A 144,179-nucleotide genomic window follows, 5' to 3' on the forward strand; every position below is an offset into this window, starting at 1 on the left:
TTCCATCATGATTTTAAATTAATCCCTTCAGAGAAATTTTGTTGCCTCTTTAGGATTAAAATCCTCTGTGGCATATGGACTTTGGTCCAGTCATGTGCATTAGCTGAAATGTTCAAAGTCAAAAATAAGCATGAATTGATGGCTTTGTCCACAGAGAAACATTCATCAGAAGTGCGAATACAAACTGTCTCTGGAGGCTGTTAGTCTGCATATACACTGTGTCAGATTTTGGACTTCAGAGGTATGTAACTGACACTAGACCATCACCACATGCATATAAATGGCTTTGTTTTATATGCATTATCATCAGTTAACTCAGCTCAGCTGACTTAAATATTTAAGGTGTACGTGGAGCTAAAGTGGTTAATAATGCGGATCACTTCATTGTTACATACACAAAAAGCCTCTTGGCTTAGTTGTTTCAACTGTGCCCATTGGTACTGGCAATGTCATGGTATTGGTGTCTCCTAGACACTGCAGTGATATTCGCTGTGAATACACAAACCTGATAAGAAGGCATAAAAAAATCACACTTAGAGGAACTTCCATTTCACCCTGATCACACTACAGTTTTGAGAAAAAACTGGCAGAAAACAGTTTTGAGGAACAGCTTTTCCCTGCTTGGCACCTGCGTTATCTGTGCCAAGTGCCAGCACAGCTCCAAAGGTGATCTCACCATCACCTTCTCTTTAGCCTCTTTTCCTGAGGAACTTGAGCTTCTCTAGTCATGATGTCTTTCTTTTTGTATTCCAGTTTGCCTGTCATTTGCCTCCTACCCTAGCAGCTTTTAAATCTGACAACAGCTCAGTCACATCAGGCAAAAAGGGTGAATTTCCAATGGCAAATGAATTCCTACAAGTCCTGTGATAGCCAACAGGTGGGCAGAGGAAAGCAACTTATGCAAATTAGAGAAAAGAGAACAAAAGAAAAGTTTTAATATGAGCACCACAAGACCTTCTGGCTGGACAATCACTTCATATGTGTCTGCTTTCTGATTAGCATGCAGATTGGCCATAGCATCTGCAGCACTGTGTTACTACAGCCTGTAGTTAAGGGACATTGGGATGAAATGAGGTAAAGAAAAAAATAGGGAAATGGAGGAACTGGGAGTAAGTTAAGATTAATGTGAGGATGTGTAGCAGACATGACTGGGGAAGTCTTATGGACTTTTGAGAGAAATTGTGATTATCATGGGAAGGTCAGATGAAAATCCATAGGAAGTTGGACTTCTTTGTTCTTCTTCTCATAGAACAGGATATAGTGTATATTTAGAACTGAAAGAGCTCAAAATGGCAAAAATGCAGACCTTCAGAGTATAGCCAAACTATAATTTCTTTAGTATTTTTATTCCATATTAGGCCAAATTTGACAACAGATGTAGCTGCACCTGTGCAATAACCATATTCAAAGTGAAAGGGACATGCAGCTAAGCTTCCAATAAAGGCCCTTGCTGAGTGGCTCACTGCTGTAAATTGAGTATTGAGTTTAAACTAAGGAGACATTGGCATCAAGTACTGAATGTGGGTTATTTTAAAGCATAAAGTGATACCCTTGCCACAATTGAAGCAGGTTCCTGTCAAAGATCAACTGATGTCTCCACAGTCACATGCTTCAGCTCTCTGTTTACTGCTGGCGTCTGATCCTCTCATCATTCATGCTGTATATATGCTCACTCACTCCCAGGCTCCTTTCTGAAGCAAAATTACTAGTTTCCTCGGAGAGGAAGCCTGGACTCAGTTAACAGAATAGTTTGCTCCAGGCTCTGCTCCAAACAGACAAAATGGACTTGGACTGCAGCAAGTTTAACTCCCTCAGCCCATGGCAGTTCTCTGATGTTACTCCAATAGGCCTCGTGTCCTCAAATGCCCTACACACTGTTGTGGTATAGCACAAGGGGCAATACATGTTTTCAATTAGTAACTCACAAATGCTTAATAATTAGCTCTCAGGGCAATATGGGACCAGAGGAGACCTGGGCCAAATACTACACCAAATCTGGTCATGTTGCCCTACAGAGAGTAGGTACTCCTGATCAAGATAGACAGAGGCCATCTTGGACCACTTGGTCTGGGTCAGAGATCACCCTTGGGGCATCTGCTCTGGTAGCAGTCACCACCCTTGAGAAGCCAGGGCAGAGGCCAAAGCTCCCAACAAAAGGATTTTACTTCAGGCTTACAGCTGGAATTTGAACTATTCACACTGATAGGTGCCACCCATCACCATCAGCTCTCATCCAGAAGACTGGGGTGGTCCCTCCAGCCCTTCTCCTCAGAGGCCAGTTAAAGTATTCTCCCAAAATAGATAATGAGGTAATAATTTTATTTTCCTAGCTACTTAAGGAGAGTGTTAGAAGACTTAATCCAGGGATCAAAAGTCTTTGTTAGCAGAGAGTCTTTTGAATCCAGTGTGTGCTGGTCACAAAAATAACACAGAAAGTGTACAGACCTGAAAATGACAACCAGGATGGAAACCAAATCAGCCACTACCTTCTAATGGCATTTAGTGTCTTTTAAATGTTTGGGTCAAGTTTGATCTTGCTAGTTCATGTAGTCTGTTGTAGTATTTCACCAGCTGCTCAATCTTTTTGTGCAAGTAAAACTTTCCAAAAGGGCCTTAAACTCCAGTGACAGAATACAGTTATTTGTATGTCAACTGCAGCTTCTATTTATAGGATGATGTGATGAAAATATCCCCCAATCAGTAACTCTCCAAGAGACAGGCATTTCATAAAAATAGATTATAGAAAAACAAAGAAAGATGAAGGCATGTTTTAAGTTAATCAAAACATTGATATTCCAAACTCTTCCTCATAACCCATATATTTAAGACATTTGTGAATTCAGATAGTAAATGCTTTCAGACACAGACAAACTAACTTTACATATGATAAGGAATTCAGGTATTCAGGGGAAAGGAATATTAATATATCCTATAGTGAATGAACACAAAAATAAGTGGAGGTTTTTCATGACTCAAAATTAAATTAACTGCTTTCTGTGATAGCCAGTAGAGCTTGCATGAAGGCACGTACCAGAGGTGAATGTGCTTTTAAAGGGTGTTGATTTAAGACCTGATTTGTTTGAAGATTGACTTGAAAGAATTTCAAAGGATGTAGTTTAATTAAAAATATTCCAAACTTTGCATTCTTCCCAAAACCTTTTGACCTCTCACGACATTTAATGCTTGAAGGTGAGGAGTTGACTGACTGCTTCTCACTTCACTAAAGGCACCTAAATCCTTCCCTCTATGCAACAACCATCATTAATTGTTGATAGGTGTTCATTACACCAACCTAAAAGGAGTACCTGGAGAAGAGGTAGGTCAGTAAGCTGAAGGTACGTACCACACCAGAGATACTTTTCCACCAAACACAGCTCATCCTTTAAAAAAATACAAGAATAGAATATATACAGGGAAGGTCTGCGCATTGCAGCCATTGAAAAGCCTGGCACTCCCACTGACAGAAGAATCAAATGCAGCTATCCATTAACAGGCCAGCGACCTCCATTGCCTCCCATGAGGAATGACTTGCTGTCACCCACTCTGAGGGGGCTCTCACCACAAAGGCTGTTTGCATTCAGTCAACACTTTGCTTTTATAGGCCTGTGGAGCCAAAGATTGCTAGACTTTTGAACCCCAGGCTAACTTCTGTCTGGCTACAGCCTCATTTTCTGGAGCCAAAATCTTTTTTAACAACTACCCAATAACAAGTAATTAGGGTAAAGTCTGCTAATCTCCTCCTTTGGGCCTGGAGGTTGTATATTCAGAACCCGATGGGGTGAAGGTAGAATTACTGCCATCAAAGCCCGAGGTTACTTTGTAAAAGGGGTTGAACTCTAGGTCACGGAAATGTTAACTGGACAAAGAGAGATCAGGGCAGATAGTGTTAATATTAAAACTGTCCTACTGAGATAATGCAGAATTGACTGCTTTTGCTCTGGAAACTAGCTGAATGAAAGACATGAAGGGAAGGTTAGAGCAGTTCTTTCAAAAGGTGAAAACATAGCAATAAAGGATTTATTGTCTTTCATTTTTAGCCCCTTTATTCAGTAAGACAAAGTAAAAAAACTTAATTTTTATGTCACATTGTATTTGGGCCACCCTGTTTCCTAAAGCTATTTGATTTACTAAATTGAATAAGTTATGTCTTAAATATCTTCTCTCTCTCCTCCAAAAGCCTGAGCTCAAAAATTAATTAGAAATTGAGGGGTTTCTGCTCTAGACTTAAGAGGGACAAATGAGACTTGCTGGGTTGCAGGAAGGATGAAAAAACTTGGACTCACACATACATGGAGGAAACATGCTCAGAAGACAGTGGTGTCCATGCAATGCCCTGGGTACATCACAATACTGAATTTTGTGCCTCTGCTACCTGCACATAGCAGAGATCAGGGAGAAATTCCAGTGTTTCAAGGGATTGGAGCCCAAATCTTCAAACATTGAAAATAAAATCACAGATTTTGCCTGGAAATTCGTCACAGAGCAGGGCAGCCATCATTCCACCAAGTGGAGTCACTCCAAAATTAATTCCACTCGCTGCCATCAAGGACAATGAGTATGTCGCTAATCCTTCTCTAGTATCAAAGCTGGCAGCTCCAACAGGATTGACAGCACTTCGTTCTCCCCCATTGCTGTGAGCAGGTCTTTGCCTGCTGCTGCCAGTGGATTGTAAGTCCCTATATGGGAGTGGAAGAGCAGAAATGTTGAGGCCAGCTATTTCCCATGCCAGGTCCTGCTGGGCTCTGCTACGGCACCCTGGCACCTCCATCACTTTTGGGAAATGGATGGAAACACTTTGGCTGACATAGGCAAGGGGCATGTTTGGAACATGATGGCAATTAGCACAGCAGTGGAATTACCTCATAGTTCAGTTCTCAGGACAAGATGCATTTAATGGTGCTACAACTGCTAGATGGATTAAGTCAAGTAAAGTGGAAACAGCTTTCTACATCCAAGCTGAGCTATAAGAAGAACCCTCTCGTGGAACTTCTTCAAAGCTGAAGGCTTCCAGAGTAGCTGGTACAGGTACCATCACGGGAAGAAAAAGTGTTCTGTACAAGACCAATGGTAGCAAAAACCACCCTCAGCTCTGTGGTGGGACACTTGAGTGCACAGGGAAAGACATCTCCAGCCGTGGAGATTCCTCCCAAGGAGGTAGCATCCTAGAGCTCTCCTGAGCTATGGGCAGAAGGAGAGTTTTTAGTCTCTCCAGAAAAAAAGGCAATAGTCATTGTTCTTTAGTTCCCTGTCATTTTATTGGCATTTCCCAGGGGTTTTAGGGGGCCCCAGGTTGCCATTACCTTCATGAAAATATAAAATTTCTCCATGCATGAGCTATATGAAGTGGGGTCATCAGTATTAGCTCTCTTTCATGATGGGTAAGTTTTGCATATATTTTCTTTTAATTATATCAGAGTAAAATAAGTTAGTGGTAATGACTAATGATGGCATAAAGCATTTGTTTCTTTCTTATGAAGCGTTCTTCTGACATGGAGGTAGTACATGACAATGCATTTCTATGTTAATTATGTCTATGTGAATTATCCCAAATAAGTGGCACAACAACAATGCTAAAATTCTCCATAGTGAAGCCTGACTTTTTTTTTTTCCTGAAATTTAGCACAGGAGTAGTGTCCATGGTACAACAGACACTGGAATATATTTCTTCAAGGTTCAGATTAGGAGTAACTTTGCTGCACTAGCAACAACACCAGAACTAGTTAACTCTTGCCTGGTTTAAATGTTTCACATATTAAACTAAACAGTGTAACTGTACCATTAAGCAATCCTGTATCCGTGTGAATGTAACAAATTGGTCTTTAGTCAGATACTTCTCAAACTAAAATGCAAGCCTGTCTCCTAATTCAAATACCTCCATCCATACTCTTTTCTGGTTTAACTCTACAAAATGGAATTTTGTGTTTACTAGTGAAAACTGTCCCTCAAAATACCACACAATACTGCTTAAATTAGGTCAGCTTTTGGTTTTAGGATATGATTTATAAGAACATTGTGGCTGTTACACAAAGGTCTGTTCAAAATGAGAAGAAAAAGTAGACAGAAGATGATGGTGCAGAATAAAAAACTGGCCATTTTCTGTAAGGAACTTGTAGTTTCACATCGGGATGTTACCCTGTTGGACAGCTGACAAGCTACTTTGGGGATCTTGGAGGCTTGTTTCCTTAAGGAAAAAAATCAAGTGTGTGAGTCTGACATACCCTCTTGTACCATCCCATTTTAATTCTTAAAGATTTTTTCCATGAACCTAAAGGAAGCAGAGATCAGGAAACACTTTCCTTGCCCAGATTCCCCCCAGCCTGTCTTTCCAAACAATTCTCTGCCCAGACATTGGGGACATAGTTGGATTTTATAGCAAAGCCAATCTCAGCTCAAGTTAATGCCAAAAGATTTAGTTCTGTCTGTCCTTCCACTGCCATTAATTTCATCCTCCTATTCCCAGCACTGCACTGTGTCTCACATTTTTCTGACCTCATGGTGTGCTACATCAGGGCTAGATCACCAAAAAAAGCATTGATAAGTTTTGCAGAGCTTTGCAGACATGCAAGTGCTTATGACAGTAAAGGAAGAAACAAGAGCACACAAATGAAAAGAGAGAAGAAAGAGAAAGGCAATAGACTGCCTTTTCAGAGGCAGTTGGTCATCTGACTGCCTGGCTTAGCATCAGACTGTGCACTGCACCCTCACTGACTGCTCCATCTCAGTGTGATCACCATGACTGGTGACTTTTTTCTTTTCTGTACTAACACCTTGCACGTCATATTCTTGTTTTTGCATGCACAGATCAAGTATTCCAATACTGCTCAAGCTATGTCATGCACTCCTTGCCTTGGACCATAACCCATGTCTACTTCTTACCATCATTGTGTAAAAAACTATTTATTAAACTCTCCAGTACTGAGTTCCAAAAGAGGCAAACCCACTGTCTTTATCCAGGTCTGTGATTATCAACAGATTAAAAGACTTGCCTGACAAAAGTTGTAAATTCTAGGCAGACACCCGAAATCAGCTAGAAACTTCTGTAGAGAATGAATCAATCCTCATCATCACTGTAGGTAGAAAACACAAGGAACAGAATCATCTGACATTCACTTTGGAATAATACACATTCATTTCTATGTTTTTTGTGTAAGAGTAACTCACATTTACAGGAATACATTAGAAAATCTATTTTCCTTTGTTCTCCCAAAGTAATGGCACTCACATGCACAGCTCCTGGGCCTGATTCATCACTGCATTACTTCACCTTTATTTCAGGAACTCCATTTATAGTGCAGCAACAACATGAACTATGATTCCTGTCTATGATGCTCTCAAAAGTAAAAGGATAGGATGGCCTTTTAGGGGCCTCATGACTTAGGACTCAGTTGCCCAATTCCCTGTTTGATGTTCCTCTGTGAGACCAACTTCCCAGGATGGCAGGGCTCTGCAATTCCCAAAAAATTGCTTCTTCCTCCCTTATGCTGAGCAGCCAAAACAAAAGGGCATTTAGCTCCTTAGTTAATTCAGAAATTTCTAGTAATGTGAGAAAATGCCCTGCCAAAGAATTCCTAGCTTCTTCAATCATCAGTGTATATTATCAATTATTTTGCAGCCAGCTGAATGTAGTGTGTTTTCACAGCCAAAGTAATGCCCCTGAAAGCGTCTGAATTTGTCAATAGTTAAGCATTGGAATAACTTTACTGACAAGGATTAGCTCTCTAAGATTCAACAATGTAAGATAAGAACTGTAATTCTGGAATGTAACAACATGCACATCATTTAAGTCAAGCTAGACACTGCACCTGGCTGTGAAGGACTCAGGGAAAAAGGAAGTTTTCTTTTGACCTCAGATAATCATTATATTTATTATTGACATTACGATAATGTCCCATAGCTGTAACTAGCTCTCATTAGCCAAGGTACTGTACAAATATATCAGACTATTAAATCCTTGTAAAGGAAGTGTACATACATTTTGAAACATATAAAAATGAGGAACCTGTTAATTTTATTTCACCATAATTGACAGTCTTTTAAAACCTTAATACTGTAATAACAAATGGGGCTTGAGTGTGATCATTGTTACTCTTGTGTAAAGCCATAAGAATGTCATTCATTTAGACCTCAACAAAGAGGCTGAAATGCATACTGCTGGTGTGAAGTATAAACACTATCAGAGGAATATTATTAAGGTTGCAGTGTCAAGGATTTTGAATCTTACAGAAGAACTTGTATACCTAGCTGCCACCTGAGACACTTCAACACAAACAGAACTGCTGATGAACCCCAGAAACAACTACATTTTCTCTTCTCTGCCCTTTCCCGCAACATCACCAAGGTGCCCTGACTTCTATCAGTTGACATGTATTTTTTCCTCTGCCTAAAACTAAAATTGTTCTTAGGTGACTGGCTCCAGTAATATTTTGTTCAGAGGAAACATGGAAAAGAGTATTTGTACTGCACAGTACAGGGACACTTGAGGCAGCTGTGATTGGTACTGCTCAGATACAGAAATGGTACAGCTCTCCAATCAAACTTACCAATTTTGGGGCAGATTTACTGCATAATCCTCTGCCTCACTGACACAGCATCACAAATCCCCTCCCTCCTCCAAGGGCTGCCATCACTGCTCGTGGGGCTGGCATCTCAATACCAAGAGGCTGCTCAGCTAAATTTTATTGCCACTAACTTATAAAGAAAGTTGCTCATAAAGATGCAACTGCTTGGCATGTTCAAATCACCATCTCCCAACAGCTCAAATCTTGGGCAAAAGGAGCTATTCAAGGAAGAAGCACCAGTTGCGTTCCTGACACACCCTGCCAGATTTCAAGTTCCTTCCTCCAGGCACAGAATGGTGAGGATGTTCGAGGAAACAGTAACAGATTTTGTTACACAGACAAAAAAAAAAAAAAAAAAAAAAAAAGGATTTTCTTCAGAAAAAAAGATGCAAGTCTTTTAGGATGACATTTTCAGAGGGATATTAATTTCTTTTCATCTTTAGAGACCAGCCTGAGGCATTTATATTCAAGTCCAAACAAAGTCTAGCAAAGCTGTAAACATCTGAAGTCTTTTTCAAGAGGAAGAATTGGCCCACATTAATAAAAGGCATTGTCTACTGTCTGCTCTGACAGTAATTCACAAATATAAAAAATATTTCCTTCACATACAGTAGCATGTAAAATTTCACTTAAAACACAAAACATGAGTGAAGGATTGTAAAGTTTGTGTGTGAAACTCTAATTTGTTCTTCCTGGTTTTTATTCAAGAAATCAGACATATTTTGTATTTGTTTATAACAAAACCATCTTGTACAGAATTTGAGTATTACTCAGTTCCTGATGCTTAAATGGAATATCAGCTCAGTGCTGGGCTGAATTTCAGCCTAGATGAGAGATGCTGTGTTATGTTTCTTCATAAAGAGCAAGGTTGGCCTAGAAACCGACCAAACAAATTAATTTGGTAGAAATATTGACACAAAAAATGCAGTTTATATCACTGATAACACAGTAAATCCCAATCAGTCAAGCAATAGCTGAAGCCTCATTGATCCTGATTGGGGTTTTTTTATGTTAGTAGGTCTCCAGGAGACTTAAATTGAGACACTTTGACTTTCTAGCGCTATGTTTAGTTCAGAATTCTATAACATTATTGTATGCAGGAAAAAAGGAACTAAAAACCCACATATGTCCTTAATAGTCTCTATGTAGAGGCAGATAATGTCTTCAAGGTTTTCAAGAGCATTACGATCACCAGTCTGCAGCAGAGACTCCACCTGGCAGTCTCTACTTCTATACTGATTTATATCTTTTGAGTGTCCAATCTACCAACTGAACAACTAACACATTTTCACAAATACTAAATACTAGCGCTTCCAGTCTGGTTTTGGTAGGACACCATTTCATAACAAAAGCAAAAATTGCCACCTTCAAACTATAAAGAAATTTTGCCCTGAGTAAACTGAGTGTCAGCCAGCAGTGTTTTTCAGATGGCTTTACTTGCAAATGGGAATTTATTTCCTACAGAGTTGAGGTCAGTAGGTAAAAAAAGTTTAAAAAACAGACTTCTGTAATGCCCCAGAACATGGTTTTAACAGAAAACCAGAGAAGTTCACTGAAATGGAATTCTGGGAGTTAAGCAAGGACATTGACCATTTGAGAAGGTGGAAGATCTTGGTAGCAGGACTTTGCAAAACACTTGTGTCTCTGGCAAAATGAGGAAAGTGCTTCACAATGGTCTCTACATTATGGTAAACAGACCTCCCACGTAGTATCATTTTATGTGCTAGTATCTACACTTCTGGAACAGCTTAAGGATGGGGGAGTGCCAGCATTTTTGCGTGCTTCCTGCATCCTGGGGATGGCAGCTGTGAAATACAGCAGGGCGCACTTTCTGTTGCATCTCTCATATATAGTCGTGAATGCAGCTTCTGTCACTGGGAAATATTTCCTAAGCAGACTCCATACCCCCATTTTCCATCTGATAATCATCTCCTTGTGTTTGTGGTAAGTCAACATCCTTCATCTTTGCCTTATGAGGAAAAGTTATGGCTGTAAGCACTTCAAAATTCCCTTAGTGGTTGCAGATCCCTATGATAACAAACAACAGAAAGCATCTAACATGCTTTTTTCCTTTCCTTACAGAGACAAGCAGTTCACTCAGAAGAGGGCAGCTCCCATGCCAGCTTTCTGTCTGTACTATCTACGAAGTTACAGCACATGCTTATCTCTCAAATTTGGCAGTGAAGAAAGGAGACGCATGATGCAGCACTATCCCTTTCTGGCTGTTCCAGGTGGAAGAAAGGGCAGCGTTTGTATAACCCAAAGTCATCACACACTGTAAGAGTACACTGGTGGGTACCCCTTATTTCCTTTTGGCTATGAGGTGTTAGGAGCAAATTCAGACACTTTGCTTGAATGCAGCATCTCACTGGAGTCCCAGGAGTCACTCATATGCACTACTACATAATGGAGAGGTCTGGCCCCCTACTTGTGTTTGTGGGGTAACTGAGCAACGCTGAGCACGCACACCCGAGGTCTAGGGGGGCACTGAACTGAGTTTAGCAATTTGTTCCACCATCTTCACTTAGGCAAAGCTTTCAGTGATTTATAGCAGTGTGGAGAGAGGGTTTCAGCTGTAGTTTTCTTTAAATGTTCACATGCAATTGTTTTTCCTGGAGTTCTGAATAAAGTGTCATCACGCTTCTCAGCTGGGAAAAATTTTTGGATAAACTATTCAGAGAAGCTGAAAAAATGTCCTCCAGACATATGACTGTTAAACCCTGCTTCAGTTTTGGTAAAAGATCTGCCTTGGTCCAACACATTTTCCATCTCACCCCTTTCCTCACCACTCCCCTTTCTTCAAAGAGGGAGTCAGTGCCCTGTGATACTGGATGGGCCCAAAGGAAAGGCTGCTTCCTCACACCTGCCTTCCCTATTTGCAGCAGCAGAGTCCTGGGTGCTACAGAGAGAACTCAGGGAAGCCACATGGAGCCAGATCTACACCGAGACAGGGAAGAGAGATGGGGAATAAGGTCATCTGCTAGGAACTGGAAAGAGGACAGCAGTAGTATTTTCTTACTTCTTCCTCTCATATAACTTTCTTATAGCTCACTATAACTGACTGAGTCTTCACTGTTCTTCACTGTGAAAACAAAGAGGACCAGAAAGGCTTAAGGCTGGAAGAAAGAGGAGTTGATTTAGGAAACATGAGGAAAGTAGCAAGAGAGTAACAGAGAAAGGAGGGTAAGAAAAAGAACGGGAAGTCAGAACTGTGGAGCTTAGGAAAAAGGTCAGTGGAAGAATACAAGGCATAAGGGGAAGAGCAGCATTAAAAAGCACAAGAATAATTATGGGGAAAGAGAAAATTATGGCTACAACAACAAAACCTGGAAAGACTTAGAAGACACTTTGAAGGTGGCCATTGAGTGATTTGAAACGGTGCGAGTGGGAAAGAGGAATGCAAGAAGGGGAACCACCACAATGAGTTACATGTCATTAATGCACAGAAACTGAAAAGCAAAGTGCTAGCATCTAGTGTGCACCCAAACATTTTCTTTAGGAAACCTTCGCCTTAGCAGAGCAAAGGGGACATGGATGCCACAGGACACAATTTCATCCTTTGTAATTAAGGTAGAGATGGGTCATGTGAGAAAGCCCTGTTCACTCCTAAGGGAGTTTTCTTTCCTAGTATTTCCATAGCTTCTGAAAGATTTCCATACCACACATTACCACATTATAATATGAAGCAAGTTGGAATTTTGTTAGCTGCAAAGGGGGAATATTTTCTTCCCCCCTATACTCATCAGGCCCGTCCCTACAGGCATGAAGGATTTATTCTTTCCTTTACAAATTACTTCACCAGCTGAGGAACTGCAATAGTTGCCAAACCCTCCAGAAGACTGAGACCTCTGCCCCATCCCAGCAAGGCTGAAATGAGACAGGGGAGAGAGGAAGCGAATTATTTTAAAACAAGTGCTGCAGAGGCAGAGGTGGTATGGCCAGGACAGAGGAACAGGACACACACTGCAGGAGCAAGCAGAGCCCAGCCTCAGAAAAGCTGATAAGTTCTTATGTAGGATGAACTATTCCCTGCACTATGTTGGGACAGAGGTACTTAGGAGCCTGTGTGGGGACAGTGAACTTTGCTGGTGAGAGCCCTCACCACTTTTCCCTCCAAACCACTTGTAACTCAGAGCCAGCACGTGACTGTGAACACCTCCAGCAAAACCAGAGGTTAAACCACGTTGTGAGTTGGCTCCAATTCTGTTTCGGGGTTGCCTATGACCAAAGTTGTCCTCGCCTAGTCCTGGTTCAAGCTCAGCCAACGGGCTGAAACAGCCCTGGTTCAGGCCTTGCTAAAGGAAAAATCTGGAAACAGTTTTCAGCCTGACTGCTCTATGTGTGCGCATCTGAGCAAAGCTGGTTTTCTGTGCTTGCTTGTCGTGAAAAATGATGAATTGCAGAAGTACCCATTTGGTGTTAGTCATTTGGTGCAGCAGGAAGGAAGCAGGAAGCCCTTCTGAGCATTAACTTTTCAAAGCAGTTTGCAAAGAGAGCCAAGGCTCTCCTCCCTTGGGCTCCATAGCCGCTCACTGCTCTTTACGCTCTCACCTTAACGGGCACCTAGTCACAATTAATATTCACAACCCCTGCAGCCGGAAATATTTGCCCGGTGCAAACAGCTGAGGCATTTGGTGTCAGCCCTTTCTCTGTTCAAGGCGTGCTAAAAAGAGGGAGGGAAGAGGAGCCCTTCACTTGCCAAACGGGAGAGGCCTGATTGCACTCAACAGGTTCAGTTCACGCTGTGACCCTGCCCGGCTTCCTGCTATTCAGATGTGTTACTTCCCCTTTGTGGTAATGGCCTGTGGCAGCCGGCCAGAAAACACTATTAATTTCAGAAGTGGCCTGACAACAAACCCACAGCGAAACGAGAGGAAGTGGCGGGGAGGCCATCTGTTAACTTCAGCAGAACAGTAGGGACACAGCTATGTAGGTTCTACAGGGAAAGCAGATTAATAATCCACAAAGAGGAAACTGGCTAAAATTATCCACAGACCATATTAAAAAAAAAAAAAAAAAAAAAAAAAAAAAAAAAAAAAAAAAAAAAAAAAAAAAAAAAAAAAAAAAAAAAAAAAAAAAAAAAAAAAAAAAAAAAAAAAAAAAAAAAAAAAAAAAAAAAAAAAAAAAAAAAAAAAAAAAAAAAAAAAAAAAAAAAAAAAAGGGAGTCACTTGAGCTGCAGCTGGACAGGAAATTGCTAGAGCTGCTTGCAAATCTCCACTTTGAACAGAGCAGCATAGGGAATGCCAAGAGCGGAAACCGTTCAAAACTGGATTAGCACAAGCCAAGTTCAACTGCAACCCACTTCTACTTTCACAGTTTATGCACTCAATCTAGGCCACTACTGCATGAGACACTGACTCACTTTTTTCCCATGTCTTGTTTGCATTTCATTTCACACACTTGCAGTTTCTAAAATTACTTGAAATGTGCTCTGGCTGCCAGGAATTCTGCAGAACCTCAGCCGACAGCCCCAGCTGTAGCATCAGCCCCTCACCATGGTACTGCACAGATTTTGGCACCACCTTACTTTGGATCACTTTTTATCAGGAAGGATATTAATGACTATAAGTTGCAGCAGGAAGCTTTGCAATTGCTATAATCCCTCTTTTTCCTTCTGCAGACAGAACTACTTGAAGGGTCCAAAAAGGAAATAAGGCTATACAGAGACTTTTCCTCCATGCCTTCATTAAGTTGCAAGATAGCTGAATGGTAACAGAAAAATAATTTACAGGCTGCAGACTTGTTGATGAATCTCTGTGAAATGAGTTCTACCAGACAGCTAAGGAAAGCACAATCCCATCTCCTGGCATTTGTAGTAGAGTGACCAAAAGTCATAAACAAACCCAGAAAACAGCAGCTCCTTATTCTTAGAAATAAAAATAATAATAATAATAATAATAATAATAATAATAATAATAATAATAATGAGAAAAAACCCTCATGGTCCAGAGTCAGGTGCATCCTCAGGATTGCAAAGAGATGCTGGGCTATTTTGCAATTTATGTTAAGGCCTTCAAAAGTATTCCCTTCATAAAAGCAAGAGAAGAATCCAGCACATGCACTCTTTATTCCTTCAGGCACCAGTGGACCAAAGGGGTAATCGAGGCTTTATTGTCTTAGAGGTTGTACAAAAGCTATTGAAAGCAATCATTACCTTTAAACATAACCATACGTGTATATGCAATTAATCACATCCACACAGAGGCGAAAGGGGGAATAAACCAGCCAGGTTCTCCATAGCCAAAAATAGTTATTTATTTATTAATAATTTAAGGTTTTACATTCTTATAATAAATTCCATCTTAAAACTTTTACACTGTGAATTAGACTCTCCCTTATTGGCAACCATGTGCAGGTTCACTGTGCGTACACGCAGGTACAAATGTTCGCACATACTTCCAGTTTTATTTAAAAAAAAAAGATAAAGACGCAAAATATTGCATTTGAGGTGAAGCTCCCTGAAGAATTTGTACAGAGGTAATGCACTGTTTAGCACATCTGAAAGTCTTAAAAAGTGATCAAAAATCTTTTGCATTCAAAGACAAACCTCCTCCCAGATGATCTATTTACAAAAGGTAAGGCAAAAAATTAATTTAATTTAAAAATATATATATATGTATCATGTGGAACCTACATCAAAAGCATGAGAAAAAAAAATCACCACAAGGAAAAGATATATGAAAGAAGAGACTCTACTTGCTCACAAAACATGATTTGCAAACTTCTCACCATTGCCATTTCTCCCTCATGGAAAGCTTGCTTCAATTGAAGAATAAAATCCAGCATGCTGCAAATATATTCTTTGCCATTAAAAAAACCCCAACAACAACAACAAATAAAGCAGGATTTATGGAAAGAACAAAAACACAGGTGTCCCTTGAATTGATTTTTTGAATACATGTGAATTTAAAAAAAAAAAAAAAAAAAAAAAAAAAAAAAAAAAAAAAAAAAAAAAAAAAAAAAAAAAAAAAAAAAAAAAAAAAAAAAAAAAAAAAAAAAAAAAAAAAAAAAAAAAAAAAAAAAAAAAAAAAACGCAAATTGATTTAAGGTTAAATATTTACACTGATCAAGTAGAATACTACCAAACTCCCAGCAAACAAGTACTCCAAATACACTAAGCTGAAATCTCTTTCTTTGGCTCCTCTAAATTAAAACAAACAAACAAAAATAACCAGTCTTCACTGAAGACATAGATGTATGTCACAGATCTGAGAGCAGAGAGGGTAGAAGGACAGTTCCAGTCTCCAGAGAACCCGTGCCCAGCCTGTCCAGCCTCACCCTATCCCCCTGGAAGTTCTCAGACCCAAGCCACTGCACAAGCAGGGATGAGCACACTGCCCACCTGCTGCCTGCTCTCTGTGGTCCTGCCCAGAGAGCTTGCCACATTCCCTCCCTTTGCAATAGCCGATTCCATACTGTGTAACCTTTCCTTGCCTTGCAGCTGCTTTTGATAGCAGAGGCCAGAAAAAGAGAAAGCTGCATTCCTTTATCACTGCCAAAGAGAAATCATTGAGGAGTGATCCCATGAAATGGACAGGAGAAGGGAGGTGGTAGGAGCTCACGTGGATTGCAGGGAATCCACTTGGAAGACGTTCTGGTTGGAAGGGGTGGTGAAGTACAGCTGCTGGTTCGGCACTCTATTGTCACAGGGGCTGCTCAGTCCCAGAGTCCTCTCAAAGTCCAGCAGCTGGCCCATGAAGTTGAAGTTGGGTGAAATGTTGGACTTCTTCATCTTGACAATATCATAGGCATCATTCATGGACAAGTTCAACTTCTGCATGAGGTAGGCCACCGTCACTGTGACCGAGCGGCTGATCCCTGCTAAGCAATGCACCAGGACTCCACAGTTCTTCCCCCGTGCTTCATCTGTACAGAGACAGAGGCAGAGAAGGACATGTAACACAGGGGCTTGGTAACTGATCTCTCAGCACAAATGAGATTAGTATCAAGTAGAAAGTAAGGACGACGCTGATCTCAGTAGTCAGCAGTGCAACTCAAGAGTTAACTTTAGTGGCTTAAAACCAGGACAAGAGGAGAATCCACTCCCCTTAGTACCCGAATCCAAGAGCTGAGAAAGCTAAGAATGAGACAAAGGGAGCAGGACACGCTGCATGACACTGTTTTAATGTCAGTTTTAAAAGACACGCTTTTGCCCGCAGATTTGCCTTTACATTCTTACAGTCCCCTTGCCTCAGCATGGAAATCCTGCAATATGTCACTGAATGGCTTTTATACAGACCAGCAGACTGCAAAGGTCTATTAAATTATTCTCCAACTGTTGTGCAGCTAACAATGGAGGTATTCAGGCATTTTAAAAGAATGAGGGAAGTCACAGGGGACAACCCATTAGGAGGAACAGGATGTCAACATTGGTTGAAAATGGGTTCCTTTGTAATAGGAAATGCATTACAATGCCTGGAGATTAGTTTCTTTGTGGCTTCCAGCCCACATTTCTTCCTGCTGGGCTCAGATTACCTACATTCTCCACTATTACCGGTATCATTCAACCGGATTACAGCACAGCTTCCCAACAGATGCGATGCCCACTCCACCGCACCCCGATGGGTTGATTTTACTCCTCCCCGAAACTAAGGAGAGTGCACATTTCAACCAGAACTCTTTAGGCCCAAGGGGACGGGTTTCCAGAGCTGATGGGTGATGTCTGAGGGCTGGCTGATCGAGGCACAGGGCCCAAAGGGTATATTATTATTACCACGAGATTTAATTAAAGCTCTGACTATACACTTGCCAGGGATATCGTTTATGAATAATTTGCATTTAAAAGCTAAAGTTAGCTTTCCAGATAGTTTCTTTTTGTTATATTGCTCTTCAGTAACCTCAAGAAGAAACAAAAAAACAAACAAACAAAAAACCCAATAAAAATAAAACCAACAAAAAAGGACAAATAAGCCTTCAACCCTAGGCTCATTTGCCCCCCACCCAGCCAGCAAATGATTTAAGATCCCTCATCCTTCAAATGCTCAGTCTCCAGGTCTACCACAAACGGCTCAGGGAGGAAATCCACAGGCAGAAAAACCAGGTATGCTTTGGCAACCTGCAAAAGTCGCTTACAATTCACCGGGGCTCCTCAAAAACCCCACAAACAATCCCCAACCGCCCCTCAACTTAAGCCAGCTTTAAAAACAGAAAAGGGGGCATCCTCCAGAGACTGCCATAAACACTGCTACTGCTTCTCGCCCGAAATCTCCCCAAATTCTGCCTCCTGACGTACAGCTGTTAGCAAATAACCAGGTCTCACCTATAAAGGAGATGGCCTCAGGAAAGAACTGAGACAGATTTTGGCTCCAGTGGTCAGAGATCGGAATCTGTTTGTACTTGAATTCGCCGGCATTTTCGAAGAGATTGGGCAGGTTAGGGGTAACATTCAAGATGTACTTAATGCCGAACTCTTCTAAAACGTCCAGATTAGTGGAGTCCTTGGCACAGCCTAAATAGAGGTAGGGTAAAATTTCCACCGGGAAGGAAGGCTGGTTGTTGGAGAGAGGGCTGCCATCGGAGTCGGTGGCACTATTGGGGTCTCTGTCAATGTCAGATTCAACGTCTGATGATGAATCGGAGCTGATTCGGAGGCCTCCCAAGCCCAGGACTGGCAAAGGAGGAGAGCTGCTGCTACACGAACTGTCTAGGTTAGTTTCGCAGTGCAAGGCGAACTCGGCCTGGAACTTGCTAAAACCACCTGGAATAAAAAGCAAAGAGGAAAAAAAATGCAGTAAATATATAAGACGGTAAGTCGACTTACTTCCCTGGTACAGCCCTGTCTGCAAAGGGACGTCTGTTTCGCACCCTCTCGAGCTCCGGGAAAAAGAAGAAAAAAAAATGTCACGCTCACGCAAACAGACTAACTTAAAGGAAAGGCTAAGAAAATCCTCCGCTGCGGCCGAGGGCTCAGCACATTCGAGATTAAAGCTCTGTACCGCTTTGCCCTGCGGGGACCTCTGAAGAAATGTCTCGGCAATTCCTTCTGCCAGACTCATGCTGGGATCCCCGTTAGCCCTGTCTTCCCCACGCTGCCATAGCGATTCCAGATCTCGAGGTCTCCCTAAGCCGAAGCGAGTACAGGGATGGCGGGGGGAGGGAGGGGGGAAATGAAGCAGACGGAAAAGCCCCCTATACAGATCGGTGCCCTCCTGGCACGTCAGTGCACTGCCCAGAGGACGCTGCAGACTCATCCCCCGCTCTCTTCCCCGGGCAGAGAGCCTTGGGGCTCGGTCCCCGTCCCCTACAGCCCCGGGCCCTAGGCAGAGATCTCTCCCCCAACCCTGGGCGGCCTCTCTCACCTTCCAGATAAAATGCCTTGCAGCCTTCATCTTTGAGGCGCTTGAGGAGCAGCCCCAGCACGGACTCGCCGCCCGTGTTCTCGTTCCAGTCGCGGCTGTGCTCGTCGTACAGTACTACCGTGTCGGTGCCACACCGGCGGGCGAAGCGCTCCCGATCCTCCTCGCTGCTGGCGACGAGGGACCGCAGGGGCAGGTTGCCCTTCTGCAGCCGCCGCAGCATGATGCCAGGAATGGCCACGTTGATGGCCGACTCGATATGGGACGACTCGTACAACTCCTGCGGCCGACAGTCCATCAGCAGTAGCCGGTCGTTGCCCATCTCCAGCTGCTCGTTCAGCCACGCCACCGATTTACTAATCGCCATTTCCGATGCGAAAGGGACGGGTCTGAACGTATCTAGCATGAGGAAGGACGGGGGGAGCGGAGCGTGCTCTGGAAGCGCCCCTCTCTCTCACAGAGGCATGCGGCTGGCTCGGCGGGCGGGCTGCACCCCACCAACTCTGCACAACTTATCTCCCTCCGCCCCAGGAAAATGAATCACGCAGCCCCCCCCTCGTCGCCTCCCCCGCGCCGGGCGGCGGTGGAGCCACGGGGAGGGAGAAGCACCGCTGGCCCCGGCGTGTGTGTGAGTGTGTGTATGTGTGTGTGTGTGTATGTGTGTGTGTGTGTGTGCGCGCTTGCGTGCGCGCAGCCAGCCTGCCCTGTCTCCTCTTTTTTCAATCAATGAATCCCTGAATGAACCTGCCTAATCGCCCCTGCAGCCCGAGCCCTTGGGCTTTTCCTCCGCCACGAGTGAATGAAATCCAATTAACGTGCCGCCGAGAGAGGCTCCCCGGTCCAGCACGGAAACACCACGGCGGTGCCAGTGCCCCTTCCCTTGCTCAGCTCAGCTCCCCTCCCTCCCCTCCCCTCGCCTGCCTCGCCGGCTGCCGCCCGCAAGCCCCTCGGCCGCGGCCCCGCGCAGCGCTCGGCTCTCAATGGGCACAACCGCGGCCCCGCTCAATGGATACATTCTCCGGCGCAGCCAATGGGGGCGCGCGGAAGGGGCTGTTGCCGCGGCGACGGGCCGGCTGGAACAGGTTGTGTTGATGAATCGTTAATGAGTTTGTCATTCACAAAAACGGAAAGGAATTTCCGCTCCGGATAAGCCGAGTGCAAACAAGCGGCAGCCGCGGCGCGGCGGGCGGGGGCGGCGGGGGCAGGTGAGGGGGCGCGGCCCGCTGCTCCCCTTTCCCTCCGCCAGCACCAGCCGCAGGGTGGCCGCCGCAGCCGACGGAACAAATGGCACTTTTTCTTTTCTCTCCCTCCATGTTTTCGCTCCCTAAGTCAGACCCCGCGGGGGCCGGCCGTGTCCCCCCTAATTTCCCCGCGATGATCGTGGCCCGGCTTTTCATTAGGGCGTTCCGGGAATCCCATTTTTAGGGAGGCGGTTGGGCTCTGTCCTCGGCTGATCCCCACGCGGGTGAAGGGTAAACCCCGAGCTAATCTCTTCCTACGCGGGCCGGCTTTATTCGCTGCCCGCAGCGCAGCCGGGGAGCCGGCGCCGCCGCAGGAGCTGCCTCTGGGCACTGCTGCTGCAGCTCGGGCGGGCCACCCCAAAAACGTGACCGGGGAAAGTGTCCCGCCTCGGCCTGGCCGCCTCCTCCAGGTAGCCTGTAATCGAGTCGCGCTCGCCCGGCTTCGGCGTGAGCCCTTCGCCAGCGCCGAGCCCGCAGCCACCCCCGGGGCGTGGGAAGCGCCGGCACCGCCGCCGGCACAGCGGGGTCCGGCCCGGCCCGGCCCGTGGGGCCCCTTCGCACCTGGCGGCGCCCGCCCTGGCGGCCCCGGCCGCCCCACCGGCTCCTCCGGGCGCGGCCCCTCCGTCGCCGCCGCCGTCCTGTGCTTCGCCCCGGGCGGGCGGAAGAGCACTGCGGGCCCCGCCGTACCGGGCGGCGGAGGGGAGGTGGCTGCGCTCGGGGCCCGTCGGAGCGGCGCCGGGGTAGCAGGGACCGAGCGGGGCCGGGGGCGGTTATTCCAACGTGCGTGTTACCAAGTGGGTAAGGGAAAAGCGAAGAGCGACAATAAATCGGGAGAAGCCTGGCCTAAATGCTAATCCCGCCGCCAACATCTGCTTGGAAGTAAAATTGTTCAGGAGAGGCTAATCTCTCTTCCACTGCTGCTACGCTTCAGGGCTCGCTATTTTTAACCGCAGCTGAAGGAGGTTCTTTAGGTAGCGAGTGGCTGGAGACTGTGACCCTGGGAACAGATAGTGGCACGGACAATCCTGTATATTCCGCACAGGAAACATCCGTGATGATAATTAAACTTGGCACGTCAGTCGGTGCAGTTTGAAGCAAGGCTGTCACCCAGATGGCATTAACAACATCCTCCCCAGCAGGGATTTTGAGAGGATCCCTGCTTGCTACCTTTTCAGAGGCTTGAATGTGGGACTGAAGTATTACACAAACCTTGCTCTGCCCCTAAGCCAGGAGATTTCCTGGGGCTGATATTCAATTCACTGGATGCACACCACACACCTTGTCCGCGCCTCAGTGGGGACAAATGGTCCAGTCCATCTTGCCCACTATGGACCTGCCCTCTCTTGTCAGAGTTTCCAGGCTGTTCTTACCAGGTGCTTCACTTGCTGTTCAGCTCGCTATATTCAGGGTAGGGTGTTTAAATGTCCAGAGCAGCAGAACAGGGACAGATCAAAGCAGAAACCAGGAGCCTTTGATTTTATTTATTTAAGTTTGAGTGTGGATTTTTTTGTTTGTTTGTTCGGGTTTTGGGTTTTTTGTTTGTTTGTTTTGTTGTTGTTGTTGTTGTTGTTTGTTTTTTTTGGGGGGGGGGAATACCTGCCTAGTAGTAATGCAACAATAAGTAATGATATAATTTAAAGACATTTTTATCATTAGTACTCTCAGATCTGATTGAAATACTATGAGAATTAAAGGTTAGGTATATGAAGGCAATAAGATGTTAGATAAAATATACTCCAGAGAGTTGTATTGCCAAAGTGGAGCTGGAGACTTGTAATGGTGGTGGCTGTAGCCAGCTCATTGCATGGCAGCAGTTTAAGGGTGGCATTTGGTGAGCTGGGATCCAGGCAGGAGATTTTGCAGCAGAGTTCAAGTCAAATACAAATAGCTCCCTTTATTTTTAGTAATATCTCTCACTCAGCACACATCAGCTGAAGAACTCTAAAGGAGAATGAAAACTATATACCACCTTGTTGTCTTTGTGTTTGCATGCATGTATGCAATCGGTTTTCCTCTTTCTGTCTGAAACAGTCTGTCCTGTCAGTCACTGAGGGATACTGGAGCAGATTCACTTAACCATGCTACCATTTGATGCTTTGTCAGAGACCACATACACAACACAAGCTTCCCCAGGAGATCACCTGTCCTTCAACTTCCTGCAGCTTTTATAGTACCTGGGCAGTAAGAAGAGCCTATTCCTGTCAGCCATGATCCCTTCATTCATTCAGTTGTTAGCAGTCAGCTTTTGAACCCTGAAATAGTCATTTCTGGAAGGGGAGGGGGTGTTTATTTATTTTTATTTTGTTGAGTTTTTTTACTTCCTTGCCAGCAAATAAGACTTCTTCAGTCCAGCTCAAAGCTGATTAATCACAAATATCCAATTTTACTGGCTTTTGGACCATACACCTTTTGTCCATTCTTAGCATGTGTAGAGGCTCCAATAGATCTCTGCCTATGACCTGAGCTTGTCTTGGCCAGAGATGCAGACACAGAGGACAAGAGCATTGCATTAATGGTGGCAATTAGAGTTTAGTGTTGCTTTGCCCAATTCCGTCATGTCTTCCTGTAATAGAACCTCTGGCCCTGAATTAGACAGACTGGCTATCTACATAGTGTAATGGGAGAGAGAAGTACCCAAAAGGCAGGTATCTATGACATTTTGAAACCAGGCCAACTGGGCCTCTCTGAGATGCTTCACAGTCTCATATACTAAGGCAGGAATGCAGAGGCATCCTCAGAAGGCTAAGTACTGATGAAGTTTCTCCTTGCCTTAGACATGAGGGATGAGAATTTTTTTTCTCATGTAAATGCTTTCTTCTTCTAAAGGTACAAGTTCATGCCTCTCTTCTACTTGATTTGGGGAAGAATTTGATAGGAGTCTGTCTCTCTATGAAAAGATGGGGCATAAAGTAAATAGGAAAGGTTTTTCTGCTTTTTTGGTCAGACCTTTCCCATGTTGCATCAATCAGTATTTATGAGAGCAGGGACTCCAACCTTGGTTTTCCACATCCCACTGATGACCTGAATCAAAAAGGCAGAAACATCATCTGTATCTGAACTGCTTAAACTTGGGCAAACGCAGTACTTTCTGGGATTGCCTAGTGAAGAAGGCCAAGGAGTGTGAAACGTGCTGGCATCAGGATTTTGGCTGAGATGCCAACTCAGCTCAACTCTGGAAATGCAAGAGCTTGGAAATGTAGTGAAGACAGGTTTGTCCACTGACAGGTCATACTTAGGCATGAATTTTGAGGATCATGACTGTCAGCTTTGACTGGAACAGCAAATGCCTGTGATTCAGCTAAATGGTCATTCAGCTTTAGGTGTTGGAAGTTGGAGGTTCACATTTTACCTATATTTATTTCTCTTATTTATCATTTTTAGGAAGTCATCAGAGAGGACAAACTGCACTTGAGTCACTCAGTTCCCTTCACTGTCTCTAAATGATGCCTAGTGGAACCAGCCCTTACTTTTACATGCTTACCTTACAGTGTGTGAGATTCTCACCTTCAGGTTTATCTGGAAGTCCTTTATACAGTTCCTTTTAATTTCACTAAAGGTAAGAATCAGTGTATGTCTGTGTTGGTTTGTGTGAATGGTCAGTTTGAAAATAGAAATACACAAGTCCTCCTAGAGCAAACTACCAATAAAGTACAGTGCCATTGGTGCAAAACTGGTTAGTGCAAGATGTCTCAAAGAGAGAACAAAAGCACCATATAAAACATTTTATTTGTTTTATGTAAAGCACAAACAATTTATGGAAATTACTTCTAACTGGTTATTCAATGTCCAATTATTCACATCTAAAATAATTATTGAAGTTGGAGAAATAAAACACTTGAATGACTCCATTTAGGAAATCCTTTTGATTCAAGTGCTTTCCTTGAAACGGCAAATAGCTGGATGACTTTGAGCACATATTTAATTGTGCCTGGTAATAAAGTAATGTAATTAGCAATTACTTAGGAATGATGCTTTAAAATACTTAATAGCTATTACAGGCATGCATTTATTTAAGAAGTTTTATTTTCTTTTGACTTCTCATGGCATAAACAAAGTTCCATTCTAAATGCAGCTCATACGCGAGTTCTTCAAATTGTTCCTTAGGGTGGGCAAAGGTGAGCAGTTTTGTTTGACAGCAGCTCGCTACTGAGTGTTGGATTCTCTACTTAGAGGATAAAACTAAGCTTGTAGGAGGGCAGCATGAAGCACACATATAGCAAGCCTCATATTGGGCAAGCGCAGAGGCAAGCACTCTAATATTTTTTTCTTCTTTTTTTCTTCCCACCACATGCTGCCATTTGTAGTGACAGTTTTGGTGGCACTGACCTGTGTATCACTTCACAGTGGTTTACATTCTGCTGGCAAAAGAAATGTAGCACAGGTGGGCAGCTCTCTCTTAAAAATAATAAATATGATGAGAACAGAAGGCTGCATGTCTGCACACTTTCCTTATAATTAATTACATGTTAATTTGATAGCTTTCAAATAAAAAATGGACTGTATAATAGAGGGAAAAAAAGCATGCTAAATTATAAAAGTGGTATGGTGACTGTGATTGCATAAAAATACAGACACACCAATAAATTAGTGGCAGTGATTAAATTAATAAATTTGCTTACTGGTTAGGATGCAGATTTGTATGGTTCTGTTACCTTAGCTAAGGAATAGAGTAATTCCTATTCAAAAGTCATGATCCATGGTGCAGGAATATTGTGCTATTTGTATGGGGACAACAAAGTGCTTATGTTGTTTCTTTGCCAATACCAAAGAGTTCAGCAGTGTCCAGAGTGTTTTCATGCTGTGCAGGCTGATGTGTTTCTCCCTGCTGTTGCCTGCTATTCAGTGACAGTGTGTATCACAGTATACTGGGCACATACATCACACCAGATGAGGCTGCTGAGAAAATACTATAATCTCTTTAGTGCTGCCCATTTTGGCTTACTAGGCGCTAACGTGGGCTTACCTGGGGAGGCATTAGTGCTGCCACTAAAGTATGTTCCTTCAATAGCACTGTCCCATTTTCGTCCCATTCACTCATCCTACGAGGAAGCAAACCTGACAGCATCAGGGAAGCCTAGAAAGCAGCTCTCTCTTCCCAATGCTAAAGATTTTCCTCTGTGTTTACAAAATCCCCTGCTACCAAATCTCCCTCTTGTTCTGACCATGGGAATAAACCCTGCCCCTGGGATGACTAAAGGCTTGTTCTAGACCATGAACAGAGTAAACAAGGGCTGCATTTGCACAGTGTGGGGTAAATCAGCTGTGCAGAGAGCAGAGCAGGGACATCAAATTATATAAGAAAAAGATCTTCATCCTGGGACAGGCATATTCAGGAAAAGAAATGCCATACAGCTATCTTATATTCTGGTTCTAAAGAGAGGCAATTAGTAGTCCAACCTAGGCATGAACAATTCAATTTCCGCTGTCTGTTTTTCACATGGCCACTGGAATGTGTCCTGGGGACCCCATGGAGCCAAGCATACAGTTTGGTTGCAGGACATCACAGGGGGAGACACATGGACAAATATATTTCCTGGCCTCTGCAAATCCCATTTAGCACACCTGCTTTACTTTTCACAAATGAAAGTCCCTTATAGACACTTCTCCAAGGCCAGGCAGGACCTACACCAAATGGGGTAAATGCACTTACAGAAGTAAGAGTTTCCCTATTACTGAGTCTGGGGCTTTCCCTGGTGACCTAGCTGCTAAAATGTCCTACTTTGTTTGAAAAAAAAAAAAAGTCTCAAATCATATGCTGAATTTGAAGCACCGGTGGTGCTGGCTTACAGGGAATGGAATGTGACATAAGTCACTAAATCTTTGTGGTTTATTTTGCTACATTTTGCACCACCACCACCCAAAACCAAGCAAACAAATAAACAAACAAACCAAACATAAAAATAAAGCTGCCAAACTACAATGGTCTTAAGGAGTCGGTCACCACAACTCCTAAGTCACAGAGATCAACCTTGTAATTTCTCTTCATCTGGACACTTGAGAGACTGGTTGGTAGGAGAGGGAAACCAGCAGAAAGAATTTGATGTAAATAGAACAAGTGGGAAAGGATAATGTCCTAAACATGGAGCAGTATTAAAAATGTCTGGAGCGGTATTGGGCTGTGCACATTACTAGGAAGGTATATATTTAGGGTGCAGAGTCCTTTTGAAAGGCATACATCTCAAGGTATAACCATAAATGGGTATGGTAGTTCTTTCATCATATTTGATTCAGTATTTAAGAGCTTTGCAGTGTAAAATATGCCTTGAAGACTGGGAGTGTTCGAGTGTAGTCTCTGCAAATGTTGACAAGACAGTTACTGTTAAGTTTATCCTGGTTTTAGTACGCTTACATATTTATGAGAACTTAATAGTAGAACTGTCACATCCAAATACCAGGTCATCACTTGGTATGTCAGAGCACAATGACATGATGATTACAGTACTGTTCATGGTCACAGATTTTGTTACTCATTGGGCACATTTGGCACATTGGTGTAACCAACATACCACAAAGGTAAATTATATTAAAATATTACTTTCTCTGAGCAGTTTTGTAGTAGAATTGTAAAGTATAAACCATTTTCACAAATTATTCTGGCTAAATTATGGTCATAAATCTCTGTTTAAGGGTTCACAAGAGGTTGTTGTAGAGATGCATACACCCTATGCTTTCCAGGGATGTACTGAAGCCTCCTTGCTTTTGCTTGGAGGTTTTTGTTTAGTAATCTTTAAAATATTGGTTGGTTATTTCGGTTTTGCTTCTAGTCCCAGTTTGCAGCAATCTGCTTTATTTTCCATGGCAGTCCCATCAGATCAGAAAGGTTAAGCATTTCTGGATCCCAACAGGATTTGAATGGGAATAAGAAATGTGCAGGAAGCAAGGACCAGGATTTAACAATTTCCTGCTCCCTTTCCAGTCTGCAACAGATTAGTGTCTTAGCACAGGGTTAGGATGAGCTGCATGGAGGGGAGCACTTTCCTGTGGATAAGAAAGTTCATGACCAGCTATAATAATTGGATTGAGAAAGGTGAACATTACACAGCACAGAGGTCAAAATGAGTGGGTTGTAGGTACAATTGCTCCTGTATCATGTTGCAATCCAGAAGACCATGGCCAGCCCCATATGATGCCAGCCTCGCCCTTGTACGGCGCTCAGGCAGATCTTTGGAGAGCAGATATCACCTGCAGTGCTGCCATTTTTTTGCTGCTTCTTCCATGACGGGTGGACAGGATTTGAAAGATATAATTTTTTTTCCCGAGTGAAGTGTAACTTTTTTGAATCAGGGAAATCACATTAGAATTATGCTATGGATGATGCATCCTAGATGGTTAGATCTTCAGATACGTAGAGGAACACTCAGTGAGTCAGCCCTGCAATTTTTGGTGGAGCAGGTCTATTCCGGCATGTGGGTGTTCTCAGAACAATTACGTAAGTGTCAGGGTAACGAGGAACTTTTGACATTTCTGGCAGCTTAACTGAGTTCTTTTCAGTCAAAAATACACTAATTGTTGTTCTCTTGCATTAAACACACATCATTGCCTTAACTGGATTAGGGAGGCATTTTTTTAAGCGTCAGTTGTCAGGGCAAGATATTGGAGCAGTTTTATTCTTGAGAAAAGAGGAGATTTTTCACAGTTACAGTGAGACGAACATTTGTGAGAACCATTTTAAATCATATAAGAGGGTGCGAAAGTTGATATGCCATATGCCTGGAATTTACTACGGTAAAGCTAATTACTGCCACTGAATGCAAGGGCCCATCAGCATTTTCATCATCCCACCCACCCTCAACACCTTTTCTTTTTTTTTTTCTTTTTTTTTTTTTTAAGTTTTAGTTTACCAGACTTTTTTGCCTCTATAGTTTTTGGTCTGGAGAATGATAATGCAACCTCCAAATTAATGCTTGAAATATGTTATCTCCTATATTCAGGTTCAGTACCCCATTGACAAATGATGGATTACATTGCAAAGGCAACTGTTTTGCCATATGTATTACTGAAAAAGGAGAACTGGTTTGTCTCCCAGCAAGATATCAAAATTAGTCAGACCAGATCAGTGTCCAAATGACACTTTCAGAAATTATTTCTCTCTAGAGATTAAATATGAAATAAACAAAACCTGGTAACTGTTTCCTTTCTTATTTAATCCAAGTTGAGCCTTTGGTACCAAAATCCTATAGTCAAATTAGTCAGTGAATTTTGATTTTTTATAATCTGGATAAATACGAAATATTTCAAATGTTCATGAGCTTGGCTGCCTCTTCTAAATGGAACAATTAATGAGCAGATAACAACTCTAAATGGTGCTGAGCATCCTGCTGACATAGAATCGTAGAATTGTAGAATTAACTGCCCATGCCCTCTTGTCCTCGACATGCCTGAACACCTAGCAAAACGGCATTTGTCAGTGCATTTTAGAGAGTCAACTAATGGCTGTAGAATGCTTTTCATCTAATAAAGTATATTTTCTGAGGTCAGTCAGAGAGAAGGGCTCTCTGGTCTGTGGGTCTGAGGGAGAACAGCCTACCAGCTGTGTCAGTGCTTGACCACACACAGCATCCTGGCTGTGTTAGCAAGCCCTTGCTGAGACTGGAAGTATGAAAGATGAGGACTCTACCAGTGAGAGTATATGCTGAGGAATCACTGGGATAACCTGTGTTCTTTGGGCTCAAACCAATATCATTTTGGCCAGAAATTTTTCTAATTTGTGAGGACAACTTCAGATTGGATGTTCTATCTTAATGATGTGTTCATTATGAGAGCTGTAATAACTGATATGAGCTCAGCTGGTTAGAGCCTGGTGCTAATAACACCAAGCTTGTGGGTTCAATCTCTGTATGGGCCATTCACTTAAGAGTTGGACTTGATGATCCTTATGGGTCCCTTCCAGCTCAGAATATTATGTGATATATATTCTGTGATAACTGGATATGGAGGGGGGGAGGCTGCATGTATGTGAGTGTATGTGTTGTTTATTACTTCTCTCTGAAAACAGCAGAATCACAGTTTGAACCTGAAGTTGCTGCAATCATCCAATTGCTTCCCCAAAACTTGGAAAATTCTGGAGTTCTGCAGCATGAACCCATGGCCTTATATTACTTGTAGTCTGGTAGACTGAAGGGATTCATTGTTCTGATGTGTGCAGGAGGAATTGCTTAAATCCAATGAGCAAAAACAAAGGGACTCTCAGTGCCTCATATTTCTTCCCCAGGATTTACGCAAAGTAAATAAAGGAACCAAGTCTTCTGCATTGAGACCTTGAGATGAGAGCGCTCTTCACCCCAGTACTTTCAAGTGCTACCGATGTTGATTAATGTAGTTACTCAGAGAAATTTGGAGGAAAATAAGCATAAGTTCTTGCATTCCAAGAGCTCTCTATGCTCAGTGATAAAATTAATATCTCTCTTAGATTCAGAAACAGACTAATTATTTAAGAACAATTGCTCCTGCTCCTTTAAATTCATTAACAACACATGTGATGCCTCTGCTATGTCAGATGGAATAGAACAGTTACATACAGGTAAGGAGAGAGGTCACCTACCCACATCCGTCAGCTTCAGGCCAACTCAGAAATGTACCACAGGGTATTTCCTTTGAAGGGTTTTGTTATTTGTTCTTTTTTTATTTACTGAAAAACCCACAAAAGTAAATGTATGAATACTGCATTATTAGTTAGTAAAGCTAAGAGACATATTGTTATGGGAAAATACTGTTTACTATCTGTTAATTGTCCCTCTCTATTGAGGAGATATCCCTTGATTCAATCACTTTGATACTGTTTATCTCATCTAAGGAAGATGATCAGCTACAGACTGGATTGGAAACAAATAGAGCAGAGGGTATAATGGTTTTAGTAATGAGACAACTGCAGATAAACTGATCCAATTCTCTTCATCAATATATTTTACAACAAATAGTAATTGTAACATTAAAATAGTAGCAAGATACAGTAGAAAAATACACAGCCATTAGAAAAACAGAAGTTTGTGCTGTGAAAACCATTTTAGGTGTAGTGGCTCATCTCCCTGTGAGTGATGTTGCTGCAGTTTTTCAAACTAGGTTTAGGTGACATAGTGAGGAAAAAGCAGTGCCTGGAATAGGACCTATGGTACATGTTGATTGTCTCTTTGCTCTTAAAGGCAAAGCCTATATTGATTTTGCAACTGAGTCCCTGAAAAAAATATATTGCATATTACTTTAGAAGGCAAATAGGACCAAAATTGCAGAAAAATTAACCAAAGGCTTTTTATTCTCAGAGTTTAAAACTGATCAGTCGCTCTGATCACTCATTATGATGTATTCATAATATTGCCTTTAGAAAGAACTTCTGACCACAGAGGCAGAACAGATGATATGGGAAAAACAAGCCAGAGGGATCAGGTCCAGCTGTGGCAAGGTGGGGTCCAACCAGGGATTACAAGTAAGGTGAAGGTGACCCCAAAATCTCCCCTATGCCAATGGCTGCCCTGTGTCCCTTGTCTCCTTTCTTCCCAGATTCCCACCTGACCTTCATACTCAGGCCTCCAAAAATGTGTGAGCCTGCCTCCATTCACTATGGGTTGAGGAGTTTGTCTGCAAGCAATTCCTGGGCATCTGATGTGCGTCCTACGTGCCCTACTGTGAGGCACATATGGGAGGGTTACAGGGGCTGGCGAGGAATGAGCTAAGAATTTGCTGAGGTTGCTTTTGCCTAAGGCCACCCCTTAGAGCAAGAACTTGATTGGGAGCAGTCAGGAGACCTTCTGCTCACTTGGGTGGTGGTATGAACTGTGGCTGAGGTCAAGGAGGAAGGAGCAACATCTAGACAAAATGGAGCTGCTAAACCTGAGATAACAACCCCCCCATGAAAAAACCTCCAAGGGTTTTCTTAGCACAAGGTCCCTGCTCTTCTGAAATTTGACATGTTTTCGGGACTTCCATAAGAACATGTGGGCTATATTTGCTATGGAGTGGCCCTTGGATCAGGGAGAATTTTACTCTCCAAAAATCAGCTTCAGCTGAAGCAACCCAAAGATCATGCAAAAAAATTTTTTTTGCCCCGCTGTCAGTGACATTTGTGAATGATGGAAAACCATCCATATGGCTAAACAGACTATCTGCACTCCCCCAGAAGTAGTGACTTAGAAGATGAAAGTAATATTCATCCTGATCATCTGTTTTGTAACAGGATATTTATCTCGAGCTTTCAAGAATGTCATTATTATTGGGGGAGGAGGGGAATGGGCAGTAAGACAGGATCTGTTATAGATTATTGATGCTGGGAAGCAGATAAGTCGGAACCCCACTAGCCCTGCTATTGCCCAGAAGGGGCTGCGGGCCCATGATAATACAAGGAGAAGGAGGAGGAGGAAACATTCTCACCATGGTCAGTTAGGAGTTCAAGGAGACTAAGTGGTGTTCGAAAAATGGCAGGACTCTGAAAGGAAGGGGGATGGCAACATTTGTGATGTGTATAAAGAAAGGACTGGTTAGGACAGGGACTAGGGACAAGGTGGTAAAACTGTTTCTGTGTGCACATCCTTGAAAGCTAATCCAGCTGCCCAGCAGGGAGCTCGACAGTACAGGAGGCTGAATCTCAGCTCTGGGACTCTGATCCTGTTAAGCAAATGGCACAGTTCTGACTGATACTGGCACAGAGTATGGCTGAGTGGTTGTGGCCGCCTAAAACCCATCCAATTTAAACTCCATTTCTGAACTAAGGAGCATGAAAATTTCAAAGCTCTTTGCTTCCAGTAGAGACTTCCAGGGGTGGTATTAATAACTTTGTTCAACTGTGCTGCATTGATTTAAAGCACCTGTGCTTCTGAAAGTCAGGATTTTATCAATTTTTTATCACTTACACAGGAAGCAGTGCTGGGCTTAATGCTATTTGTCCAGCTGGGCATATTGACTTTGACTTAGGAGATCAAAGCATTTTGGTTAGGAATTGTGTAACATCTTCCTATAAGAACTGTCAGGGGTAAATTTACCAAAGCCTGAAACTTTGATTGATGAGCATTTTGCAGGAGTGTTCAGCATCAGGAAACACACAATAAACCCTTTCTTTTAATGGAGCTACAGGCTATGGCCTCTTTAAACATACATATTTTGAAACACGTTTCATCACCTCCTTGAGCATAACTGTACACAAAACCATGGAGGTGCACTTGAAAGTGAGCTTTCCCTCAGCTCTAAGGGGGTGACCCAAGATCCTTTAAGATTCAGCTTGATGTAGTGCAGATTTGGAGCCAGTAGGGAGACAAAGTTATTTGTGTTTTGGTTTTCATTTTTTTCTTTCCTTTATTTTTTTTAATTTAATTTTATTTTATTTTTTATTTTCTTACCCTTTGCCATTGTAATAACAGCATTTTGCAATAGGTAAGAGCCTGGAAAGTGCTTGCTCAGGAGCTCAGAGATTCACTCCTGTGCTCCTGTGACTCCTCCTTGCAATACTGCAGGCAACAGCACAACCTGGCAGATCGATTCAGTCCTGGCTCTGAGGCTAGATAAAAGGGACTTGACTTCTTGTCCTGGCTCAAGGTGTGACATATCATCTTCTGTGAACCAACTTCTCCCATCTATTTATATGTGAATAGTACTAAATACACTTGTTAAACACTTTAACATCTTATATCACCAATTACTGAGGGCTTGTTCACATACTCTAACTTTTAAAAGGCAAGACACTGTCCTTGTTCACTACGATAATAAGGAGAAACTGCATAGAGAAGAGCTCAGCAGGGCATTCTAACTTAGAGGTGCTATCTGCCTGCTAACAGAGAATACCTTCTTACTGTTGGCTACAAAGGGATCCATGGAGAGTAATCTCCTGCCTCTGTCTCAAATGAAGCCATGCAAAATATCAGTCCCAGCCTAAATGTAAATAAAACAATAGTGATCCCCTCACCAAAAGAGGTGTTGTCAGCATGGATGTACTCTTTGAATAGTTCTCCTTAGTGCAGTAGTAGGGGGCATGTACAGAATTAAAATGGATGAAATATGACAGACAGTTGTCTGAATTTTTCTCTCAACATAAAATTCAACCCCAATAAATAATATAGCATTATACTGGCCCTATTACTGTCTACCAGTGAGTTTCAAAGGCACACAGAGCTTTGATCTGGTCTGAAAACTGCTGCTGTTGTGTAAGACAGTGTTACTCCTTTATTTTCTCTAGGTGCTCAGGGTGCAGACTGGGCCTAAAAGATAGGCCAGCCCTACTTTGGTCCAACACATTTTCTAGCTGTGCCGTGAGGTCTCTCCAGGGCTGAGTGTGGCTGTCAGAGCTGTGCTATCTGACACTTCTCTGTGACTCAGGTGCCTGTAGGCAACTTGCTTCCAGTGCAGTGAGGGCATTTTGAGTGATGGTAAAGGGGCTTGCTGCTGCTGCCACTGTTTTGTCTGATAGTCACAGCCTTTGTCCTGTGTGCCACAGCCTGTGCACAGATGACCTGTGTTACTGCACTGCTCAGAGGTCTCCTGTCCTGCAGAAGGGCGGCAGTTTGAAAATGTTCTTTGGGCTTTTCTGTCATTTTCTTTTTTTTTTTTTTCTTTTTTTTTTTAGCTACAGATAAACAAACAAACACTAAATATTTGGAGTGCAGATTGCATGGCTCAAGGACTCAGGATGATTAAAAGCAGGAGCCCTACAGAGACATCCAGAAATTATTGTTTTTAACAAGACAGGAACTTTGTCTGAAAACAGGATGACCTGCTGCAAAAGACGCCGACAAATCCCCGCAGAGCTTTCGAAAAAACAAGCAGGCGCCTGAGTGTGCTTTAAAAAAAAAAAAAAAATCCTGCCTGGTAATAAAAAGGGATGTGAGGGTAAACAGGAAAAGAGCACTCCACACTGCGAGCAGCCGAGAGGAGGAGAGGCTGGGAAGAGCGCTGATCTGAAAACCTGATATGGAAACTAAAGGGAAATATTTCTTTCCCCAGGACAAACTCCCTGTAAAAACGCAGCCTCAATGCAGCTTTGAGTGGCAGCTGCCCACTAGTTCTTATGTGCCTTTGTCCTGATGCTATGAAGGGTTTGGGAGGGTAGCACGAGTTCTGCAGGCTTTGTTGGCTGGATTTCCTGGCTGTAAAGAAGCGTCAGGTCTGACTTGCTTGAAATACAAGCTTAAGAGACAGTTCTACTGCATAACTGTATTTCCTGACAATGAAGTTACCACAGTTTTGCACACCTGTGCAGTTATACTGCAGTTATACTTTTCCAATTTTAGTGGTAATCTCATGACATATGTTATTTTCCACTAAGCCCTAGCTCCTCAAATTTTGCAGTTTCCTGATGGTCTCAGTTTTCATTAATCTGAATCCAGTCTTTCTAGCCTTCCTGACTAAGAAAGAAAAACCTTGAAATCATAAAGGCAGTGGAGCATAATGTGTAGAACAAAATCCCTATTACTGCTATGTTTTGGATGGTGATTTTTAAAATCAAATACTATTTTTAAGAATTAGAATAGTGCTACTTTGGGGTTTGGTCATGATATGACTTCTGTTTGTTGACAGAATTTTCAAACTCAAATACTAAGCAGGTTTCCCATTGAAACCTGCATCCTGTCAGTGAGATAGCTGTAGCAAGAAAGGTAATGGGATAGGTATGCAGCATCAGGCCAAGGTATAATAGAATCATGGAATGGTTTGGGTTTGAATTGACCTTAAAGATGACCTAGCTCCAGTAGCCCTGCCAAGGGCAGGGATGCCACCCACTAGATCAGGTTGCTCAGGGCCCCATTCAACTTGGCCTTGAACATTTCTAGGGATGGGATATCCACAGTTTCTTTGGGCAACCTGTTCCAGTGCATCACCACCCACTGAGTAAAGAATTTATTTCTAATATCTAATCTGAATCTCTCCTTCTTTAGTTTAAAACTGTTTCCCCCCGTCCTATCACTATCTGCCCATATAAAACGTCACTCTCCCTCTTTTTTATAAGCCTCCTACAAAAACTGGATGGTCACAATGAATGCCAAAATCTTTTGCAACAGGTTTCTCCTTGGTGCTGCTCCAAAGTCAAACACTTCCTCAGAACAAAAATAACACCTTGTTGGGCAGAAGTGGATTCAGAGGGACATAAAATCAGCTGACAGTAAAAGATTTTTCCTCTCAAATGTAGGACCCAGTCCCTACCAAAATGAAGGTGAGTGGTTTGGGCTGGTGTCCATAGTTTGGCCTCATATTGGGAGGGAAGTTGCTCCTCTTTGAGCACCAGTGTGCATGACAGAGTCAGCTCAGCTACAACAGACATGCTCCTGCCCTTGCTAAAAGAGTACAGCTTTTCTGTTTTGATGGGTCCCATGGAAAGCATTGCAGTTCAGACAAATCACAGAATTTTCTCAATTGAGAGAGTAAGGACACACAAGGATCATCAAGTCCAGCCGTGAAGTGGACGGCCCATACAGGAGATTGAACCCATGATCTTGGTGTTATGAGCATCACATTTAACCAACTGAGCTAATTTCAGGACTGTGGCCCTACATGCACTAATGGGAGTGACAGAAAGGCTTTTGGATCACCTCCCCTGGATGCGGCCCTAAATCCCTGGTGATGCATGTCGGGTGCCCCAGCGCTTTTTTGTCTCCCAACAGGTGTTTACCAGCCTGGCCTGGGAGTGCCTCTGTGCCCCTCTGAATGAGGCTGCCTTCCAGACAGCCTCTGGCCTTTTTCAGTGGTGGGGAGCAAATAAGGAAGACTTGTTTGTGTGCTCTTCTGATAATGGAAAATAAATTAGTCTCCACCCTTTTCTGGGTATTGCTTTAAGGCAGACATAGAACAGCTTCTCCTTGCCCAGAAGGAGAATGAGCGCTGGAAATGCTTGGTGCAGGGGCTGCCCTGAGGCTGGGCATTTCGGACTGGGGCTGCTCTGCAGCCAGTCACAGGGGTGACAGCCACCCCTGCATACTTCTTCATCCTCTGCATCTGATGCCAAACACTTCCTGCTCTGGAGCTGTTTGGTTTCAATTTGCAGTCAGTTCAACTGCAGCTTTTAATTTTGCACCAGCTTTCTCAGACGGCCCAGTACCTTGGGCAGAGGTTTTTGTCCATTCACCTTTTTATCATACAGTGGACTCGGGTTTTTTTTCTTTGATTTAGTATAAATGAAAGGTGATTTGCTACTGTTAATGTATGTAGCTGCCCACAGATCAAACACTTATCAGTGAACTGCACCCTTCAGCACTGCACTGCTCGATAGTCTCAATAGTTACACAGTAGAAACTATTTTTCAGAAATGAAATAAAAGCTAAATAAATTTTTTATCTCATCAAGATGGATAGAAATATCATCTTCTTAGTCCACTGGTTATCTAATTATTTGATACTCACACACATGCTCACAGGGACACAGCTATAGCAGCACATTTTGTTTTGCCACTATAACTTCCAAACTCACAATGAACACAGAACACAAAAGCCTACTTGCAGGGTGTAGATAAGAATGTCTGTGGAAGGATTTTCAGAATTTTATTCTTACAAGATGTTTTTGTCCTCCTTGGACAAGCAAAGACATGATATCATTGTACTGGTCTAAGAAAAAATAATTCTAAGTAGACATGGCAAGGTGGTGACAGCTTGATTTACAAAAGATTGTAAAATAAATGTGCAACATACTTAAGTACATCATTAGGAAAAAAATTAATTCTTTCTTCATAAGCAAGTGATACATTGAACTCTGCCTTAAAATGAATCCAAATTGGTTGAGGTGTCCCAAATCCCAAATTCAAATCACAAACTGCCAAAGGAGAACAGCAGAAGCAGCATCACTGGAGATCTAACATGGCAAAGATGTTTCACTTCTGTTAAAAATGATGAGTTCAGGGGAACTGCTTAGATGTCTGCATATTTTTTTTTCCATAGCTCTGTCCTAAGTAAGAGGTAGTATGTTCTGTTTGTCACTTTTTATTTGAACAGTGGATCTTATGAGCCTTTTTTTTAATTTGCATCTGAGGACGTTCAAAGTCTTGCAAATGAATGGTTCTTCTCACCCTCTTGGAAGGGAATCATGGAGGACTAATGCCATTAGTGCAGGATAACTTTTAGGCTATTCACTGTTTAATGGGCTATGAAGTAATTGGCTATTTTGGTGCTGCCCAGTGGGATGTCTGGCACAGCCCAGTGTTGCTCCCTCAGTGGCTGCCATACCTGCACCCCAGAAATGTTTGGAAGCACAGGCCTTCTTCACTGGAAAATAAAAAAAAAAGCCATTCAAACCAGCCATTTTGCCACAAAAAACCTCAGTGTTTTGGGTGGTGAAAATATAGCCTTGTCACAATACCATACTCTCCCTTGGGGGGCAATGCCATTGGCAAGAGCCTGCCAGGCAGCACAAGGATCATGCTGGCCATGGAGAGGTGCAGCACAATGCTGGCATCTGTAGCAGAGGACAGTGGTACTGCTACAGTCACCTAAGCTGGCTGTGGGGAGGTGGCTTCTGAAGAGAAGACAGCAGGGGAGAGAGTAAATGGGAGGCAGCCTGTGACTAAGGTTTGGAGAAAAAGGGGCTATTTGAGCAATAGGACAAGGCTGTCAGGAATAGATCTCTGAATACCATCCAGTCCAGGGTCCCTGGTCAGAGTGGGATCAGCCAGAGCAGGATGCCCAGGGCCTGATTTTGTACCTTTAGCTGTGAGTATGAAGTTGGAAGCCTTGAAGCCAAAAGTTTGGCATAGCACAGCTTATGCCAGACTTGTGCTGAGAAGTTCTGAGCTATGTGGGATAATGCCAGTCGAGGCAGGTGATTGTACCACTCTGCTCTGCACTGGTACAGCCTCACCTTGAATATTGTGTGCAGTTTTGGGTACCACAATATAGGAAAGATATTAAGGTATTAGAGAGAGTCCAAAGGAGGGCAATGAAGATGATGAAGGGCCTTGAGGGGAAGTCGTATGACGAGCAGCTGAGGTCACTTGGCTTGTTCATCCTGGAGAAGAAGAGATTGAGGGGAGACCTCATTGCAGTCTGCAACCTCCTTGTGAGGGGAAGAGGAAGGGCAGACACCAGTCTCTTCTCTGTGGTCACCAGTGACAGGACCCCCAGGGAATGGCCTGAAGTTGTGTCATGGGAGGTTTAAGGTGGATATTAGAGGGAGGTTCTTTACCCAGAGTGTGATTGGCTACTGAACAGGCTCCTCAGGGAAGTGGTCACAGCACCAAGTCTGACAGAGTTCAAGAAGCGTTTGGATGATACTCTCAGGCACATGGTGTGACTCTTGGGGATGGTTCTGTGCAGGGCGAGGAGCCAAACTTGATGATCCTTGTGGGTCCCTTCCAATTCAGCATATTCTGTAATTCTGTGATGCTCTAAAAAAATCACTTTGATAAAGTTCTTTTCCTTTGTATTTCAACCAGTAATGTATTATTATCTTCTTGCTTCAGATGTTGTTTTGCATTATCCTTGCCATATGGAAGAAAGGAATGGTGCCGTTCTGGTCTGTTGCCATAAAAAAAAGAAATGCTGTTTTTGTAATCTTCAGAGTAGACTAAAACTGGGAATTTCCACTTTAGGGCAATTTTCAACACGTTGAAATTAATTTTCTTTTCAATCTAGCAAGCTGCAGTAATGTCAAGGTTTCTTACAAATCAGAAATCTCATTAGAAATGGATTTACCAAATATGTAAATGCTTTATTAATCTTTATAAAAAGTTCTTCAAAGTAAGATGTTAATTGATAACTTCCTTTTATAATTTTAGATACTTTGATTTATAAAAGTCAAATTTTAGTTTTTTGGCCATTTAGATGCTTAAAATATTCAGTGAGAAAGGACTCTCAGAGTCAGCATAGGTGCTCCCTCTGAAGTCCTCACTGACTTATGGAAACAAACCATGATAAAAACATGAATGCTTTTGGCAAATCCACCACTGAAGGATGCTATTCAGCACAAGGAGTTAAAAAAGAAATACTGTAAAGATGGGAGCTGCAGGTAAGGATCTCTCCACTGATATGTATCATCTGTTATATGGCTTAGTGGTGAACACAGTACTGGTGGGTTAATGGCTGGATGATCTTCAAGGTCTTTTCCAACCCTAATGATTCTATGATTCTATGATCAGTTATACCTGAATTGTGAGCTGTGATGATGGAGGAGCCAGTGCAAGGGTTACTACGATGTGTCTGTTTTCCTAACATTATAAAATGACACACGGATTTCCTCTGCTGAAGGTTGGCTACTCCTGGTAATAGAAATAATACAGGTACAACTGCTCCTAATTCTCACAGAGGGCTTAGGTATCCCTGTGCTACCTTCCCAGCACTCTGGTTTCTGAAGAGATGGGGTGGCTGTGGTTGCAGTGAGCCAGTGCTGCCCAGGCAGGTTCTCTGCTCCACCTAGTAAATCCTTTGAGAGCTGAGCTGGTAGCACAATGCAGTGAGCTGGCATTTCAGTGGCTCGAAGAGGAGCTGGCCTGGGCATAGGATTCATACTCCAATGGAGCCACACTGGAGACAGCCTGGGTCTCTCTCTCCTCTCTCACAAGGTGGTGTGTTAGTGTCCCAGCCAGCTCTGCATAGGGCTCATGGGTTTGGGCTTAGCCCTGTGGAGAAGCACAGTCATTCTACTTTTTGCCTCGTCTGACTCTGGAAGCAGTACAGGTATGGCACGGTGCTTCTCACAAGCCAGGAATCCTGGCTGGTTTGAGCCATTGTCCCAATGGCACTGTTTGTCCCTCAGACAGCTCAGCATCTGGGATAGAAACACATTTGAGACCAGCTGTCATCACTACAACTCTGAGAATTAGACAAATTTGTTATTCTTACAGGGGCACCTACAGTACTGGGGAGATGGGACTTTGCATCACTGTGTTTACATGCTGTGGCCTGTACTTTACCAGCACAGTCCCATGTGGGGATGTCTTCTTGCCCCTTCCCATCTTCATTTCTTAATCAGACACAAGCAGTGCAATGCTGAAAGGTGCAATGAAAAATGTAAAATGAGTTATTAGAGTATATTATACCAGTGCTTAAAAACTATGCAGCTACCTCCCTATAAACAGCATAGAACTGTAGTCCCACATATTTTGGATAGTTTTCCTGAGACATTTGACATACAAAGGTCTTTCCTGGTACGAAATTCAGAACATTTTCAAAGTTTCTTGGCAGTGCAGATGACAAGTTACTATTGACTAGATGAAGTGATGCCACAAGTGGGAAGTGATAGATGAGGAGACAGTGACAGCTCTTGGGGTGTGGATGGATGCATCTCCACTGCAGTGCAGGGACAGATATATTTTTCCCGTCCAAAATTGCTTGTAAGTCGTCATTGTCCAGAGTCACAACTGAGTGAAATAAAGTGAACTGATTACTAACACTGAATCTCCAGTCTTTTTCTCATAGTCTGGATCTGTATATCATAGCTCCAGGTTAAATCATATGTGTTAGGAATCAACATAAATTAGGTACAGAGCTCAGAAGTGCAGATGATTGGAGAGTTATATGTTCCTGAGATACAAATTGTATTTTTCCTCCCAAATACAAGGGGACTTTTTAAAGAGGAGGATTTTCCTTGGAGGAAAGACCATTTCTGAGGGTTTTTTTCCATTGTTTTTCAGCCAGTCAAGTAAGCCAAGCTACCAGGAACAGGGTAATATCACCTGAGTGTTGCAAAAGTAGTTGGGGAAGGAGAGGAAGATAATCAGGGATCAGTTGCTGGGGCTTTTTGGCAGGGCTATTGAGCTAACTCCTGAAGAAAACCAAGCGATATCCAATGTTGAGAGCTGCTACAGGAGGGACATTAGGAGACAGGAGTGGATTCTCTTTCCTAAAAATGATCATGTGGTAAAAGAGGACCAATAACTATGAGGAGAAAAGATATATAAGGGACAAGTGGAGAAAATGCTTAGTAAGGGGCACAAAAGGCCAGCTCTTCTTATGGTCCACTGATTCCCTCGCCAAGGAGCTGTGTCCTGCTGCTGGCAGATAATCCTGGACAAGGAACAGCCAGCCATGGAAGGCATTTCACGAGCAGGTTGTATACGATGCCAGTACTTCATCTCCAAGACTAGCTGGAGGAAAAGAAGAAAAGATAGTGTCCTGATGGGTAATAGTAGGCATCGAAGTGATGTTCTTTCATCAAGTTTTTTTTATGGTGTGGTAGCTGGGCTGAACATCTTCATTTGTATTGCACTGCACTGCACGGTGTGTCAGTGCTCAGTGAACATAGGCAGGTATCCGAAAAGAAGCTGTTAATAAAGGCTGCAGATCAGGAGCAGAGTGACCTAAATGTGATCACTAGTAGGCTTTAATATTGCATGCAGGACAGTAACTCCTGCACTAATGCAAATAAAGGGTCATTTTGAACATGCAGGTTGCTGGCTTCATGCGTTCCGGCAAGGACCTTCACACTGATGTTTATAAACCATCCTGAAGGGAGTCTGTGAATAGCACAGGTGTTCAGTAAGGACTGCCTAGTTCTCCAACACACTGCAGTTGAATTTAGGGGCTGAGGTACCCAAACTGGGCTTGGGCCACCCAGCAGCAGTCAAAACCCAGTCAGTCATGCCAGGCTACACACCTGTGCAGACCTATGTAGTCCTGCACTGGGGCTACCACAGCCGGCTCAGCCTTTACTGGTGGGACTTTCTGAAGAGAGCATAAAAATAGCAAGTTGGACAAGCAGGGCAAGCAAGGAGGAGAGACTGAAGACTAAAGAACCCAAATTACAGCAAAGTGCCTGGAACTGTACTTCATGAGAGCAAACTGTTGAACATGAAATGCTGTGCAATGATAGGCAGTTGATGAAAAAATTATTGGTGACTTTGCAGATGAATGACCAAAGCACCAACATGAGCAAATGAGCTCTTGATTTACCATAAAGGCATTTGTTAAGCTTTCAAGTGTTGAGCAACAGAAATGCAAAATCTCTTTCAGTTTGGTGGTGAGAGGCATCTGAGAAGTAGGGGTACTCATCTGAATTAAAAATAAACTTTTGCTAGACTGGTTGTTCCTGGCAGGTTACACCTGCTTCCCACCTCGTGCCTTGCTGCCACTCTGTCTGGAGCAACATGCTCTTAACAATAGCTGGTGGCTGGAAGGTACAGCATGTGCTGCACTGCTCATTTCCCCTTCCTTCCAGGCTGATTGTTATTGCAGCAGTCAGGAGCAAGAAGGACTCTTTAACACCATTAAACTGTGAGAAACCATGACAGTGAGGGTCTGACTTCACGCAATATGAAGATGAAGAAAGATATTTAAAGAGAGAAGATGCCTTCCTGTAAGTGTACTGTATAGTGTATGTATATACACACTCACATGCACGTACATCCAGGAGGAGGTGTGTGTCTGTGGGGGGAAATCCTTCCTGCACCGAAGTCAGTGAACAAACTCCCTTTGGCAGAGCAGAGCTTCAGCAGCTCCCTGTGCCTGGTGGGACCTTGTGCAAGCACTCAGGCACACTGTGAGCGCATTTACTCATTGTAGTACTGGGGAGGGCAGCCTGGGCCATGCTGGCAGTGCACTGAAATACAGCTGGGGTGTGAGGGCTTGTCCCTAAGCCAAGCCTCACGCTGCATCACTGTGCTGTCACAGCTTTCTGCTTCACATTTGGGCTGGAGCAGCTTTGCCTGCCTGCAATTCTCGAGAGCATTGCCAGGGTGTGACCTTGCCCACCTCAAGGGACTGGCAGGGGTCTTTGGTTGTTTGTTTGGGTTTGGCTTGGGGACTTTTTCTTTGGACCGTTTTTTTTTTTTCCTCTCTTGTCTTTTTAACATTTGTTTGGATTAATCTGAAAGTTGGTAAACTGTCCTCATCTAGTCTGCTCCCAAAATAGGTAGAGCAGTGTCTGAGGGTCAATTAGAAGAGCCAACTGCCTCTTGAATAACCCTGAGACTACCTTCACTGATTTCATCTAGCTTACTTTACCCTTGGCTCTGCCTTTGGTGAGGCAGAAATTCATGAAACCTACTTCTACAATTGACTTTAGTGGTTACTGTCTTGAAAATCACTATTTTAAGGTTGATTAAAATTTTATTCCAGGTAATTTTTTTCAACTGTTTTGAATTTTTGGAGGTCTAAGTCATAATATAAGCTCTAAGTGATAATGTAAATGGAAATTTAAGATCCCAGCATAATGAACATAAATCTTGGTTTCCTTAGGTACCATTTGGAGATGCATTAAAAGTAACTTAGGAGCCTAAGGTTTAAAGACCTGCTCTAGTATGTTTACCTGTAAGGTGCCAAAACTTAAGTGGCTGTTTTCATCTCAATCCCTGCAGGCAGGGGGCCAGCCACCTGATTTTATTAACAGAAAATGAGCATAGTATTTCTGGATTCCTCCCGTTCATAATAATAATTTTGTAATACATGGATTCTCATTTGTTTTCTGTCCTTCTCTGGCACCAACAAGTATCACAAACCAGCATCACCACATGTGACAGTCACTCACTTGCCACCTTCATCCTGACCGCACACTGCCCAGCTCTGTGGAGCACAGAATTAGGTGACTCCCAAAATCAGAGCTGTGATTCCTGCAGGAAAGCACTATGTACACGTCTGGGATCAGATCTGGGGCATTGTGCCAAGTTCTTTTGAGAATTTTGCCTAAACTGTAATTACCATGACTGATGGCTGCCCACTTCTGAAAATCTGCAATGTTTCGGGTACCGAACATTTGGAAAATCTGGAGATAAAGGCCAGCCAGTCAGTGGAATGCTGCCTCACTTTAAGGGTGACATGAAGGACAGCAGAACAAGGGCCATAGCTGCTTGTAATGGAAAGCAGAAATGTGTTCAGAGTAGCAGACAGTGTTTGTTCAAGATTCCAAATGCCTGTCAAAACCAAACCAAAGCAGGAATATTACTAAAAAATGTCAAGCACACCTAATTCTGTGTAACAAATATTAAGTACTAAATCACTTCCAGAACAAACAGTCTGAATTACCATTAGGACTAGTGTGTCCTCAGTTCCTGTGGAAGAACTCTGAACCAAGAACCTTCTAGTTGCTCTGGGCGAATGCACCCTCACTTCCATGGAGAGCTGTAGTGCCTTGGCCATGACCTGCATTTCACTGAAAAAGCTGGTAATATTGCAAGCTGATGAAGAAAAAAATTGCTGAACTGCTTTTGAGCTCTGAATGGGTGAAATTCATTGCAATTTAATTAATTTTTTTCCATTCAGAGATGTGTAGGAACTACTTTCAGAACTTGAATTGATCATTAATTATTTGATATGATTACCACTTGTATTTTTTTTTTAATACCATAGAACCATACAATCAACCAGGTTGGAAAAGACCTCTGAGACCATCAAGTCCAACCCTTGACTCAACAGCTCCATGGTTACTAGACCATGGCACTCAGTGCCACATCCAGTCGCATCTTAAAAACCTCCAGCCCATTCCAATGCCTGATTACTCTCTCTGTAAAAAATTTTTTCCTAATATTCAACCTAAACCTCTCCTGGCACAGCTTAAGCCCGTGCCCTCTTGTCCTACTGCTGATTGCCCGGGAGAAGAGACCAATCCCCACCAGGCTACAACCTCCTCTCAGGTAGATGTAGAGAGTGGCGAGGTCACCCCTGAGCCTCCTCTTCTCCAGACTGAACAACTCCAGCTCCCTCAGCCTCTCCTCATAGGACTTGTGCTCAAGTCCCTTCACCAGCCTCGTTGCTCTTCTCTGGACCCGCTCCAGCACCTCAATATCCTTCCTGAACTGAGGGGTCCAGAAATGGACACAGCACTCCAGGTGTGGCCTCACAGGGCTGAGTACAGGGACAGAATCATTTCCCTGGCCCTGCTGGCCACACTGTTCCTGATACACCAGGATGCCATTGGCCTTGTTGGCCACCTGGGCACACTGCTGGCTCATGTTCAGCCTCCTGTCGATCAGCACCCTCCTGTCGATCTGTGCCCAGCCTGTAGCGCTGCAGGGGGTTGTTGTGGCCAAAGTGCAGGACCCGGCACTTGGCCTTGTTGAACCTCATCCCATTGGAATCAGCCCAACTCTCCAGCCTATCCAGGTCCCTCTGCAGAGCCCTCCTGCCTTCCAGCAGATCAGCATGGCCCCCAACTTGGTGTCATCTGCAAATTTGCTAATGATGGACTCAATCCCCTCATCTAAATCATCAATAAAGATGTTAAACAAGACTGGGCCCAGCACTGATCCCTGGGGGACACCACTGGTGACCGGCCGCCAGCTGGATGCAGCCCCGTTCACCAGCACTCTCTGGGCCCGGCCCTCAAGCCAGTTCTTAACCCAGCACAGAGTGCCCCTGTCCAAGCCATGGGCTGCCAGCTTTTCCAGGAGTATATTATGGGAGACAGTGTCAAAGGCTTTGCTGAAGTCCAGACAGACACATCCACAGCCTTCCCCTCATCCACCAGGTGGGTCACCTGATCATAAAAGAAGACCGGGTTGGTCAGACAGGACCCCAAAATCTGTTAGCAATACACTGAAAGGATATACATGTGTACCCACATGGCCCATCCCTACACTGTTGGTGCAGGTTTCTTTGTTCAGAATCACATTATGCATGTGTTTGCTATTCATGTTTCTGCTTCCCCAGCTTTCCTTTGATATAAATTTAATAGAACTTTTTTTCATCATTATTTGAAACAGAAACTATGGGACAATAGGAGCATCAAATACAGGATGTATGGAAAAACATTAGGTAATATTTTATACTTTCTATGCAAATCTAAGCCATAATAAAAAATACATATTTCTCAGAAGAAAAATAATAGTCTTGACTTTCTTTTCAGGATCTACAGACTTAGAATTTGGATCAGGTTGCAATGCCATGGCACCGAGCTGGCCAAAGTCTGCTGCAGAGGGTTTGTGTCAGGGGTGCCAGGACGAGATGCCGACTGCCTACAACTCTGCCAGAGACATTTTATTTTAAGTGGGCTTTAGCTTTAAAGTCCCCTGCATGTCCTATACTGTGTCATACACAGTTTTGAAAAATGAATGGAAAGACATTTATGTGAAGATTGGGAAAGATGCTTAATCTTAAGCTTTACATTCCTCTTTAAATGTTACTGAGCAACACCTTCACCTGTTACTACCCTGCACGGTGTATGAAGATCAAGCTACTCTGTGCCTAACCTTTAAACAAAATTTCTATGATTACTGGCCCTGGTTCCCAAAGCAACTCTGAGAAATGAACAGGGCAGATGGAAGCAGCCTTTCCCAGTGGATGCTACAGAACATTTCTGTAATGATTTAAAGCTATGTTAAACAATAGCTTGTTCACATTCAAATGCAGAGCATCCCAAGATGCTGCAGGAGGCAGGGGAGAGAACTGAAATTGCTTTTGTGGTGATGCTACGCATAATTAAAGGCTTATGTCTGAATCTTAGAGCTAACAAACTGCTGCACAACAAGGGAAACAGCTCCCCAAGTAGCTTTTTACAAAACACAAAATATACCATCATAACAATAAAACCTAACTATCCAGCTGCTGGTGCACATGTGGTCTTGTGGACATCCCGACTCCTCTCCCCCATTGAATCCATCACTTTCTTCTGCTGAAAAATAGCAAATGTCCTCCAAGGAGCAGCTGAAAAGTTTAATAAAAGTAAGTTGGAGCTGCTTAATCTGTTTTTGCAATGTGGCTGCACTTTTTCTGAATATCATGATTGTTCCTTTGGCAAAGTTCAGGGTAAAGTGAGAGCTTTTAGTGTGGCCCCAAAGAGAGGGGAGAAAAAAGCCGCTTGCTGTCTTCTCTTTTGACGTGGCAAATAAAGGCAAACGTGTGAAGGTATTAGAGCCCCACTGCAGAGCAGGAAGAGGAAAACAAATGGCACCACACCATATGCTCGTAATCCCAATTAAAATGCATTCAAATTCATTTCTCTTTTCCACAGCTTCCCTTTTCCACACCAGTGAACAAGCATGTTTGACAACAGAGTGTGGGAATTTCTAGTTCACTGAGCGGGTTTCCTTTCTCTTTCCCCCTGCATCTACCTGAGGCTGCTGCTCCAAACCCTTGCCACACACTTTATAGCGAGCCCTGTCTCCCCTCACCATACAGCCAGGCATTGCACATCGTGCCAGGGACTCCAAGGGAGCTTCCTAACTGGGAAACAGCAGACATAGTTTGAAGTAAAGCATTCTCAATGACAGTGGTGGGCTTTGCAGCAAATCAAACCTTCTAGGTTCCCTGAGGATGCTGTGCTTAGCTCAGCACCTTTCCCAGGCATGGAGCTTCCTGTGCTTGAGGGGAAGCATCATAGCAGATGAGTGGGACTTTCTGCACAGAGAAGCAGGCACAGCAGCCAAGGTAATACCTTCTCAGTGCCACTGGCAAGAAGGGGGCAGGGAGGAAAATGCTGCAGGGTGATGAGGAGACTGGAAAATACCTTGGAGTCAATGGGGTCATGAACACATGGGGCTGTTTACTAGAGGCTGAATGAATAGAGGGAGAGGATGTTAGTGTGGCAAATCAATCTGCAAGCACCACATTGATTTTAAAAAATTCAGAAGCATGAGCTCACCATAATAAAATCAAATAGGAAGAGCAACAAATAAACATAGTCTAAGGTTTATAAAACTCTGGTTAGATAGATAGCAGAACCCTTTTCTCAGGTAGAACAGGCAACTTCCTCTGCAGCTTTTCATATTTCTACTTCTCACAGTTTTAATGCAGAAGTCATTACTTCCTTCTAAAGGTCTTTCCCTGTCCTTCTCATCTTCCTATTGACATAAAAGCAATTGACTGGGCCTATAATCACAGCATCGCTTTTCATTGTCTCTTGATTTAAACTCTGTTGCTTTCTGTCTTGCAGGGTATCTCAGATCTCAATCAAGAATTCAAACCACTTGCTTACAACTTTGCAGTCTCCAGGTTTTGGGTTCTACATCCCCCTCCTTGCCAGCCTTTTCAGATCTCCATCCCACTGCTTCCTACACAGAGTACAGCTGCCAGGCTGATGATATAGATGCAAAGATAAAATTCAATTCTCAAGAGTTGCCTTAGTAAAAGGGTTTTAAGATGCAGTTCCAGATAATTTCTTCTTTATGCATTTTCTTTATGATTTTAGGTTCACCACATCAACCTTTGCCTCTTGAACAGGTGAAGCAACCAACAGCAGAAGCAGGGTGTTAACCTCCATGCTCGCTCATACCACAGGGAAAATGAACAGCTGGGGAAAATACCAAGCTCAATAGATGTTTAGTCAAGCTAGAGGCTGCTCTGCAAACTGGTAGGTAACAGGATCTAATAGACCAGGGTCATTTCTTCCTTTTGCTCCAAGCTTGACTTCTCCCAAAACTACAAAACTCCTCAGTCCTTCTCCAAACTCCTCAGCATCTTGTACAGACTGCAGGTACTCTGTGTTTTTCAGATCTACTCTTCTATATCCTTACCCCAGGATCAATCTCCATGCTGAGCTAGTCTCAGTCACACTGTATTCCCATTTGATCTGGCCTGGGTCATTCACTGTGATAGCCTTCAGTGAGCTACCTGCCTGTGCCCTCAGAAGAAATGTCTCCTGCACCAGTTAGTTCCCATCAGCTGTTTGTATGCATTCTGATGCCAGAAGGTCTCCAGCAAAGGTCTAAAGGGGGAGGTTACATACTATCTCATTCTTCAAAAAGGCAGAAGATTTCCAGAAAATTTCATCCTGAAAAGGATACTTAGCATGGAAAATTCCATTCAAATGTTGGGAAATTTTGCAAACAGCCTCTTACAAAAAGAAATGCAGGAAAAGGAGGGCTATTTGTGGCACCCCAAGTTTGTGACTGAAATAACTATAGGACCTCTTGCCCACTCCTAACCAGGAGTAAGAGCTCCCAAATGAGCTAAGTAGTTCTCTATGTCAAGCCATATTTGTGCTGTATGAACTGTAATATTTACTTAAAATCTTCTTACAGACATTGTCTGATTTAAACTGGATCCCATAGCTGTTGCAAAAACATCACTATTATATAGTTTGTTATCCCATGACAGCTGGCAGAAACGAGCTTTTTAATTCACATGCAACTTTGAAAATGCATCTACACTTCTAACACTGTCACCTACCATGACTTTTTATGGACACTTGGGACAGGCTTCTACCGAACAGGATTGGTACTGATGCTTCAGGCAAATTGAAAGAAACATGTGAACATGAGACAGGTTTCTCCTGGCATATGCTAACACTAGGCCTGTGGTAATTTTTTGCTGTGTGACTGTGGAGACCATGGTGTCTCTGTCATGTGAAGCAACCATGAGAGAAATCTATGAGGAGGCACATTTTGAGGTTGCCTCACTATTCAGGGTTTGGCAGGCCCATTGTTTGCACAGCATTAACACCAAATTGATGCTTTTGGGAAACTCCACCTATGAGTGATGCAGAAAACTTCCTGATATGCCCAACAAGACTTCAGCCAAGTGCACGAATTGTAGGTTGCAAAATAATTTTTTACAGGAAAATGACGGGAGAGCAGGTGAAAACAGAGCAGAAGAGATAAGCAAAGAACTGACGGGCTCCAGTGGGACAGACAAAATAGGCAGGACAAAGTATTAATGCAGAGGTAGGCAGAGATTGTGGGTACATTTGTGAAGACTGAGCAACCTAATTATTAGAGGCTGTACTTCAGCTGAATGGGGTTAATGTTTGTCCTCTCCCTGTCTCTCTCTCTGCCTGCATTCAGCTTCTGCTGACATTGTCTCTTCCTCTCACACCTCTAAGACTTAAAGCCACTTCTCCTCAGTGGTTTCAGGGTATGGCAGGAGTTAGAACATTGCCAAGAAAATTACACTGGGGCACATCACTTTCCCAATTCTTTCTACAGCTCCTGGTTATGCTGTGACAGGCAATACAGGCTGATCTTGTTGGCTGTGCTAGCCTCTTGAGCAATCATTTTCAGATGTAATGGGTCCCTGATTGAGAAAATACTAAGACTTAGAGGCCTGGAAAAAATGACATACTCTAATGCTTAAAGAGACTATAAAAATCATGCTTACAGCTGGATTCTGTTGTTTGGTAACACCAAGATCAAATCAAGTCCAGAGTTTAAATCATCAGATCTTCTTGATGTTGGCCAAATGCTTTTTCTCAGTCAGATGCTTTTCAAAGCCAGGTTAACCCAAGTGTGCAGACACAATTAACATACTGATGCTCATGGGCTGATTTAAAAAAAAAAAAAAAAAAAAACACGTATAGAAGGTTGTTAGAGGTTAAGAGTTTGGAGTACAAAGGCAGATAAAGATGACTGCTTACAGCGTGAGCCCTGAGGTGAAGGAGAAACTCTCTGCCTTCCCCAGCTCGCTTCACCTGCTGAGCCCCCAGGATCCCGGCACACACTTGCACAAGGCCCAGACCTCAGACAACTCCATATTAAAGAGAAGAAATGAAACAACCAGCACCCTACAGGTGATTCAGACTGAAGTGCAGAGAAACATCTCTGGTTCCAAGGGAAAATGGAATAGATAAACCGGGGAGCAGCAGCCAAAGCACCAGCAGCCAGCCACCAAGGTGGCTTTCTGGAGCATATCTCTGTGTCTAAGGTCCCAAGAAACCACCTCACTTCCACAGTTTTAGCAGCCATGAGTGACCAGACGACAGTAGAGAGGTTGATGCAGGCTCTGTCCCAGAAACTGGCCTGGGAGAATTGAGTGAAGGAGACAGTGCTGAAGGGCATTGCTAGTACTGAGAAACTGCAATGCAACCAGGCATTTTAGAAAACAGAGGAGACAAAATACTGGCCCCAGGAGGCCTCCTGAAAGTCCTCAGAAATGACGCTCAATGTGGTATGAAAAATATTTCACTTCCAGGGCAGTTTAACCAGAGCACCTTCCTCTGGAAGGGAGGAAAGCTGCTCTGGGTCTTCTACATAAGAAAATATGGGGCTGAGCTACGTAAAGTCCTTACTATCAAAATATCTAATTCAGAACAATCGTAAAAGGCCAGACAGAGCCAGTGTGTATTTATGTCAAGACCTTTCCCCTCTAATTTAAAAAAAAAATAAAAAAATAAAAAAAGAAGTCAGGAAGAACCACAGGTTCAGTCCAAAGCCATCCTGGAGCCATGGAGCCTGGAGAACTGCCAGACAAGTTGGCAGGAAGTCAGGCGGGCTTGTGATGGAAACTTGCCCTGTGTTTCATCGGAAGTTCATTCAAACAGAGATGCTTCTGCAAAACATTTTGCTTACGACAAATTCTCTGACAAAAACCTGTGCTGTTAGAACCCTCCAAGCCAGTGTTCCTTATGGCATAATCATTCCTTACGTAATATTAATTAAAAAAAAAACAAACACAGCAAACAAACGAAAAACTCCCCAAAAAGGCAAAAAAACCCTCAAACAAACAAACAGAGAAAAAACCCCTGGCTGTGTCATTGCTAACCTTAATGGGCTACATTATATATAGTTTTGTCAGTTACTCCTTATATGGAACAAATCTTAAAAATGAGACCTCAGGCATTTCAGCCTGATGTTTTGCAAGTGCTGAAGGCTCAGATTTGTTACCCTATAACGTATACAAACATAAAAGTGATGGTGAGATTTTGGGTGAAGACAGAGCAATTTAATTTGATCCATCATCTCTTCATTCTGGACAGCATTTTTCAGATATTATAGGCTGTTAGTTTTGAATTCCTCTTTGTTCCTACCGAATCCATTAGATAGAAAAATACGAATAATTTCTCTGCAGTACTCAGCTTACATAACAAGGGCATAACTCTCTCCCTATGAAATTACTAACTTAAGCATTTAGAGAAATGTAAAAAACATATACACAACTAGGAATACTTGAATAGCTGAGAGCATTTTACTTTATAAAATGAAAAAAAGACAAGGGATATTTCCTCTTTTATGATTTTGAATGATACTGGAAACCTCTTTTGTTCTAGCATTTCTTCCAAAGGAGTAACCAGAAGGCTGTAGGATAAGGTCCACATACAGACCTAGTCCCACATACTCTTCATTTACCTGAGCACCAGATCCAGACATGGGAGGCTCTAATTCAGATAGCTGTGAAATATATTGCAAAGTACCCTTTTAAATGAACCAGAAGCTTATTATGGCTGTATTTGTTTTTCATGTACCTTTGAAAGAAAACAGACATCAGCTGCTACTCAAATTTTCTTTCTTTGCCCCCGAGTTATGTGAACACAGAGCATAAGATTAAGACATTTCCAGCATGTAAATTCAATCATATGAGAAGTCCCACTGATTTCAGCCAGTGGCTTCCTATTGAGTCAGCAAAGTACTTATGCCTGCGTGTGTGATTTTAAGATGACTAATCTCCCTGGCTGTGCCTGCACTGGCGGGTAGGTACATCAGGCAGGATGTCCTGCAGCCCTGGCCCCCAGCACACGCCCTGGCTACATCCTGGCTCTGGTACGGGACAAGATCGGTGTGACCACGAGTTCCCACATGCTGTGCTTTCATTGCTGTGCCCAGAGCCAGCAAGAATTGCAGTGTACTTTATGACAGTCTGCAGCTGGGCTGATTGAGGGGGTGACTGGGGGGGTGTCAATGGTGCTGCATGGCCAAAAGCCCAGTTTCATGCCTGGTGTTACCCACATGCTGAAACTCTTTGGTAACTTGGAGCGGTACTGTATCAGCCCCAGCTCGAATGAGACTTTCACAACTTCTCTAATGAACCTCTCACAATCTTTCAATAATGCAGCTATTTATAGGCTAGGTCTATACCGAATAGATTGCAGAAGCTGCACAAAAGCTCACAGTGTTTCAGTAATGAAGCTGTAGAGAGACATCACAGTAGACCAAAACTACTCAGTATGGTTACACACAATCAATTATAATCTGCTATGTTTTGCATGATTAGACTCCCTGCTTCACTGAAAAGTTAATGACATCTTATTACATTTATAAAATTTTCTTAGAAGTAAAAGCTATTTTTGTGAAGTACATGAATTTTCAAGTCTTATTAAGGGCTAAGGCCTGCTCTTGCTTGCAACCTCAAATTCTAGGTGTAGCATCACTGAAGCTTAACAGAATACCTCCAGTAATCAGTACAGAAGTTGGACATAGTAACTATCACTAATAAGCTAATCCTTCTTTTTCAAATTACTCTTTTTAGGCTTTAGCAAACATTTTGTGTCTTGTGGTCCCAGCATGTATCATAGGGCAAAAATATTAATTAAAGGATAATTTAAAAAATGTTCAACCAGTGAACTCATGTTCTTTTTAGCATCCAAGACCATTGCATCCTAAATTTTCCTATTTGAGATGTGCAAGATGCAGGTAGCATGAAGCAGCAGGCTTGTGGCTCACCTGAGTCTTTCTTAGAAGAAATTAGAGAAACGATTTTACTGCTTTGACCTTCCCAGACTTCTGTCTCTACGACACTTGTTCATGACGTCTCAATAAACAGCAGACTTACACAAATATGCTTTGCTTATGAATGTTATGAATCTTTTTCTGAATCTTCTGAGAGAACAGATATTTGATACAGGTGTTGGAATAAACACTGTAAGCCTTTGGCTTCCACCACTGTGGCCAGAAGAGGGTTCAGTGACACCCCTTAGCACAGAGACTCCCAGCTCTTGCTACTGGTCCTAAGGCTTAATCTCTCTGAAAGAAGCAGGCATTTCCTCTGAGGATTAGGAAGAAGAAAAAACTCGAGACAGAGATACTATTTTGTTACAATAAAAAGCACAAATGGATGAAAAAGATAACCAAGGGTTGTCTTCTCTTCTGGCAACTGCTTCCTCTTTAGCAACCCTGAAGAAAAGCTCAGCCCCTCCATTTTAGCCAGGTCTGTAAGGGCACAGGCCATAAAGGGACTTACAAACCTACTACTTGGTGCTGCAGAATTCTATATTTAGACTCTCAGTATTTCTTCTCCATCCACTCCTGCTTCTGCAAGTGCACTGAGCACTCTGATGTCCAAGCCCTTGCTACAGGCATGGGACAATCATATGACTCCAGTCACCAGCAGTCTTGGTACCCTCACTAAGGCCAGTGCTCCCAGAAGATTCTTGAACTAGATATTTCTGCACTGGGGTAGACCATTGCTGCATCCTAAAGAGAGGCATTTTACATTCAGCCCTCCTCAGGTCAGTGACTTTTGAAGAACAAGGTTAGGCTAGGCACGTGGATCCACACAGAAGTTCCTGTTGCAGTGGACTTGTATGAGTAGCCCAGAAATTCCCAGGGATTCTTGAATAAAACTATTAAACTGTCAAACAGCAGCTCTTCTCACCCTGACATCCTACATGGATTTTTCCACCTGCCTCATTAATTTTTGTTTCTGAATAGAGAGAAACTGAAGCGAGGCAAAGCAAAGACTTAGCCCAGTCGTGTACCTCTATGGCAGAAAATGTGTTAGTGAAAAAGACAGTTTTTCTGCTTAAAGTTGCATTTACAAATACACTGGTGGTACCTTGTCTAGCACTGCTGACTGTCTTAAAAGGAAATAATTTGGAAGGTATAACACATTTTGTCTCATATAAGGTTCCTCCAGTGCTCACCAGTAAAATTTGACAACACCAATAAACAAACAAAGTTATTATTAAGATGTTTAACTGTAGGTACAATATTAATTTATAAACATGTTCTATAACAGACAATAAATGCAGCCTATCACTCACTGATTAGTTTAGAAACTCTTTTTTTGTGCAAGATTTAAAATTTCTGGTGAAACTGGTGAGGAGTGTACTCAGCATATCCTGTTAGCTGAGTCAATTGAAATTGCACCTGTTCTTGGATGCAAGTCATAACAAATGCAACCCATATACATTGTAAAGAAAAGGACTTGTATGCACTTTTCCCAATTAACATCTGCCTTTTGGCAAATCATTAACCTATTTTCTCACAAAGAAACAGCTTCAATTGTATTATGCACCCGAAGCGTGCAAAAGTCCCTGAGGGGGTACTCTGACAAAAACATACTGTTCCTGGATCCAATGCAAACATACATATTCATTAATTGTTTGGGGCAATCAGTACAGAATTTCTGATTTTTACAAGTCTTACAAGGTAAACAGGTTACATAAAGCTACGTTCCAGGAAACAGTCCCATCCCAGCCCCGTATTCAATAGAAAAATCAAGAGTGATTTTATGCTAAAAAATGGCAAGGAAAATAATTCAGCAACACTGTAATAACACTTCTAGAGAGACAAAAGAACATTGTTTACCCTAAAAATATGACCACATATTTATTTATTTAAATAAATATAAATAGGGAAGTGGTATGTTTCAAATCCCTCATGCTACACAGATCTGTTCAGGACATCCAAAAATGGCAGTGAGAACCTATTCTACCACAATTTTTCCTGCCTGAAGATTATTTTAATCAAAATTCAAAACTACAGGTTAAGTTTCTTGCCATAAAGGTAATAATGAAACAATGAATTATTATATCTGTAAAAGCAAGAAACAACAATCCCCCAAAGACAAGGCAGTTGTTCAGATACATTCACGTCCAGGAATAGGTTTTCCAAAACCCTAAGTCTATAAAAAAGATGTCAACAATAGTAAAAAGTGAATACTGAATAGTGAAGATTTGTGGAGAATGTAGTGGTGTGTTAAAAAAAAAAAAAAAAAAGAAATATAAAACCAATCAAGAAATGAAACACCTTCAAAAAATAATAATAAAGAAAACCCAGTACACAGTTTGAGTTGTCAGGTTGGTCCGTAAAACACAATGGATTATTGGCATAACTGATGTCTCTGTCTGATTTTGCCCTGGTATCTGAGAAACTATATTAAGATCAAAAGAAAAAGTGAAGTGCCTTAAGGTACAGCATTGCAACATTTTGCCATTTGGTGTTACTTAAGACTCTCTAAATGTGTTCACAAAGAAAATACCTATTGCCATCCAAAATGAAAAACTGAGAAAAATAACTTTATTGCCTCAACATCATAATTTATGTAATATCCAAGATAAAAATTCCATTAAATTCCACTAAACTTTTAATTTGGAAGAGCATTTTTGGTTCAATATGTCTGCAGAAGTACACTGCAAAGAGTTGCTGAGTTACTGCACAGTGCTTTGACACTAAAGGAATTTGAAGTTGGGTTCCTCCAGAGACAGTCTCCCAGCAACGACGGCAGGAGAGGTTATTCCTGCTGCCACCTTCTCTCTCTCACCACACAAACCTTGGGGATCTACTCTGTGTCATTCACACATGGGAGGTTATTCTTTTTAATAAGTAATTGAGCCATTTCTGCAGTAGCTGGCCTGAATGCTGGAACCAGCCCTTCTCCAACAGGGTGGCCTATTTACATTTACTATCAGAGGGATAATTTAAGTTTCAGGAAAGCTGTACCACATCAGGTACATGGTTCAGCTTGTTTAGAATACACATGGGTTCTCAGTACTTCACTGCAGATATATATATACCTGTATACAATATATCTATAATATATATAATTATATATCTATAATATATATAATTATATATTTATATATATATATATATACACATAAATTTTGCACTCCATAATGCAAAAGAACAACTGAGGCTAAATAGCAGTCATTTTCCTCTAGTTTTATAATTCAAATTAGTCACGTCATCAGTTATTTGACAGAGTACAAACCCCAGAGTGAATGCTTCTGAGAGTTCAACCAAGCCTCTTCAGGTGCTTTTAGAGGGAGTTTTCCTATTCTGTAACTTTATTTGAAATTATATGGATCATGAGAACAAGATAATTAGCCCACATCAGTGTTTCTTTAATAGAAATGTCATGTTTGCTGTTTGTGGCTGTGTTTTAGGAGAGCCATCACAACTTGAGGAAAATATATCTGTCCTGTTCTCAACCAACCACGACTAGTTATACAGATATCACAAGTGTCACGCATGTTGAGTTCCAATATCAACAGACAGTCTGACAGAATGACAAGAATATGTCTTAATTTCAAACTGTTATGTTACTTCACTAGATTTACAAACAACAGGGGAATAAACTAGATTAAGTAGTAAATGCTCCAGATAATATGCATTAAAAAGGAAAAAGGAACAGTGATAGGAGCTAAGGCAGAAAGGAAAATTTCAGCAGAGATTTTATTAAAAAATATAGAAGCAAAACAAATATCCAAATCTTGCTGATAAATAATTCTGAAAAAGCTTAAAAAAAACCCCTACAGATTTAAAACATATACATAGTTCACTAAGAGAGAAAAAGAAACAAGCAAAAAATTTTAATAGCTACATGGTTTTATGTCTTCTAATGGAAACAAGAACAGGAAAAGACCACCAGAGTATTTGCAAATGCAAAATGCAAAGAAAATTTGATGTAAAAGACAGCATTTACATAACTGAGTGTGTTATAAACAACTGCATAGTCAAAGGTCAGGCTGAAACATATAAGATCGTTCTTTCACAAAAAATCTGTGGCCTGGATGCTGCATAAAAATAATTACATCCAAAATTTTTATAAGAGACTATTTGTTTGCCATAAATAAAGAGTAGTACTTATGACTGAGCTGAAAACATGTAGTACCTGTTGGTAAAATTCAGAGTTTACCAAGGAAGTGAGGTGACGTCTGGCTACCTGAAGGTGGTTACTAAGAACAAAAATGAAAAGTTACAGAAAAAAAATTGACTGCACATTTCTGTGGCTTGAACTGCAATAGTATTTGCACAGCGAGCTTCTGCATCTAAGCTAAACTCCAATGATGTTATTGAGGTTCAGCCTGGAAAATGAGCTTTATCTATCTACAGTCAGTTGCAGAATTGGATTAAAATACTCCCCCCATTTAAACTGTCCCATTTTTCAACATACATGTGAAGTTGCCAAAATTGGATGACTACCTAATTTTGAATGCGGATTTACAACAGGTGTTCTGCAACTGCCATTTAAAAAAATAATACACAGACATTAGGAAAATAGATGTTTTCTGATTAAAAAATAAACGTAAAATCATCTAAGAACTGCATTTTTATTAAAAGTAAACCCCAAATCAACAAACACTGCGAAGTCTTTCCCGACTTATGTCTGCACTCATAATGCATTACCTGATGGGGGACACTCACAGCATGCAAAGCTTGAGCATATGTGGACTTTCTTGTTGGGCAAGAATCTTTTGTATTTATGACCTTGATTTTTTTGTGTTTTACTCAAATATATTCTTCAGAAGAATGAAGTTGATTTTTCTAAATACGAAAAATTAATTTTGATGGGAATGAGATAGACAAAAGGGCTCAAATGCATCAGTCTTGCAGCTGAATTCACACAGATGCTTCAAAGTGTGACTTAATTTTCATATTTGTGACTAAGTTTTCATACTACCTCTTCTTGCATTCACTACTAAAATGTTTAGAAGATGTAGATAACTCGCTACTTTCTGCTAAAATACTTGAGAGTATGTAAGGGACAAAGAAAACCTTTGGCATTTTTGGAATTAGGTCGTATTTAATTTACATGTTGGAGTAATGTTGCCTTAGCACAAAGAACATTATTTTCACAACCCTTGATCGACTTTAAAAACCTGCATAGCGGACTTCCATAATAACTGCTATTCATGTAAAAATATGTATTTAGTGGCTTAGTTATATTCAAAGATCTTGTTAGGTTGAAATAAGAGTCCTCTAACAGTCAATGGAAATTGTTTTAGAAAATATTACATTTTGATTGTGCTACAATTCATTAAATATATAACCAGAATATCTGCTTGCCACCACTGTTTAAATTTTTTTTTAATTTCTTCAGTTTTTATTACATTGATTCGATGCTTTTGCTTATAGCAAAATCCAGTGCAGAAACATATTCACCAATATAGTTAATTTTCAGCTTTTATTTGTCCTGTCTTCCCTGAAGTAATGTTTGCTGATCTTCTAAGCATTCTTTCAATTTATCTTCAGCTGAAGTCAGACGGTGTTCCAAGACTGAAACTGTCTGCATGAAGAGGACAGTAATTTCAGCTGGTCTTATATTACTCATACAGTATTATAAAAGTGTGCAACATAGTAACATAAGAAAATTAATTTTACTTCAGTAGGCAAAAAAAAAAAAATAAATAAATCCTAAGATGGTTTCTTCTTAGCTATTCCACTATTTATAACTGTATTTAAAAATTAAGGCTTGGTATCCATGGAGATTGTCTAAAGGTTTCTAATTGTTTTCACAAAATATTTTCTCTGGGAGAGAGAAATACATACATACATACATAATATAAATTACTATTAAATACTCTGAAAGTTGCTTCTATATTTCAGTAGTAAAACAGTCATCACTGGTGACCTCAAATGATATTTTCAAAAAACCTAAAAGAAACTTTTAAGGCATCCCCCCAAAAAAGGAAGTGAGAAAAAAATATATACTATTAAAAGGCATTCTCTAAGAGACTATCTTCATCAGAAAAGGTAATTTTTTGGACCCAGGCTAGCAGTTTCTTTTTAATCCAACTTACCACACAAATAATTTTCAACTGATGACTTGACTCCATACTTCCAAAAACCTATTTCTTCAATTAACATACATATTGCAAAAGAGCACAGAACAAAAAAAAAACCCTTAGCTGCTTCCTTTTGATTTGGCTTAATGTTAATATATTACAGACTACAGAGTAGTATCATAAAACATGGGCTGACTAAGTCTGTTATTACTAAAAAGTATTGAACATTTGCAAACAAGTGACTCAGAGTCACTGAAACTAGTATCTGTGCAGTTTCACTGACACTAGGAATTATTCCACTTCTTAGATTCCTACCTAAGCCAACACCTTGAGCACTAAGTTTGAAAAGGGATTTAATGGTACAATGGTAATTTACTTTGTTCATTCCCTGCTAGTACATGATTGTTCAAGTTGGAATCTGACAATGTCTGCTAAACAACTGGCTTCTGACAAATCTATGCTAGATTTCACTACTGAAAAATAGGGATTCTCTTCCTCCAGAGTTAAAAGTGCAACAATCTTTTTGATTATGTATCAGGAAGCTTTCTTTTCACTTTAGCAAACACAATACATGCAATCAATATTTGCTGAAAGGAAAACACTAAAACAGTCACTTGATTATACAACTATTCAAAATAACCCCATAGTCTTTTATGTTCTGATTTATTAACATGGTTCCTGGGTTTTTTTGCCCACTGACAGCATTGTCATTTTCCACTGCAAGTGTTATCTGTTATTGCATACTTACTAGAGTTAACACATCCAGCTGCCCCACAATGTGCTCCAAAGCACTGTCCAGGGAGGGGGAGATGCCTGTTTGCTTGTCCTCATTACGCACAGCTGATCTGCTCTCATTCTCTGATTTCCTTTTTGAACTTCTTGCTGAGACTGAAGCAGGGGGCCGGTGTAGCTCTCCAGTTTTGCCATCAGCCTTTAATATAGAAACAGCATTTGAAGATTCAGTTGGCTTTGTCCTCATTTAAGTAGAACCATTCAGTAAGATAGGTAAAAAAGTCTGGCTTCTAACTTAATAAAAAAAAAAAAATCTATTTACATATATATGCACACACATGAGGGCCTTCAGATTTGCTTTTTGTACCAGGTCCAATTCTTAACACCTCAATTTGTTCTGACCTAAGAGAGAATTCCAGCTGTGATGGATGAGGCAATAAGGGAAATTTCAGCAGCCTTTAAGTACACGTTTCAGGTACATATGATTGAGGAACTACATGCTGTAGCACTAGAGCTTGAATTAAAGCTCAAATTAATACAATTGCTGAAGGGTGTCTTGTCTTCAAAAAGATAGCTCAAGTTGACTAAAGGAATTCACTCAGAGCAGTCATATGGATGAAAAATCTGTATGTGACTAGAAGATCACAAGGGTTCCTCCCAACTTCGTAGTATGAAACCTTTGTTTAGTATGAATTAATCTCTTATTTCAGCATAAAAGATAGTTTTTAGTTGTTTATTCAGTGACATTACCTTTTGAGAAACTGATATCTTCAGAAAATGGGAGAAGGAAATAAAAGAAAAGACCCACACAACCTAAAGTTGAGAGAAATAACTTTGATGTATAAACATTGCTCCAGGGTGACAGAGCCTGATCTTTCCAATCACTTTGGTTTTGTCTGTGCCTTAAAGTTCTTAATGACATTTTTGAGTCATGAAAGGTTAAATCATCACTAATTCATTAGAAGCTCCCTCATAACTTTATCTGATTTATTAATGACTTTTTGAGATTTCTTTGAAAACTTCTTCTACCTTCAGATAATTTTACTTTATTTTTACACTGAAGTAAATTGAGGTAGCTAATATTTATTTCTAATTATATTAGAAATATCCACATTTACAAAATATATCTTTTAAATGCTTCTTCCCTCAACACTCTGGGCTTCCCTCAACAGATCCAGACTGCAACCATTACTTTGACAAGACTGGGAATCTCACCACTGGGAGACCACAAGAAGAAGATCAATGGGACCATCAGAATCCATGGAGTGACGATATTTTTTCTACCTAATCTGTGTCTCTGTCAATCTCTTTCTCTCCCCTCACTCTCCATTTTCATCTATTTCCATGTCTCTTTACCTCATATTTACTGTACTAAATAAAATCTGTACTATTGACTCTGGTCTTGTTTGCACCTTAATTTGGGCAGAGACATCTCTCTAATAAGAACCTGATCACAACAACATCAATGAGAGAAAGTAAAGCAAGTCTACCTGGAATGGCTTTTTGTTTTACTTGCAGAGCACAGGAGCAAACCAAAAATGCCACAAACAAGAGTCAGTAGAAGACCATGAGCCCAGGGTGTGGAATGGCTGAAAGCAGAGACTGCGAGATAAGAGGGCAAAGAAGAAAGTCTTACCGCCCTCTCTGGGTTAAAAGTTCCACTGCACAGTTAAGTTCTGAACGGACACGTCTCAAGCCCCCAGGCAAGAACCCACGGAGTGCAGAGCATAGGGTTGATAGGGACAGGGAAGATACCCCTGCATATACTTCAGACCTTCTCAATGTTTGATACTACCACAGTATTTTCTGGTATCACTTTCATTGATTTCCATATGAAGAAAGATAAATTAACAAGACGATACCTCCAGTTTCCTTTCAGCTCTCCTTTCTCTGCTTGGTAACTGATTTAGGCAAATGAACTAGGCATGTCAAATAATAAATGGCTGATGCAACTAATACTGAAATACATCAGTGATGTGTATTGACATCAGGTTATGTCAAAAAATAAAAAAGTGCGCTAGACATCAAACTACAGATTTCAAACATTAAACATCCAAGGCTGTTTTACACAATGCCCTAACGGTTATCACAATTGCATTGGACTACAGAGAACTGGCCTTCTTAGTCCAAGTCAAGCTGCCTTGTCAGCCAGGCTGTCTTTTAAAGGCATGAAACTGTGGAAGAAAGGGTACTGGTCAACAGAAAGTTTTAGTTCAATGGTTAGGATGCTCAGTCAGGAGCAAGTAAGTCCTGCTCTTATGAGAGGTTTTGTATTTTACATATATATATATGTGGATAAAATAAATAAAAACTCCATATGAGAAAGGATATGAAACCAGAACTTTCCCACTCCTAACTAGATGGTTTAATTACACCTTTCTCTCCAGTACCACGAATTTAATTTTTTTCTCAATATGAAAAATTTTGTTATGTAACTTCAGATTACTCCAAAGAGTTGTATACTGTGAAGGAGTCACTTGTTAGAACAAAATGAAATAGAATACAAATGGCTTGATTTTTGGCCAAGGTATGCAGAGAATAAATTTCCCATTTAATTTTGTTTTGCTTTAGCTCCTGTGTTGTGTGGGTAAGATCAAGGCTGGAATCCAGGTCTTCCTAGACACAAATGCCAATAAGTTCATTGTAAATAAACCCAGTATCACTTGTCTAATGTTAACAAATCTACTTATAGTCATGTTTTGGGAAGTACATTTATTTTCTTGCCTTTGCATGATACAAGTAATTAATTAACACAGTCAGATATAACTGTAAACTTCAACTGATACTCTCTGACTTTGCTTAAAGGCATTGTGCTTTGCAAATTCAGTGTACAAAGGATAATCTATTAATCTTTAAGTACTCAAAATTAATAAAAACAGATTTAACATTCAATGGCACTTTAAAAATTGTTGATATTTGAAGTATTGTGATTTAAAATTAATTTAAATGAATGGAGCAGGATACAAAGACAATCTGAGGTTATTAGACATTGCCAAGTTCTAAAAACAGTTCTACTGTGAGGTTGGTCTCAGTTTCTTTTCAAACAACATTGCTGCACTTCATACTGGAAATACAGATTTCAGCTTAAGCTCCCACAAAGTGATTACAAATTTTGCTCTTACAAACCCAACCTAAATAGATCCTTCCAGCTCAAGCAGGAAAGCAGTCAACTCAGTAAACAGAGTAAATGCTAAGCTAGTGAAAATCTCACCAAACACTTTTTTCTTACAGTAAAACTGATCTAAAGTTCAATGCATTGGACAAGTAGGCTGTGAAAAAATGCTCTGTAAACTGCCACCAATATTGCAAGTCAGAGTAGTAGAAAAGTCTTCTTGTAAAAGTCTTTTTGAGAATGCAACAGAAGAATCTCAAGGACTTATGAGCAGTATGCAACACAAAAATACTTACAAAAGTAAGGCAAAGACCTTGATGTTTGTCAAAACTCAAAGTATCAAACACAGACAAGCAAATAATTAACTGAACTGAATTCTGAACTTTCAAAATTTGTAATAGGGAAATGAAATGAGACCATTTCAAATTTTCAACTTATCTAACTTGAGTCCAAACAAATCAGATTTCCTTTACCTTTGGATACCAACCAGTTCATGTCCAACACTTTTATCCAGGATAATATTTTATTTTTAAAAAGTTCTTATTATAGAAAGTTTTTATATCCACAGCCTACTTCACATGAAGTGTTTCAAGAACTAGATGTTGCCTTTCCTTCATATTACCCTCTTTCTAAAGTACTTTAAATACTTTGAATACAATTCATAAACAACAATTCTATATGTTGCCAGTCAGCAATGTAGTAAAAATGTCTCATAATTCAAAAAACCAAACTGTTCTGAGAGACATCAGAGCTATAGCTTATTTTGAGAGAATAAATTTTTATAAGGCAATCAATTTTAAATTGTTACTTCTGAGCAAAGCTAAGAAGAAAATTAAAATGTGCACAGTGTTTCCATTCACAGCCCGTTAGTAATAACATGAACTCACATTTGGGCAACTCCATGCACGTTACAAATAAGAAGGAGAAGGAACAGATTTAATAAATCAATAGGAAGTCATTACCATGACATTACCAGCGGATGTTGAGCAGAAAATTAAATTTAGCTTATAAATGATGTCACAAACAGCAAGCCATAATTGCTCATCTTTGTTTTCTGTCAAGCAAAATAGCCAAAACTCTGTGGGTGGTGCTCGATCAATTTGTGAAAAATCCTTACACATAACCTTATCACCTCTGCCTGTTCCCAAACGTTTTCCCATGAAACATTCACAGAGCAGACAGAAACAAACACTGCATCCCAGTCTCCCTTTGCTTCATGATGGTTAAGAATAGAATCAGAGTAAATTGCATCTATATATATAAAGATGCCTGAGTAGTTTTATTTATAAAGATAAAAAATTCCCTCAAGGGAAAAAAAAAGGAAAAAAAAAATACAAATCTCTGTAACTCAATTGGATATTAACAGTCTTCAATCTTCTAAAAGCTACAAATTTGGAAAATATGGACAACAGCTTCCAAATGCATATCTAAATTATCTCATAATTAAGATGGGTTTATACGAAAAAGTGATACTGGTAAGCTTCCAAATGAATCACAAAAATTGGCATGGTCTGCTTTTTAAAAATAATCGTTTAAATTGTGAACACATGGTACATTTGTCTACTAACACTAAAACATTTCTGATACTATGATTAAAACAACTACAAACAATTAGTCATAAGTAGGGCATGAACCTCAGACTGAAGAGCAAAGGCATAGCAGAGGAGTCTACCACCTTATCAGACCTTGATTTCCTGTGTCTTTTGGTTATTTGACATTATGGGAAGTTTCTCAGAACTAATAGTACTATGATTATTACTGCTTTTTTCCTCCTCTTGTGAACCTACCCTCAAACAAAAATGGTTCACTGTAGATATGCTAAATTTAACTGTTTGGGATTTGGTTTTTTCTGTTTTTGTTTGATTGGTTGTTTTGTTGTTGTTTTTGTAGGCCATAATTATTGACACATCACTTCTATTGCTTTGAAATTATTTTTTTCCATCAGTGAGTAGCTCCCATTAAACAGAGCTCTCTAGTCTATTAGGCTAGAACTAAGTTGGCTTTAACACTAAGTATGTTAAACCGCTATTTGTTTTATCAGTTCCTACTGAGGAGAATTTCCCTGTAGTTTCAGCTGATGACAGCACTCTTCATTTCCTCTCCTCTTGCATGCACATGAATCAGCACAGCAAAACCTGCCATGTGCCAACTGTGGCTTTCTGCCCCTGCTAACTGATGAGGTTGTTCTGGTATCATTGATTTGCAAACTTCAATTGAGGTTTTGCATTCAAGCAGTAAAATACAGATAAACTACCTGGTGCATCTATAACAAAGTTCTACAAAGCATTTCTAGTTTGAGCAGTCCTCTTTCAGAACTTGTAACATGGAATTTTGCACTTAATTAAAAGACTTTCGTGTCATCTTATGCACTTGAGTCTTGTCTAGCTCTCAAAAGAATGCCTAAGCTAAACCTAAAAATTTAAAGCACTTAGTGGTATCAGGATACAAACTCACAGCCGACAAACCAAGCCAGACTATCAGACTGTAATCTTTAGCAAATCAGGCATTTTCACCTAAAATGGATCAGCACTTTAAGTCTTGAAAACAACAAATTCAGCCTGACAGTAAATGATTTTACAGAGGCCACAAGGCCAGTACAGTACAATGAAAACTAGTTGCTAACTTTGGTGGGGTTTTTTATATTATTATCTGTACAAAATTGACTGAAATCCTGATACACATACAGTTATGGTCTGATTAATCTGATTTATTTATTCATTTATTTCTATCAGGATTTCTATATTAAATCTAGCATTGCTGTTATGGCATGAAATAAACTCTTCTCTTCTGAGGCCCATCTCAAGATATCCTGAATAGATAGTTTTATGCAAAGAAATTATATCACACTTTACAACAGTTCTTTCACATGCATAATGAGAAACTAGCTACATGGTTTTCTTATGTCAGCTTTTTCCCAGAGTGCTGCTCATGGTCTGAGAAAACACTGTAAAACAGAGTGCATTCAATAGACTTAGTATTTTGCACCTCCACATATACAGAATCTAGTACAGAACAAAACTATTTTCTCCATATTCCATTCATTTCAAGAAAGAACAGAAAAAGAACCAAAAATAAGCCTTGTTTGCTCCAAGAAATATAGAAAACATTTCTATTTCCCTAATGAAAACTCACAGAAGCACACATATATTTGAGTTCATCCAGTTAGAAATAAATAATATTTCTGAATTTTTTTTCTAAATGCTCAGATCATCAGTAATAAGTTTTACTTAAAACCAGGTAATTTTCTCTTTTTAGTTTGCTCATTGATGTTAATTTCTAATAACAATACACCCTTGCATCAGTTTAAGCTTTTAGAAAATCCAAAGATTTCCCCCACAAAACAAGTAATACTGCCAAAAAATAAATAATTAATAATTAAAACCAAAACAAAACCCAAACAAACCAAGACCCATCCCAAAGCATGTCATGAACATACAACACAAACTAGACAGAAATCGCTGGAGGTTCAATTGCCAAAGGTAACAATACCCTGCCAGGAAGTCAATTCTAAAATAACAGTTCAGGAAGACCATATTCAAACACTTATGTAAATTCTAAAATTTCTTGCACCACAGGCACTAAAAACCAGCAATATAGCCTAAGGAAAAAAAGCAAAGGAAGGTAATAAATTACTTTCAGCATATCTTCAGCTTCAGCAAGAAGCTTTGCAAAGCAAAGGACAGATAACACGAAACTATAGAAGCATTTCCACTACTTACAATTACAAAACAAAGTAGGCAGTTTTAATTTAGTCAAATCACTTTGGACTGCATGTGTATATACCCAAGGGAATATCTTACAGCTGAAATCAATGCAAAAGTTTCAAGTGATGGCTTCTTTTTACCCATATAGAGTCCTAATAAAAAATTATATTACACACTCTGCTTGAATTTCTTACCCATTCTAGGACAGGGAAAAGCTTAAGGAGGGCAGGACGAATACTAGTAACAGGAAGTGGAAACATAAAGAAACACTTACTAGAAATGAAGTAATGATAGAAAATTAATAACCCTATTTGGACAAGGCCTCCTTTCTATTACTATAAGTAGAATATTTTGCTATATTTGATATTACAAATGTTAAAGAATAAAAACAGAAAAAAAAAAAAACCTCTAGGATTTTTCCAGCATGTTGGCAAACTCCCTGTATTTTGAGTAGCAGAGGACATCAACTACATCAACTACACGGCGGGAAGGAGGCAGAGTTAACTTGAGAGTGCGAAGGAGAGTACAGCATCCTCACCAGGAACATATCTACTCAGAGAAACACGGCCATTCTTCTGGATTGCTTGCTCATGAGTCCTTTCTGTCCTCTTCACTCCAGTTAAGAAGCTGACTTAAAGTCTTTAGATCAATAGCTAGCTAAATAAATCTAACTGATCTTTAAAAAGAAAAAATACCTGGTAACATCACAATTTATTGTACAGAGTCTTAAATTATATATAAGGGACAGCTCTTCATCTATCTTATTCAAATGCCTGGCAAAGTCACCTAGTATATCCATACTCCAAATGAATTTACAATGAAGTTCAACAAACCCAGATGAATTTCTCATTCTTGAAGGTATGTTTACTCCTGAGAAAAAATAAAACAAAATCACATACTTTACAATATGCAATTTATTTCTCCTAGATAAATTCTCCCATAGTTAATCTGTTGAGGTAAAACTAATCTTGAAAAATTTATGCTGTATATAAATTCTAAGAGTTAAAGGAACATACTTCTGTCTTAAGCCTCACCTCTCAGTAAGGATGAACAAAAAATCACTGAGGACAAAATCCTGAAGAGACAAGACTCTTGCCAGGATAAGAGGAACTGAACAATGGGAGTAATGTTCTCTCAAGCCATGCAGAAAGCTGAGAAGGGGTGCAGTCCCTGCACTCCAGTCTGCACAGACCAGGGGTCTGGTGCTTCACAAAGGTGGGAGGCTGATGCAGGGTAAACTCAGCCCAGAGCTGCCTGTGCTGCAGAGCCTCCCTCCATGCACTGACAGGTCCTACATTAGCAGAGCCCCCTGCTGTAGAGGGAGCACACAGGAGCTGTTTGCCAGCCCATCCATAACTATATATTCATATACACACCCACCACACACAAGTTACTTCCAAAGTTATAACCAAAGCTAACAGAAACTCCCTTCTGTCAGCACAGCTGCCCCTGTACCAATGGCTTCTGTCGGGATAACAATGTCAGTGCTATAGCATGAATTTTCTTTTTTTGCTACTTCATACCAACATAACAAAACTTTATGGCATAGACAAACCAAGACCACCTCCTGTTAGGGGATGCTGTGAGCTGTGATCTGGCAGCTTTGACTTCCCTTCAGAGCAGGGCTAACAACAGTGGGTATACCACTTGACCAGGTGGCTATCCTGGTAACAATACCACTGGCTTTTTACTCCTTTTGCTTCTATGGAACAAACAATCTCCTCCAATTCAAATTATTTACAAGAAAATACCAAAGAATAAAATGTATTAGAAATTAAGTTAGCGATCCAGCGTATTGGAGTCCAAAGTTAAATCCAACACCAGCACAATTGTTTGAAGACTTTGCCAAAGAGACAGATGCTACTAGTAGGGAAAGAAAAAAAGAAAGCGTAATATTTCACGGCTTGGAACTGAAATCCTGAGACCACAGCCATGAACAAAATATTTTACTACCTAATAGTACTTTAATAGAGTACTCCATGTAATACAGGAAACACTCAGCGTTTGATCAAGGCTTTTGCTAAAAAAGCATTACACCCATAACAGATGATGAAGGTTTTAAGAGGACATCAAATACTTTAATAATAGTGTCACAAAAACCTCCCACAAGGATAAAATGAAGCTTAAAAATTTTCACTGAAAACTCAAACTTATATGCTTTTGTTAGGCTTCACGTAATACCTGGAGAAAGTAGCAGAAGTTTACACTAAACTAATTTCAGTGCTCAGCATTAGTAATATGCTGAAGGTTTGGACAAGCTGTTCAATTTGTCCAGGTGAAAACAATACTCAGTGCTGCTGATCTTAGTTCAGAGCTGGGATTTTTAAAAATTGCTTTAATAGCACCAGCATAACTTTGTACTTAAGTCAGTTGAGTTTTACAATTTACTGTGAAAGGAATCAAATAAGGGAACTGCAGAAACTGACAAATTTGAGAATCACATACAAATATCCAAGAAATGCTAACTTCAGAGGGGTCTGACACACCTGTTACACTCTTGGAAAATAATTTAATTCGTGTTCTATTACAAAATTCAGTCAAAATACACACATTGTTCAGCACCAATTAAAATGCTTAATGTGTTGGCATATAAGACTGGTAGATAGGTTCTGCTTGGCTGTATTAAAAAAGGAATTCAACAATGGTAAAAATTACAGTTAAAGCATTAAGGTTGCCAAAAATAGCTTTATTTTGAAACGGTTCATAATTTTCTCCCCCTGTTGGGCTGTGACAGTTGGTACTTTGAGGAAACCAAAATAAACATCTTACTGATTTAGGAATATGATCTGTAGTTTTACCAGTCCATTAAAATCAGAATTATAAAAAAACACCAAACACCTAAAAATCTTTGTGATTAGCTGAGAGAGTGGGTTTCATTGCTCAAGCTACCAGGATCTAAAGATTTATATTCTCCCTGTTTGACATTTGATATTTGTATTTTAGCCCATTTCTTCTTACCTCAAGTGACAAATATTAACAAGCCACTAGAGGTAACTAACTGTCAACACGGGATAAATGGTAACACTGCTCTGACTGAATTTGGGTGGTCAGGGCAGGAGGAAAGATAGGGATGGTGGCTGACTCAGAGTAACAATTTCAAGAACATTTGGTATTCTTAAATTTCACAGAACACAGTACTAGAAGAGGTCTTGATCACTGAATCTGATCCTCAGGGAAAAGGAGGAATTTGCATCTACACCATTCTCACTGAACTAACTCTTATTTTGGAACTGACAACATCTCCCACGGTGAATTTATTATTATTTAAATTTTAATTACTAATGTTCACAAATACAGACAAAACCTAGTTTATATAGATTATGTTCTACCCAAGTGAAAGGATAAACCCTTCCAATTTCTGCATCAACAGATGTTCTTAATATCACAGTGATCACATCTACAATCCTGTTGCCTTTTGTTAAAATAAATATGGGTAATAAATAACAGAAGTAGTCAGCTAAAATGTTGGGCTTTGTTCTTCATTTCTGCAAAATATGCTGGGAGAAAGTCCCTTTTTTCCTTAGTTTTTTATGTGAGAACATCTTCATATTGTTAGTGACGTGATACAACTGGCTATTTTGCAGTCAGCTTTCCTTCCTGCCAAACCGAAAGGAGGTGGTGAGGGGGAAATCTAGTATAAAATCCTGCCTCTCTCAGCAGCAAAGTGTTACAAGGCCAACAACGTGAGGAAGACCTACCTCATGGTTTTTACAGAATTCCTTTGCCACTGAGCTGCAGAGCGGCAGTTGGCCAACACAGCTGAAGGAAAACAATCTGGTCTAGTGTCCACAATTCACAACTCCATGTTCCAGATCCAAGTGCTTTCACACCTTTTCACTCTTTCTTGAAATAAGAGAAAACTCTACTTACATGTTCCATTCTGTTTAGTGATACTTATGAGACCAGAAAAGCTGAGGTACTACAAGCAGATATACAACTCAAAATAAACAAGAGCAATGCTTGCTCCTTCATTCAGCAAGGTGCAGCAGCTTTTGCACAGAAGAGATTCTGCAGAAAGGGCTCCTCCCTGTGGACTGGCACATCTCTCCATTTAATGTAGAAAAGTAGAAAATAATAATGTAATTTATGACTTTTAAAAAATAGAGCATAACATCTCATAGGGCAGTACAAAAAGGATATACACACAAAGAAATATCTCCTTAGAATACAAGGCTATACATAAAAGGTTATATATTATTTTTAGCTGTATTTTATATATATATCTAAATTTTTTCTATGTGTGCAATAAATTAAAGCTCTGTTCCCTATAGTATAAAAAGCTCAAAAACTCTGTGTGTGTATATATATATATATATTAGGAAAATAAATGGAAAACACTAAATAAAGGGTTTACCACTAGAAGATAAATACTAAGTTCCACTGGTCACAGTGCATTATTTTAGTAATACATCCATCCAGATGTAACAGCCATGTAACTCTTCTGCATACATTCCATATTTAATTATGTTTGCTGTTACATTATTAGCATTTATGGTGTGTTTGGCATTTTTTGTTTGTTTTTAATAGCCACACAAAACATTAACATTAGTATTCTCCATGTATTCAAAATGGGAAACATATGACAACACAATTATACATATATATATATATATACATATATATATATATATATATATACACACACACACACTGAGTCATTGTTTAACTTATCTTCCTATTGGTCTAGCATACAAAACATGTCTTGGAATTCTATTTGTATTAGTGACATCCAGATCAAAACCATCACAATTTAAAACAAAATTCAGTATCAACTGTCTTTATATAGGTCTATTAATTCAGTATATTCATGTATGAATGCTGTATGAAAGTCCTAACCAAAAAACCAACAAATCTACATTGCCAACTACTTCTTTTTGGTGTCAAGGAACATCTCTTGACGTGACTAATCACACTGACAGACCAAACCAGGAGCATCAGCCAGAGGTACATATACAACTTGGAAGTGAACACAGCGGTAGAATTTGCTCATGTCACTGTATCTCAATAAACTACCACATGTCCATCTTGGGGAAAGTCCTCTGGTTAGACTGGGACAAAGAGAAACAAGAAACTTTTATTCTATTCCTGCTTGCCATTTCTTTGGCATTGAGGTCTGTTGCTTTACTGAGCAACAGAATAAAAATTTTAAGATTCTTAAAATTCACCATGAATTTCAAACTAAAGTCCTCTTGATGATGATCCTCTTAATGATGATTAAAGTTGCAGTCTCTCTACATCTTTTATGTTTTTAGAAAAAACTCCTTTATTCCTGATAATATTATAATCTTTCAAAACTTCTGAAAGATTACTTTGGTATTTTATTGCAGCAGCCTGATGATAGCAAGAATCTGTGGAACCGTGTGTCCATGCAAGGTACAAGAGGATGTATCATTTCCCATATGCTAGTGAAAATACAACATCACTGACACTCCCAGTCTTCTATGTCCCTGCATCTTAAGGAAAATGATTGATAATAATAATGGACAACACTAACTTAAGCATTTTCTAGAGATCTATCAACCTAAGTGCTTAACGCTTACAGATAAGGTACTCTCGCTAAGAACGGAAGCTCAGATTTTAAAATGTGCTTGTGCTCCCCTGTGCTCATGTCCATACGGCACTTTGAAAGAAAAGCACGTTTCCCTAAAGAGCTTGGTTGCATAGGTTAGGGTTGGACAAGGGATATAACTGAATTGAAAGAAAGATATATACGGATATAAATAATAAATACTTCACTAAAGTTTAATGAAGTCATTAATGAAACACTGAATTAAGTGCTATCTGCCAGGGTACAGCTAAGAAATATAAACCCAACTGTGCTAAAAGACATGTAAAACAGAGTATCATACTGTTACGTGCCCTTTGTCAATGTCATTTGATTAAGGTTGACTCTGTGCTTGCAACAGCATTGAAGAGCTAAACGACAAATGATCAACTGTACAGCATCAGCTGTGAGAGGCAGTGGTCTAGTCAAGATGTGGAGATGCCACACTCAGTGGGATATGGAAGAATGTACAACCTGACTGTGTGCTGCACTCCATACTTGATGTGAAAATGACAGTAAAATGAAAGCAGTTGGCACTATAATCCCAGATGAACAGCTGGCATTCCAGTCCTAAATGTCAAATTCCTGTTGGGGATTTAGAGACTTCACAGATAAAATATTCTGTTGCTTTTTACTATTGTAAAAAGCAGAATAATACTAATGACCATAAATTAGAAGTGATGAAGCACAGCTCATTTGGATAACTGAAGGTCTTAGCAAAAACTCCATAGACATTAGAATTAGGAGCAATAAAAAGGACATTTTAGCTCACTTTCCTTAGGAAACAATGCTGAGGCAATCATTTCTGTCTGCTTGTCCCAAGACCTTACTTATAGGTTTTGAACTTGTTGCAGATGTAAGAGGGTCTAGTGGATGAAGAGAAATCCTAGAGGGAGCTGATTTCACACAAGGTCCCTGAGAACTGACTGCTGGCTAAAGGAGAGAAATCAGTAAGTAATGACATGGGGAGAAAAGCTCTGGCATAAGTTTACACACTACTGGAGACCAGAGATTGCATGAGAAACAGAACTTATAATTACTTCAAAACAAGAGAAAATAAATAAAACCTTACAGTGAGTTATGACACAGATTTATAGGAAGCAAGGCAAACACAATTTCTATAACTCAAGGATTAGTTGTACTTTACAAATATCAGAAACAAAAGAAGTCCCAAAAATGGCATACTTATTAACTAGAGACATTAAAGAATTTTGCTTTTTTTTTTTTTTTTACAGTGGTTAATGAAGTATTTTTATCTTCCATTTCAGAAGATAGGAAATACTGTAACTGTATTTCTGGCAAAATATTTTCTATTCCAACTGTAGCAAAAATACTATTAAACAATTTACACCATATATAAATACTTCTATATCCTGGATTACGCAGTGTGAACTCAATGGCTTTGAAATAATAAGTCAGGTAATGATACTCATTTTTAATATATCCTGTTCGTACTTTTTCCACCGCATCTTAAGAAAGATGATGTTCAACTGTGTCATGCCTGTAACGCACCTGTAAGTGTTACAGCACAATCACATTGGATACGTAGCTCCATGGACATCATCCAATTCAGTCAGGTTGCAGCCAGAGCTAATCTTCTCCTTAATCTCTAAATAATTTTTTCTCATTATTTCCTTTGTGTGCATATTCGTGCTCAGATAGCTGAGCAGATCAGGGAATTGACTTGGATGGAATTAACCAAATAAAAACAGTTGTTAAGTTAAAATGACTGTGAAATCATCCTTTAGCATTGTCCTACTTAATTTTTGACCCCAAAAGTTTTGGTGGAAGATACAAGCCAAGATACTTCTAAAGTTTTTCTGTATCAAACACCTATCTGATGAAGGAAGATTTTTGCCCTTGTCGTTGAATTTTATTTGAAAAGTCTCAGTCTCTCAGTCCTATGCAATTTTTGAATTTGACTCAGTGTTTCCATTATCTCACATCAAGCAAGTAAATACATTTCTTTCTGCAAACTAGACAGTAATGCAGCATGGCTTCAAAGAGAGATATGTTGTACTGGAACAACTGATATATTTGGAAAACACTCAAACAAGCTTTTAGGCAGAAAGCACCCTCTGGGTTTAGGTATTACTGTACTCTAAGTGATAAACAGAATTTGCTAGCAATTGTTCAAGCATTGTCATTTAGGAAAAAATATGAAAATATTTAAGGAGTAATAAAGTGCTCGCTTTTGTTAAAAACTTGCATTAACAATTTTGAACAACACACGGGTTTTACATATATATATATACGTTTCATTTTATAGTCAAGTTTCTAGCACACAGGTGCAAGCATGTTGTGCTCAGCTTAGGCTCCAGCATAATTTAGGAACACAGGATAATTCAACAGCAGTAGTTTAGCTTTAATATCTTGTTTTCTGACATACTTCATCTGTAGCTCAGCTTTATTATGCAACTTAAGATAAAGAAAAATAAAACCCTGCAACCTTCTCTAAGAGAGTCATGCATTATGAACTAAACTAAGCATTACCTTGTTTCTTAGTAACACAAAACATGCAATCTTAGAATTAAAGTCTCATGAACACTAAGAAGTTCCAAACTTAACTTGTGTTACTGTATGAAAAAAAATAAAACAGGTGCTTACAGGGTAACAGAGCTATTGAATGATTTCATTAACTTCCATTAAGCTAAATGACTCAAAAATGGCATTTAGATCAGTACTAAATCATCATCTAGGTCAGCAGGAAGCTCATTACAGACTGACAATCCAAGTGACAGAAACACTTTTTTACAAGTGCTAGAGTAGTAATTTCCTGTGTGAAAGGCTTGTTGCTGTTCCTGCATTCCTCAGGGGACACTTCTTCTCAGAGGATGTTACTCTTCCCCAGGAAGAGGAAGGAACCAGTTGTTATTGGATGTGTGGGCTGATGGCTGTCGGGCATTTTCTGCATGCCACAGAATCAGCTGTGAGAACTGTGAATACAGCTTAGATTTCCAGTCGAAGCAGAGGAGAACACTGCTTGAGCAGACAAGGTCAGAGTGTACATGTAAAGTATCTCAGGAAACTGAAAGAGAAATAATACCTGGAACTTCCATCCCTTTAGTTCCCAGAAATGTGCTAATTTACTAAAGGAACAATATACAGACATGGATCAATTGAAAAGCATTCCTGAAGCACTGCACTGTTACCATGAGTAAGACCCTCTACAAAGTAAAATTCTGCAAGCTCTAAAAAGGCAGTTATCTCACAAAAATGGTGTAATTTTTTCCTATTAGGTCCCTCTACTGAACTTCCTCTTCTATATCAACTCCAGTTGTCTCCCTGTGTGCTGTGACATTTTTACAGGGTGGGTCACCAGTAGCTAGTCCATGCCTATTCCAGTATCACTGAATTCAGTGTCACATTCCACTGGCTTTTTCTTAAGTTACAGCAATAATATATTATTCTAACTTTATTTATATTATATCATTATTATATATATATTATAACTAAGTTTATTTCCAAACTTCATTAAAAAACCAATCCACCAACTATTTGATTCTAAAATTATTAGGGAGACAGACAGTGACATACAAATAAACGGTACAATCTCATAAGGTACATTTCCTCAGGAAAGCAGGCTATAAATAGTACAGGAAATATTCTTGCATTCTCTAGTGCCCAATTCAGAATTCAGTCTCCAATGAAAACTTGACTTTCTCTCAAGTTCCAGTTCACTCAGAGAATATAATGAAGCCTATTAAGGAACATCAGGACATGTATTATTAGTTAATTATGCAGAGGCACAACATATTTCCTGCTCTCTCCTTGTAAACCAGCAATTACATGCTGTGTTAGAATATCATCACTGTAAAATGCAAGGACCATTTGGATCATACTCCTCTTTCATTACATATGTTGAGTTCACCTTCAAGTATTTGATCTTTAAGCTTTATTTGATGCTAGTGGTATTAAAGCATTGCTTTTAAGATTAAGTAAACAAATCTTTTTAAAAATGCCTGCACCTCTACAGCAGCTCAGAATGCAGGTTTAGAACTTCACTGTTCAATATACAAAACACTTTGTCTTTTTGGCACTTCTGACAGTCATTTTGTTCACATACACCATACCTTCTTTATAAGGCTCTTCACTGGGCAACAGAAAACTCTCTCTACTGCCTCATGGTTGTTCAGATGGATGAGGTGCAGCCTTTGGGAGGAATGGGAGACTTCTCTTCCCTGAGAGCAGCTAAAGGTGTTCAGCTGCACAGCTGTGGGGAATAGGTGGTGCAGTGGTTAGGCCGCGGCGCTGTCAACGCCAAGACCTGGGTTCGATTCCCGGTTAGGACACTCCGTGGGCAGATGGAGCTTGTTAGCCCTGTAAGGCAATGCATCTACATCCTGAGGACCTCGCTGCCACCGTCCAAGCTCGCTTGGCCCCAGTAGATGAACCTCAGGATTAAAGGGTGGGCTCAGTTCCACGCACACTGTGTCTCACCTAAAAAATCCAATGCGCAGGCTGGAAGGTGTAGAGACCTTCCCCGGATCTTTGTTCATGAAGATTGGCCATTACTGTGGGGAACAGGCAGTCAATCCTCCTCCACCAGCCCCACACACTGTACCTGCATAGCACGCCAAGAGCAGAAAGGTCTGTCTAGAGTGTGCTGTAAGCCAAGATGACACTAAAAATTGCCTGTCTAAAAGCAAGATTGGACAGAGAGAAGGATTCATTTGCAAAGACACAAAAGCACAATTCTTAGCTTTATTCTGCTGCACTGAACACTTCTGAGTTCCTCTATTGACAGTATTTATTCTATGTTTGTAAAAGACTTAGCACGAAAGATTCAGAGCTGGTTTGAGAGTTTTCTGGTATGCTTATCTACAGAGAAGGTACAGACCACAACCTCAAAATTTAGGAAATAGTGTGAAGAGATCCTGTTTCTCCAAATTTCATTCTAGTTTGTGATTGGGAGTTCAGGCAGTTGGCAGTTCATTCAAATACAGATTTACCGGTAACCAGAAGAATGCCAGTATATGAAAAAAATCCACAGCTATTAAGAGATTGGCCTTCCTTATTTCTCTGTCTGGGAGCAAGAAAAGTGAGGTGATGGAAGAGGCTGGGAACTGTCAATTTTTATCAAAGCCCCTTTACTGTTGGGATCAATCCTCAAGGCAGAGCTCATTCTAATTGGCAGCTGAGTTTTGGACAAGGAACAAAACCAGGACATTTCTCTTTTTCTTCAATGGCAATGATTCCAGTCGCCCTTTCAAAGAGAACAGTGCTGGAATTTGTTTTTCGTAGAGAAAAATGCATGAATATCACACAATGATCAGAGTTTAAGTGAAAGGTTACATGTCTGAGATCCCAAGAAAACTTGATATCCACAGACTACAGAAAGCTGTTGGGCTTTTGGATGAACTACAGCAAGCAGTAAAGGCAACTACTCTGCACAGCGAAGTGACATATAGGTTTTGTTCTTCTGGCTGTTCCCTTCTGCATTGGACTTGGGCCCCAGAGGAGATGATTTATGTATAAAATTGCTATTATTTCCTTTCTTCCTTTTCCCTTCCCTTTAACCTCACTGAAGACAGTTGGTGTTTATTTCCATGTAAGTCTGAAGTCAGGAAAGGATGTAAATCAGAATAAATTTGACATTGCATAATAAGAAAAATATGCAGAATTTTTAGCTTTTAAAAAATAACATTTAAGACATAATTTCTATTGTCATCCTCTCCTACAGGATTCTGGAGTTGTAATAAGCCATGCAAGGAAGAGACATTGCTCCAAGATCTTTTTAAAGTAAGTTTCCATGAGGAAGAATAGTTAACTAAGCCTTCATGTAGAAAGAAGTGGAAGCATAGATGCAAATTTTGCATTCACAATTGCTGTCTTTCCAAACATAGAGGGTATTTTTTAGGTTGTGGGGCTTATGGTTTTTTGTATTTAAAATAAACACAGAGACAAGTGTGTCAAAAAATCCCTAAACACTGAAATACATACTGCAAAAGCAATGTGTACATGACCAATTGAGAGTACAGATACCTCTAGTTTTTGCATCAAGACACCTACTACAAATGCAGTACAGATAAACCTTTTATTTTAAAACTTAGCATGTTCTTTTTGATCCAAACAAAAACAATCCTTATCTTTCATCACTCCATAATTAAACCAGTCTTAACTTTGTAGAAGTTGTATTGTAAACAAAAAATAAGCATGTCATGTTTTCAGTGTTAAATAGCGCTGGAAGAGAAAGAACAGCAAACATCTCCCAGCCAGCACAGACATTCTGACTTCCAGATTACAGTACATTGCTTTGCTTCCTACAAATCCTGTTTACATGAGCAAGGTCAGGGGATGGAACATTAAAGAGCCTCTACAGTGATTTCCTGCTGCTGTCAGTAAAAACTACAGAGACATCATCAACTTTCCCTTGTTCCCAACAGCTTATCAGGGACCGGAGGTTACCAATGTATTGCCTTACAGAATTGACAAAACCCAAATTCCCTCAAGAGTAAAACTAAAATTGGAGGATGAAACAGGAGGAAACAGCCCCAAAGGGAAACAAAGCTTCCAATTTTTCCTTTTCAGTAGTTCAGAAATTAAGATTAAGGTGCTTGAAACACAGAGAAGAAAGGGTGGGAGACAGGCAGTAACGCTTTCAGTCTTCAATGAAACAGAAAGGAGAAAGAAACACCACTCGCAGCCCTCAAACCTTGACTCCAATTCAGTGAACATCTTAGAGTGCAAAAGGCTAGAATATGCATAATTTCTAGTAACTGCAATATATAAAGACTCTTATCATTGGAAAGGTCAGGGCACTGCACAAATACTAGTCAGCTAAGCATACATGGCTCATTTTTACACTGGTTTCAGTAATACACAGGACAAGTGAATAAATGAATCATCAAATTCAAAGCTACTTCCTAAACATAATAATACACAGGAGGTTCTTAATGCTTTTGTAATTGTAGTCCAAAAGAAAGCAACTCCATATGAAGATGACACTGAAGTTTTTCCACTGCCACAATGTACACGTTCCCTTCACTAAGTTTACAAAGGAATTTGCATCATTGTGAATCTGAGATAAAAAAAGGTTTTTCATCATGTTCAAAAAGATTTGGCCTTAGAACTAAGCTAGAATACAAGTTGAAAAGATAAGCTGTTTACACTTCAGGTAGTTTAATAATTTAATTGTTTTCTGGTAAAATCTCTAAGAGAACATTCATATCTGCATATCTCAGCTTAATCTTTGAAGCAAGAAAATACAACTAAATTTAAAAAAACATGTAAGCACGCATTTTAAGTGTGGAAGCTGTGATTAATTGTTAGTTTTGATGAAGTAATAAATTAAAATTCCTTAAAAAGAGGAGGAGGAGTGGGAGGAAGAGATAATACCAGTAATTTTTTCATACAGTTACAGCTCAAAAATATAAATGGACTGATGAGAAAACATCTAAACATACATTTTAAATTCATAATAAAGAACCGAGAGTGTTAAATTTTTAAATACTTGTTTTTCAAGTCCTCTCCAGGCAGACTATCGTCAAGAATAGATGACAGCGATACTTCACTGCACCTTAAATGTATGGAGTTGTGTGTCCTGCTTGGGTCTTCTTCATCCCAGATAGACACTGACATCCTGGAGCAAGTCCAGTGGAGGTTGAACAAGATGGTGAAGGGGCTGGAACACATGATATATAAGCAGAGGCAGATAACCAGGTTTGTTCAGCCTCAAGGAAGAAAGGATACATGGAGATCTTGCTGCCATCCCAAATATCTAATGGGTGGATAGAAAGAAGACAGACACAGATACTTATTAGAGGACCACTGTGAATTAGAGGTAACAGGCATGCTGAAAAATAGGATATTCTAGCTATTTATTATGAAAAAAAAAATACTGTCATCAATCAAACACTAGAGCAAGCTGCGCAGAAAGATGGTGAAATCTCCATTCTTGCACATTACTAGCATATGAACTGGACAAGGCTTTTAAGAACTCGATCCAAGTTGGCCTTGCTTTAAGAGAAAGGTTAGATGAAATGACTCCATGTTAGAGATGAAATTATCTACTCTATCATTTTTATTAACAAATCCTCACAGAAGGGAAGAAAAGTAATACCTTTTTGCTCTGTCACAAGTCATCTTAGGGCCAGTAATAGCATATTTCCCATAAAGTGGTAGGACAGGACACAATTCCAGATGAAGAAAAGATTCTCAGTAAGAAAAGCACTTTCTCTTATTTCCTGGATTGAGACTAGATTAAGACCTGTGGACATCTGCCCACTTACTCTCAGAAATTCTGACAGCTATTCAATGAAACATTGCAAGGTTTTGCACAGACTTCCAATCTTCCTGCAGACATCTCAGGGAGCTCAACACAGAACCTACAAAAGCTTCAGTGTTGTTACTTGTTCCAGAGAAACTGGGAGTCTTTAAATACTTTGAGACTGTGATCTAAGAAAGGCTGCCTCTCTCTTCCTCAGTAGAAAAATTAAATATGTTGATTAACTATCTCCAGTGGTCTACAGACTTGCCAATGTATTTTTAAGACCTTGCCACATTACATGCATAATAAATACACTGAACAAGAACCCCTAAAGATGCCTAAGTGCAGAGTGCATTCTTCTCACTGCAAATATCAGAAGGGCAAAAGAATTCCTTAAGCTAGAGTAAAACACTTCAAAAATAAGCAGGTATAGACAGAACATTTGCAAATTAACGTGTCAACCTGATCAAAGACTTTTAGTCATTTGAACAGTGTTCTTTTAGTAGAAGTAGGACCAAAAAGCCATAAACAGCTTTAAAATGGGTCTCGGCATGTTTGCTGGAAAAAAAAACCCTGCAGAGTGATTGTCTTTGATAATCAGTAGAAAAAGAGCAACCCATTGGGGTTGGAATCAGAGAGGTATGAATTAGGGAAGATGGTGAATTAGACTAGAGGCTGGAAACCTCAAGTTAGAGAAGGATTAAAAAAATACACAAATAATGCAAAAAGCAACATCACTCAAGTGAGGACAAACTGTATCAAGAGGAAATTTGGAAGTAAAGGTGTGATTGGAAGAAATCCAGTATCTGTCCTTCTCCCTTGTTTCTTATGAAGAACACATCAAGTCTCCATAAACATGGCCTCCATACATTAGGAAAATTGAGCCAGCTTCAGATGAAAAGGTCCAAGTCACTGAGATCCAGAACCCTTATAAACAAGACACAGAGGTCTAAGTGGCTGTCTGATTAAGAAACAGGTGATTATTCCACAAACAGTAGATGCTGGTAATACAGCAGACAGACACTAGACAGAAAGATGACACTAAAAGATGAGCTGGTATTAGAAAGTTATCTTAAAGAACCTTATCTTCATTGTGAAAACACAGCAAAACAAATGCTAAACATTAAAATACTATTTATCTCCTCACAAATACAAGTTATTTTATGATTATTTGTTTCAAAGTAAAGGTTTATCATCAACCTCTGTATCATGAACCTAAAGAATTTTATATAGTACCTTCGCAGCTTACTTGTCACAAAGCATTCATGACAAAACAGAACAGCAGAAACCACACCTGCTGCCTATTCATATGTACTAACCCTTCAACCACATAAACTCTTTTTACGGTAACTAAAAGTGCTCAAGATACAGTTTATACCTTCATAGGTCCAGATTCAGAGCTTAAAGAAAAATTCTCATTTTAACCTAATTCTAGAACAGCATGTCTTTTAGATTTCATACCAGGTGAGCATATTTCTCCTCCTATGAAACCACCACTAAAACATTGCCTTCCTTTCCTCCCACGTGCCATACCAATCTCATACATAGAGCTAACATTAGAAAGCTCTAATCCTATCATTCTGTCTTAAAATGTCTTACTTTTTTTTTTCCTAGAGAACTACTAGATGCCTTAAAAGGAAAAAAATTAAAACAGCACTTCTGGAATTGTATCCGTGAGACAGCTATTCTTTAGGTTTCCCGTTATTTGCAGATAAAGACAGAGTTACAAAAAGTGTTTGAGAATAAACCACAAATTTTAACAGTAATATTTAGATGTAATTAGCATGGGCTTATAAATAGAATTTCTGTTTATACAGTGGTAAAATTACAGTATAACATGAAAGCTTTGCTATTACACCATCTTCTGGTTAAGCTTGGGAACTGTGACAGAAAGCCTAAGTTGAGAATTTAGAATATTGAGCTCTGAGCACTCAAAAATCGTTAAAAAATATTTCATTCATATGGACAGAAAGAGCACATTTCTGATAAGAGCTGTATCTTTTTTTTTTTTTTTTTTTAAGCAACTTACCAGAGTCCTGAGAGATGAAGAGGTTCTAATCTCTATGACAGGTGGGTCAGGTGTTTGTGTATCAGTTACATCACATGTAGGGTCAACCTGTTGAAAATGAATTATGTTATTATTTCAGCACCAGCAGAGAAAGGGAAATAAAAATGAAATAAAAAGTGAGCACACACATAGCAATCCAGGTCAGTCAGTTCTCACATTCAAGTTCTTCAAGTCACCTAACACAGACTGTTGACATGCTTACTTATTATGTCCCAACTCTGATTGCCAAAATAACTTGAAAAACACTGTTGTGGAAAACAGGTAGGAGATCACACTAAAATCTCTGATAAGTTAACCATCCAAATACAAATGGCACTGTTGCTGAATCCACAGGAAAAACTGCTTTATACTGAGACAATGTCAGAGGCTGATTGATCAGACATCTCACCACAACATCTGCAACTTTGCTTTTAATATCACAGTTGTACTACTTGCTTATTGTTGGTTATAGGACTTAATCTGTAGCTTTAGCAATATTTTACTAATGTCCTTTCCTGAAAGTGAAGCATTGACAAAATATCAGATAATATAAAGTTTGAAAAAGTTGCTGCTTTCACCTAAGGATCAGAATAACCTCCCTATAAAAATTTGTGTGCACATCTTCTCTACCATTATATTATCTAGGTGTATCAACCTGTTTGCCTTCTCAGTATGATGTATAGAAGTACTATTCTCCTTATTTTATAAACTGGCAAAATTCATAGAAAGACTAGATGACTTTCAAATTGCCAAGAAGCCTAATGTAATAAAGAGAAATGAACTTTTCTCCTTTCAACTTTTTATCAGCAATCCAACAGCAGCCTTATCAGAGAGAGCATTAATTCCAAACATCTTATTGAAAGTGGAAAAAAATAAACAAAATCCCCAAAACTCACACTGGCCTAGTGACAGGGTTGTATTTTAGTCACTAAAAGTTTCTTAGATACAGGAGTCATTTTATTTTGCCTTTTCAAGAGGAAGATCCTACTATTTCACCTGAAGACTGTCAAAATTTTGTCTCAGTCAGGGCTGCTCCCTCAGTAACTGCTTCAGTGCTGTTTCCACAAGTTAGAATCCCTGATGCTAGGGTCCACATGTTGGTATATAGATCTTGAGGTCAGACATGTTTGCTAAGTAGCGAGAAAGCAATCTTAAATCTAGAATTAGTAGCCAGGGAAGGAGGGTAATAGCATGTTGCAGTGCCTGAAGACTTTTCATTCAGTTCATTTGGATTTCCATGACTTACATGCAGAAATTTAGCTTCAAATTAATAGAAGCAAGATCTTCCTCAGTAAATCTGAGTGGAAGAAGAAGGCGAACAAAGTTTACTAGTAAGTTAGAAGGTAAAGAAACATTTAAATAAAAATATTATCAGATTATTCAAGGTGAAAGTGATTCTCATGCTTTGCAACACTTACAGATTAGAGATGAAAAGCCTTCCTTAAGGGGAGACCTAAATTCTGTTTTTAAGCTTGTTCACTTTTCTGACTAGCTCGCTCTTTCATTCAGCTTCAACAAGCCATTCCTCATTCATGAACTCTTTTTTTTCTGTCTTCAGATTATTGTTGCATCAATCAAGAATGAGCAGGGACTCAAGGGCAACCAAGAAAACCCATACTGCTACAGGGCCATCACAAGCTGAATACTTAAAATTCTCCCCATTTGTAGATATTAGGATCTTCTTCCTCATTTATAAATATTAGGATCAAGTCCTGCTTTCTTCCAATTTTCTCAAATAGACTTGGAAAAAATAAAGGGATAAAGGAGAATGAAAGCCAGGTAACATGGCCTACATAACAACCTTCTATGTACCTGAAAGTTCTACTATTTTAACTGGACTTCTTCTTTAGCATCTTCTTAACAGAAATACGATCCATGAAAGTCTCCTCTGAATATAGTATTGCTTATTACTTTATCAGTGCAGAAAGGAAGAGCAAATTTTACTTTTTCTCCCCTCCATACATGTCATGCCTATTGAGATTAAACAGGCAACTGTCCCAAAGAGCTTACATTTATTCAGTGCCCAGGATCATTTCCTTCTGACAGTCAGTCTTACAGTAAATATGATTAATGCATTATCAGAGTATCAGTCCTCCTATAGGTAGTTAACACTAAAGCAGTTTTCTGACATGAATCATTTGGGTGCTGAAGAGAGGACAATGCACCTGCAGGATCCTGCAGAAGAGAGATAGCAGGTGCCTACCACCTATCAATACTCTAATGTGGAGGAGCTACTGTAGTATTACTACTAATAGCTCTTGAAACATTCTCTTTGAGATATCTCCTTATATACATCAAAGATACTGTAGAATGAGTTAAATACTTTTCTTGATATACGATGCTAAATAAATATATAGTATTACTAAGTTAAGAAAATGTGCACTTTATGTGGAAGTGTCACATCCTGGACCTGGAATGAAAGTTCCTCTGCATACAGTTCTGCTTACTGCTTTATCAGAGATAAGGGGATGATGAGGAGCACTGTAAACACTGACTAGGGGTGCAGGAACTTTCATAAACTATATTTCAAAAAATTAAATATAAAATTATTAAGCAACTAGTTAGGGTATCTAAAATGTGTCTAAAGAAATGAGCACAAAAACATAAAGGCTGTAGATGAACCCTTCTTACAAATATTAGTGTTTAATATTGCACTAAAAATGAATGAAATAATGGAATGACTCTAAATGTAAAAGTTTCAAATTACTTAACATTTCCTAACAAGGTGATGTAGTTAGCTGTAAAATAATCCTACCAAACACATTTGGAAAGATTTAACTTTAAGAAACAAGACAGAAAAAACAGAACACTAAAAAGTATTTATATATACTTATATAAGTATTTTCATTATCATCTTTTAATATGATAATACAATTATCACATTTTGATCCATAGCACAAGAAAACATATTTGAAGAAAGGTTTCTATGAATCCTTCCATGCATTAGAAAAATGAAGTCAATAAAATTAAAAGAGGGAGTCCTAAATAACTCACACCAAGTATTTCCTAGGAAAGTGATGTGAAATAGTCTCTCCAAACATATCAGGAGAAAATTAGAATTCAATTTGATTAAACACAGTTTTTGTTCTAGACTGAAGCCCTCAAGCCAAGCGAGCTATATATTCTTTTTTCTACTGCCACCTAGCGTATATTTTGATTTCCTCCATCTAGGAAAATTTTTACAACTGAAATTACACTGAAGATATTAAGATAAAACTAAATCAACAGAAGCTATTTCTGATCAAGATATAAACTCTATGTACCTTAATTCTGTTCAAATCTCAAAGCTATGTTTTGAAAGGAAACTTTTTTCTACCTTCCATCTATTTTAAAGAGGTCTCTAGATTATGAAAGGTAAATTATATACAAACATGGCAAATTCATAAATGCAACTATCACCAAGTAGAATGCATTTTTTAGTATTTTTCACTAAAACTGCATTACTGTTTAAAGACACTGTTTTCAAATAACTCCAAAAGGTCCTTGTGTCAAAGAGAGGTAGTCTGGGATTTATCTCAGCTAAATTTAGACAAACTGCTAGACATCTATATCTGAGCTGGTCACCCAAGATTACCTCTATGGTCAACGGAAAAAAAAGTAGGTGCCTTCAGAGAACAAGTTATTTACTTACATTTACAAATAGTCTGAGTAAGTGTAATGATTATAAGCATTAAATCTCTACTTACTCAATTATTCAAGAAATCACACTGATCAGTGCAGTTGGAGAACTGTTGTAAAGATTTGTAAGTCAATAACAGGAAATTCAACACTTCATTAAAATTCAGGCTACTGCTGGTCTGAGGAGGAGGAGTTCTTGTAAAAGTTAATTATATGTCAAAAAATAGGTATGTAGAGAGAAAAAAAAACAACTAGGGAAAGTGACTTAAATATTAATGGTTCTATGTATAGCTTAGAAGAGTGAATAAGGAAAAGTCATGAGAAAAAGTGAAAGTACACACTAGCTCTAAGTTTTGTCACTATCCTGAAGGCAAAATACCAGGTGATACCTATAATTCTTAATGCCCTTGTGCAAGCTGCTTTATTCAAAACAGCATTTCCAACAGGTGATGTGGGAAAACACTGCAACTATGTCTCTGATCCCAGCTGAAGAAAACAGCTCAGCACAACTCAGGGCAATGCATTACAACATATCTCAAAAGTCTAGATAACATTGTAGTGGTTTGTAGCAAACCTTAAATGGTCATCTATACTTTTAAATATCCCTTATCTAAACTGCCTCTTCTGCCTGCTTGTAATTCTTGCATTTGTTACCAAGTCTCTTAGAAAACTGTTACTTCCGTTTTAGTTAAGATCGAGTATCTTACCCCATTCACAGAAATATGGAGAGAAAAGAAGAAAATAAAGAGAAAGAAAACTGTTATGAATATTATCTGAGGTGTAGATATTAGGAAAAACTGTGTCATTACAATTGCTGTGCTGTAGTGGAATAGATCACCCAAAAAGCCTGGGGAATCTCTATCGTTCTTCAAGGCCCTCTAACTAGACACAGCTGACTTCAAGTACCATTAACAAGAATAGATGACCTCCAAAAGCTCGCTCTGACACATCTGTGATTCAATCCCTCCTTTCCCTTATATATGAGAAACATGATGAACCACTGAAAGATGAGGCTGGTATTATGGTGGAACTGACTAATGTCAAAATTCTATCTGTTGCCTCAATCTTAGGAAAAGGCTGAGGTATTAAAAAAATAACAAGTTCTAACCAAAGAAGGACAAAAATACTTTTTTTTTTTCTTATCCAGAGTACAGCATGCACAGTGGGGCAAGACATGATGCTTTTTCTCATTTGTGAGAGGAAATATTTAAGACAATGGAACACTGAAAAATTTCAAGCACAGTTAGTGCCACTAAAGCATATTACTGCTGTTAATAGCCTGACGCTAGTTTTGTCTGGATAAATTATGTTTCTGTCCAGTTGGTAAGGTCTGTTCTTCCTCACCATAACAAAAATCCCCTCTGTAGACAGGAGGGGCAATAAAAAAAAATCAGTAAAAGACATACAGAGCAACAGAACTTCACCTTAACTTTGTCTAAATTACTGCATTATTAATTCTGAAAATTAGCTGTAAGAGAGATCCTAATGATTATTACTATAATATTTAATTTACATATGTAAAAATTTAGTATATTACAATAATATGAATTTTGTGGAACTATCAGACACTGTTTTGTTTCAAAGATATTCTACTGACAATGTGTTTAGTTTTCCATTAACATCACAACAATCCTATTCCTAAAATCCTGAAATCAGTCCAGAAAATAAACCACAAAGAGTCCAAAACTTTGCTATGACAAATGACAAGGCCGTAGAGCCCTTTCACCACTATGGAGCACCTACAAATAAATGCAGACATTAGGTTAAGTGAGTCTGTCAAAACTAACTGATAAATAATTTCTTGACATTCAACTATAAATTTTCCCTGATGTGCCCTTTCAGTATTAAAACTGAGGTGCTTCCTAGTCTTAGTTTAACTTTAGCCTGAACTCATTAATGCTTTTCCAGAGCTCCTCAATTACCTGGGATCAAGAAAGGGAAAAAACCTGAAAAATTGCTTTAGAGTACATTGACATCTTTGCCAGGCATCTGTGCAGCAGAGGTCTAGAAACACTGACCTGAACTGAAATCTGCAGCTATAAGTGACTGTTTACTTAGCACATGTTATACCTGGGTGCAATTTGAATGGGTCTTGAAGCAAACTCTTGATATAGCAAGAGTGGCTTAAATCTCCTGGGAAAGGCTGTGATAGAGTTTGTTCTGGCACTGACCAACTATACTGTAGGCTGGTACCAGTAAACCTAACTTCATTCATTGACCTTACAATGAGTATCAAAGTCCAGCACAGAAGTTTGTTTATGAAGCTTGTCATATACGCAATCATCCTGTTCTTGTTCTGACCAAAATGCTAAGCATCAAACTACATAGTGACATAAAACACACACTTTAAACCTTTAAAGTCTTTCTTTAAAGTCTTTCTAAACTTTTAGATACATATTAAGATCTTCTCATGATACCTTGGAAAGAGGAACAACTTGTGGCAATCAAATATTTGACTTTCAGCAATAATGTCACTTTGTCCTGCTTATAATGATGTATTTTGATTAGTATTCTAAAGCTCACTGCAGATTCAGAACCTTCTGCAACACTTGCCAAGTTACTTCAGAAACCAGATTATCACCTATGTTTTTTATAAAATCAGATGTACAGACTTATATTGGAAGCATGAAAGGAATTTCAGCATGAATCTGACAGCATCAGCTAGTCTAATAAACTTAATGTGAATTCATAAATTGCAGTTCCTCCCAAAGTATTATTCATAACAATAAAATGCTCTCTGGTATACAGAGAACATATTTAAATATAAATGCCAGACAGTCTTTACAAGAGCTTCTGGTTTCCTATATTAGATAACTTACTGCACTCACCTCAACTGACTGAAGTTTTCCATCGTGGAGATGAGGTGATCTCGGGTAAATATCAAGTAGATGAGGAGACTCATCAATATGTGTTCTTCTAAAATTGTGTTTAAGAACTTCTTTGTAATCAAAAGAATCAAAGTTGGTTTTCCATAGTAATACCTGTAAGAAGCCATCATATCAGTAACTACTAGAAGCCTATTCGGTGCTCAAAACATAACTACTAAGTCTGTTATTACTAATAGAGCACTACATCATAATAAACTGCAGTGGTCACTTAGTCTGATCTCTACAACACAGGCACTTCCCCAGAGTATCCTGTACTTCAAGTCTAAAAGATGTGGTTTGGTTAATTTAAAAAACAAATAAACAAACAACAACTCTAAAATATGTCCACAATCATAAAACAAAGCAAACTTCTGTACCACTGAACCAAGGTATTTTTCTGACAAATCCAGTAGTCATACACTGTTAAGTTTCTGCCCCATATAAAGGCTTGCAGGTCTAATAAGAAAGTCTGAGGGCATAAGAGAAATGACAGAGTTCCACAGAACTCTAAAACACCTGGTTCCAGTGTTTTAGCAGCAGGAATCTGTTTTCTGAACCTTGTCCAATTATACTCTAGGTAGCAACAATATACAATAGTCACACAATGGCCAAATGCAGAAGTGAGGTCATAGAACGGAGAGGTAGTCCAAAGGTGTTCTATCCATCCAGCCTTATGGATATTCCAGGAAACCAAACCATAACACACCCTACATTTACAGTAAACCAACAGAGTGAGTCAAGAAGTCCCACAACTATTCTCCTGGCACACCTGGAAGAGGGTTGTGAGCAGCAAGAAAGGATGTTTGTGGAATACGTGTGTATTCACCAACAGAAAATGGACACTGAAGAATCAAGTTCTTACAGTTACTATAGATAAAGATATATACACTGGTAGTTACCTAACGGTGGTTAGCAATGAACCTTTTAAACCTAGAAAAGTAAAAACTACAACAAAATAAGTAGCCCTCTCCCACCAAACCTTGCATAAAACAAAGGGGAAAACTTCAACAAATACAGGAAGGCCTGGTTTTAAGGTAACTACACCCAGGATTCATTATCAGACCTACTAGGACTACTTTTTAAATTCAACTTTTAAATAAGAAAGTGCTTCCTGATGAAAATGGATCTTCCTTCTCTTGCATTCAGCATGAAACCATTATATCAAACTGCTGAGAAACATGGGCCACCTTATAGATTTTTACCTACTCTCTCCCTGATGCCATGCACCAGCTCTACAGCATGGAATCACAGGGCAGGAGAAAGGCAATGACATGACTGCACTGAACACGCCTGTTCATTCAGGGTGCCCCAAATTCAAAAGAAGTTTGAAATAAGACAGGCATTCCCAGGGCATGCTGGCATTCAACTGCGAGGCTGTGTTAGACTTAACACAATAGGTCTTTTCCATCATCAGAGCTTCTCAGATAACTCTTCTGTCAGGTGACCTAGTTTCATACACGCACATCGTTTCCTCTCAAGTTAAGTATAATATACAAATCATCATAAAACTCAAATGAAGTACTCATGAAAGGTAAGGTCAACAATTCAGAATTACTTGGGAATCTAAGCTGCATTTTGTAACTTAAAAAAAAATCTTATTAAAAACTTCAGTATGAAAAAGAAAATACTACACTGATAGGTCAAGAAATAAATCTCTTTCCCACGTTCTTGGTGGTTTTTTGTTGTTGTTGTTGTTTAGGGTTTTTTGTTTTGTTTAGGGTTTTTTCCACTTGTAAAATTACTATTGGAAGTCTGACAACATTTTCACTTTTCCAGTAACTGCAAATCTTGGCAGTGCTTCTTACTCAACACCTTGTGACAGAAAGCAATTTTGTTTTTTTTTTTTCAAGTGCTTTCAAGTCATTCCAGAAAAGTGTGCTACCGGAAGCAATAAGTAAAAACCAGAAACAGATTGCATTTGTTCTAATGATACTGAAGTTTTTAATTGAAAATATTTATTATTTCAATAGCTGAAATTTATTCCAAACTCTAGAAAACAAAATAAAAACATGAATCATGGTAAATTCAAAAGTTCTTAATTTCTACATCATTGCTTTCTGTATCTACAGTGAGCTTTTAGCTTCTTCTAACAGGAAACAATGGAGAAGACAATTAATATTAAGGAACATTTCAGACTGAAAATTTAAACCTTATGCTACAAAAGTTCTTTCATTTGGAAAATGCAAAGACCTGATAGAGATGATTCAAAGCTTGATGGTATTTTTTTAATTTTTATTTTTAATTTTTTAATTCATCACAGTAGATGAAGATTAATTATATGACTTGCTGTTTAATTTAACTTTTTTGTTTTAAATGCTCAAACCACTCTTCCCTATGTATAATCCATTACTTTACTGTTTCATTGAAGTAAATTAGCAAAGCTAACACAAGACTGTTTTTCCCCAATTCTTCCCAAATTTTTCCCAGTAATACAATTCAATTCTTGTAATTACAGAGTAGAGACCTTAAAAGAAGTGAAAGCCAAACGAAGCAACTAGGCCTTAATACAAACTACAACACAACAACTTTGTTGACACTGAATTGCAACACTTAAAATATTTTTATTTAAAAATCATTCCTTTATTTTAATAGTCAAAATAGAAGTGGCTAGTATTGTGGTCTTCTCATCATAACATCCAGTGGAAAATAACACACTAGTAGACAGAATGCATGTGAGCACACTGTAAGTAGCACATTACTGTGACATACTATATATAACTCCCATCCACTGCAACAAACATTAAGACATCCAATTTAAAGAGACAATACCACAAACCTGAGCATCTGCTCCACCTGAGGCAAATTTTTCACCACCTTTTGAGAAAGCCACAGAAAGTACAGGTCCCTGGGGAAAAAAAAATGCATACAGTAAAATTACCCTGTTACTGTAATCATGGTGCTTTAATGCAAAGAGAAAAACACTGATGCCATTACCTACTATAACAGACTTTTCAATTTTAATAAAATAAGGAACAACTATAGTGAAATTTTTGCCAAACAATTTCATTGAAGAGTTAATATTGCACTTTTCAGTAAGATGCTGCATTACAATGACTATAATCAATACTAGAAAAACAGTGGCATTTTCATTAGATTTTATACTTCAACTCTGCAACAAAAAATTACAAAATATATATTACATTACTCAAGGCTATGTGTTTGACTGATTCATTATCAAAAATCGGGTTTGTTTTGCATTAGGAGGAAAAGGAGGAAATGCCTGCCATTCTTCACCAAAGTTGTCTTCTGTAAGCTTCTCCCTCCTTAGAAAGCACTGTTTTTCAATAGACAAAAAGACTAAGTGCCAAATAATATGATTTTGAAAATCAAGAGGATTTTTAATGAATTCAGAACATGAGCTATTACTTAACATTAAGCATGTAACATTGACAGATAAAAAGGCCAGAGGTAAAACCGAGTCATTTCCTCAACCACTTTTAACAAGCTGCATTAATACAACACTTTGCTGTCCACTAAAGTTTATTGGTAAGTTGTAAGCTACAAGACACGACGGCATAAACGTTACTTTCCCTTTGAAAAGATACTGAACAATCTGTTAAGATCTCCATTTAAAGGGGATTATTGTGTATACCTTGTGTCCATGGAGAGTGTAAATAAGTCTTTCTTCTAAGAGGTCCAGAATCTTAAGGGTACCATCAGTAGAAGCAGTGATGAGGTAGTTACCAGAAGGATGGAATGATACACAATTAACCCCTGCTCTGTGAACTAATTTACAGAAGACAATATTCAAAGGCTGTAGATATCTACTAAGAGGAAATGTACACTTTATTTCTTTGCTCTTTTCTACTTCCCAAAGAACAGCCTACTTCATTTAAGGGAAAAACAACCAGTGCTGGGGCATAGCAGACTCTCAAAAGTATTTGCTTAGTTCTGATTGAAAAATTAAGAGATGCAAAGAAATAAAAAGGATTCAGATTGGATTTTTAGGGTTGCTAGACTACAAGAAGATACTTACAATATGTCAATATGACTTGTTTGTCCACTTTCCCCAGTAAGGAATGAAATAATATACTCTTAATAAATCACATTTCATTGCAAAGAGCTCCCTTGTAAAGAAAATACGACAAACTACATTGCTTTTACCTTTGAAATGCTGCAGTAGCTTGTTTATTCGAATATCCCACAGTTTTACTGTATGATTGGAACCTGCAGAAACTATACACGTTCCACTTGGGTTGAAATCCACAAAATTTACAAATCTAAATATAATTAATGAAAACAGACTGATTATGTGTTTCCATAGAAATATTTAGGTATATATATATATATATATAAACCCCACAATATTAACACTGAGCCACCAAAAACTTGCATGGAATCCACATGTATGGAAACTCAAGGCGTTTCAAGTAACTGAAATAAGCATAAGAAAACAAGATGTGCATGATAAATCAGACTGTATAACGTGGCTTTTGTTGAAAATATACTATAATTGACCCAACTCAAACCTTCAGAGTTTGTTTTGGAGTATAAAGTTCCCAGAAGATAGTGCTGCTAAGAGTTTGTAAGCAACAAGTGAAATAATTATGTCTAAAAACTCAATATCTAGCTATAACAGTATTGTAAATTGGTAAAAAGGATGAAGGCAGCCATGAGACCAGCAAAGCACATATACAAGATATATATTCCACTGACTTGTTAATTAAAACTCTGGTTCCAAGATGTTTAAGAAAACTGCATATAAGTAAAAACAACTATTTTTTAAATTTAAAGAAGGCAGATCACTGAAGCTAACAGAATATTGCTTTATCAACAAATGGAAAATTCTTCAACTTCTTTTCTTGTTGAAGCATCCAATGTCAAATAGCACTATTGAAATGGAGGGAAAACTCAAAAACATTCCAAAAATCCAAGAATAACCCCACTTCTGCCTGGACTATTTCTTTATTGATGAAAAACAGCTGGATAAGTGCAGCCAGTTAACCTCTTCAGAAAAACTCTATATGAATTATTTTACTTCACATGGATGGTAGATGTTTGATCTATTTTCAGATTTAACACATGAAGATGTTAATATCACAGAAGATGCATTTGATCTCATTAAAATGACACATTTACACTTTTTTTTTCCTAGTAACACTTACCCTTCATAATCTGAGAAGCTATTAATGCAATTTTTATTTCTTGTATCCCAGATCTTAACAGTTTTATCCTCACTGCAAGATGCTATTATTCTTCCGTCAGGTGAAAATCTGGAACGTGCATGGCGTATACATTATTAAACATCTGATACTACCTAGATGAGCATTACAGACATAAGTCACAAAATACCAGAGCCAAGAAAGCTCATTTGAAATAAAGATGTGTAACATTTAAAGGACATTTGAATTTCTCGTATTTCTCAGGCACTAATAAAAATGAAAAGCTTCTCCCCTTACTCCTCCCTGCTTCATTTCACAGTCAAATACAATTAAAAACAGAGCCATAAGCAAGAGAAAGAGTGGGGTAGGTAGGTATCAGCAGCCTAAGGATGTTACTTTAGATGCCGAAGAGATTATTATAGAAGACTATAGGCAAAAGAAAAAGAGGACATAGTAGAACCTTGTGTTCCATTTTAACCTACATACATGTTCTCCTCTGAGTTCTCCCTAGACTTACAAATTGTTAGCAAAGCATTCACAATTACTCCTAGACTAGCAGATAAGGTTTTTAAATAGTAAAACTGCTTTGTGTACAATTTCCTCAAGCATTATTATTTCACACCTTCAGCAACTGCACAAGGACATCAGAAAACTGTTCAAGAACTTCCACATGCAGTTTCCTGGAGCTTTAATTTTTCTTTTCAACAATCAGATACTTAGAAACTTTGTAGGGCTCTGCACTTCACACCAGGGTTAAATTTCTTTCTCAAGAGATTTAAATCAGGCATCTCTTAGCTGAAAATTTCCCACCAATACGGCAAAAAGGAAAAGAAAAACCAGCAAAGAACAAGAATAGTTAAGAAAACCCTTACCACACATAATAAATCTAAAACCAAGTGAATGCTGTGAAATAAGTTAATAGAGCATGAAACCAAACAAGACTGGGGAAAGACTGGATACTGACTGAAAATAAATACAGAAGACTGCGTTTGTCTTTTAAAGAATTAACACACAGATCTAATAAGCAACAGATCTAATACGTACACATATTAACACAGAGCAAGCCTTCATACTTCAACTAGGAGATATATACAAAACTTGTGTAAATAAGATTGATTGATTAAAATTTAATTATTCGTGATAGATAATCATTTGTCTTTCACAGATTTTTCTTCCCTTAGTTCTGCCCTGGGACATAAAAATACTTTGTTAAGTGTTCTACTTTACCAAGAGAATAAAAATAACACTTACTTGGCACAGAGAACCCAATGAGTGTGTTGGAATAGGGTAAACAAAAGGCGCTGACTGCAAACACTCCATATTTTTATTGATTTATCATTGGATGCTGAAACTAGAGAGCAGCCATCATGGGAGAAGCTCACACTACGAACAGATGCTGTATGACCTTTCAATACTGATGATTCTCCATGACTAAGGGGGTAGGGAGGAAAAGAAACAAAACCACAAACACCAAGTCATAAATCACAATTATATTAGAGTTTAAAACCTTGTAAAACTCAATGTTAACATATCGAGAATCTTACCCAAATGAAAAAGCAGCATATAGAGGCTAAATCTTAGTGTCACCATTATTTTTTTACTTATTTCAATGTTAATTATTAGAATAACATCCTTTAAATTGCATTTAATATGACACAATTTTAGAGAACTGTGCAAGTAACTAGCAGCATTAACCTTTAGTACCATTAGCATTAATATTTGAAAGAGAATTTTTTTTATACAGTAATTCACAAAATGTTTTAAAGTAACATCAGTTTTTCTACCATCATTCTGAATTGCTTGTAATCACTACTATTTAAGAACAGTTTAATAAAGCAAGTAGATTAAAAAGGTTTTTTCAAAAAAGCTATTTTGTTTCCTTCATCATTTGTCTCCCGTAAATGAAGTGCAGCCATGCAATCTTTACTAAAATATAATCTTTAATCCAGACAAATACTATCAAGCATAGTCCTACATACATGAAATTGTGACCTTTGAACTGCTACATTTTTCTTTTGAAACTACAGCATATTCAGTAAAGAATAAAGTAACACAGTAAAGAACTGTGCTATTTGTTGTCTCCAATCTCTGTTTCTGTCAAAGCCCAGGCACGTGGGAAGGAAAAAGAAACTTTCCTTGAGCAGACTCCAGTATTCGCATTACACTTCAATGAAACACATATCTAGCATTGGCCAGTTATACTCACATGCAAGGAATCCACAGTCTGACAGTATGATCTTGAGAAGATGAAGCCAGTAGCTGCCCATCTGGTGAGAACTCTACACTGGTGACCGCTTCCACATGGCCTACAAATCTGTAAGCTCTGCATCGTGCCTGCAGCTTCCACACCATAAGAAACCTATCCAAAGAGCAGGTAGCTGGCAAGAAGTAAGACATATTAGGAGTCTCTTCACTGTTCTTATAAAAACCAGAGCTAATGACTACAGATTTATATTCAATAGTGAACTTACTGAGTCTTAGGGGGAGGGAGGAGTTGTTGGGTTTTAATGGATACTTGGCCTGAGCAGAAGCCTGGTAGCAAACAATGCCAAAATCAGGCTTTTCAAAGGTTATCACAAGACTGGGATGAGTAAAGGTTAATTCCTAACAGGCAGCTCTCTCACATACTAAGCAAACCACCTTGTAAGTACTTGCAAGATACAGAACAATAAATCCAAAGCCAAATACCATGCACATCATTAAGTATGAATCCAGCTTTGGTGTTACCAAATACCAAGATGAATAGACAAATTCTTTAGTAATCTCATTTTGATCTCTGAGATGGAATTTGTTTCATGCATCAAGTGTTTAACTGTAAAGAAACAAGCCAACTTGAATTCAAGACATGATTTCTAACACTTCAGATATCTACACTAAAGTGAAGATATCTGTATATGATAATTCTATAATCCTATTTAAGTACCAATTTCATAATACTAATATTTGTCTAGTTCAAAACACAACATAAAGTTGTCAGTCTGATAATAGAATTTTTTTTTCTTTGCAGTCACTTTACAGATGGATCATAGTATCTACACTTGAAAAGGTAAACATAACTTTTTAACAGTTTGATCATTTTCAGGAAACTATAAGCAGCAAAGGTAATAAGCAGTTGAATTAAACCGGCACATACGATATTCTTATGGTCCCTATTATCTTCATCTCTACTAAATGCTAGTATGCAGGACATAAATAAAAACAAGGTATTTACACTTCCATCCCTCATCTATAAATTCCTACCCCTAGTAGAGAAAAAGGGGGAGAGGAAGAACAGAGACCTCCTAGAAGTTGAAGAGGACATTAAGAGGATGGGTCTTCTCTTCCCAGCTTCTTTCAAGCACCAACATAGCACAAAGGAAGTTTGTTTATTATCATGTGTGTCAAGGCAATCCTCAAACAAAATGCTAGAATATTAAATATTAGATATTCAATTATCTTTATGAATTTGGTTCAGAAATATTATTTGTATTCCCCAAAGACTAGCCTCTGCTAAAACACATGAGAGGAGACTATCTCTATGCCCATATCAATAGGCCTATATTTTACCAAGAAATACAGGATATTTTCCCCCTGCTTCAGTTTTTCAGAACTCTTTTACAGCAGGCTCTTTCTAATTGAAAGAATTCCTTTTTCACTTTGATTCAGAAAAATGTGATCTAGAGTGGCATAAAACTGAAAGGAAAAAGTGAAATGTAAGCTAAAATAGAATTCAAAGGCATCAAGTTGGAAATGTGAAACAGACAAGATTGGAGGTTTCTAAAACAAATAATTGATGAACTACCAAATACCTATGGTACCTTATGAACTGCATGAAGGTTGTGCAATACCAGCTGTCTTTGCTTTCAGTTCTAAAAACTGAAGAAAATATTCTTTGAAAGATGACAGTGCAATAAATTCAAAGCCTGGTTTCTTATAGCTTGCTCTCTCACAGATAGGTTATCCCAGGGTTAATGAGACACAAGCAGTGACCTGAAGTTCTTTCCATGGGACATCCACAATCATCTTCATTGTTTTCCCTCCGGACTATGCTGCTTATGCTTGCACAGCATCCTCCCTACATCCTTATGTATGTGTCTCTCTTGAAGCCACCTGCCCATTACCATGACACACAAAGACTAATACCATCTCTAATAAGCTGTTCCAGCCCAGCCAACACCACTCCAGGGTGATGGAGGGAAGAAGTTCAGGATTTGCACAAAAAAGGGTGAGTAACTGACAGACCGTTACAGAAATATTTTCCTAAGGCACACAGGCTGATGTCACTCTATATTTGAACACCATGGGAGAGATAAACTCAAACAAAGAAACTCTAAGCCAAAACTCTATGTCTATTTTGAAGTTTGGCCCCTATCCTGACAGGGAAATCAGTCCCTTTAACATTAATGAGGCTCAGCCAAGCCAAACTATTCTCTGTTCAAGCAGGCTGAAAAAAATTTTGGTGCCTATGGCTAACACCCAAGCATTTCGCTGTAATGGTAAACGTTTTACCTCAACTAATCACAAGCAGAAAATACAAGAGTCCATAGGGTAACTATGTTACAAGCAATACTAATCTTAAAACCAGTGTTATTCAGGAAAATGTACTTTTATCAAGTAAACATCTCTATTTCTCTTTATTCCATTCTAAGGGCTTTTGCCTACTTTATAAGAATGCTGCTGCTTCAATTTACTCAAGCACAGTACTTTAAGGCTGTGCAGATGGTGCATTCTGACAGCCCTTACTGAGTATATCGGCACCCTACAGTCTGACATTCAGTTACCAAATCACAACTAAATAGTCCACAAGGCTAATTTAAAGTACTGGATCTGAAACAAAATAAATACAGAAGGTTCATAAGAATTTTTTAGGATGTGCCGTAGCACAAACAGGTCTGTTGCTCCTTAGAGAACACACGACATAGCCAGAACCATGTTTAGAGGCATGTCCTTGCTATGAAAATATTTGATCAACTGCAAAGTACAACTAAAAAGTAGAAAGCTGAAAATTCACACTGAGTTGAGTCCAATATGCAACTTAGTCCAGTTTATAAGCTGTTTTTGTTGTGCTGGGGTTTTTTTGGTGTTTTTTTTTTTTTTAAACATCAGTACTTCTGTACACACCCAAGTATAGCTGATATGTCATTGGGTAATTTGCTTTTCTGCTGATGAGTCATAACAGAATTGAACACCAAAAAATAAAGACTTGGCCTTAAGCAAAGACCAAGTTTACACACCATTCTGGTGCAGATCTCTAAATAGATATCGGAGCTTCACATATGCCACGAAAAAAATTTTGTGGTATTTGCAATGAAACAAAGTTCATAGATACCCACATACATATGAAGATACAAGTTGTTGTAATACAGAATTACCATTTCACTCCCACAATATCACAGTGGTGACTAAGAAAGTTGTGCAAAGATCAGAGAAGACAAACTCAGCCAGGTTTTAACACCTAGATGTACTTCTCTCAAAGTAAGCATCTCTAATATAATTAATTGCTCAACGCAAGAGTTACAGGGCAGATGGAATACAGGGCTGTGCACATGATGGGTGTGAGAATATTCAAATATCACCACTACCAACAAATCCTCACACTTTACAGGAACTCTGCAACTCTCAATGTCATAAGGTAAAACACCAAAATACAAACATGTTTGTGAATTGCAAAATTTCCTACTTGGCAAAAACCAATTATTAATTGAACTTCTGTCAAGAAAGCCAACCTGGAATTCTAAGCACAGTGGATAAAATACAGGGAACTTCTAATAACTCACATAAGTTCAAGTTCATGACAGTTTTTATCGCATACTGTATGCATTACACGAGAGAGAGAACTGAAGAGTCAGCACACCAGTAAACATTTAATTATCATTCTGGATTTTATTCCTTCAAAAGAAACCCCAAAGACCTCCATATTTATTCAGTGCTAAGTTTACATTCAATTTTTCTAAGTCACTTAGAATCAGTAGTTTAAAATATGTACAAGTGTTTCCCAAATTTTCAAAGTCCAACAGAATAGAAAACCATTCAGAGTTTCAGATTTTCCAGAAATCTGTACATACTGAAAAATAACTGGAGTATTTCTGTAGAGTTGCCACAACTCAATTCAAAACTAGTTGAACTTGAAATGGCAAGGTAGGTTTTCTTTCTCTTCCTTCTTTTTCTCTCCTTCTCTAGTTCCTCCTCCTTTTACTCCGTATTTTTTACTCCCATCAGGAAGATTTTTTTTTTTCAGGGCCAGGTTATTTACTTTCACTTTTTTTTTTCTCCAGTTAGTATATAAATAACTCCAAAAATAGAATGGGAGGTCATGGGGAAGAAGAAGGGTTTAGATACATACAGAGAGAATAACTTTCAAACTGAGAGACAGATTCACTTAGAATTATTGCTTCAATAGATAAGGAACACTTTGAATATCAGTTTTAACACGAAGGTAGTTCTTTATAAGAAATGCAGTTTTTGCCAAGAGCTAAAAAAGTTAACTGTATAAAAGTTGCATAGTCTACATTCACACCATTTAATTACTTACATCTGAGGAAACATGCATTGCATATACAACTTATGACCTGCCATACAGGAGAACCTAGGCCTTTTCCCTGTCATTTCTACTGAATATAACAATCTACAGAAAGCTTTTCACAAAAGCACATACTTTATTTAATTAAATGCTCCAGTACATAATGACTGGCTGCCTTTTAACATTTGATAAACGGTTCATAACTTGCAGGTTCACAAAAGAATTCCTTACTGCAGTGGAATGGAATTTTTCAGGAATGTTTCCCTAATGTGGTAAAAGGTTCCCTTTTTAAAAAATCAAACAAACAAAAAAACAAAAAACCAGGAAAAAAAACCAGTTTAGTGAAAGAAAGAAAAAAAGTATTAAATTGCAAGTAACTGCCTAAAAATAAGTTAAAGACCTAAAAGAACCCATGCCACACAGTGGCAAGCATTTTTAGCATGATTCAGTGCTACATCCCAAGCTCCAAGTTTCCTTCTGTTCGTCTACTACCTTAACCTGCTTCCACCCAAACCTCTCAATGCTTTCTAACCACTAAGATTTAAGAATACATCTTAATTTCCTCTTCCTTTATTCTTCAACTACATCAAGCCTCACCCCTTTTTAACCTTTCTACCTACTAACACACCTACAGCAAATGCACACCTACTTTCTCACTAGCTCGAGTTCCTACCTACCAGCCCCATGTCAAGATTTACTGTGCTGTGGGTACTGAAGAATATTTATTCCTTCAGTGAAGGCAATCAAAAAAGCTGGAATGCCCAAAACATTAATAGTGTTCAACTTAAATCATATAAATCACATAAACCTAAAAAACAGATACTAACATGAGATTTTTCTTCAAACACACAATATATCTATCACATCTACCATCTATAATCATGCTCAAAACAGATTAATGACATGATTCAAGAATCAATATTCTTCAGAACTCAGCATAACAGGATGGAGAAAACATTCTGAATAAGTCATTCTGTGAAACGGTTTACCCACAAATCTTGTTTTCCTCCAAGCAGTCCTCTGCCTTTTCAATTCCCCTCAAGTCAGCAACGCCAGCTTCCTAACCTCATCCAACGTCTCCTATGGTACTGCTGTAACTAGAAAGAGGCAGCTTATGCTGCATTATTCCAAAATTCTACCTAGGACTGATGCATACCAGTGTTGTCAAAACACAAAACAGCCCAAGTTTTCCTCCATGTTACCTTCCTCTCCTCCACTGACAGATCAAATGAAAAAAAAAAAAAGTGGTATGTAGCCTAGAACACAAATTTTGTGTCCCTAGGATGTGAGACTGAACATGGAAAAGCTTACACAGAGGAAACGTAAATATTAAAAATATAGCTAAGAAACCACAGTACCTAATGCAACTCTATACTTTCTTTCCCTCTCTATTACCTTTAAACAGAATTCTTAGTTGTAGCCACCCCCATTTTTTCCCATTTGTGGTGCCATCAGCATGTCCTTGGTTCCACTACCACCACACTCTTCTCTAAATGCATGGAGGCTCCCAACTAACCCCCACGAGGCAAGGTTTTTACAATAGGTACAAAACGCAAAGCAGTGCCAAAGCCCATCTACTAAAAAAACGTCCTGTTCTTCTATGTGATATAGCTAGCTGTTACCTTTAACAGCATGTACATTCCTAGAAAAATGCAGAATATTACAAGGCTTAGGTTCAATTTTCAACATCAGTGTTCATTCAATCACATGCCTTACTTAAAGTGTTAGACATGCATGTTATAATGTATCTGCAACACAGGTCACCTAATGCCACTGCAAGAATCTTAACTTCTACTTCTGTAAGTAAAGATTCTTTACTTTCTTGTAATATGATCTTGCAGGATTATTGCATAATTATTTTTTTATTAAGACAAAAAAAATCCTGTCTTAGTCCACTCAAAAGCCTTTGTTTTACCATAGGCAAGACAGGCTTAAAGTAAGAAAATAACGAATCAAAATTTTACAAAAATAAAAGGCATTAGATCTACATTCTGTGTTTTAGAAACCAAACCCCAGGATTTACTTTTGCTTTCTATACAACTGATCACAAGAGATAGTTTCTACACCACTACAAACACATCTGAAAACATTCCAAGGTATTCAATCAAATGTTGCTATGTGTTCACACATGTAAAAACCTTGGAGATTACTCCAAAAACCTTGGAGAGTCCATTCGATTCATACTACCAGCAGTGACTATTTCTCAAATTTCCACATCTGGTTTTTATCTGCAGCATTACAAGTTCTCATCTGCACATCAGCACGCCCCTCAGTTGTACGATAAGCAGTAAGGCACTTCCCTGAATGAGGATGATAAATAGTCCCATCTTCTTTGAAATGCCAGATAATAATTTCTGGCACAGGAGAACCATCTTTTGGGCAGCTCCTCATACCAATGAAGTCTTCATGTTCAGGGACTTCAGCACATAGCTCAGTTACAGAGTTAAATCTAATCTCCTGATTTGATGTATATTCAAAAAATTGGTTGCCTCCCTGACCGTGACAGCCAAAGAGAGAAAGGTGAGACCCAGTAGGATTATGTTCTTGTAAGACATAATCAAGGCACTCTGAAGGTATTCCTGTGCTGCGGATAGCACCATGCCAGCCAGGACGATCTTCTGGTACATGCAACTCAGCAAACACGTTTTTTAAATACCAGTTAAAACTCTTGCATTTCAAACGCTCTCTAAGTATCTTTCTCTCAGAAATATCTCCATAGTTTTCTTTTCTTGCAGACGGATTTCTGTTGTAAAAGTGATCTTTAAACTCATCCATCCACACCTCAGCAGCACGTGCCGTGTTCTGCAGAAAGTTTGGTCTAGCATAGGGTGCTCGCTTTGGAAACACGTGGCCCACATGGGAGCATGGATGAATTTCCAACATGCCCCCACACTGCCAAACTCTAAATGATAATTCTAAGTTCTCCCCTCCCCAAACATCCATTCCTGTATCATAGGTACCTAGATACTCAAAGTATTTCTTGCTGACAGCAAACAAGCCACCAGCCATAGTAGGGGATCTGATTGGGTCGGTTTCATATTTGCGCCTGAGACGTTCATGTTTAGGCACTGAGTGCCACTGGAATGTCAGACGCCAGTCAAACCCCCCAATCATGGGCTCTGCTGTTTGCATGTAGTATTCAAATGTTTTCCAGTCAATAGTGTCAATGACAGGACAAACAATAACAGTCTCATTCTCAGCAATCCTCTCGAGCAGTGGTTCCAGCCAGCCAGAGACACATTCACAGTGACAATCTAGGAATGTGAGGACATCACCAGTAGCAAAAGTAGCGCCAATTAAGCGTGCACGAACCAATCCTTCTCGTTTGTTGGTTCTTATCAGGCGAACTCTTTTCAGACTGCTTATGTATTTTTCAAGTTCAGCCTTCAAATATGTTTTATCACTCAGGTCATCCACCAGTATAATTTCTTTCAGAAGCACTGAAGGTGATGTTTCAAGAACACTATGTATCGTCCGCAGCAATGTTGACCAGGCTTCATTGTAAAAAGCAATTATAACAGATGTTGTGGGCAGTCTTCTGTAGTCATAAGATTTAGTCTTACAACCACTCAGTCGATTATCTTCAATGTGCCGGTGGAGAGAGATTTTATCACTCAAATAAATATTAATTGCATACTTCTCGATCAGCTCTTCTTCCTTTTTCTTTTCCTCAGGGCTTAGCTGCGGGCGAGAGGGTTTACCCCATTCTCCTGGGGCATGAGAATCAGGCGGGGGTTTGTCATAAACTGGACGAGCCAAATCTACAGCTTCTTCTGCTCTGTCAGAAAAGCGCCTCTCCCATTTCCCTTTAGTGATGCTCTCTCCGGCGAGGGAGGCACCGAAGGAAGAAACCGACAGCTCGACCACAAAGTAAGCGATCATTAAGAAGCCGAGGAACATGCAGCTTTTACGGACCCACGTCCATCTTCTCGCCAGACGGATCCTCATCGTAGGTGGATAGAAGCAGCTCGTAGCAGAGAGGGGCTCCGTGAAGTCCTGCCGGCTCCCTCCGCGCCCCCGGGGCGGAGGGGACCGCCGGCAATCCCAGCTGCGGGCTCGGGCCGCCGGCAATTTGCACCAGCGCCCGCCGTAGCGGGCCCAGTCGATTCCACAGGGACGGCGAGGGGAGCGGGGCAGCAGTGGAAGCACGGAGCAGACCCCTGCCCCTCCGGCCTCGGCGCTCCCCTTACTTCCTCCTCCTCCTCCTCCTCCTCCTCCTCCTCCTCCTCTCTCTCCGCGGGACAAACCCCTCCTCCCGCCCTGTGGTTTGCTCAAAAAGTTGTCGCTTAAGGAAGGGGCAGAGACTCCTCAGCCCGCCTGGCCGGCGCGGGAACCCGCCCCGCCTCCGCACCCGGACCTGCGCCCGGAACCGCTGGGCGGCTCCGCCAGCTGCCGGGGAGGGAGGGAGGGAGAAAGGAGGGAGCGGGCTGCCCCGCCCGGAAAACAAACGGCGCCCGGCCTCGCACTCACCCAGCCCCGCCGCGTCCGCGTTGAAGGCGACGCCCGTCACCGCCGCCAAGTGGCCTCGGAAAGGCCGGATCAGGACGGGGTCCTCCTGGGGAGAGGGTGCGCACTGTCAGGTTGCGGGCGGGGGCGGCCCCCGGAGGGGCCGCTAACGCCCCGCGCGCGGCGGGAGCCCGGCGGTCCCGGCGCCTTGAGCGCTCCCACCGGCGGGGCCGCGGCCGCGCAGCCCTCGGCGCCGGGCGACACGCGCCGGCCGCGGCTCGGCTGCCCTCGCCGGCGACCGGAGCCCGGGGCCGAGCCCTTACCAGCAAGGAGGCCATGGGCGGAGCGGGGCCCTGCGGCCCGTCAGAGCGCCCGCGCTCCGGGCGCTGCCGGGCCCCCTTTCATCCGCCGCGCCACCAGCGCGGCTCCCGAGCCGCCCCTGCGCGGCCGCCCCGCGCTGGCTGCGCGGGCGGGGCGGGGCCCAGCGTGGTGCCGCTGTGGGGGCTCCTCGTGAAGCCGCAGCGCCCTCGCGCGCCCCGGCCCGGCCGCGGGAGCGGAGCGGCGGAGGGGAGCGGAGCGGAGCGGAGCGGCTCTGCTGGTCAGGCCGGGCGAATTAAAGACTCTGAGTTTGTCCAGTGGCCAGGACAGAGCGCTTTGTTATTGCAGGAGGCTGAGCTCTCACCCATGGGCGCAGTTCGGCGGGTGTTGGAGCCGGCAGGGCACCGGAGCCAATAGGGTGGGACAGTCTCCCGGGGGGGGGGGGGGGTTTAAAAAAAAAACACCGAACAAAACAACAACAACAAAAACAAACAAGCAAAACCAAAAACCTGCCCAAACCATGTTTTTTCCTCCTAGCAAGTGAGAGAACCCCTAGTGCTGGTGGTTCCCGAGCCGGGTGGTGGCCGTCGGTGCTGAGCCCGGTGCCCGAGCGCTGTCCCAGCCGGGTGTCGGGCGGAGCCGCTTCCACCCGCCTCTCCATGGGGACTGTCAGGGTAGCTGCGAGCAAGCCTGAAGAAGCAAAATCTTCAAGAGTAGCGGAAAGGTCTGGTTACCTCGATCTTACCTCGGGTTTGTGACTTACAAATTCATGCAAGACAACTCTGTTTAAAACCTCAGACTGATTTTGTGTTAAGCCACCCTAGTTAGTTTGGCCTCTTGTCTTTTTTAATTCAATTGGGGTTTAGCCTGTTAATAATTTCTAGGTTTCCAAGTCAGCACTCATGTTTGTGTCATACAGAGTTGTCTTTAAACAGGCATTTAATGCTTTAAAAAACTACAACTACCTTAAAAAACCCCAAAACCTCAACGCTGCAGTGTTGGTGTTAGTAATGCTGTAAATTTTTATGCAGCCTCATAGTAAGCTAGATAAGGGAACTAACCTCACTGGAAAAGTACTGCTCCAATAGCTATGCTAGTAAAAAGAGGGATGACATAAATTCGCAAAAAGGAGGACTGTGATAGCAAAGCTGTCATTGGATACAGAAGTGTTCCTGAAGAAGTAACTCATATTGCAATTACCCTTTTTTCTTTTTTAAATCCAGTCTGCATTTTACAGTTTCTTCTGACATTAAACTCTTACATTTACAGAATCAGGTCAGTAATTAGGCCAACATATAAGAATTGTCACTTATAGGACAGTTTCAAATCAGTTGTGTTTAACCACAAAATGGACTTTTAAAATAATAATTTTAGAAGTGGTGAAAAGAGCAGGATTATCACTACCGGTATATAAGGAGGTTTCCATGAAAATCTACTAGCCACCCCTTACATTGATGTTACATAGGCTGATGATTTGTCATAGCTTCTCAACATGAAAGCTTTTTAAAAAAATAAGTCGGGGACAGGAAACATTGACTTTAATTTGGACCTAGCAAAAGCTACAGTTTTATGCCACTACTTGTTTCTTGTTTTGGTTTGCTGGTGGAGTTTTGGTTTGGTGGGGTTTTCTTCGGTTTTTTTCCTACACAGCTCGGCCTCCCATCCTTTTGTTTTAGTTCCCGTGATTTAGTTATCACAAAGTAAGACGTAGCATTTTAAAAGGTGGTAATGATATGTTCCACTTTCTACCCCATTGCAGGAACAGAAAGTTAACTAGATAAATTCACTTGGCCTCTTTACCACTATTGAAGTCTTCCAGCCTTTCTCAACATTTTTTGCAACTATCCTCTTTCTCCCAGGTTTTATCAGCTGTGAATGATATATCTTGTCAGGGAGGTAGCCAAGCTACATTTACATCCTATCCCCCAGGGAAACAGGTTTAATACCAAACTTCATGTGCTCTTAAGTTATTTCGTGTCTTCTTGTCTCTTCATCGTCTCCTGAATGTGCTACTTTAGTTGTCCATTGTGGTATTTCAGTATTTCTGGTACCTTATGTTTTCAGGTTCAGATCTGTTCTTGAAGCTCCTTAAAACCCAGTGGATGTGTTATTTTATTTAGAAATTGAACTAAATTACAATTCACAGTCATACTGAATCCTTTTCCTTTTACCATCTTCACATCTGCTGTGCTTGCAGCGGCTCAGTATGTTTTACTAATTTTGGGGTACTAGTAATAAACTTGAGTCTCTACCTGCCCACAAAATTCCTGAATTCTAAAGTATCAGGTGATAGGGATAAAGCAAATGAAGGGCTGAAATTGAATGGCCAGTCTCTTCGCGAACAAAGAACCGGGGAAGGTCTTTACACCTTCCAGCCTGCGCATTGGATTTTTTTTAGGTGAGACACAGCGTGCGCGGAACTGAGCCCACCCTTTAATCCTGAGGTTCATCTGCCGGGGCCAAGCGAGCTTGGACGGTGGCAGCGAGGTCCTCAGGACGTAGATGGATTGCCTTACAGGGCTAGCGAGCTCCATCTGCCCGGGGAGTGTCCTAACCGGAAATCGAACCCAGATCTCAGCATTGACAACGCTGTGGTTTAGCCACTGCACCACCAGGGACACTCAGGGCTGAAATTACAGAGAGAGAGAACGGCATCCCTCTTTCTACAAATTGATGGAAGAGTGTTTCTCAAATTGTAGGACTTACAAAGTTAGTCTCTTCCTTGCTGTTTCTCTTCACCTGAGAGTGTTTTGAAGACTTCCAAATGCCTGTAGGAAGCAAAGTATTCCCTTGCTGCAGCCATTTAATTAGCTAGAATGACTGTAGTTATAAAGCTGGCATGTAATAGTTTTTATGCTGATTATATTTCCTCATTAGCATGTATAGATTTTATTTTTAGAGTTATTTTAAGATTATTGCAACTCTTAATACAATTATGAGTTGGCATTGTCATTTTAAGGTTGAGAATAACTTTTCTGTGATATGCAAGTGCAATTTATTGTGATAAGTTGTTGGGCATTGTGATGACAATGAGAAATGGTGCCTGAGAAAATATGTTCTAAGTGTTGTGTCTCAGTAGGCTGCTGTTTCAGCAGCGGTGGAGTTTATTCTCTCAGGCGCTGTGTTAAGGTAGTACATGTCCAGACAGAAATTATATCTGCAGAAGAACACTTTAAGATTGTAATTCCAAGTTCATGCAGGCTGCATGGCCACTGTAGGAAAGGACCTAGTAAAAGGATGTTTAGAATTCAAGGATACATAGACAAATTTGTTAACCTTGGTGCATGTATGTTGCAATGCACATATTAGGTACACTGATCACATATGATTTCATAATTGATGTAATACAATGCATGCGCACAAGGGGAAAATAATATACTAGCCCTTCAAAAATTCTCTCCTGTCTAAAATGAGGACTTTTAACTTAATGTTAATTCTCCTTTACAATAAAACTAAGAACCCCAACTTTAATTATGTGGAATCACACTGGGAGCAGCTGTGTTAGCAGCAGAGCTGTTCAGACCACCAAGGGGCCTTTGGCCCTTAGGCTATTGGCTGGTGGTGGTGTTCCGTGAGCACTAGAGGGGAGTGTGAGATATGCTTTGCCAGCGTGGTGTTGATTATTCATCCACCTACAGGCAGGAAAAGAATGTAGTCTCAGGGCACAAAGATTTAATTACAGGCTGTCCTAATGTTAAAGAACCATTATACCATATGCCCCCTGCATCTTTCCAACCTCTGATCCTACATTTTTTCCTCCTCCATCAAAATAGTTATGAAAATAAAATAAATATTAAACCTATAAAATAACTTGTGGAGTAGTTTTGGGTGTTTTCTTCTGTTGAAATTTTCTTATCAAAATCCCATTAAAGGCTGTTTGCCAACAGCAGCAAGAAAGTGGAAAAGAAATGAGTATCAAATAGGTGCATAAAGATTTGAAATGCAAGAGTGACTTGGAATATATATGATGTTATTTTTGGTCTAAGAAACATCCCAGGGTTCTGAGGGAATTGGCAGGTGTAGTTGTTAAACCATCCTCCATCATATTTGAAAAGTCATGATAGTCAAGCTGTGACTACCGTTCACAGTGTGAATACCAGTATTACCAGTAACAACCTCAGTGACTGAGGGAGAGGGAGTATCACACCCAGACCCTGGGAACTGCTGACCAGTCAGCCTCACCTTTGTGCCCAGTGAGATCGTGGAGCAGGTCTTCCTGGAAGTTAGGTCAAAGCAGATGGAAGATGATTATATGAAGATGATTAAAAACAGCCAACATGGCTTCATCAGGGGCAAATCATGCCCTACTAATCTAGTGGTCTGTGATGGAGTGACTGCATCAGTGGACAAAGGAAGAGTAACTGATGTTACTTCCCTGCAGCTTCTGTAAAGACATTAATGGTGTCCCCCACAACACTTTTGCTGCTAAACTGACGTAGATTTGGTGAATGTACTATTAGATGAAATGGGAATTGTATGGCCACAACCAAAGAGATACCAGTGCTGAGTGGTGTTCCTCCAGGGATCTGTTTTTGGACCAATAATATTTAATATCTTTATTAATGAAATAGATAGTGGGATTGAGTGCACCTTCAGCAAGTTTGTGGATAAGACCAAGCTGAGTGATGCATATGAGGGAAGGGATCTTAATAGACCTGAAGATTGGCCTGTACAAACATCGTGAAGTTTAATAACACCAAGTGCAAGGTTCTGCACCTGGCTTGGGGCAATGCCCTATACCAATATAGACTGGGAGATGAATGAATTGACAGCAGTCCTGTGGAGAAGGACTTGAGAATACTGGTGGATGAAAAGCTGGACATGGCCCTGCAATGTGTAACTTACAGCCCAGAAAGCCAACCATATCCTGGGCTGCAACAAAAGTAACATGACCAGCAGATTGAGGGAGGTGATTCTCACCCTGTGCTCTGCTCTGCTCTCATGACACCCCACCTGGAGTGCTGCATCCAGCTCTGGGATCCCCAAGAAGGGCATGGACCTGTTGGAGCAAATCCAGAGGAGAGCCACAAAAATGAGCAGTGAGCTGCTGTAGCTGATAAATGTTTGAGACTTTCTCTTGTTCAGTGTAGGGGTTTAATTTGTACTGAAGAATAAATAAGAGAACTTGAAGTGCCTGAAGGGAAACACATGTGAAGGAAAAATGCATAATTTAAACCAAACACTTAAAAAACTATCTGAATTAGAAACTGAGAGTGACAATTATTCTGCCAAGGAACTTGTCTTAAAGTAATTAGAATTTGTAAAAAAGTGGGTGTGTTATCCAAAGGATTTTTTCCTGCTTGTTCCTTTCAATTAGATGCTTTTGTATAAAAGATAAATATCTTTTTAAAGACGACGGGGATAAAATCCCTTAATGTTTCTCCTTAAGTACCCAAACAGCTCAATAAAAATACTGACATAGTAATACGCAGGTGAAGCACGAGCTGAGCTGCATTTAAACCTCTCGTAGTGTTACCTTCAATGTCAGACAACTCTTAACTCTTTAAAATGTATGTGTATTATTTCAATCTGAGAAAGTTTGCAGTCACTGATCATTTTCTGATAATAGGACATGTTTTACTGTGAAATTTTCTGGGATGATCCTATTATGGTGTTTTATAGCAGTAGCATCACTATGTCTTTGAATACCAAAGTGCAATTCCAAATTTAAAGAACATCTTTCTTTTTTTTTCCCCAAAATTTTAATGGATGACAGATACCAGTCAGATTTGCTGTGTTGCCAGTAAGATGGGTACGTGTGTAAGTACTTTTATTTCAATGCACTTGCATCCAGGTTTTCTAAAAATAAGTAAAGCAGTTTTTTTCTAAATAGATATGTGGTATGGTGGCTCTTTGCCACTGTCTACAGTGCCTGAAATTCTGTGATGTTGCAAAATTCAATGTATTGGAATCAAGTTACTTTAGCAAAATTGCTTGGTAATGTGTGTTTAAAAATAAAGAAATATTCATGTGTCTTACCTGGTTCATGAGAGCTAGAACAAGATTGGAAGAATTTAGTACACTGTAGTAGCAAAGGTTAGTATAAATTTATTAATGCTTCAGCAGATGCCACATAGACTAATGTTTATAGAGTATCTTCATTTAGTACTGCTTGACAACAGCATCATCTACTGTAATGTGGATATTAATTGCAAGAGTGAGTAGATGAAAAGTGAGGAATTGTTGTATGGAGATGCCTAGTTTAGTGAAGTATCTGTTTAGGTGTGTACTACAAGACAACACTTCACCTAAAGGAGAATGAACTAGGGAATAGAATAAACATGAACAAGGAACCAGAAAAATGAGCTCTTGATATCAGAGCTCACTTAATTTTTGAGAAAAAAATGCAGCTTATTGAAGACCAAATTCTGTGAAACCAAATTCTGGTTTAGCTGAAAAATTTATGAATAAATGGTGGTAATAGGCCTGTTTGCTGAGTGTTAAAAAGGAACTTGGTATTTGTACATAGAAGAATTCATATTAGTATGTTAGTGTAGAGGAGCACCTGTTTTTCATCACTTTTGGTTAAAATTGATCAGTGTATTTCAGGAACCCAAAAAGCTGTTAGCAACACCCAGGAAAAACCTACAATTTTCCTTTGTACAAAGATAGACAAACAGGGTGTGAGACAAAAACATGAACTGGAAGCTGTGTAATAATCCAAAGTGTATCAGTGAGGCTGGGTAATTGATGATACATCAGTGAAGATCAAGGGCAAGGATGTTGCAATTTTTTCTGTACTTGCTTTCACTTTTCCATAAAAGCATATATGGAGGTGAAGGCTATTGGAAGACTGCTGTTGAAAATGTGCACTCTAAAGAAACTAATTTTATGGAGGATTATAGAAAAATCAGAGAGAGTATTACTGTCTGACTCACAATTCTCATTTCAGGGTTCCAAGAGATTACTAGTGTGCTTCCAAGGAATACTTAGCCCAAAATTATGTGTTAATAAAATTCAGAGTTATAAGTGGTTTTTTTTTCAAAAAGGCCACTTGTGAAAATTGCCTATAAAAATGCATAACACAGTACTACTTGGCTAGTTACATTTTCTGTTCAGTAATCCTGATACCATTCCAGATTCAACCAGTGTTTTGTTGTGTGTAGTGTCTTGTCCAGATCCTATTTCCTATTGTACTTTTTCATTATGTTAAGTTTAAGACAGAAGTAGTCACTTCTGTCATCTTAGCTGGTTAAATTCACATCAGTAGTATTGTATTTGTGTATGTCATGGAATCACAGACTAGTTTGTGTTGAAATAAACCTTAAGGATCACCCAGTTCCAACCGACGCCTGAAAATCTTGTTTTCCACTAGCTATTTGTTGGGGATTTTTTTTGGTGGTGTCAGAGACATGTGGAAGAATGAGGGAATGGCCATTTCTATGTTTCTTGCATTGCCTTTGATATGCTGATTTACAGCAAGAGATATGTAGGTATGTAGGCAGTGCCTGGATTCACAGTGTCATTTGGGCCTAAGTAAGAACACAAAGGTTTTTTTAAATACCTCTTGCTTGTGTTGGTAAATTCTAAATTTGGTTTAGATGTCTCCTAGCTCAGGCTGAAGCTTAACAGGGAGTCCAGTATCAGCAAGGAGTGTCAAGGTTTGTGCATTAACAGTATGTCTATATACACCAATATAAAAATAGCTCACCTCAGGTGTTTTTTAAAACAAGTTGCTGAGGTAATTTTGAATTTTCTTGTATCTGTGTCCCACATAGACTTAGACATAGTACTGAATCAGACATAAATAAATCTAATGGTGAGATGCTACCAAAAGGGGCATTAGTGTTGACATCAGTGGTCATCTGGCCTAGGAGTGAAGTGGTTTAGAAAGCTAAACCAGCATGAATATTAGTGTGGGGTTGCTTATTTATTGTTGGTTTAGTGCTCTGCCGGTTTAGTGCATTGAATTGGTTCTTCTCAGGATCAGGTCAGTGGTACCTGGCACACATTAAGTGGTTGGAGCTTGCTGCTGAGTGAGGGACTGCTGCTTTTGGCAGTGTATAGCCAATACATTGTCTTAGAGAAGCTGTGAAACTACACCCTTAGATGATTAGTTTTCCTGGTTTCGTTAGCATACAGCTCCTGCTACCTCATGCTCAACGAGTCACAACCACCATGACAACTTCTGCACTAATTTATTTTTTCTGATGCTGATGGGGGGGATGGGGAAATGGACATTACCTTACTTGCTGTCTTCCTTAAGCTTGCTTGTCTGCACTTACCCAAGGAGGACTAGGGGAAAACACATATAAACATATCAAATATGAGAGAACAGTGAAGGTATAACAGAAAAACTAAAGCAAGTGCTTGAAAGCAATGACCAGGTCCAAAGTAAGAGAAATGGTAACAAATGTAATTTAAAAAACAAGTGAAGAAAAATAATATGTCACTATTATTGGAAAAATAAGGAACCTAATGGTTCTTGAACATCTGCAGCTACAAGAGAAGGAAGGGAGCATGTAGCTTTTAAAAAATCTCAAAGGGAGGTCAGTGGGCCTATTAATCTTCTGAGTCCTCCACTATGATTTCCAGTTGAACAACTCCGTCTACAGTGGCAAAGGAGAGGCAACATAGAATCCAGAGAGGTGGAGAACAAAGCAGAAGAGTGGGGTCAGTGGAGCAGGAATGATTTTCGGCTGAATAGCCTGATGCACATACCACATTTGATCTGTGCTGTTAGTTTCTTCTGCTAAGTGCTTGCTGAAGGCCAAGGTCTGACCCACCAGAGACTTCAGGTACTTAGCACAGGGCTGTGCTATATGCGTTTGTTTGGCAATGTCATCCAGCTCTACAGCATCCATGCATCCTCTAAAAAGGATCCTTGACTCTGTATCTCATGACTGATCTGGAAATTACTGGGGCAGTGAATTAGAAATGCCACTGCTCTCTCCTCTGCTGCCTCTTTGTGGCATGTATCTAAGGACTGAGCCACCAGGTTATTTTACCGCAGCTGAACTGATTTGTTGGCATGTTTAAAAGAACTAGTAGAACTTGATTCCATTCTTCCCTTAGGTTAACTACCTGTCCAGTGGGACAGGAGTAAGGCAAAGTGTTTCTGGCCAGCAGTGGGAGCTGCTCAGGTTCAGGACTGTTTCAGAGAAGACAAGGTCATCTGAGAGAGAGACATTTTTGCCACTTCATAGGCAACCCTAGATTGATCTGTGTTCATCATTGCTATACCAGAGCAGGGCACAGACTTCTGAGTCTGGACAAGGAAAGCCTGCATCGGTACTCAATTTTTTTTTTTTTTTCCCTGTTTTAGCACTAGCTGCTTGGGCAGGAAGAGTGCTTTCCAGCATGACAGCTGGTAAACCCACAATATGACAGAGTACCACAGATGCTTCCTGCTGCTACCATATAGATTTTCTCTTGAATATTACTTGTGTGGCTGATGCACACAGAACAAATGAAGGGGGTGGTAGCAGTTTCATACTCTCAGAAGTTCTATTGTTAAATACATTGTTCTGTTTGTGTGCCTGCATCAAGTACAAAAGCTGCCACCATAAATGAGACAGCTAGACACTGGTGGTCTGATTCAAAAAGTAAGTGGTACATTTACATCTTGTCAAATGATGCTTATAAAATTATAAAAATCTATTCAATGGGCCCTGTTCCACTGATGAGGCATGCAAACATAGTGGGTCATTTTGGGGATAGAGAGTTCAAACTGCAAATACCTTCCCTGCTCCACACCTCCTTTTTTAAAACTCCCTCTCGTGCAGGAAGGCTGGATGAGTGTCAGATTGTGTCAGGCCCTTCTTGCAGAAGCTCTAATATTTTGAAATTTTATGCTGATCTGAGCATAAATGACAGGTTTTATTTCAGAGAAAGACAACTTCTAAAGAGCTGAAAAAGCCATGTACAGTAGAGTGGAGTGAGGCAGAAGGAGGCACCTGCTTAATATCACAAAATGGAACTGGGAAGAATGTCCCTGATTTCCTCATTAGAACGAGTTTACAGGAACACTGCTCAGACTCCCTGTAGCATTCTGATGTATCACAGAACATTACTTGTTTTTATCATCTTTCACACTACTAATTGCAAGGCTGCAGCATATGGACACACTATATCGGCAATATCCATCACAACCCAGTTGTGATTCCCCAGGGTGTTTTACAGTGGCAATTAGCAATTCAGGTACTGTGGAGACTGGTCCCAGCTTCAGGCAGAGTCAACAGGGCCACACATCAGACAAGACATGCAGCACATCACTGTAATTCTCTTCCAAAGATGGTAGGAATACCTGGGCACCACAGCTTTTGCAGATGCAGTAACAGGAATTGCCCAGGAAGCGTGCTGTTGGCTTCTGCCCATTCAGAACTAACCAGTTTTTCTTCAGCGTGCTGTGAGGCTGCAACAACAAGTATTTTCACACCATACAATCTTTCTGACGGAGACAAAATATTAAACTCATGCTAAAATAATCAGAAGGCAGCTTGTTAGAGATGATTACACCTAACTTACTCTGTGCAATCCTTACACTTTTTGCCCTAATTCTTAATTAGAAATTGTTTGCTGGCTACTTTCAATCTAGTTTAAGAAAACTCATCTTTAACCAGGTTTTTGTTGTGAAGAACATAGCCTGTTGTTAGTAAAAAAAGCTTGTTCTTGCACCCATAAAACAGACACTTTTTTGAATTTCACAGTTGTCAGAAAAGGGTCCCTACACACTTGCTACAAGAGCTGCCTTCAAGATTGCTCCTGCTGCAAGGAAGTTTTTCTGCCTTAGTATTCAATATGATCATGAAACTTATGTCTTCATCAAAAATATATGAACACTTGGAAAAAGGCACATTTTACTGTGACACATCACTTAATTATGTTATCCCCATTTAATTTTGGTAGTTTAAATAAAAAGCACTAGGTTAGGTTTCTTACATCAATTTACCAAGAATATTTAGTGTTCTAGTCTTGTTACACTCCCTCAAACCTATCATCACTTAATGTCAAATCCTAGAATCCGTAGTGTGTGTCAAATTTTGGTATTCAGATTCACAGCACAGATCATAGTGGGTTCTCCTCCCATTCAAAACAAGAAAGTAACTGAAATACTCAAGCAAAAGTATGAGGGCGTAGTTTGTAGCACTCCTGACATTAGTGCCTCAAGCTGGATGAATCTGCTTTGAGAGATAAGCTTTTCAGCCTGCATATTTATTCAGTTGTCTCCTTTCACTACTACACTGTTACCCTGCTTCTCTTCCCTAAAAGTTTTCAGCAATCTCGCTGTTCATGCTCGTCTTTCCACTCTCCCCTTTCAGCTCTTTAACTTCCTTCATCTGCAGTTCTTTCGCTGTTCTTTCCTCCACCTCTAATCTAGGGCATTAGGAGTCACAGGGGGAGCACCTTTCTGCTAGAGTTTTGCTATGCAGAGAACAGCTAATGCAGCCACAGCTTTCCACAAGCATCAGCCTGCAGCAGCAGTTTACCCAGAAGCAGTTCCTGTGTGGTTGACTAGGCTGTCACAGAAGCTGCTGAAATGGCATAACAGAGGGGACAGTGCAAGAAGAGAGGAGCAGAGCAAAGGAGGTAACCTGAACCAGCATCAGGCACTACAATCCTACTGTGTGAAAGGCTCAGTTGCAACCTGATCACATTCCCCTGCAACCAGGCAGAGCAGTTTGCTCAGAACAGGAACAGTTTTTCTGGAAAGCTAAGGCTGACTGTATAGATATTTAACAAGTTGCAACTTGTCCATGCTTTCCACTGGGATAGCAAAAGAGATCCCCAACACCAGGTGATCCTCCTTGACAGGTGTCAAAGCTTGTTCAAAACCTTGGGGATGGTAGAGTATCAGCAACAACACGCACGAACAGAAAAATAACAAATCATTCTTCACAAGGTCTAAGCCCTTTTATTTCATAACACAAAAGCAAACCTCTTGTATAATTTTATTAAGGTGGTTAGTACTTAAATATATTTTTCCATGAAATTTCCTCAAAGGCCTGATTTCTGAGCTACAGGACAACCATCAAACCTTACAAGATTGAAGCAATGCAAGAAAACCACAAAAGCACTTGTGTTGTATTTGGCAATACCCCAAACACAGTCAGTTTGGAAATGGTTATCTATGGCTTAACTGTTGGACTTGGATCAATTCCAAGTCCAATGTTTCACACTGGTTTTATGATAGCATGCATGAGTATGTTCCAGCATTCCAATCTTTTTGACAATGATTGTCAGAGATGAAGCATGGGTTTGGAAAACAAACATGAGGGGTCTATTGGTTGAGCTGATTGCCTTCAGGGACAGTAATGAGGAAAGCAATGTAAACTAGTGTTCTCAAGTAGCATTTTATCAGCTCACACTCCTCATTCAGTGATCAAAAAGCCTGTAGCACTTCTTCATTGGTAGCAAAATGACACTTGATCATTTAGTTGATATTCAGACTTGGACTGTTTGTGGCCCTTTTGAAAAAGACTGAAGTCAGTAAGATTTAAAGCCATAATTACAATATTCAAATACTGACATGCCTGCAGAATTGGCTAGGCATCCCTGCTATCCCAAGCTCTTTAAAAATGGCAGCTTCAAGAACTTTTAACCTCCTGCTGTTGAGTTTTGTTTATTTTTTATTGAAATGCTAATGCATCTGAAATTAAACATGCTGTAATGTACTGGTTGGTTCTACAGAAGAAAATTCAAAAAATTTCTGCACCTTTAAGGTAAGGGAGCCAAAACAGCATATTGAAACTTAATGTTGTAGGGACTCCCTCACATCCTCTAAACATAATTATTTTAAATCTGTTTTAGTTTCAAAAGCAATGTGCATTTTCCAACAAAAAAAGGCCATGACAACTGGTTTGCAGAAATCTAGCTATTTTTTCAATAGTTAGAATATTGAATTTGTTTGAATCATCTCACATTAACATTTGGTCAGCGAGCCAGCTAGTTTTACTATACAGCCTATATGTGGACCCTTTGACAGAAGCTTTTTCCTGTTATATAATGTTTTTCAGATCAGAATGGCAGTTTCATAATGTTAGCCTTCCTACGTCAGTATTTAAAGTTTTATAGGCAATTATGAGAGAACCATTAAAAAGAGAATCCAAATCTGATATAACACTGAGTTCTCTAAGTACAGCAAAGTATTTCTGCAACTCAAGGGAAAAGAGGGCCATTTGTATGTAACAGCAGAACTGACACTGCATTTCATTGAATTTCACCTATACTTTATGCAATTAGATAGAAGCCTGTAACACCACCACTCCATGAACTAAGGCAAGAAGAAAAGTCAGTTTCTCAATTCCGTCTAAATTATAGTCTTCTATGACTGAGACGTATGTTTTGAGTGCTCTTTATTCTTGATCCACTAGAACAATAATATAGATTTCATTAACTTTATACAGCTGCAAGAGAATCTTCTTTTTTCAGTAACTGATCTTAAATTATATTTATAAAACAAACAAAAAAAAACCCCACAGTAACTTTGAGAAGAAGGAGCAGATTCCTAAGCAGAGAGCAGGGCAGTGAAACCACACAAATCTCCAAATAAGCTGGCTTTTATTTTTCCTTAGAAATAGCTACAATTTTTATTCTTTATACAGCTGAAAGAGCCAAATAACAGAATGATAAGAAATCCTCTTCTTCCTTAAGGAGCAGCTACTTTCCACAGGTCTGCAGCATAGCTTTCTGGAGATCATGTTAAAATCTGCAGGCTTTTCTATGAATTACAGACTATCACTTGGCAGTGGCTAAGCATGCCTGGCTTCTAGTATAAAATACAAATGTTACAAGGCATAAGCAAAGTTTAAATACCCATTGAAGGCAGTTTAAAAATAGGATCACAGGATAACTCAGGTTGGAAGGGGGCTCAGGAAGTCACTTAACACAAATTCCTGCACAAAGCAGAACTTCATGGAGTTTCAGATTATTTCACAAAGTTATCGTTCCTTTAATGCCTGCAAAGACAAAAAGGCTGTGAATTTTCCTCACTAAAGAGTTATTTTCTGCTTAATAGTCTCCTATCTGCACAAAAGAATAACTGAATAAGCTGTTACATGTAACATTTGAATACTGATTTCACCCAGTATTCCTCTTCACAGCTCAGAAATCTCCCCAGACAGATGCCTGCAGAACTGCATTGCACTGTGATGGGATAAGCTCAGGAAGGAGGGAAATGGCAGGGATTAGAAGCTCACAAAATCTATGCAGTTTAACACTGAACAGTAAGCTCTGTGTTATTTCTCCTGCAGGTTTCTCATGTAACAGGAGATGAGAAAAGCTCCAGTACAGTTTAAGCTTCACTGATCTTTACTAAGATTCACTGGGAGTAAGAAACCAAAATGCCAAGGTATCTGAAGCTTCTTACAAGGAGTTTTTTATTCGTGTCCAGTAACTTAATCCCGAACATCTCTGAAATTTAAAAACATCACCACTGAAGGCTTCAAGATTAGATTTTAGCTTAAGTTCAAGTCACTAGAGAACTGTATGAACTGTAAAAAGCACTATTTGCACCAAGCTTTGTGTTACTTACATTAATCATAGGGCAAAATTTTAATCATTTTTAGTCTCTTTTCAACTTGTAAGAGAACGATATGAAAAAGAACTGCTAGAATAAACAAAAATGCATGTTCTGTTTACTAAAAGATGCTGTTACAGAGGAATGGGCACTGCAAGTTTTCTTCTGTGCACATATGCTATCCCATTTCTTTTGCCCCTAATGGCCCCATCCTTCCAGAAAAGATCAAAGAGACACTACTGACATTTTAAATAACAAGTCCCTGTCTTGCCAGAAATCCTCTGGGATACCTATGGGCCAGCACACACAGGATGTCATCTTGTATGCAGTAATTTAAAGCCTGAAAGTTGTTGCATTTTAGATAAAAAAACAAGAAAGATAGGCTTGCATATACTTAATCATATAATCTTAAACGGTAGCATCTTTCAGTGCTGTAGACCAGAGCAACTCATAGAAGAGCTCTTTTGACAAGATGTATGGAAAGAACTCGCTGTCACCGTAAGCATTACAGCAGACAATTGTCAGCAGGCCCATTGGTAAGGTTAGTTTAAGGTAAGAGAAAGGAAAGTGTCAGTTCCTTTCTTGCTTTGGCTCTGGTTTGATCATTCCAGTGACTGATTTCTCTGTCGAATTTCATTTATGTATACAAATAATATCCATGAGGCTAATGGAAAAACCTTATAGAATTACATTTCCTGCTCAAGAATTTCAGGATTACAGAATGGCCAAGGCTGGCAAGGGTCTCTGCAGATCAGCTACTGCAAGACCCTGCTAAAAGCAGCGCCAGCTACAGCAGGTTGCTCAGGGCTGTGTCTAGTTGGGTTCTGAGCATCTCCAAGGATTGAGACTCCATAATGTCTCTGTGTATTTTCTTGTGTTCAGGTCATTTCACATGCTGTCACTTGTGCCTGTTGCCTCTTCTCCTGTCAGTGAGCACCACTGAGAAGAGCCTGGCTCCCTCCTGTGATTCTGCGCATCACAGGTGCACAATTGTGGCCAAATAGAGCCCTACACCACTGAAGAGCTTAAGGCTTGTTTTTAGGGTAGGGTGGTGGGGATCAAGGGGGGCTGTTGAGCAGGTGATTGCAAAGGATCTGTGCAGCACAGCACAGCCTGTGCCTGCTTATGTTAATTCAACTGTGGATTGATCACTCCTCTATGTACAGGAGCTGCAAGTCAGGATCACTATGCTTGTTCAAACAGAAGTATATTAGCTAGCTACCATACAAGGCCTTCACATGTATTTTCCCTATTAAGTCCTCATAGGCCTTTTACGCATATTTTCAAAAGCCCTGCCCTTAGGGCTTTCTTTAGAAGTGGGTCTTCAAGATATACCTGGCAAGACAAAATGATTTTGATGTTTCCTGCCCAAGCCTTAAAACTGAAAGTGTTCAGCATTCTGTACATCTCCAAACATGACCAAAGTACCACAATGTAGAGCTGGAACCATGTCTATATACCACAGTGCTTTCATAAAAGCAGGCTCAGTGTTATGAACGAACATCAAGGGCCCAGCTAGGTAAGGAGTTTTTTTACAAACTATCTGGGAGAATCACTTGGTCTTAAATGTTCATTCTCTACTGCTCCTTCTATGTTCATTCTTAGTCTAAAACCTAATTCTTCAAACCTTCACACCAGCTTAAGAGTGGATGAAGTGTATTAAGGACCCTTCACTAAAAACACCAAAGGCCACATTGCACAGCAATTTTTCAGTGTGTTTACTGACAGTAGATGAGATCTTAAAGTAGAAATTAAAAGAGAAGATCAAAAGTCAGGACAGAAGGATGAGAAAGGAGACAAATCCACAATTGCACCTTCGCTAATCCCCTACAATCATCCTTGTCAGACTGGAAGGGAGAAGAAAGGAAGGGGATATTTTAGGTCATGTCTATATACTGCTAGGTTTATGAGAACAGAGCCTAGTTGATTTGGCAAAAGGCAAAAAAGCTAGTAATATATAATTTTTTTTTGAAAATTTATGTATGACAGAAACTACCTTTTCCAGAGTATTTTTTTTTTTATTTAAAAACATTAATTTATTAGATTGCTTTTTGGATGATGGTTCTCAATGAATTAAACTGTTGCCCTGATCAGAATATTAATGATCAACATATGGCAAGCGAGTAAAGATATACATGCCGTCTTTAAAGTAGTGTTGTCCAAAAGCAATTCCTACTGTTTCCTACCAAAATATCAGTTCAGAGAATTCCCTATTTTGTGTAATCTGTGCCTGACTCACAGATCCTTCAAAAGGTCCTATGACAAGGATCAGAATGTTGTAAAGCTCATTTTGCAGATTCTCTCCCAAAGTACATTGCACATAACACTATGCAGTAGCTGCCAGCACAGCATACAAAAGAAGCAATATATTTCCCCACAAACATCAGCCAAATAGAGGCTTACCTTCCTGAGATCTTGAGACTACCTTAGGTCATAAATAAAGAGGCTTCATACCTACAGCCATCAGAACAAAAAACTTGTAGTAGACTGAGAATGTCAAGTTAAATCCTGTATTTGTACAACTGAAATTGTCAAAGATACAAACAAATCTTCTAGGGCTTACTTGTAGGGTGGCTTTGCATTTTTGTTGTACTCTAAACCAGAAATTTTGGGAGACTTTTCACACAAAGCATTTGAACTGTACACTCTGAGGCTGAAAACTTTAAAATAGAAAAAGCCATATTCACTCTGGGCCTTAGCAGTTGTCATAGGGCAATGCTAAGGTTGTTGCCTTTGCCAAGAAGGAAGACATAGTAAGTTTTCTGTATGATCATACTTACAGTCTTCCAGCTTACTTCAGCTTCATGCCCTGCCAGAGAGGCAGCCTACAAAAGCCAATGAAGATATTCCAAATTGTTAGATGCTACTACTAGCTTTGCAATGACTCAGAGGGATACTTCCATCTCAGTGAGCAACTACTGCTTGAGACTGGGATTGACATTTGTCACTACATCAGAATACGAGATATCAGGTCATTTTCCAGTATTCCAGAATGTACACTTCCACCAAAAGGTGTTAATTCCCAGAAATACTCCTGCTAGCTATTTTTCCAAGGCTTAATTTCCACTGTCTTCTAGTAGGGGCAAGCCCAGGAGCCCTTTTCAGCTTAATAATTTTACAGACTCTGTAGCAAATTAGATGTTAGGTGCACATTAATGGTAGTAAAGACTCACTGTCTAGTGAGCTACCTTTTACACGGTCTTCTTTCACACATCTAAGCCCATCTCATAATTTTTTAAGCAAACTCTCATCTTTGAGCATAAAGGACAAGTAGTAACTGTAGGAGGCTTCTGGTTTAGACATTGTGTAAGTCATATCTCCTCGATGGATGCTGCAGTCTCCTGAGGAAGGCGGTTGGGTAGTTCCGTATACAGTTCAGGGAAGAAGGTTAGTAGGAACAGCTCTAAGGCGCTTTATTCTGGCCCAGAATTTCTCATGACATGGCCCTGAATAAGGAGGCCAATGGAGATAAATTGGAGCTGGACCCTCTATGCTGTCCAGGCTCACTTCAGAGAGGGCTTGAAATCTGTAAGATTAGCAGATATGCACTACTAGGGGAGAGGGTGGAGGTGGAAAAAAGCAGGAGCTCTTTAGAACAAAATATTTGCACCAGAAAAGCAGTACGAACATAAAGACGTTTTACTTTAATTCATGTAATTCCTAATATGATCTGGATTATTCTAGAGCTCTGCAGAGGCTGAAACTACTAGCAATAGAAACTGAACTTATCAGGCCTTTGGAATAACTTCCCAGTACAGTCAGCCATAAAAACATTACCCTTCCATGAATATTACACTTGCTTCCTTACTTCAAAACATGCTGGAAAACTTCCTGCTATTCTTAGAAAGTCACAGAGTGTGTTAGTTTATATTTTTTTGTCTGCTTTTTGCTGCAAACTCGGCATTTACCCATTAGTTCGGCATTAAGGCATTTGTTTGCATTACTCTCTCCAGACTACTCCATGATGCAGCCTTTTCCTCTTCCTGTTCAGACCAATACAGAAAAAAATGAGTCATATTACAAGTTTCATCTCTCCTTCAAACCCAAGGTGAAGTGTCCTAACATTTGCCTTATACACAACTATCGTAGACATCCTACCCAGGAAACAGCATTTTAAGCCACTTAAAACAGCAGTCAGTCTAGAACTGAGTTTATGTTCAAAGTTGCTATTACTTATCATGTATACCATACATACCATGACCTCTTGAAAGCAAATGAGCTTAAAGTTGTAGCAAGAGCTATTTTATAGAACTGGCATGCATTTCAGGTTTAAATAAGTACTGTACTGACATTCAAGAATTTCAGTCCCCATACAGACTGAGATGAACAGCACTTTTATTTATTTCAGTTACAAGAAGAACGACAAGTAAACCTTACAACCAGCAAGGCAATGAAGGCCTTATGACCTTAGCGAAAACCATTTCATAATCTAGGCAATGTTATGATTTCTTGAGATGACAAAGAAAGCATACTCCCCCTCTTAAAACAACTTTTCCTCTTTTCTGTAAGGAAAATTTCCTATAGGAACAGCACACTGATGTTAACAGAATCAAGAGGGACTACTGATGTACAAAGCCTACATTCACCCTCCCACCCCCCAGCAAAAGGCTTAAGTGTAAATTTTATTCCAAAAAAGATAACATGCAGTCATGACCACATCTAGAGGAGAGGGAAAAATTAAAGTCTGTTTTCAAATGAAGTCAAATTATTAGTCATTAATGAAGTTAAATGAAGACATGTTTTCACATGGCAGTGTACTTCATGGCTAAAGAAAATCCTCATTTTAAGCCAATGCTTATCCGTTACATAAAAACTGATCCCCCTACCAAGCACTCTAGATAAGAACTGTGATGTAAGAAAAGTGCTAGAAACATGTGGGAAAAATTACTATACAAAGTGTCAAGTGCAAATCCCCCACCCGTTGCCTAGAATTCAGTATATTTACTGGCATACAATAGAAAAGACTGAAGTCAGGAGTGGTTGACAGTGGGATACAGTGCTACAGGTTGAACATTAGTCTCTAAGGGACAAACTCAAGCATGCATGTATCCCACCATAAGGGAAAGATTTGCTTGAGCTTCCAAATCTGCTCATTTCTGCAGTTTGCTCTGGTATTACCGCCCTCCTCATTATCAACTTAATTCCTGCACTCCTTTGAAGGGACCCCTTTAAAAATTGTGGATTGTTTGACAAAAAAAATTCACTCGCTATTTCAAAGAATATAGAACTGGGAAAAAAAGTTTACAACTCCTCCCTTCTGTTGCTCTTCTAAGTAGTATTAGACCTAGAGTGCATGAGAAAGTGCCAGATCAAGTACTGTTCCATTATCTTTTGCTGTTTGAACAAGACAGTTGAGGCAGACTGTAACTTCTTCAGTCAATCTCTAGTCGGTCAGTTCTGGTGCATTTCCCCCATGCTATATTTCAGTTCTCGGTTTTCCCTCACTTAAATCATCAGGGATATATTTATTACACAGTACTCACAGGAAGTCTCGGAATTTCAGGCAGACTTATTCATTCCCAAGGAGTATCCTTTTGGTTCAGTGAAGACTTATGAGTATCTTAGCTTACACATTCATTCTGGAGGCAGCCACCATGATTCCATTTACCCAAAGTTCTATCTGGAGTGAGGCTGTTACCATCTTGAAATTGAAGTTTAAAGTTAACCAGTAATACAGAAGAGTACTTTTCGATATTTCCAGTGAAGGAGCTGAGAAAAAAAGATCTGTAAGAAACCATCGCTGCAATTTTATTTTAACAAAAGGGCAGATTTATTCATGTTTACAAACAAGTTTCAAAAACAAAAAGGAGAACATGTATGCTACCCACTAACAACCTTTCAAAATGCCAACAGCCCTCATGCTGCATGAAGGATTCTATAGATTAGAAAAAAATCACAGTTCCACTCACAGTTCACCAAGACAGCACTAAACTAACATGATTAGACAAAAACAAAGGACTAAGATTCTGATGTATTTTGATTTAATCCATTTTGCCCGAGATAACAGAAATATTTCAAGCAAGTTCCATCACATATTGATGTCCTGCATTAAACAATCCTACTAAGTTCTGAACAAAAGTTATTCATTAAGTTTCTCAAAATTTTTAAAAATTAAACAGTTGTTTCAAAACCATTAAGTAGTAAATGTATTTAAGAAACTAATTAGGACAGAGGCCATAACTTCATTAGAACACCACTGCTCATGTTTTCACAAAGCATTAGTGTTATCTATTTGGCTATTAGTAGTAGCAATTTATCTACAATATTTAACAAGGTAAATTGCAGGCAAAATTTAGTACAGTTTCAATAGAAACACCCTTTTCCTGAAAATACAGCAGTATTTGAAGGACTAGTTTTTTTTTTGGTTCTTTTTTTCTTTTTCTTTTTTTTTTTTTTGTTTGTTTTCTTTTGTTTTCTTCTCTGCATCATTTATAAGGAAGCTTCCCATCTATGAACAGGAACAAAAAAGTATCTACAAACCTTGTAAACAGATCTGTATCATTTATAAACATAAATAATCCAAATTATTAACAGCCAACAGCAGAAATTAAAGTATCAATTCAATGATCCAGGGCCTCCTTGCCCTTCCCAGCCTTCCCCTCCGAAAAGGATCATGATAAACTAAAGCTCTGCTAACACACTGTTCAGGACCATTCCTTAAGTACAACAGATGATCCACAGGTCACTTATGCCGAGTTACTGTTTATCTGTCAGAGTTCATTATTACTCCCACCCCCAGAAAAGCACCCTCCAGTCTGGCAGAAAGCTTTTTTTTAAAAAAATAAATCTACATTCGTACAAGTGTGTCTTCTGTTGAAGTCCAAGACAAGAATATCATCTTGTCCATCATAATGTGTGAAGAGACCCAGTTTCAATTTCTTTACAAAGCAGCTAGTGTGTTAACATTCAGCTTACAATCAGAGTGATGTTTCCAAACTATGTAGTGGGCTCCCTGGGGATGAAGAGGTAGCAGACTTGTTCATGTCTGTTGTAAGGTGAATTCCACTGTCAACCGCATTGTTATTTTTATTGGGAGAGGGTGGGGGAGTAGAGTTGCGTTTTGTTGGCGCATCATCTTCAGCATCAGTATCATCAATAAGGGGAATATGAGGCTCGGAGTCTTCTATTCTAAACTCAGGATGCGTCATAAAATTGTGAATTGAACTTCGTGTCTCAGGTTTCTCTAGCCCCTCATACAAGGAGCTACGAAATGCATTCACCACTCGGATCTGTAAACAAAGAAAAAAGGCTGTTAAAATGCTGCAGATTTACTGGTAATGGCATGGTTCTTATGAGTTTGAATCCACAAACAGCTAGACATGAGTGAATCGAATTTGTATGATGCAGTGGAACTTGCAATAAACTGTAAAAAATGAAGAGCATTTCAGTAGAGCACTGCCAGTCTACACAGTAGGAATAAAAATTGTGAAAGTACTGCAAAAAGATGAAGGGCCCTAAAAATTGGCACTAGAGTTGTTCAATTATTTAACATGGGCTAATAAGCATTTTTCAGAAGTGAGGCCAACATTTATTTACTTCTTTGCAAATTACATAAATCTCAATGAGTGTTTCATTGAATACTTGGGGGAGATTGAAGGGCGGGAAGGAGGGGATACGCTGAAAATAAGTTAGGGGATAAAAAGGGTTACTAATTCTCATGCTAGGAACTAGGATGTCAACTGATATGAAAAAGCCAAGCAAGTGTAAGCCAATGTCACAATGACCGAACATTTACGAAGTCATGCAAAAAAGGATACCACTATAACAGCTGTAAAAATTCGAGTATATACCTATTTACCACACTATAGAAAGTTCCTTAGTGAATAGTGCTTTGGAAACTTAAGACCAGAACCAGGAAATTGAACAGTGTATTGTACAGTTTAATAGCCAGGACAGGTAACTTTGAAGAGACTACTTAAGTACCAACAAGTATGAGAAAAGCAGGGTGACCAGCCTTTGTTTGAGTCTTCAATTTACCTTGAATTCATGGACAAAATTCCCAGGCTGACTATTGTTTTGTATCTTTATATTGCATAATATTTTTCAAATCAGAAAGTTTACAAATTGATAACTAAACCTTTCATAGTTAAATTAGATGAGGTACAGCTTCATTTTACCAATTGTGCATGTCTAGGTTGACTTGAATTCCAAACTGAAATCTGAATGGTCAAACCAGCTGCCCACCCTCCCCCTTCTCTGAAGTCCCACATTTCCCTGACCAACTACAGGAATTCAGGATTCATTCTCGGACTGACAAAACAAGTCTGTGACCCCTTTGTCCAACACTTCTGTGAAGATACAGTTTCCCCCTTCTGTTAACTCCCCATTCAGTCTCAGTAGGTCTCCAGCAAAGCAGTGTCAAAGAGTGTTAAATAGTAAGCAGCAGAGCAACTCTGTAGTAAACAAGAACTTACTGTTACAAACAGCAAGTCAAATTTAAAAGCTTTTTTTAGCACATCCAAGATGACCTGTTTCAAGCTGAGAAATATGTCATGACTAGTGCTTCCATAATGTTCCTTGAGAGTAAAAATAAAGTGACTTCCAGGTGAAGGAATGAGGCTGGAAGGTCAAGCAGATCAAGAGCACAGACTTCAAAGCAGCTAAGATACAACAAGGAAGTTCACTGTAAACAGAGAAGGACTCCCCAAAAGCAATGCATTAAATCAAATCTGTTAAACAGAATCACTGCACAAGATCAAGTCTTATGGACTATGCTCTTTGACCTCTAGAAACAGCGTTGTTTCCCCATGGCTCCTCCCTCAGACCACTTGCACAAAGAATTTTACTCAAAAGCTACCATGTCCCTATTTTTATACTACAGGTACATGCTGAGCCCAATTCACCATAGAGACAGGGGAAGAGGGCAGAGGGGGTGGGGGGACAATACAGGGATGGGGCAGGCACGCAAGGGGGAACACATAACTACCAATAAAGGGATGACAGGGAATAGCATGAAAGTGCTAGAGAAAAGATTACAAGAGCATGTAGTACTTTACTGTTCATTGCATGAAAAAATTGGGCACGCTGTCAAGGAGCTGGCACGTTACCTGGGGTTTAAACAAGTCCAGCCAGCTGCATAAACTGTCTTGGCACTTACCAAGAAAATTAGCAGTGACAATGTCAGACTGCAAGTTTGAAATGCCTTTATTTGGCATGTTGCATCCCACTGTGCCATTTATGTGGTAACATGAAATATGAATGTCTCCTGGGATATTTTTTTATTGCTAACAGATGAGAAGTTTGAACATAAGCAGTAATGGAAAGCAATTTTTGGCTTAAAAGGACAGCTGTAATTATCACAGAATATAACATACCCACAATAAAGGCTCAGTTCCCACGCAAAATGCGCATTACCTAAGTGGATTAGACACTCCAGCAAACCCAGGACGACCAAGGAGTCCAGCCGCAAAGGCAGAAGTCAAACTATCAGCATTTTAAGCTATATTTTAAAAGGGAAAATCTAGTGTTTTTAAGGCTTTCTTTTGAACTACTCACGATAATTAGACTAGAGGGATAACTATAAATAAATTGCATAAGTGAGGAGCAAACAAGACAATTTGTTAAGCGTAATTTATACTGTCATCGGGCCTTGCTCATGTAAGTACCAGAATAGCACGGAATGCAGTAAGCACTCCAAGTCGTCCTCGCCAGACAGCTGCTTAAGAGTTGCAACCTTCATAGGAACAGCTGAACTTTTTTCCAACAAACAGTTCCAAAAGAGAGACAGTACCACATCTGCTTCCCATTAATACATATATTAGCTATCAAAAGTTGTCCTCCTAGAGGGTGTAGCAGAAGGCTGTACTACTTAGGATAAAAAACTAGTTCTCTCCTATGGTAGCTCTGTATCTGCATGGGTCATTTGATGCAATGAGATGCTGCAGTGCCCAGTAGATTCTGCTCAAATAGCAGCATGGAATGACATTGCTCTCTAGAGAATTCTGAATGTCTAATTAATGTTCTGGAGTGTAGTTAGGGATATAGGTTACTAATTAGCATTTTAACTAGGAGATGCAATCCTGTGCATCCTTACTGTTAAATCTACTTTTCATTTTGTGTTCTTGAGGCATGCAAATTTGTGAGCAGAGTTTCTCAATAATACTGTAAGGTAGGAAAATATCTTCCTCACCAATGGAGAACAAATACAGAGTTAAATACTTGTGCAAGCTCTCACACAAATTCTGGCCAAGTCCAAACATTAAAAAAAAAAAAAAATTTTAAAACCAACCAACCAAAAAAAAACCCCAAAACACAAAACAAACAAAAACACAAACACAAAACAAAAAACAGGGGAAAAAAAAAACACAACAAAAAACCCACACACAACAAAAAACCACAAAACCCTGAAGAGACCATTTCACTTAAGACAGCTCCTGAAATTAAGGGTCTTCATCCACCTGGTAATCTGAAAGTTTAAGCGGGGAGGAGAAGAGGGAGAAGAAGCCCTCCCAGAGCTATTTTAAAAAACAATGATTTACCAAATCTCTAGAAAGTTAGAGAAGGAAGTTAAACATGATATATAATTAAGATGGAAAATTCTTTTGGCAAAGATATTGGCTATCAGTATTCAACTACAACTGCTATGCATCTTCAGGCTCCAGAGTTTGGGCCTACATCCAAGAGTAATTAAATCTCTAGCCTCTCTGTAGAGGAAGGCTGAAACTGAAACGCTACTTAATAGCACAACATAGAGAGGGCAGAATTAAGGTGACACAAACTTGTCTTTCACTGATGGCTTATGAACTGCTCCCCGAAGAACCTAGAGAGGAAAAAAACCCTTCAGATTTGAATGAAAGTTTCCCATTTAATGCTTAAGTATTTTTTTTCTTTCTATATTAGCTAATTACATATTTCTTCTGACTTGAATGCATATTAGAAGCCTCGTTTCGCCACCTGAATCCTGATGTTGAAAAAGCTGTTATTCAGTAAATAAGGTCCAAGAAAGCAGAGATTCATAAAGTTCCTCACACGCCACAAAGAAAATGCATTTAGTGCTTCATGCTCTAATTACATTTCTATTTTCAACATATCATTTGCTTCCAAATCAGCTTGCTTATTTAAAAGCATTGTTTGTGCTGCAGTGCAAGACACCTATTTTTATTGGCCTGGGTCCATGATTATACAGTTAATTCACTTATTCAATATAAAAGTCACCCTATGAGGCATATACTCGAAAGTTTACAACAGTTTTCCCTGCTTATTTTAAAAATCCCTCTGTACACGAATGGATGAAGGCACAGGATGTGCAGGCTCACAGCTTTCGCAATAAAGTCTTTTCTTGAAATTGTTCCACCTGTTCTCAGCCCTCTAAGAAAAAAAAAGTCTTGAGGACTCCACTTTGTGGAAGAGCTCTATAAAAGCCTGAACGATGATTTTAAGTACTAAGGAGAAAATGAGAAACGTTAGGTATGTGGATTAGGAAATGTTAATTTCATGCACTTTAGGAACACACACTCACACCCCACAGTAGTAGAAGCAGTAGTAGAGGAAAACACTACATGTGTAGGGGTAGAAATATTTGTTACATCATGGTGCTGGCTGGCGATGGAGGGTTGCCGCCTTAGAGCCCCCTGAATGGTACTTCCACTCTGGAAAGCATTCACTACATCCATCTGCAAGGAATCAGAGATTGTGACAGCTTGCTCAGCAAGAGAGAGAGAGAACAAGAGAAAGGACCATCCCATCTATAACACACAAAAAAAGTAAAGAAAAAAGGCACTTTTTTAAAAATAGAGCAGATACATAGGCAAGAGTTGCATTTAAAGCTGAAGAAAACAGAGGACCCTGAGGGGTTACACATCCACCCATACCCCCTTTTGACAGTCTCAGTCACACCAGTTAGAACTGCCACCTTAGTCAAAAGGGCTGGAGACGGAGATTTCCCTCATAAAACCCACTGCGTCCTACCTTTTTCAAGACCATACCTGAGTTTGTATTCTGTTTAGGCCTCTAAACCACAAGATCTGACCACGACGCAATTCTCTCTCAGCATGATCAATCTCTTCTACATCTTCTGCTAGCTCTTCTTCAGGAATCTCTTCCTTTTGTGTTCCATGACCAGCTTCTTTAAGGAATTTCAGACGACTGGTTGGAATTGTTGAAATCAACTAACGGTGAATGAAATACATAAATCAGGATTTATTTTTTTTTAAATTACAAAAAAAAGGCTTAGCACGATATCCTGCATACAACTAGCAAAGCTGAAAACAGCAATTACATAAATGCATCAATGTAGAGCGATCACTCCAGCTGAATAGCTGCAAAGCTGTGAATATTCTTACCACCTCAACTGAGGTGTGAAATAAACCTGATCTACAAAAAAACCTTGCCAGGGACAAAGAATTCCATGTTAATGGTACCTGACAATGCCAGGAAGGAGCCGTACTGAAGCTAAAAAAGGTCATTAATTCTGTAGCTTATACTTGTATCTAGAGCTTTCAGAGCTCCATCACTTTAATGACCATGTGGTGTTACCTCAAGTGAGACCTACATCACCTAAAGTAGCCACAATTAATTCAGAAATACAGAACAGACATTCATTCATGACATGAAAGTTATGAATCCATTTCCAAGGGGAGTGATGTTTTTAAAATTGTATTTATCTCAAACTGTTACTACGCTACTTGGTGTATAGCAGTTTATGTATCGTAAGCTAACCAAGAGCTATATCTGGCTGTTCCAGCTTTTCATCTCCACTTTCAGGGCCACTCTGGTGAACTATGTAGTTAAGCGGAGTCATCTTTTGATACATCCCATCTAGCAGCTCCACATAACATAAATTACAAGTTTGCTTTCCTTGATCATCACAGACTTAAAAGGCCGTTTCCGCAGCTGCAGAGGAAAAAAGGCTGCTCCAAAAGCAAGATAAACAGCCCTTCATGCTGAAACTGCTACTATGAATGTTCCCAGTTCTTTGACTTTAATGAGATGCTAGAGCAGCATGAACTGCAGCAGGGAGGCTTTGCCCTTGCAAGACATTTTGGGTCAAAGGTATTTCAAGCTGTCTCAGTTCTCTACCAGGCTACCTTTAAACCTCAGAGTGACTCTTTGATTTTTTTAAATGATTAATTTTTCCAGAGAAGCTTATTAAAAAGCTTACCCACTTTTAGAATATGCATATGTATTTATGTATGTATTTACAACTAAAATACACCCTACCAATATTATGCTGAAATGTGGAGTCTCTTTTACATAACGGAAGGAAATAAACTGTAATGGAAAACTCTTCACGTGGTATGAAAAGTTTAAACAACTGTCATTAAATAATAGAAAACTTCATAGCTCCAAAGTTTCATGTAGTAAGCTTGCTGCTTACAAGAAATGTCATACATGCAATAGTAATAAAACCCTGGGGGAGAAGGAGTAAATCAAAATGTAATAGCTTCATAGACAGAAGGACTTTCCAATTATTTCTCAATTATGCAAATGAAGATTAAAGAGAAAGTTGGTTTGAGTTTTGCTGCATTTCTTGCTACTCCAGAAAGTTTTGAAATTAAGAAAATATTAGCAAGATTTTTCAAAAAAACCATTGAACACCAAGTTAAACATATTTCAACATTATTACGTTCATTCCATCTTATTCAACTAAGGACCTTCTAGCTATTGAACTAGTCAATTTTCATCCGCATTTACCATTAATCCCATACACTCACATACAGTACACTCGAAAGATCTGAATGCTAGTATATTTGTATTTTCTACGAAAGTATACTAATATAAGTAGATATTTGGCATTTTGAAAAATACTAGTTTACCTGGCCCCAGAGTAGTGTGCCCATGCCCAGGAAAATGGACCACAGCCACTGTTCAATTGAGAGTTCTGAGCAACTGAAAGGCTTCCCACCAAACTGCACAATAACTATCTGTGAAGAGCAACATCATTAAACATGTATCAGTGACCTGTTACTAGAAAATTCCCTAGTACTTCAAGATCACTACAGGCAACTCTGTGTTAGAACACATGATTCCCCATCTTATTAAGCATATCCTTCCACTATCTCAGCAGTTTGAGCAAGTTTCCAGTTCCAAATTTAAGCCTTCTTCTTATGCTTTTCAGTATTTCAAGAACTATTAATTCATTCTTCAAATGTCACACACACACAAACCTGCTGAGTCATTCATATTGCTTGCAGTTTTTTCCCTTTATTTCAAAATTACAGCATGTATTTGATGCTACAAATTTACAGTGATTATTTCACTTATAAACACCCATCTCAGAACTAATTTGATTAATAAACTTGTATTAATAGAAATCTTGGATCTGTAAGACATGAAATATTTCATAAGTAATTCTACAGGATATTACTATGTATCCCATCAGTGTTAAATGTCAGATTTTAAACTGCCACAGTGTGACATCTATATATGAATTGTGGGGGAAGGGGGCAGAGATCTCAAAAGGTTAATTAAATGAATTCCTACTGACTTACCTATTACAACAAGCTGTATGAACTCTAATAAGCAAGGTATCCCTCTGCATAGGAACTATATGCATGAAAGTCTGCCCTGCAGAATCAACAATTTTAAAGTAACAGGGCAGGCATGAAAAGGAGACAGTACTGACCATTAAATAGGACACATGACAGCTGAAAAGCCAGAGTATCTTCTTTTATTAACACAGAATAAAACACAGACAAAAAATCAGGACTTGGGAAGGCATTCAGTCCACCAAGTTTATAAAAGGAACACAGTTGCACAAGTAATTTCTAAATGTTTGGCTTTGTTGCACAACAACAATCTGCTGAATATGCAACTCTAAAAATAAGAGCAGCTTCTGTAGAAGTGTCATCTAAAAAAACCTAAACCTGGGAAAGTAAGTGCCCTAACTTAAAATGAAGCAATGGTGCATACATTTGCAATGCTTGGACTGCTATGAATTCCATCAACTTCACGGAATCCCACATCTAAGGAGAAGGTATAGGTTAAATCTGTAGGTTAAATCTTACATCTGCAATAAGTTAATTTAAAATGTAAGTGTTCTGAAATAAAGTAGTGTATTGATTTGTTTATTTCTTCTGATTAATTAAGGCCATTTAGAAGGTGAAACTATTTCCTGTAAACTATTTTCTTTAGATTCAATTTTAAGTTGGTGTTTCTCAACACCAGCATGTTAACCCAATCAATCTAAGATAATTTCATTTTATTTGTTAGCATATACTGAGTTAACCAGCTTTTACAAATCCCCCTACATGCACCTGGACATCAATTTTCTTCACCTAAAACAGCACCTCTACAGATAACTCTAAAATATTTACCACTACATACAACTGATTTCTCACCAGTAAAATAAAAACTGATATTTAAGTTTCTAAAGCTTATTCATGTCCTAATCTCATTAAGAAAATATAAGTTGTAACTTTCCTATGCATGTTTAAATGGACTCTCTTTCAGATGCACTGGCAGATACTATAAGGAAGATTTGGGGGCAGGGGATGAACGGACAGATGACACACAACCCTTCTTGATATTTTGCCAACAGGCTAGAACACTAAAATCAAACTGAAGGACTAGAAAATTCAAAAGGTACATGTACTGCTACATTCTGGTTTTACCAATTTCAAAGAGGTCTTACCTGAAAACACCACCAAGTTGTACTTGCAAGTGACTTATAGCAAGTCTGACACCGAAGTTTTTTCTCATTGTAGAAATTAAATCCCTGGCACTAGCTGATTGGCATTTCAAGATAAGCAAGTACATCAGTGTACTTAGAGGCATTTACCCCAACCCTCCAAGAATTTACTTACCTGCACAACAAACGTCCCCAGAACAATAGAACAGAAGATAGCGTTGTTAAAGATTCCTTCAAAAACGTTTCTTTCACCATGAATTTTTCGGGCATTAATTTCATTAAAAAGCTGCATCATCACAAATGTATTAAATACTATAGTATAATGCTCTGAAGGAGGAGCATGCAGAGGTGCATTTCTTCCACTATCGATATCAAAAATTTTCTCACCTGTGTATAAAAGGCATTTATCAGCAGCTTAATTAGTGTCTTTACACACACAACAACAATAAATAGTTTGAAAAATCACATCTCTCTACAACATTCAAAATAACTTTGTAAAGCCTCATTATTCTTACCAGCAAACAGGAGTGTGAATACCACAACAAGTTGGTAGAATGCATGACCCAAAATGTTCTTCATCATTGTACGAGAAATCAAAGGTTTGTTTCTACCATAAGGCTTTCGCAACAGAAGAGCTTCAGTGGGTGGTTCTGTTGCCAGGGCAAGTGAAGCTAATGTGTCCATTATGAGATTTACCCACAGCATCTGCACAGCTTTGAGTGGAGAATCCTATAAAGATAGATACATAAACCCTCCAGTAGAAGTGCACAAGTTACAACTATTAAAGGCATTTATTATACAACATTGGCATGATCTGGAAAGCATTATGTTCTCTGGACTACTATTTAACTGAAAGTTTGGACACGAGAGTTAATCAGTCATGACATTTTCAATCTTTATTAGCTGAAACAATCCACGACTGGTACGTACTTGTGTTATGCATGCTCCTGTAAAAGCAACAATTACTGCTACTACATTGACAGTAAGCTGGAACTGAAGAAATTTGGAGATGCTGTCATAGACGTTTCGTCCCCACATAACTGCTTTAACAATACTTGTGAAGTTGTCGTCTGTAAGGATAATATCAGAAGCTTCTTTAGCTACATCTGTTCCAGCAATACCCTGGTAGAAAAAGAAAAACACCATGAAATATAACAAGATGCACTGACCTATGTGATAAAAGCTATTATTATGTCCTTGGTCGGCATTCACTTTGAGGCATCATGTCTGAAGGATTCCTTTCATGTAAGTATCTAAAGGCCTACTGAATCAAGTTCTACTCAAGCACAGGAAAACGTGAACAAACAAAAGAAGTAATGTCTTTAAAATTAAGACTTTAATAGAAATCCCCAAGTTGATGATAAAGACACAGGAAGTTCCCCAAAGAAATCTTACTGAACCCTGTTCAAGCTGAACACCACCAGATGGTGCAGTGCTACACAGTTCAGGCTCTGCCCTAACCAGTTTCCTATACGGATTCCAACAACAGGCAACACACGTGCTCGGAACACAGTATAATTATAAACATTACAAAAAACACTTTGCAGAAGAACATTAAACATTGGAATATGCAATAAACAGTGGAATATGCAATGCCATTGCATATGCATTGCAATGCAGTATGACATTCTTAAACTTTAAGCACCTGTACTCTCCTACAGTATCCGAACAATTAAGATGACTTCCGTGTAACACCTACTCCAAAGATCTTTATTTTGCTTTTGGCATTCCAAAATCTCTAACTCAATAGCAAATTTAACGATCCTTATTCCTGATATATTTCTTTGTCAAGGATATGAGTGACCTGCCCAGCTATGTGTACACCTTAAAAGGTACCTTTAGATATCATAGAGTGAATGGTATACTTGAAGTGCTATTTAGATAAGAAGTTATGGAAAATAGTTTCTTACACAGCTGAACACAGACTGCAGGAAACATTAAAGTTCTAGAAGAGGAAAACAAATTGGCCCCTGACAGTGGCAAATACAGCAGCTATACAGTTGTAGAATACTACTCATTAAGAAAAGACTGTTACAGTTTAGAGTAAATTTCAGATGTAGCTGTCAAATTTGTAAGTCATACTTTTGAAAAATGCTCCTTGAGAACAACGTGAAAGCTTTTCCTCTTCCCATTTTTTCTCTCATGATTAGAATCTGAGTCAGTCTATCTGCATGTGATGTAGGAGGAGTGTGGTCTTCATTGTTTCTCTTCAAATGCTTAATAATGTCTTTTTAAAGACTACAGTAACCTGCTAGCACCAAACTGTACCTTTTCATCTTAAGACTGAGAAGGAATCTTGTGGCAAAAGGAAGGTTGAGGAATCTATCTTACCATGTCTTGAAAAAAGCACAAGAAAGATGAAACCTACATACTTAAGCCATGAGTCTATCTAGTATTAGCATTTAAAAGCCAAGAAATGGTTTGGCAACCACATAAAAGGGTAGTTGAGAATTTAAACTGAGAAAGCCACGTAAGGAATCATCCAGACAAGTGCAGATTCTAAATTGTCATAAAATGCTGCATCTTCAAATGTACTAGATATGGCCTTCAAAGCCAGTTTAAATATCAAATGGCATGTATGTATTCCTATGTATCATTTCATAGGAAAGATGATTAAGTTCATTCCATATTGCATATAAGCTTAACTCAAAGTCAACACAGTACGCTATTTACCACCTGAAGTCACTTTATGTTGAACATATCTCATTTCAGATATCTTCCGTATCTGCAATTTTGTTCCGACACTTTGTAACAAGCTTTGAAAACAAAAACCTTTTACACCAAGTAACTGGGAATCTGCATTTTTAAAATATTATTCAATAGCAAATACCACAAGGACATTTTCCATCAACTAAAACCCTGTTAAAATTGGAAGAAAAACTAATTAATATTAAGTGAGAGAGAAGTTGACTGCATTAACTTAGTTGTATGTTAGGCTCTTAATCTTATGTGATTTGGTAAGTTATTGGTAAAATATTGAAGACTTATATAAAAAAATCATACCATAGCAAATCCAACATCTGCCTTCTTAAGAGCTGGACCATCATTGGTACCATCACCAGTTACTGCTACAACCTGCCTCTGGTCAAAGACAGTGCTGTCAATTATACCTAAAATGAAGTGACATAGCAGTGTTACAGCTCTAAACTAACAACACAGCAAAGACTAAACCTGAAAGAGAAAGCCAGTTTTTGTCTTCCTTGGTCTCAGAAAAAAAAACCCCAACAAAACACATGAAAACCCCTAACAAAAACAAACAAACAAATAACAATCACAAATAGTTCTATAGCTGGCTATACTTCTCAAGCAGAGAAAAAAAATCAGTTGGCAACACCTTTCCAGGTGTTTCCCACCACCCAGTCCTATCTTCTTTCCCTAGAAGCAGGAAAGAAAAAAAAAAATCTGGCTTTACTTAGAACCTCAGTTTTTACTTACCTTTTACTAGAGTGTGTTTGTCAGTGGGAGAAGATCTTGCAAGAACACGAAGCTTTGGCCAAATTTTATCTATTCGCTCTTGCTCTATCTGCAAAAAGAGCATCGGTTATATTTTACAGTTAGGAGACTTAAAACATCTGTTGATGTACTTGACATAGTCAGTATGCTTACCTCTCCTTTTTCATTGCGTATTCTCCTGTTAAAGTCTTTGCCCTCTAAACAAAGGAAGTCTTCACCAGGATTCAGAATACCACATTTTAATGCAATAGCACGAGCAGTGTTAATGTTATCACCCGTGACCATACGTACAGTTATGCCTGCACGTTGACACTTCTTTATTGCATCAGGTACCTGTAAACAAGAAAAAAATTCCACAGGCTCAGAGACTGTACATTAGCAGAATAAATCTTGACATGTGAGTGAAAAGAATATTTATGGCTCAGGCCAGGATAACTCTTATTTTAAAATGAAGACTGTAGTTATGGAAATATTTAAAAAAAATTAAGTAGCTTTGTGTTTCTATCACGTCAGTTCCCCTTCCCCCTGCAATTTTTCAAATACTGCAGTATCCAGAAATACCACAAAAATCCTCACAACATGTTAGGCTGTACTGTGTACTGGCATTTCAGTTACGATTCTGTGAAATAAACTACTGCTCATACTCCACGACTTCACCCATGACTTTTACTGCAAAGTGACAACAGCGCAGATTAGCCTGGAGTTCCACTTATATGTGGCATAAAAGCTTTCACCATGAAAAAACCTCCTTAGACCTCAACCACAAGCCAAACGCCTTACCCACAGTTCTTAGGAGATAAACTCGCCTCTCCATCATTCCCCATGAGAAGCTGCCAACAAGTGCAAAGACTAATATTATCCTAACCAACTAGTCCTAATATAAGGGGTAAAAAAACCCGTCAAATTGTTCCATTTACTGAGACCCTGCACAGTAAGCACCTTAAGTTATTAGTTTCTACAGAGCTTCAGTAACACAGCATAAGTGACATTAAGTAGTTTTAATCTGCTTTTATAGCTCCATTAACTTTCCTCTCAAGAAATTAGATTTTCATTTATTAACTATGCTTAAGGCATACAGTAGCAGTTCATTTTCTTGTACTCTCTGCATGACGAACAATGTGAATCTCTTATAACAGAACCAGCTTAGTTGGTGACCTTACCTCAGGTCTCACAGGATCTTCAATCCCAACAACAGCAATGCATGTCAGACCAGTAACAATATCATTTTCATTGTCCCACTCTGGCTCAGGTTCCCCTGCTGGGAAGTCTCTGAATGCCAAGCAGATGGTTCTGAGACCTTCAGAAGCCATTGGCTCAATGACAGTTTTCACAATATCATCGCGGTCCCTAGGTCTGAATACCTTTGGTTCTCCATTAGCACTCAGTATTTTGAAGCACCTGGAAAGAAAGATTTAAAGAGTTATCAGATTTTAACCAGAAGTTCAGCCTATTCAATGGCTTATTACTGAAGTCCAGTAAGCCTCCATAAGCTTTGTTTTCATTAGACTCTCACACACACACACAAAGCCAGTAGTGGCATCTGTAAGACAATCTTCATACACACGTAATTTTTTCCCAAATGCAATATGTACTTTTTGTAGATTGTTAACTGAGCCAGTCATCCTAGGATGAAAGTAAAGCTAATGAATTTAGGATACAAACATTAGTTACCTCCCAGAAGTATCCATTTCTGTATTGTATGTAAACAGACTGGTGTTTGTGCTGATTGAGTCAGGCAATCCAGTTGTAGATAATAATCTCACCTAGTTAACAGCTATGCAAGTCTCAGAAGTACAACAGGCTTCTAGAACATGCATGTGCTGCTTAACAGCTCTAAGCACTAAAGTTATAGTACTAAAAACTCTGGCACTGCTACCCTTAAGAGTAGAAAGATTTGCACCCCTCCCTGCACCAGTCTAAGTACAGAGAATTCAGAGAGCATCTGGCATATGTGGTAATGTGAAATATTAAATTAAAAACAAATACTTCAACTGATTTAAATGTTAGTATAAGAGACTAGATTCAACACTATGGATTTTAACATCTCAACACATTCTTTTAGTTATGTCTCTTCATGCCAAAGATGCCACTGCTTTCATAGACAGCATATATACTTTATCAATATTGGTGCCATGAATATAACACTACCAAATATTTTAAACACAAAAATTAGTCTTGTTCATATGTCCTTTGCCCAGTTCTGCCATAAAACAACATCATACTCATTTGTTTTACAAATTAGTACAAATGCAATACTGAAAAAAAAGAATAAAAGAATGACTTGTTTTTAAATATCAAGTTCAACCTGGCAGATCTGCAAAGATGACCACAGTTATATTTAAGTGTTTAGTCCAAGGATTTAGGAAACACTCTAACAAGTTTCCACCTCATCCAGGAAATTAAAATGAAGCAGTTCCTTAGAGCTTCAAAATACCCATCATAATCGAAATTTGGTTAAATCAAACCTGATTTTGGTTATCTGTTCAAATGTAATGGTCCTGAAACCTTATATCAGGTGTGATTATGAGACAACAAACTCAGAATTCAGGCTGTTGGAAGAAATACGGGCACATCAACATAGGAATGATTTTAAGTGGAAGGCTGAGCCAGAAGCACCCATTGATTACTATGTTCACCTGAATCACATCATCACTATAAACTCTGTGTGCTATGAATTATTCTGGCCTGATAAGATGTCTTCAGTTCTTGGGTTTTCTAAGAAGGAAGTGGTTATGGTTCAGGAAAAAACCTGCTTGAGCCAAATTTTTCTTCAGTAGGTGTCTGGCTTAGTTTTTAGAAAACTATTATCTGATGTTACAGGAATGTGGTTGAAATGGAGATAAGAGTGTCTTTATGTCTTCAGATCATGTAGAACTGAGCAATTAGGCCCTAATTAGCACAGCACTTCCAGAAACAGGTACCAGTAGGAGTAGTCAAGTAGTTTAGTAGTTAACTAAACTTAAGCATCCAGTGAAACATTTTGCAGAATCAAGGGCTGAAGTAAACTGTTTTATATCAGAGAATTACTGTTCATTAGCTTTGTGAGAAAGCAGTCATAAACTGGATATGTTGGAATGAAAGTTTGGAAGCTGTAGAAGGAGTGGTTGAAGACACTGCTTTTGCTCAGCCTGAGGAAGAGGAGACTGAGGAGAGCCTTCATCACGGTCTACAGCTTCCTCATGACGGGAAGCCAGAAGGGCAGGCGCTGATCTCTTCTCTGTGGTGACTAGTGACAGAACCTGAGGAAATGGCTTGAAGCTGAGTCAGGGGAGGTTTAGGTTGGATATGAGGAAAAGGTTCTTCACCCAGAGGGTGGTTGAGCACTGAAACAGGCTCCCTAGGGAAGTGGTCACAGCACCGAGCCTGCACAATAAGCATTTGGACAACATTCTTAGGCACATGGTGTAATTCTTAGGGTTGTTCTGTGAGGGGATAGCAGTTGGACTTGATGGTCCTTGCAGGTCCCTTCCAACTCAGGATATTCTATGATTCTATTAAATATTTGACTTAATGTTAAGTAAAGAAAAAAAAGTGCTCTACTTGAAAAAATTTCTGCATTTCTTCTACTCTTATAAGATGTAAATGAGTCACTAATAAATGCTCATGTTTAAGTTTCAGTGTTCAAGAATAGTCATACTTGTTAAAATAAAGATAGAGCAGCAGAGTTGACAAACCATGTTACAAGCACTGCATAGGAAGTGGCTTATGATGACTAAGCAGACAAGTCTTTTTTCTGTTTGATACATACTCTGAAGTAGTTTGGATACTATTCCAATAGTATTCAGATCAGTCTAGGTTTTCTTGTTCTTTGACAAATGACCTGATTACTTATTTTTCAACTCAGTTATGAAGTCAAGTGGGTCACATGAGTCTGGGATAAATGACATCTAGCAATTTTTACAGTTCAACTGCTCAATATAATAAGTTACAAAATAGTTCTGAAGGTAGAAGTAATGCAAATACGAGCATGCTTATTCACCAATAAGATCTGGCTTAAAATCTAGCAATGCAAAAAATGCATGGACTTTAAGAATCCTTTCCAGATTGACATTTTGTACTGAGCACTAATTTGAGGAGAAGGAAGAATTATACTGTTCTCTTAAGTGCATTACAACTTTCCTAGATAAAGATTTGGAGAGTTGCTAGCAAGCAAAAAGGTAAATTGAACTAATTAACATAATCAATGTGCTACTCAGACTAGAAATAGTTTGACCTTAAAATCAAAACCGGCCTTGCTACAAACTACTGTTCCTAGAGAACACTAGGCATACATATTTGATGTCTCTCCTCATCTAGTTTGGAGTTACCACAGCTGCCTTCACATCTAGGTTTGTCCCAGTGGTGTCTAATCGCTCACTAAGTCTAATCTCATTCTAATAAATCCTCTATAAATGGGCAGATGGATAAGGAAGCAATTTGCTTTGTCACATTAAAGGCCCTCAAGTTTCTTCATTCATCTTCAACCTTCCATTAAAATAATCAGCTTGGACATCGACTTGCACAGTCTAACTAATAGTATGCTAAAAGTAATCACAGTTCAAAGGTACAAGTTCTTCCTGGAATTTAGGCGTATCAGCTGTTGGGACTTCACTGGAAGACAGGTGAGCATTTTGACCAACCACATCTAAAAGTAAAATAGGTTAACTAAAAAATAGATCAATTCATAGGTGCTATCCAAGAAGAGTTTACAAGGTCAAATTAATCACCACTAGTTTTTTGGGGTTTTGAAAGGCTAATTGCCCACCTTACTGTAGCAAGCCAAACAGCTGAAGGAGACAAGCTAAGATGCTGGCTGCAATCCTAAGGGTATAGGACTGCTGCACTTGTTTGTGGTTAGGGAGACAAATATTTCACACACTATGGCACAATGCTGTTTAGCACATCAGTCTCCTCACCTATCACAACATTTAGCCAAATTTAAGTGCTGAATCACAGTAGTAGTTGTTCTTACTTTTTAAGAACTATCTCAGAGGCACCTTTACTGAATATCCGGAAACTGCCATCAGAATTTTTTAACACAGTACTCATAGATTTTCTAACGGAGTTGAAGGTGTACACTTTGTACAAATCCTCTTCTGGTATCTCATTTCTTACGTCCTGATAATCACGTTTTAAATCCAAGAGCAATCCCAGCAAGGCACATTCAGTTTTATTTCCAACATGACGTGGTAGGCCACCTTCTTTTTCAGGAGGCTGCAAGAAAAACAA

At 39.5% G+C, this 144,179-nt stretch overlaps 4 protein-coding genes across 11 annotated transcripts in view; all 4 read right to left on the minus strand.

Annotated features, from left to right (window-relative positions):
* Window positions 1-15,580: 15,580 nt before the first annotated feature.
* DUSP6 (dual specificity phosphatase 6) lies at window positions 15,581-19,747 on the minus strand. Its single transcript, XM_027895365.1, has 3 exons — window positions 18,858-19,747; window positions 17,819-18,256; window positions 15,581-16,425 (listed from the first exon to the last, which is right to left on the minus strand). Exons 1-3 carry the CDS (start codon window positions 19,258-19,260, stop codon window positions 16,118-16,120), a joined length of 1,149 nt encoding a protein of 382 aa, XP_027751166.1. The 5' UTR covers window positions 19,261-19,747; the 3' UTR covers window positions 15,581-16,117.
* Window positions 19,748-58,673: 38,926 nt separating this feature from the next.
* Window positions 58,674-105,606, minus strand: POC1B (POC1 centriolar protein B). 2 transcript variants are annotated; one of them, XM_027895351.1, is made up of 12 exons: window positions 105,498-105,606; window positions 105,199-105,283; window positions 96,436-96,607; window positions 95,481-95,660; window positions 94,233-94,340; window positions 93,232-93,347; window positions 92,720-92,853; window positions 91,904-91,972; window positions 89,089-89,241; window positions 82,625-82,711; window positions 60,042-60,224; window positions 58,674-58,794 (listed from the first exon to the last, which is right to left on the minus strand). In XM_027895351.1, exons 1-12 carry the CDS (start codon window positions 105,510-105,512, stop codon window positions 58,693-58,695), a joined length of 1,404 nt encoding a protein of 467 aa, XP_027751152.1. In that variant the 5' UTR covers window positions 105,513-105,606; the 3' UTR covers window positions 58,674-58,692. The 2 variants fall into 2 exon arrangements, with proteins under 2 accessions (XP_027751152.1, XP_027751154.1); XM_027895353.1 differs by lacking the exon at window positions 58,674-58,794 and adding an exon at window positions 79,906-80,106 and having other exon boundaries at window positions 60,121-60,224.
* GALNT4 (polypeptide N-acetylgalactosaminyltransferase 4) lies at window positions 101,750-105,087 on the minus strand. The gene has a single exon (XM_027895350.1). The coding sequence runs from the start codon at window positions 104,674-104,676 to the stop codon at window positions 102,925-102,927; it is 1,752 nt and encodes a 583-aa protein (XP_027751151.1). The 5' UTR covers window positions 104,677-105,087; the 3' UTR covers window positions 101,750-102,924.
* An 18,662-nt stretch (window positions 105,607-124,268) lies between the features above and the next one.
* Window positions 124,269-144,179, minus strand: part of ATP2B1 (ATPase plasma membrane Ca2+ transporting 1) — a 62,479-nt gene continuing 42,568 nt past the window's right edge. For 3 of the 7 annotated variants that reach the window (XM_027895359.1, XM_027895357.1, XM_027895358.1), the window contains exons 11-22: window positions 143,923-144,164; window positions 140,132-140,369; window positions 139,125-139,304; window positions 138,954-139,041; window positions 138,522-138,628; window positions 136,449-136,640; window positions 136,034-136,247; window positions 135,694-135,905; window positions 133,705-133,812; window positions 131,875-132,057; window positions 131,476-131,634; window positions 124,269-127,179 (exon numbers count right to left, since the gene is read on the minus strand). In XM_027895359.1, coding sequence (XP_027751160.1) covers window positions 126,868-127,179; window positions 131,476-131,634; window positions 131,875-132,057; window positions 133,705-133,812; window positions 135,694-135,905; window positions 136,034-136,247; window positions 136,449-136,640; window positions 138,522-138,628; window positions 138,954-139,041; window positions 139,125-139,304; window positions 140,132-140,369; window positions 143,923-144,164 — 2,235 coding nt within the window. In that variant the 3' untranslated portion in view covers window positions 124,269-126,867. Of the gene's footprint in view, window positions 127,180-131,408; window positions 131,635-131,874; window positions 132,058-133,704; window positions 133,813-135,693; window positions 135,906-136,033; window positions 136,248-136,448; window positions 136,641-138,521; window positions 138,629-138,953; window positions 139,042-139,124; window positions 139,305-140,131; window positions 140,370-143,922; window positions 144,165-144,179 lie in introns of all 7 variants that reach the window. The other 4 variants (XM_027895362.1, XM_027895363.1, XM_027895360.1 and 1 more) reach the window with 4 other exon arrangements.

The sequence above is a fragment of the Empidonax traillii genome, unplaced genomic scaffold, assembly GCF_003031625.1.
Source record: "Empidonax traillii isolate 1590-97213 ecotype Southwest subspecies unplaced genomic scaffold, ASM303162v1 scaffold458:size851334, whole genome shotgun sequence".
NCBI lineage: Eukaryota > Metazoa > Chordata > Aves > Passeriformes > Tyrannidae > Empidonax > Empidonax traillii.

Coding starts and splice junctions, on each gene's coding strand:
- DUSP6 (XM_027895365.1), bottom strand. CDS start 19,260: ATGCTAGATACGTTCAGACCCGTCCCTTTCGCATCGGAAATGGCGATT. Junction 18,257..18,857: donor CAAGGCATTTTATCTGGAAG/GTGAGAGAGGCC, acceptor TTTTTATTCCAG/GTGGTTTTAGCAAGTTCCAG. Junction 16,426..17,818: donor TGAGGCCATCTCCTTTATAG/GTGAGACCTGGT, acceptor GTCTCTGTACAG/ATGAAGCACGGGGGAAGAAC.
- GALNT4 (XM_027895350.1), bottom strand. CDS start 104,676: ATGAGGATCCGTCTGGCGAGAAGATGGACGTGGGTCCGTAAAAGCTGC.
- POC1B (XM_027895351.1), bottom strand. Junction 93,348..94,232: donor AGCTTCTCAGATTATGAAGG/GTAAGTGTTACT, acceptor AATTATATTTAG/ATTTGTAAATTTTGTGGATT. Junction 92,854..93,231: donor GCTACTGCAGCATTTCAAAG/GTAAAAGCAATG, acceptor TCTGTAAATTAG/TTCACAGAGCAGGGGTTAAT.